The sequence below is a fragment of the Cyclopterus lumpus genome, chromosome 4 (assembly GCF_009769545.1).
Source record: "Cyclopterus lumpus isolate fCycLum1 chromosome 4, fCycLum1.pri, whole genome shotgun sequence".
Classification (NCBI taxonomy): domain Eukaryota; kingdom Metazoa; phylum Chordata; class Actinopteri; order Perciformes; family Cyclopteridae; genus Cyclopterus; species Cyclopterus lumpus.
Genome location: NC_046969.1, coordinates 16,770,637 through 16,914,815, shown reverse-complemented (window position 1 = coordinate 16,914,815; position 144,179 = coordinate 16,770,637). Strand labels below are relative to the sequence as shown.

Sequence of the window (144,179 nt, the reverse complement as noted above, 5' to 3'; positions counted from 1 at the left end):
CTACGAACCCGTAACGACCTGGCTAACCCTCACACAGAACCGGCTTTGTGCTAATGTTACTCAAGCCTCCATCTCGGTGGCAGCTCAGAGACACAGTTTTAGTATTACAGCAAACTAATAGCTGAGTGTCTAGGAGTTTGTGTGTGTGTGTGTGTGTGTGTGTGTGTGCGTGTGTGTGTGTGTGTGAGTGAGCTTGTCGTGCAAAATCAATTTGGGATGTCATGAGAACCGATACTTCTGTACCAAGATGATTCTGCCCCAAAACTAGTATTTCTCCGGTTACAATTATACATATGTATATACACATTATTATATTATTATTTGACATTGTATACAAGCCAATTTTAAAACTAATCTAATTCATCATAGCCGGTTCCTCCTATTGTTTTCCATACAGACTGTTTTTCCTGCATTCAACTATGTTCAATACTGCTACCAGTTGTGTGCGTATGCATATTGTTTTTCCTTTCTTTTTGCTCCATCTGAGCACAGATACAGACAGTATGTTCATGTCCAGGGCTGAAGTGGACAGCATGGTAGCCAAATGATTAGGGAATCTTTTACCAGAAAGTCTTTAAACAAGCCATTTGTAACTCATTGAATGTGTTTCCCCTTATAAACCTGACGAATGCTTTTCATCAGTGTTGTTGTTATTGAGTAAATGCAGCCAAGAGATTATTTTTAGATGGAGATGAGGGTTATGCACTACAATCTAATCTGGAGATAAACAAAGTACAGTGTCCTCTCATGTGTCAAAGGGATTATTAGAAGGGACTGTGCTGTCCTTTTATTCGGAAAAAAACTCCTATAAATCAGCAAAAGTACGGCTGAGAAATAAAATGAAAAGCATAACAAGATACATATAGAATTTCACAATTTCTAGGTAGGTGGCAACATACTAGTAACATGAGTAAACTATTGTGTGACAGCGTGAACGTCTGCACCATCAGCATCATTATTAAAGTGTTTACATCACTTACATTCTGCACACTTTTCACAGAGGTACCAAGGACAACAAACTCTGCAAACAAGGTGGTATGGTGTATCGAATTAAAAAGCATCAGTAATAATTGTGAGTTATATAAAACCTAAAAATAGCAAGAAATCTTTGGTTCCCCTTGAAATGTTTTTTGCCAGCACCATAAGAAAATCCAAGAATTGGTAATGACAAAAAGCAGCTAAAATCCTGTCAGTTAATAGTTAATACATTTTGAATAGCAATTTATCAAACAAATGTTGAACGAGCAGAACATAAACTTAAATACAATATTTCCGACTTTACACATGCAGCTGGCACCGGATAAGACAGCTAAGCCGCATTGCTTTGACGGGACCCAATGGGATCTCAGTTTTACCATCCAGAGCTGTACCGGACTCGCCAGATGATTTTCAGTGTGTCAGTATGTGGTCCATTCATGGAAAATATCATAAAGCTTTTTGAAACATGTAAAAATGCCTGAGAAACATTAGTGTGATAAACTGGTTAACTTTACGAGTTATGGGGAGGCCCATTTTTCATTCTAATGAGGCGAAACATGAGTTTTATCTTTTTTTGGGGGGGGGGGGAGAGAGAGTGCTGTATGCTACAGCATCAATAATAGAGTAATTCATAAGATGATAACAGACTAGATTTGAGGTGTTGCCAACCAACATTTGCGGTCTGATTAAAAAAAAAAAAAAAAAACTAGCCTGCTGTAAGCCATTAATGTAAAGTAAAACACTTTCAGAATATGTTATAATTCACATTTATGATTTGTTGGACATTATAAATATATATATATGTATTGTGCTTTAAAAGGTACTCTAAGGCAGTTATATGGTAAAAACAGAAGCAATAAAAGCAATAACAACAAGGCAGATAGAAGACATAACAGTAAAAAACAAAACATATACATTACTAGCAGCACGGGTTAAAAGCAGATGGAAATAGGTGAGTTTTGAGTGCAGTTGTTAAAGTGGCGAGTGACGGAGAATGTCTGAGGTGCTGGGAGACACAGTTCCAGAGGGAGGCTGCCCCCTCCCTCTGGAACTGTCCCCCAGGTCCGATGCTCCGGCAGAGTAGGGGGTTGTGAGGGGCTCTGTATGTGATGAGGAACATTTTGAACTGTATTTTTTGCCATATGGGAAGTCAGTGGAGGTTTTGAAGGACTGAGGTGATGAGAGTTTCAGTTACCTCCTTCTGAAACTGAAAACCCAGAGTTTCCTCATGTCAGGTTAACTAAACCTGCTTTCTGAAACAGGGCCGTGAACTCATAATTATGCTGCAAAGTTTTATATTTGCTTGTTATGTGAATGATGAAGTTAATTTCTTTTTTGAATTATTCATTCTGCGACTGTGTGTGACACAAATGGCCACTCACTGTGGCCATGACATATTGGTATTATAAAAAAAAGATAAAGTGTAAAAGAAAAGGTTATGTGCTTAATGCTTACAAAATACCATCTGACACAATTCAACTGTATCTGACTGCATGTGTTGGATGTGACGAGTATACCTAATTGTATGCGATATTAAATCCCCTCGTGTGCGTGTGTTTGGTCTTATGGGGATGAGTTGTGAATGAAATGAGAGACACATTTGGTGAGACAGTCATAGCTTGCCTGCAGGGTTTACCAATAAGCTCCAGCTGCTGATAGCCATGTTAACAGAGACACACACACACACACACACACACACACACACACACACACACACACACACACACACACACACACACACACACACACACTCCATAATGTCTTCTTGTAAAGACCTAGGACATACAACTCAACCTTAGTGCAGTAGTAAAGGTAACTTGTGGACATTTATTGCCACAATGCCGGTGTTCCTGACTGAAGTAAACAATGGTCCTATAACGGTGATGCCTGGTTTTCAGAGAAATGAGATAAGGAGGTGCAAAGCTAAATTCAGCCCCTATACGCAAAGATTGACTCAGACCTGTGTTCTAATAACTCAAGAGGGTTGAAGTCCAAAAGTCAAATGTTGTTAAAAAAAGATAGATGTAATTTCCAAAAATTCACAAAATATTTTGTTCTAACAAAATATTTTGGTTTTATCCATGTTGGTGTTTAACCTTTAACAAACAAAATGTTCACCATGGTAAAAAAAACCGGTGTGCTCTCCTTCTTGCTGTAGATAAAGGGAGGCAGCACCGATGGGTAATATTCATTAGAAAAAGTCGATTTAATGAAAAACACTCACTCATTTTATCCAATGAGTCACTCTATTTAATTGAGGACAGGATATACTTGCTGAAGTTGACTAAAAGGTTAGTCCCATTGTTTTAGAATCACAGACTTCACCTTCAACGTAGATGCATGGTGAATCGTTTCTGTTTTTGTCGAGGGCTATTTGTGATTTTTGGGGTAACACATAAAAAACAAAGACAGCAACAAGTGCTGATGGGTATTGTAAGATATGTGTTCAGAACTTCGGGTCCCGTGGCCGCAGGAAATTCAAGATTCAATGAATTAAAGTTTAACAATATTTAATGGCATAACATTCATATAGCGTTCACGATCGTGGAGCTGGTAAGGGAGAGCTCTCCACAGACGGACACCTCGCTGCTCCCAAGGCCTCTCTTTCAGCCAGGTGCAGCGTAGAGCCCAGGGCTGTCTCAAGATCCCGAACCAAAGAACTCTGACTCCAGAACAAATGCTCGGCTATTAGTCTGGTAATGCAAATGAATTCACACCTAAGGGTTAGTTCTATTGGCCAGTTCAAAGAATGCCGCCATTCTGTTCGCTAAACCAATTGATAAGCTGGCGAGGTCAAAGCTCACACTTCTGGTCAAGGACAGGAAGTTCCCCTTCAGAATAAAACCTATTATCCTGCCTTCAGAATAAAAGCAACATCTAAGGTTTCAATCGGCATCCATTTTAACTATAAACAATAAAACATCATTCATTCTCATGCATCATACAGTTAACCATTACATTTGTCATCAACAAACAATAATAAAACAGTGATCCTCTCTTATGCTTTATAATACATTCCTCAGAATATTCCTCAAATTAATTATCATAACTTTCTTTATGTATTAATTTAAAACATAACCTCTCTTATTTACATGTGCAAGTGTATATAAAATCCACTACAACTCAACAGTATTGAACCTGATTGTGTTGAACAGAAGCTCTAAAGGGAGACATTTTAGGTTTTCAACAGCAAATAAAACATGCACACAACATCATGGATTGATGCGGTTTTTCATTTACCTCTCTTTAAGTAACTTTAAGAGTTCAACATCAAGCCTCCCCTCTCCACAAACACAAAACATTAACCAATCCAGTTTTCACCTCTAACCTCTAACCTTTCATTTTACCCTTAAACCCTGACCCTATGCTTCTCTCAACCTTCTTTTCCCTAAATAAACCTGTGATTCTAATCAATGCATATCCTGAATTGTAAATTACATGAGAACACTGTGTGTGGATGAGCCAAAATGAGCTTTCTTGTCTAAAATGTCCCCACTCCAAAGGTCTAAATCTCAAGCAGCAAAGCAAGCACACAACTAGAATAGCCATCCAGCACACATCATGCTACAGGCCCCATTCCTAATAGGGTCATTCATAATGAAAGGGGCATTAGAAGTGCCAGGCTTTCACTCAGCAGAAAAGGTGGGCAAGAACCACAAGCTAAATTCAATTGGGATTACATAACACCCAAAATCAACATGGGGGCCTTTATGATGTTTTGTTTTTTTGGATCGTTATTTAACAAGCGAGTGGCCTAAAACCCTAATAGACCATTTTTTTCTGGTGGACTCTTGTGACCGGTGCTACAGCCCAGCTGCTCTTGTCTGGTAACTCTATCAGAGTTGATATGCAGCAGGCCCCCTTCTCTGAAGGCCACAGGTTCTGAGCAGCCGTAATCCTTGGACAGCTCATATCACACAGGAGCAGATGCAGCAGGTCCAGGGTCAGCGCCTGGCCCCGGACCTGCTGTCTCATTCATCGTCTCAGTCGACTCTCAGAGCCAAAAATATCAAGTGTCTCTTTACCAAGAAGAAACTGAGCCATTCTTCAGAGCCTTGGTTAACTCCTATGAGCTTAAAAAAAACTTATTTTGTGTGCACATTACATAAATCATGCAGGTCAGTTGCATGAAAAGTGCAAAAAGATAAGCAAGTCTTGTCCCGTTTGTCCTTTTTTACACTACTGTAGATTAAATTTAGCCAAATCAAAGTTCTAATGACATTTGTTTCTGCCCTCTCCAGTGGCCATAGTCACTTATATGTAGAGATGACACGATATTGGATTTTACTGTGGATCGGGATAAATAAAAAAAATCCTACATTTTATGCTTATGATTATTCACTAAAAAGGACGTTTGCTAAAGAAAGATGTCCTTTCCGTAGTGCAATAAAAACATCTGTTTCTTGAATGTAAGGGAAAATGATGCCAGTATGTTTAACTGCCATTTTAAGAGTTTTAGGCATATTTTGAAAATATTGGGAATCGCAATTATTTTTATTTATTTATTTCATTATTATTATTCATAACTACTTGGGACAGTAACAGTATAGAGCCACAAAGTCCTCAGAGGATGCAGGTCGGGTTGAATGGGTCAACAAAAAACATCTGACTTTAAGTTGAGAGATGGTTTGTTCCTCATTAACATTCAGCTGTGTTTTCTTTGTTTTGTTGCCAGACCGTGGTCATCCCCTGACCGTAACCAAGTGGTTATTATTGTAAACATGATGATGCAGGTCCCTTAACCTTCACCAAGTAGGTACTTAACTCAAACCAAGTTGTGTTTGTGTAAAAACCTAACCAAACCATAACCATAGCTGTGTATACTTCTGTGTTGTTCTGAAGTGCATGGCACAATAGCTCACTTTGTCATTTAATTTAGAGGACTAAGTTGTTGGTACATTTTATATAAGTTCCCAAAATGAGTACAAATCTTCCAAAGGCAACACGTTTTCACTTCCAATGCATGAACTGCAGCTTGGCCAGTGCTCCTCGGCGCCTGACACCGACACATAGAGGCAGCCTTTAGTGTCTGTGTCACATCAAGCGTGCTAATAACTTCAATGTAAATACTTCTGCATCCGTAAAATGTGCTCAGAGCAACTGAGGTAGTTTTAAGTGCCAGATTGTCCACACAGGGCCGGTGGTAGGGGTGATGAATGGGTCAAATAAACACTTTCAGTGTCTTTGACTTTCATCTCCGAGAGTTTGTATACAGTGCAAAACTAAAAGTTAACGTTGACATTTTGTCATGTTAGTTGAAAGTCAAGTCAGTCACTAGTCATGGGAGTCGTTCGTCAAGTGACTCGTTTGTCACTTGCAAGTCACGTGAGTCGTTAGTTAAGGCTTTCCTAAACCTAACAAAGTAGTTTTTTTGCCTAAATCTAATTTCCTATGAAGACGGAATTTTGAACAGACACTACATTATGCATGTTATATTGACAAGCTGTCCCTAAAATGACTAAAACTGACTGTATGAATGCATACAGTGTCATAGGTTGAAGCTCAGGAGCACTGAGCAAGCTGCAGTATTTGACCCGTTTCAGGTGTGAATGTGTTGCCAAAAGAGTCAATTAAGCACTTACCTATTTTTTCTTACTTTTCATTTTATATTTGTAAATGTCCACAGGGACACTTAGTATGCGCAATTAAGGAAACTGAGCACATTTATGTGAGTATTTAGCAATCAAAATTAGGAAATATAGAAAGGAACTTGAACGTGCATAAAGGATTAGATTAAATTGTCCTTTTGTGAACACACTTTTACAGCAGTTAATGCACACAATACTGTTCACTTTTCCCTCGACAAATACATTGTCCTCTCTCGTCAGTCCCGGGCTCTGTGGAAGTGATTAATGACTTTAATAAAGAGTTACCGGACCTTAAAGAGAAAGCTTTGATTGGTCACAAAGTTTTCTAAAAAACTCACCCACATCGAATGACCACATTCAAGGACATTATCCTCTATCTTTTTTTCTTTACTCCATGGTGATTTATTCTTCTTGCATTGACTGAAGCTTGTTGGTTAATTAGGTTATGGAGAGGTGGAGGATGTGGCTCGTTGGTACATCTTCTTTCCTATCTCCCCATCTTTTATTGGCCAATTCTGATTTCCAAATGTAACCATTTACTTTGTTATTGTCATCTATAGTGGTTATTTGGATAAAAGCACAACATTCTAACAATTAGAAAACATACGACTGACTTTATTGAAATACTTGCTATGATTAAAAAACATCTTGGCATTAGCATTTTGTTATTATATATTAAAAGCTACTTAGAGCTAGTCTTAAGAAGTTAAACAGGTCATAATTACCTCTAATATATATGTTATATTACTGTGAAAACATTTTCTTTAAACAACTGTATTTATTTAAGTTTCTCACCAAAATTTACATTTGAACACAACATAATAGCGTTATAATGTACCTAATTAACTGGTCACTGGGACTAGTCTGACCAGCATGCATGGGAATAAAGTGGCTGAATAAGTTAGCTGCTCCAAACTATCATGTGACAGCGGCGGCACACGTGTGTTAATGTGACCGGCAATACATTGGATATATACAACTCACCCGTTTCGATCGGCAGCTGATTGATCGGTGCATCTCTATTGTTAACTTACACATTATGATAACTCTTTTTTTCTACAGCAAGGACAGCTCAAGGTCATTAATGAACCTGTAAATGTGTTGAGAGATGATAAAGTATATATTGTGGGTTTATTTGAGGGTTAAACTATGTGAAAATGACTTTATAGTAAAGCAAATATATTTTGTCTGACAGTGGTCTGTGCGTTTGTTTGCTTGTGAGTTGACTGGAACAGTTATTACCCCCTTCAAATATTTATGGGAGGCTGTTCTCTCATATTTATAGACTAGAGGCTGAAAGCAGAGCAGCCATTTCTCATCAACCCAGTTAACTCTGCCAAGGTGAGAGGGTGAGGTAAAGAGAAAGGAGAAGGGGGAGAGAAAAGAAAACCACTTAACAGGTTAAGGGGAATCAAGGCAGACAGGCATAAAGACAGACAGACCGATTGCAAAGAAATACTTTACATGTTCGACTGCCAAAACATTTAAAAGAGCTCAATATGTGAACATAAATATGTAAAACAGAAGAACTTCTTATAGAACGTAAACAATTTTTGATCATTTATCTCTTTGTTGTACTGGTCTGGTGTCAATCAACGATTCATTCAACAAAATCCAGGGTTTGCTGAATCGTGGTCGGTTGAATAGACATATGAGATAGGATACTTTAATACAAGGTAGACTGGCACATATTTGCACCATTTGAATCATCTATATTTTGTTGGGGAAAAAAGAAACATTGTGGCCAGGACTATAATCTGCGTTTAGCAATCAGCAGTGTGGTTCTCAGGAATGCTTGACTGTGGTGTGAGTTACATGTCAAAACAAGGAACCCACTGTGGAGGATTTAACACTCTGATGGCCCAGTGCTCACCCTGAGGAATATGCAGAAAGAGGTACAGATGAATCAATCAACACAACATCTGCACTCTAATCTGCACTGGGAACAGCCACCATTAACACACTTCCTACTGGCCACTAAGAGACATGTGTAAACACATACACACACTAATGCACATCACATAGGCTGCATTCACATGCGCTTAAGTAATATGATCGTTTGATGCATTTGGCTGTAACTTAAATCTGTGAAACACCATCTGAATGAGCAACCCGACCCGGGTCACTTCATCAGGTGGAAGGATTAGGAAAACCCAGATAAGCAGATTTCTTAAGGATAAACCTGATTATTCGGAAATGTACAAGCTTTATCGTGATTCTTTGTACTGAAGCCACAATAATTCAACCCAAACTCAAAGTGAAGAATACGGCGTTGATTATCCTGTTAGAAAATTAAGCTTTAAACTATTAAACAGCTGCGAAATCAAGATAAAAATATACAACTCATTAAACTAAAATATGTTAATACTGGTTTGAAAAAGGTCTCGATGAGGGAGTGTTATTGAAGTTGGTGTAATCTGCGGTTTTAAAGTAATCAGACTGTTACACTGGATGCAAAAAGAATTATCAGATTTCTTGCCTAATTCTGATTGCTCACATCTATGGACATTTAAAAGTAATATGATGTTGCCTTGAATGCAAATTAATTTGATACTGGGGCTAAAAATGCAACATTATTTTTGCAATTAACTATTTTGCATTTGTTCATGATGACTAGTGAACAGGTATAGAATAGTATGCAAACTGAAAACCGGTTTCCTGCTTGATGTTCGCCCCTTGTTCTGAATCCTCCAAGAACCACCAACCTGGTGAAACCACTCAAGCAATTAGAGCTTAATTTCTGGAAACAAATACTCCCTGATACTTCTTTTAGAGTCAGCAGTGATTACCTTGTGGCTTGTAATTACTTAACCGAATCTGGATGCTTCCCCACGTGTTGGGCACATGACAGCTGGTTGTCATTATTGATTAATTCATTGTCCAGGGGAACAGACACAAGCTCAAACTAAGGAGGGACTGCATCTATCTTCACTAGTGCCTGCTGAGACCTGAGGGAGGTGGAGCTGTACTTCTTTGTGATGAACTATGAAGACAAATGGAGGGATGGGCCGGGGGCCTTCAAAGGCTCCAGACAGCCCCTCTGGACAATGTTTATATGGGTCAGAAATACATCTGCCGAGCCGTGCACTAGATTTACTGGATTCCCTGACTGTTTGCATCGACACAGAGGATGAGAAGCCATCACATGAGGGTGGTTGGAAAGCCAGGCCATCTGTGAGACTTCTGCAAAGTCCTTTTCAAGTCAGAGGAAATGATGTTGCACTCTATTGTTCAAAGACATGGGGGTTTACTGCTTCACAGTAATTGGTTGGACATATATCTATAAACTTTCTGCAGGGACCACATTAACACAGGTTGACTACCGGGTCTAATTATTGTCAGTAGCCCATCGTTGGCAAGCTCGTGAACACAAAGCTCAATTATACCGTACACACACTAACAAATTGTGGGAGTTTGGGTCAGGGTAACAGTTGGCAAGGAAAGACAACCTCCAGCTTGTTATAATAAGTTTAATCAAATCAGCATAAATGAGGCCATAAAGTATCAATAGAAATGAGGCCCTAAAAGCAGCATTTTCTCATAGATTATTGGATAGGTCACATCAACCATCCTGGAAAAAACATTACAGAGAATATACCCAATAATAATTGAAGTAATTATGTGTTCATTCTGTACACATGATATATATTGTACTTATGTCCATCCGGGGAGAGGGATCCTCCTCTTTTACTGGGGGAGTTTTTAATGTGCCAATGTGAGGTTACAGAGGATGTTGTATGTGTGCAGATTGTCAAGCACTCTGAGGCAATTTTGGATTTTGGATTTTGGGCTATACAAAGTCAATTTAATATAATTTATAAGGAGGTACTTCTGGAGCAACACAAACTGCTAAAACACACACACATAGACCAATGCAAAATTCAGTCCCGGCAGTGAACATACCGGTAGTCTTCATAACATGTGTTATGTTAAATAATAATTGTAACAGTTCATGCCAAAAAGTGGTAATCAGAAAAAACTGAAACAACATTAGCACTGCCTGTAATCCTTCATTCCTTACTGCCATACGTAACAATCTGTTTTCAGAACATCATCAGGATTATTGGCTGCAGTTATTCCAAGGAAGACCTTGATAATGTATTCTTATTGCAGGATGAGGTTGCATGGATTAGTCACCAATATATATTCGTAGAATGATATATTTCTCAACCTGAAGCCTCTTACTTATTATATAAAACCTCATTCAATTTGATCTTTTTCCTCACACAATAGTGTTGTCGGTACACCCTTGTCTTTAAACAAAAAAGCACTCCCAGTGGAGACATTTCAAGGATTTTCCCTTCTGGCAGTACAGTCCTCCATTGTCTGTCAACTCAAAACATCTGGGTTATAAAAAATACTCTTTTTATGGAAAGATATTCTTGTTTTGAATACAAGCTCTGTTCAAGCATGAATATTTGGAGTCCCTCATAAAGCCAAATACTAAGCCACAGATACTGTTTAACTAACAGGGATTCTTCTGGCTCAGAATGGGTCTGTGGACGGTGGCGATGCACGGCGGTAAGCATGATGCATTCGTGTACAGTAAAGAGAGTCTGTGTTATCTTATTTTACATAAATATATGCCTTTTACTGTTATGTCTTGTGATAACAAAAATGTCTATGAAAAGATGAAACCCAAATAACAAAACTGGTAAAAATAAAATTATCCAGCAGCAGCCGCATTAGTAAAATATAATGAAAGACGTTGTATTTAAGTTTATGTTTGACTTTGCTATTAAACACAAAATATCAATAATTTTCCAGAAGGAAACTCTTCCAAGTACTTTTCCAAGGTACTTTAACATGAGTTTATAATTGATAGAAGGTCAGTGTTTCAGCAGCTTTGCTTTTTTTAGAATTATGGTTGAGGGCATCATGACCTGTAATCGCCAAAAACCTGCCCACCCTGACACTTTCTTCCGGAATCAAACAGGTAATTTGTGTTTTTTTCCAGGCATTTGCCAGGTCAAATCAATGTAAGGGCAACTTGTTCTTAGTATTTTTTTAAGGTGGCATCAAATGGATAATCTTGTTTTGTTTATTTAGAGTCTGTCCTCAGCCAGCCACCACTCTCTCTTCGCTCCTAGGCAAACTCGTCCTACAAAACAAGCTTAGCGTCCAACAGGAGGTAGAGGTGAGCTAACTATGTCACGAGTATTGAGGGCTAAATTTAAATCTATCTGGCTGGATGGGTGGTGCTTCCTGGCTGCATACTGCACGCAATGTCCCCGTGACTCAGATCTCATATATACTGCATGATATGGCAATGAAAGGAAAACCCAGTTACTCCTCAAGCCGACTCAATTGCCAAAACAAAGAAGTTTAGATGGAAGAAGTCTTGTTGATGTTGCACAAAAGCCACAGCCTTCACCATCCTTTCTTGTGAGTGAGGTGACACTTGCAAACAATTGTTAAGAACGCTACGTGAAAGTGCTCTTACCCCTCAGACAAACAGTATCATAAATATGAAAGGGATTTAATTTTTAAGATTGCCTTCATCTTAAAAGGCCACTTGTGGTCAATCCAGGGCAAGGTGTGTTATGTAGTAATTAATTGTGTATTTATCATAACAGTTTCAATGTATTGCATCTATGCTAATGCTAATATCCACCTGTAGATCCAGAAAACGTGAAGATGTGTGTTTGAGTCAACATGCAGACCCTACTGAAGTTAGGTAATCCTATTTAAAGTTGTGTAACAGAGGCTGAGGCTTAATACCTGCTGTGAGATTAATTTGACACTCATTCGCACTGAAATGTTTGGAACAAAAATCACTTTGTTGCACAAATTCTTGATTAGGCACAAACAGTAATGGGGAAATGAAGCCTGCAGATGTGATGTCATCTCAATTCTCATCAGATACAACTTCCAAAATAGTCTTGTGATTAGATTAGGTGAAGATTGAATTTGGTAGCAATAAGTCGTTAGCTGTAAATGATGTTGGATGAATGTATTTCATTATATTTTATTTTCATAAATTTTCTGGGCAAAAAGCAGATTACATCATTTAATCGTGTTACCACTGAGTAGCAATTAGTGTACTTGGAAAAAAGAAAACTCCCCTTTGCTTCCAGAACAAGACTTTTTTTTCAAAGCCAATATTCTGATTTGTCATGTTAGGAAAAGCACAGGGCTTACTAATAACACTATAATGGCTTTCTTCTATTTAAGTGTCTCTCTAAGCCCTAAACGTATGACAGTGAACCAGCACAGAACCAGGACCCTACAATTTAAAAAGCTAAATGGAGCTCAGCCAACCTTGATTTTATTATTTGCACCTGGGCTTTTCTTACTGGGTGGGATATGTCTACATGAGCAGAAAATGAAGTTTCCATGTATTCAATCCTACACCAGAATCCTATTCTAAAGGGGCAAGATCTGAGCATTTCGATTGCTTCTCAACGGCTCTCATCATGTCAACGGCAAGCCGGTGGCTCAAAGCTAACGGGGCTAACAGCACAAACAGTGTACACTACAACAAAGCTCACAGTGTTTACCTGTCAGCTGCCATGACGACACTGTTGTCTTGGGATGACATTATCAGCTGTAACCGCTCTATGACAACGGAGCAGAGGCCGTGAGCTAACCAGTGGGGCATGCTGAGAGAGAGAGAGAGAGAGAGAGAGAGAGAGAGAGAGAGAGAGAGAGAGAGAGAGAGAGAGAGAGAGAGAGAGAGAGAGAGAGAGAGAGAGAGAGAGAGAGAGAGAGAGAGAGAGAGAGAGAGAGAGAGAGAGAGAGAGAGAGAGAGAGAGAGAGAGAGAGAGAGATTCTGCTCATGTAGATGTTACTCCACTATATCTTTGCATAGATAATAGTTGCTTGTTGCTATATTAATGTTAGGAATGTTAATACAGCTCCTTTAACATAAAAAATATAAGGTATGATGGAAGATAATAATAATAATGTACACTTTTATTAATCCCACATTAGGGAAATTCTTCTCTGCATTTGACCCATCCTTAGTTATTAAGGAGCAGTGGGGCTGCAGTGAAGCAACTGGGGGTTCAGTGTCTTGCTCAAGGACACTTCGACATGCAACTATGGGGATATAATTCCTCAGAAAGTACAAATTAATTAGAAAAGGGAGAAGTGAGGCAGCTTAACACGCTAATTATCACTTTTGGGTTATGCATCATGTAATATAATAGCACTGAATGTTCTAGCATTTATCTTTCAATTCAATGTGGTCACAGAAAAACAATTGCGCAATCATGTCCACACTTCTACACAATCAGCTACTATTGTCTTCATCATCCACAACCTCCAAAACTCTGACATTACTTTTATTAATGTGAGACACGTGGCTCATTAATACAAATTTAAGGTTGGAGGGATGGAGACGAGGCAGACGACACAATGGTGTCTGCAGTCAAAGGCCAAGTGAGGAACTCAATGTATCATTAGTTTGAAAGACCTTGTGGAGCCATTCAGGGGCTCATTATCTCCGCTAGTGTTGCTGGATGTGCTGCCGTCAAACTGGGGGAAGGATTGGGTAACGCTGAAAAAGAGCAGACACTGAATCATCTGAATTTGCAGCCGCAAGCAAGAAGTCAAACTATTAATTGTGTGTTTTCTGAACTGCTGCTGCACGTTGGATCCATGCTTTTACCATTGAATGTTCAGTGGTAGAAATGTAGCTATACTGTTTACTGGGGCAATATACATGAGTAGTTAGTCCTTACAAACCAGAGAGCTTCAATGTGGATCTGTTTCAATTCAGTGTTAAAAGAAAGAGTGTGTATTTAGTGTTATTTTTTTGCAATATACACATTTATTTGTATTCAAATTAAGTTTTCTATTTGCTGCTGATATATGCAGGAGATTCAGATGTGTTCCCAGTCCAGCTTTTACATCACCAGAGTGTATATAGTATATGATGGTTTAGTCAGTTCCTAGAAGATGAATGCTGTGAAACTGAGTGTACCATGTTGTGATGGTATGTCTACTGTGGGGAAGAGTGTGACCCAGACCAATAGATCAGCTCCCAGATGATGTCACCTTTACTCTGGGAAGGCTTTATCAGTGAGGTCAGCCCAGAATATTATTATTTTCCATGACAGCTGTGTTTTTCTCACATAGACTTTGCTAACACTTGTCAGTGGCCTATAGCGGCTAAAGTATTCTCTACTCTAACACACACTGAAACCATACCCTCCTTCTTCCATACATTATAAAGCTGAAACAAGTATTTGATCCCAAAGGTGGCAAATTGTTAATTTAAAAGAAATGTCTCGGATCAGTTGCGGTTTTTCATACCACATCCTTTATAATTAAAGTTATCAGTTTTAGGTTTGTCAAACAGAGTGATATAGATTTTTCATACTGGTTCAATAAAAGGTCCTCCTCAATGTGGAGTGCATGACCTTAAAGTGCTAAAAACAGAGGCCAGAGCTGAAAGATTTGTGTTTTTGGAGGGTAGCCATATCCTGGAAAGCTTTAACTCAAACTCTCTTTATTCTTACACTTATTTCAATTCTGTCAACTTGGCACCTCTAAGAGAAGAGTACTTAACTCTACTTCTCTTCCACTTCAGGGGTTATCTGCATCTTATGGCAGGATGCCAAATAGCACTTTTATCATTTAGGAGTTATATTTCCTTGCAGCTGAAATGCACGTGAACTGGTGTGTGAAATCATCTTCACTCGAAATGACCTTGCAGGCTTCTTGGTGGGCCAAATTGAAACGGCTATATCCCCTGTATCAGGTCTCGTCTTGCAATCCACATGACTTATTTCCACCTTAATAAGGTTTGTCCTGCGGTTGCAGCTCCAGGAGGACAAGCAGTCTGGCTCTGACTGATATAACCTCTCACTCCCTGCAGGGTGATTTCACTTTCCCATTATTATCTCTCTCAAGTGGCCAGGAGATTTTATAAGTCATAAGATGTCAAGAAGTCAAGTGCTCTTAATAAGCAGGTGCTAGATCAAACAGCTGTGTGTGCACTTGTCTGCACAAGAGCACACAGCTGAAGAAATTCAACCTGCCAAAGACAGTGATGGTGCACTTCTACACTGCCATCATTGAGTCCATCCTCTGCTCCTCCATCACCGCCTGGTACGCTGCAGCCGCTGTCAAGGACAAGGGCAGACTGCAGCGCATCATTCGCTCTGCTGAGAGGTGATTGGCTGCAATCTGCAGTCCCTTGAGGACTTGTTCGCTTCAAGGACCCTGAAGCCAGCAAGAAAGATTGTAGCCGACCGCTCTCATCCTGGACACAAACTGTTTGAGTCCCTTCCCTCTCGCAGGAGGATGCAGTCCATCAGGACCAAGACCTCACGCCACAAGAATAGTTTCTTCCCGTCGGCAGTCAGGCTCATTAACAGAGCCCGGGTCCCCCACTGACTGATTCGATCATCCACAGGAACATTTCCTTCCGGTCACTCCCCAGCACATCACTTAATTCTTCACATCACTTAATTCTTCACTTAAATACACTTAAATACACGTAACTCTTCACTTTAAATACACTTTAAACTTACTTACACTGGTTAAAGTACTGAAACCTTCCTGTCTGTGCACTTTATTTTATATTTCTATTCTTAATTCTCGCACTGTGTTGATTGTTGTTGATTGTTGTTATTGTCTATTGTTGCACCACCCGCCATGACAAATTCATTGTATGTGAAAACATACTTGGCAATAAAAGGTTCTGATTCTAAAGCTATAAACTATTGCCATGTGTTTTGTTACATATTACAAGAATCATTTATCAAAACAATTTCTTTGTTTCTGTCTTTGTTCAACAATTATTTTCATTGTGATTTCATTATTATTTTCTCAATTATTCAATTCAGTGTCAAATGGTCATGTCAAAAAAATTGTAAAACATACTCATTAAAATTTTCCATTTCACAGTCTTTAATCCAATATTGTAAAATTACTAAGAATAACATATTTACATTTAAGATTCTGTCACTTCACTAATCTATTAATCAATTAATATATTATTTCTCTTTACTTCTTAATCAGCTTAATAAACTTGCAGAAGGGGGATGCTTACTATTACTACCTGGGGTTTTACAGGAGAATTCTAAACTTTGTTTGCAATGATGAACTGCTCATCTGTTTTTATGAGCAGATAAATTAGCAGGCTGAAACGCACCAGGTGGATTATTTATTTTCCGTAAATGCTTTTTTATGCTTTAGACATTATAGATTGTCCACAGCAAAAACATCATAGCTGAAGATTACTTTTGACTATTTTTCCGACCCTGGTCTGCTAGTTACGCAGCAGATGATGCTGTCGGTCTATTCTACATCCACCATATTTTCTTTGCAGCTGTCTCATTTACTCCCACCATATGATGGATACCATTAGTAGACTACATGCCATCAGCTACATTGAACGCAACCACACTGTGGCAATATGCAGCCTCTAAAGGTCAATACAATGTAATTCCTTGCAGTGAGGGAGTGCCATGATGCCCCTATATAGTATAAGGAGGTGGCAGGGTGAAGATTTTATGTCCTACGTTTGGCACTTTATTACAGAAATTGTTCGAGAAAGTGTGTCAAAGTCATCGATGAAAAACACCAGAGGACATAAATGAAACCGAAGGAGGCTTCTTTGCAGGGACAACTATTCATAGCTTGTAACACCGAGTAATTACAGGATGAAGAACAGTGTTTGCATGGCCCCATTATGCCTTGTCTTCATTAGTGTGTAGTCAACATGGCAACAGAGGTTAACATTATGAATATAGTGCACAATGTGTACAATGTCTATTTATATTTGTGCATACCGTATGTGTGTGTGAATATGCACACGTAGCTGTGACAGCTTATCCTATTTCATAACGAAAGTCAGTCCTGAAGTCCATGAACAGGAGTTAGGTCTAAAGGCCAAACATTGAGAGGATGGATTTGCAGAGTTAGGAAACTGTCTCTGGCCTCTATAGTTAAGGCTGTTTTTCTTTTTTATGTGCAAGGTGACCTTGTCTTTACTGAAATCCTACAGGAGCTGATCACTGCCACCGGCATCCAGATCGCACCGTCCGGTCAATGTGAGCCTATTGAGAGGCGCTGTATTGATCCATGATGGAAGCCTCATTTTAAGCAGTTTTTTAGAAAAGGCTGATGGAGCCCTTTGTTGAATGTCAGAAAATGGACCATCTTAATAAATGAAGCGTCTTGTCTGAAAGGCACAAGGCACACTGCAAAAGTAAAGGTACCGTTTTTTAATTAATCACTCCTGCTTTACGTTTCAAATCATGACTTTAAGTAGTTTATTGCTTTTATTAACACACCAAAGCAGTAGAGGATATCCGTTGATCAAAGCATGAATCAATTACTATTTATTTAGTTAATTACCATATTTAAGGTCTATGCTCGTTTGTCTTTATTTTCCTTTGCCGTTTAGTGTTTATAGATATAATGACAATTTCAATCAATACAAAAATAATTAAAGTGGCTTTGAAAAGCCTGCTCTGCAAGACTTCACAACTATACGTGAAGATTTGCATATTTTAATATTGCAGATTATTTTCTAATTTTTTTTTGTCAATAAAAAGAAATAGAGAAAAATGCCCATTATAGTTTCCCTTAGCCCACGGTGAGTTATTCAAATTGTTTTTTAAGTCCAGCAGTGTAAACCCCAAAGACGTGCCGTTTACGTGTATCATGTATTAAAATCCTCACATTTGAGACCATGGAAGCATTTAATAGTGGCCATTATGCATGAAAAATCACACAAACAATTAAACAATAACAAACATGTATTAATTATTGATTCTCTGCTGATATTGATTAATTGAAAAAGTATTTCAGCTCAAGTGGCATGGAGACATTACTACAGGACAGAGCAATGGCGCTTGCTACCGTATCAGAAGGCCAGTTAGATTTCAAGTATATGGTTCTGCCACACCAACCTTTATAACCTACAGAGGCAATTATCATCACTTGAGGAGTCCTATTCAGAAATATATGTTGAGAGAGCTTTAAACCATAAACCCTATTTCAATAAGAACACAATAAGATATAATAATTGTTAGCGAACTGGGGACCACAGGGAGCAGGACTCAAAAGCAGACTCAAAGGCTCAGTAGTCAGGTATCAACATTGACGGGCTAAACTCGCTGGTAAACACAAACTGGTCGAAGCACGGGGAAAGATACACTGGCAAAATCCACTGGTAAGCTCATTGGTAAGAACCGGGGCTTGCGTCCACAGGAGGAAGACACAGGAGGAGGGAAACGAAAGACAAGGTGAGTAACAGAAAACACAAACCTGACAGCGACAACAAAACTACATAGAAGGTCTAGACGTTACAATAATACAGTCTGTAAAAGGTTGATAATTGACGTGAAGATATCTGACTCACAGGTATGCTCAGCATCGTAGAGATTGGGAACTGACGATAATAAAATCCTCCATACAAAACTACACGAGATAAAGAGCGAACAGAACTCCCACTTTGGATCGACGCAATTATGATATAACAAATTGTAAAACAGGGTGCCACTTACAGTTGTTGCTTTTGAGTTCAAATGTTTATCAAATGTAGAATGTATGGAGAAAATGTGAAAAAGATTACCGAACTTGGTCAACAAGTGCATGTTGAGTTTCTTGCGAAACGATTAATACTAATCAATCCATGAAGCCATTATACAATAGTATCTACTACTAGAAACCAGACTTAGCAGTGAATCAATAAAAAACAACATGAAAGGTACAACCTTGTTGGAAAAGACAGACAAAGTCCATCCTCTTACAGTCTCTCCCATGGAATCTTATTTTAGAAAAAAAAAGCCAGCAGGAAGAGCACTGGGCTTTGAAGCCATGTTTCATAACGTCCAAACCGTGTAATTACAACTTTATGGTCTATCATGTGATGCCATTATCATGTGATGCCATCTGTTTCCCATACACTTGTATTGGGAAACAGACATTTGTGTCAGCAAATAATATATATATTTTTCTTTTCTTTTTTTCTTTTAGGTTACTTGTCTTCCCAGCAAGACACTGAACCCCCAGTTGCTCCCGGGGCACTTCACTGCAGCCCACTGCTCCTTAATAACTATGGATGGGTCAAATGCAGAGAAAAATTTCCCCACGGGGATCAATAAAGGATATATTATTATTATTATTATTATCAATAAACACTTGAATAGCCCTTATTTAAACTTGTAAAATGTTCAGATTGACGAATCCAGAATTCATTTCTGATAAGCCGAGACCGAGAGGCTTGGATCCATTGTTAAAAGAAACTGCACTTGCTCTGAAGATCCAGAGACGTTTATACTCGGCAGTCGAGACATTTAGACATGTCATTGCAGGATAAAGGTAGGTGGGCCAGGGCCCTGGTATTGTGTCTGCTCGCTCACTGGAATGGCTGTGACACACTGAATAGAACTAGGTTAGCGCGCCTTAGATAACAGCAAATAGCAGAGGACAAGGTAGGTGCCTGCAGATATGAAGCAAAAAAAAAAGAATATCAACATGTGTGTTAGCACAAGCAGAAAATAATGTAGTCACTTGGGTGAAGTGAAGTAAAGTTAATCCCTGGGATCTCAACGAAGAAGAAACCCTCGACGGACATCTTCGGACTAAAGAGACGTTTGAGGACGACCGTTGATCTAAGATAGCTAATGACGTCATGTAGGGGATCACTGGCAGCTAGCTTCGAAGCAAAGGCTGCAAGGAGCACGAGGTAAAAACGAATATTCGTCCAAAAAGCTGTTACCTCGCAACATTATCTGACCTTTGGTCGGTCAAGTTGATGATGAGAAGGTCACGTTCGTGAACAGTCGTCAGTGTAATGAAGGCCGTAAAGAAGTGAAGCGAAAAGATGTCAGTTTCAATAAACCACATAAATGCTAAGGGCGCGTTTGATATGCGCGTGTGTACCTGCCAAAACAAGGTCACAGACTTAATTTATAAGGCAAAGACTACAACTGTCATCAGGGATGATAACCCTATTCTCCAATATTTCATAATAATATTGATCTTTTCTAACTACATTATCATTGTTTTTAAAAAATATATATTTTAATTTAAACACAGATTATTTACTTTTAACTAAGTTATACAACCACATGTGGACATGTGTGGGCAAATAAACCAAGTAAAATTACTGTATATGAGAAAGATTTTTTGTTTATTTATATTATTTCAGTGGCTGTTGGTCACAGGGGGCAACTCGTGTGCGAGTAGGTCCATAGTTAATAACGATAAACAAAATGTTGTCCAGAAGTCATTGTTTCTATTTTTTAGGCGTTAGGCAATATTTGTTTTCATTCTTTGTTATCGATCCTCAACTCTGATATTGCCATCCATCCATCCGTACCTTCACTGTCGTCCTCTCTCATTCTACTAGAATGAGACGTGTACATGTATGTTGACGTGTACATGTATAGCATATAATGTAAAACACAAACAAACAAGTGAAGGTCAAGGAGTCCTCACACAGTGGCTTGTTTTCCTCACAGTGACTGCAGACAGAGAAGGATGTAGGTGTGACACTGAACCCATGTAAGACGTCCATTCTCTGAATGGGAAAGGTATCTAGGCCACGAGAGGGAGGGATGAGGGAGCAGTGGGCTAATAGATGGGACGAGGACACGGAAATGGTACTCCATATACACACAAATACTGTAGTTCTTTGTTCTGTGTGTATATAAATTGAACATGACCACAACATATTAGCTTTTGTTAAAAGAAGTAATCTTTTCTTTGCAGAAAGACATTTCAAATAATCCTGTTTTATTCTTATTGTGTGTCAGTAAACAAGAGGACGCTTTTTATCTGGGTCTTCAAGTGGGCGTCTGCCATCACAGATGTGCAGGTGAATGAGGAAGATATATTATAACAGAGCAAATGTAGGTCAGTGTGGAATGGATGTATTGTTAATACTTTTTATATTCTACCCCCTACAAATCTGATTACATTTGGAAATAAAATGTCCTGCGCAAACATTTTAAACTATGAGATGACGTGTTCAATTCTGACAAAAAATGCAGGGTAATGCATCCTTTCACTTTAATACCGGACTGAATAAGGAAAGCAATGATTTAGTTTAAAACAATGGTGACCATTTGTATATTTTGTATTATGAAATATACATTTACAGATGAACTCCTAATGGACATTATAATGTCTTATTCAGATAAAATGTGGATGTGATGTACTGAGTTGCCCATTGATGCACCTTTGCCTGCAACATTTATGGTCAGTGGGACTTGTTTACCATTACCAGGGTTGTCATCTACTCATTAATGATATTTGATTATGACTTGTGTGCACCGATAAACAAATAAAACATCAAGCTGAATAGAAAAGAAGAAGAGAGAAGTCATTACTTTCTCTGATTATGTTTGTGGTCCACAACAGTAACAATAGAAGCTGATAGAATTGTATGTGGTGGTTCTCTGGAAGAAGAAAACTAGAAAAAAAGTTTACACAATCTAAATTTGGTAGTGTATCAAGATGAAAAAAAAAAAAAAGTCATCCTTCATGTGCGGACATTTCCCAATGTGCTGCTGACCCTCTCTGGATTCTGAATTTAAACCTTCAACTACACCTGTTTCTGTGGAGGTAAATCGACACCAGCTTCAGATATTTATAGGACTCTTGAATGATTTTCTTTTGCAGCACTCGGAGCATGGGAGCATGTACTCTATGTCTAAAGCAAGGGTTCCCTGACTGTGTTTGACTAACAATAAGCTGTTGAATGTCTGCAATTTGTAAGTGGAGACTTAGAAATCAAATTTTTTATTGCATTTGATGTTGCGATTCAGTTTCACATCAATTGCAGTCTAATGAAAACATCTCAAATAAAAGGATACTTTTTATGTGCAAATATTAAATATCAAGCACAGAAACCAGCTTTCTTCAGAGGTTCTTCTTCATCTTTATAAAAGGATGCTTTTTTTCAGCATATTCCAAGTGCATTGTGAGAACATAAGTCCAATATGTACAACAAACTAATTGTTGCCCTATTCACCCAATGAGAAGTCTATCAGAAGATGGAAATATAATAAGAGATAGTCTGAATAGCATAAGTAATGAAAAAACAATAGAGTTAGAGCACACCTTACTTTTTCTTAACTTGTTGTGTGCTTTACTTCATCGCAAAATAACTCCCGAAGTAGTTTTTAAAACCGTTATTGTGACATGAAATAAACATTATATGGTTTGATATTCATGGCCTTTGTGTGTGCTTCTTCTTCTAGGAAGTGCTTTCCGTGTGCACAGCAAGGTTTCTTTGGTTTCATGTACGAACACATCTTACAAACTGAAAGATTACTGGAAACGCTCTTAAAGACAATACAAACTGAATCAGACCTTGTTGATGCTGAAGAATTAAATATAATTCTGCAGGGCATTGTTTTCAACAGATCAGAAAATAATTGATGAATAATAAATTAGAAAAAATCTGTGCGTGCTGTTACTATGAGATTAAATTTGACACAAGAGAGTCTAGTATTTTTGCCAGCAATAGTTTTCTATTGAAAAACTGTCAGCCTGTGTGTATGGATGTGTATGATGCTTGATTGTGTCTAGAATAACAGCTTGAGTCAGTGGGAGCTCAAAGTGGTGAGAACTTTCTGGATTTCTAATGGTTTGTGTTGTGTGCAATAGTGAATACCAACGAGATGCTCAAACAGGCCTCAGTACTCACATGCTATTTATGTTTTTACAGATTCTTTGTTTAATGTCACTGATAGAGAGTGATAGACAAACTATATCCTAAAAGGAGGCTCATGATTTATTTTGAATTGTGTGAAATGCACTTGATGCAAAACTGAAGATAAGGTGATACGCCAGTCAATAAAACAACATCATTCCCAAACATACCTTTCTTTAAGATGTAATATTTTTGATAGGCAAAAAGTCGAATCAGAACCTAAAGGAAAGATTTTGCCACTTTGATGTGGATGACGAATCGGTGTTGAAAGTATCTGCTGAGTAAAAGCTGAGTTTTACTGCTTGTGGAGCCGTGCTGCATATCCAAGTCGGCCAAAACACTGTCAAATGTATCCCCAATCATAACATCCTCTGCACTCATATATTTGGAATGTAATTTTTGATGGAAACGTATCTAGTTTGCAATACAAGCACAGAGAACAAGGAAGTTGTTTTTGTGAGCCGCATCTAAAGCGCGAACACCCTCAGAGCGGTGGCTAGAACTACAAGCTGAAATAGCTTGTAGTTCTTTCTTGCTTCCAACTGTCACGTCAAAACTGCTGGATACAGAAAGAACAACAGCTTTTGCTTTCAACATAGCACGCCCTGGGTCATTTATTACTTTAATTGACTACATTTACCAACAACAGTGATTGGAAGGTGGTACATTTTCTTTTGTGAGAAAAGAAATGATGAGATATATTTGTTATTTCAATTAAAGAATCAAATGAATAAACAAACAAATAAACTAAATCAACTCCATCAACTCATTTGAAACGTATTCGTGACACATCAAAAGAAAACAACAAGACAATTCATGCAATTTCGTTGTACAATATGGGAACTTAATCTTTAGGAGACAAAATAACAGAATAATAATGTGAACGATAAACAATTAATAAATGGTCTTTGTTGTTTTGCTTTTATCTCTCTGTACATATATATGTGGATGGAAACAAACTTGAAGGTTCATGCACAGCATTGTCTATGTGACTGGTATTTAGCTTAACGTGGCCTCAGGCCACATTGTTGCAACTCCAGATGAAGGCTGAGACTAACCAGCACATTGTGCTCCTCTCCACGCTCTCCCAGTGGACAGTTTGCTTTAGACAGAAACATGTTCATGCAGCAGCCCTTACGCTCAACCTCACCTGCATCCCGCAGGTGGAGGTAGCTGGAGGTTTAGAGAAGTGGCTCGTTTACGATTTAAGTTCCTCAACCAACTGTGAAACCTTGAAAGTGAAGGATTTATACCCTTTTTGTAAGGACATCTGTCTACAAGGGAAGATACAAAGAAAGCATGAAAACCAAGCATAAAATAATGTGCACAAAGTATACAGAAATAGTATGGTATTGGTCTATGAGTGTGTATGCTGGCTGACTGTCATGACTTCCTGGGACACTTGTAGAGAGCAGATCCATTGTTATATTTATTAGTAACACCTGTCCTGTATACTTGAGTGGCCGTAACCTTATTTCATGGCTTGGTTAATTAATGCATTCCTCTTCATCAAATCTTCGCTCCTGCCTATGAGCAAGGCATTCCTCCACAGCTAGTGGAGCTGCTTTGCTGGATAGCTTAATGAAAATGACGCTAGGCAGTGAAGATAAAGAAACATCTAAATATAAATTATAAATCTTGGAGAGACTTGGAGTTATATACAGGTAGTCTGGTTTAACGTGTATTGACACTGAGTTATTGATATTTACATTTGGCAAAGAGCGTTCACTGTGGTTATAACGAGATTAGACTGATGAGGTCATCCATAATCTATAAATGTAGAAGGGGAAGGAAAAGTCATCTTATTGGCCCAACAGTCCGAATCATCTGCTTTGACGTCGCTGCCTTGGATCTCAGATCCAGGTTGGCTCCTTCCAACACACTGGTTTATACAACATGACACAGAAACAATTCCTAATCTGTGTGTTTCGCCGAATTGTGCTCAGTTAGAGATTTGGCAAGGCATTAGACTTCCTGCAGAGTGTCTGAGTGTCTATTTTTTCTCTCCGTATGTTTATCTCTGGGTTTGATTTCCTACAGCTGTGTGTTTAGATTTAAGGCCACCAAACTGCTGAACTCAGAGCAGTTTCGGGAGTAGTTTCATAGTTATTTTTCTTATCTTTCACTTTTTATCTACATGTCTTAAAAGACACATACAGTTAGATCCAAATGCAGTTTTTTTAAAATCATTTTCAGATTATTATTTTTCTTTTACATCTCAGCTGTCCAACAAATCCATACACCTGACTTTCTTGTCTTAATTTCACAAATCCTATCCTTGTTTTTATGAACTTGTCTCTCATGATGGTTTTGCTCAGACAGTATTGTTGTGAAAGTCCATGCATTAAATCACAACTCATTTGATTGTCTTCCTTAACCTGTTTTCATGTAGCATTTATATTGTATTATTACATTATAGACTATTATTATTACTATTATAGTTTATATCTATGCTATTCTCTACAAGCACTGCAAAAACAATCCCCTGAATAGGATAATGGTTTATGTGGATTTTGAAACTTTTATGTCTCACAGCAAAGTAGAACCATTCAATTATGTATCTTTTCCTAAAAATGAATATTTTATTTATACTGTACCTAGTTCCTTCAAATCGCAGCTGTACCAACTTTGTCAAACATCCGGACCTGTTGGAGTTCTTCAGGTGAAATGTGACGCAAATTGATTTCAGCAGATTGCGTCAGACGCAGATCTGTGTGTGAGACGTGTATGCACAGTGTTGCATGGATGGCAGGTACATCATCGGTGGGTCTTCCAGGTCCACTGTTGAAGACTACAGCATGAGACAGTCTGCTTAACAGACGGGGGATGTTTGAAATTAATTCAAAAGATAACATTTTCGTTTAAGAAATCACTTTATTTGTCCTAGCCCATTTCTTTCATTGTATCCAGATGATGAAGAAATAATCTCATTCTCTCCTTAGTCCTTAGTTAATCTTCTGTGTGAAAAATCATATTTTTCTGCAACCAGAACAATCATTCCACATTTTACTGTAATCAGAGAGAGACTGTTTATGTTTGTGTGTGTTTGTTTGCGTGTATATATTCCGTTAAATTTGTTACATGCAATGTTTACGTTCACATTACAGGGCTTGCAGCTAAATTAAGTTAAACGTTTTTTTTTACCAGATCTGATCTTTCTGCTTAGAGTACAGCAGCTGTAATCAGCTTGGTTTCAGTTACAATAGAACAGTGAGCCAATTTCACAAAGACACGTTAGACACATTAACACATCCAAAGAAACATTGGAAGAAACTCCTCCTGCACTCTAGTCCACTTCTCCACTGTCTTTCCACATGCTCAGTGTGTTCCAAGTATTAATAAATATACTGTTTATGTTTCGGCTCTTCACACTCTTGAGGTTGAAAGAAAATGTGCGTGTTGGCTGAATTAATACAATACAATTCCTTTATTTAGCTTTGTTTCTTCGCTGTATACTAGCTTCAATACTAAACTACAGAAGAATATTTTGGCTCCAAAAGTTAAAAATACAACAACAAAAAACCTTGATGTTACACTTGAGTTAGATTGATCCAATACAAATATATTAAAATGAGGAGTAAAATATATAGTTACAGCCGCTTTGTGTTTTACATCTACAGGAATTATCCCTAACAAGTTTTAAGTAGACTTAATAAAAGTTAAAAAGGAATTATCTTGTTGATTTTCTATGTCTGTGACTCTGCCCGTGTATGACACAAGTGTGCTCATTAAAAACACACACATGCAAGCACACACATTACAAATAAATTATTAAAAGGTCTTCCACGGAGAGATGACACCACCCCCTGTTCTGTAATTTTCATTATATGGCTCATCTTCACCTGTAAAGTGACACCAGTTCTTTGTAAGGCCCGAGGATGAACTCCAGGTGCTTCAGCAGTGAAGCACCATTAAATCCCTTCTCAAACAATTACTGCTCCAGACCTTCTTTAAAAGCCCGGTGAAAGAGATGATCTGTGTTGTTTTCATCCAGTGTTACATAATCATACTTAACAAATGTAGCACTGAATGGACACTGTCAGTGAGGCCAGTTAATGCCTTGTTTTCCTGATTTCTGCATTAGATTTGGACAAAATAAGGATATTATTTCTATGAAAATAAGAAACATTTTGACAACTGGAAAGTAAGGATGATGTCTAATTTCCATTCACCATATTAATTGACATCAAAGAAATGTGTTTGCAAATTATCCTCTTTGATGAGCACGCATATTAGTGGAGAGGGATTATTATTGTGATCAGATAAACCATTGTGGAAATATTGGTCACTTCCTGTTTGTGTCTTTGCTGCCAACTTTGTCAAGTTTTTACATTAGAATTGTTTATTATATACTCACTGCTCCAGGAAACTGACTTGATAAGTGAACTGTTTGTAAGACAAGATCATAATTCATCACTCAGTGTGATGTACTAAATTATTGTAAATGTTTTGTACGCTGATTTAGAGAGCACAGTATGAACCTTTCAGTGTTTTGTAAAATAATGATAAATTGGCCTTTAAAAATATATCTAATAAATGGTACAGTATTGTCTCAATTTCATTCTTTTTAACCGATACATCATGAATGTGTCACTGAGAACATTGAAGTTTTAACTTCGAAGTTCTCAGTTTAGAGTTTTACTTCACTAATGCCGCCCCAAATTAAGTCAACTTCTCTTCTCTTTGTTAGTTTACCCTGTTTAAATGGGAATACAGTATTGTCCTACTGTCTACAAAGACAGAAGACAATATAGGGAGGGACTGATGAGCCCACAGAGTTCAGTTCAGGTCCTATCCCTGTGTATAGTCTGGTATATTTTGATAAACTCATTTCCCTCTCTGTTGATAATACACGTAAAGACAGATACCAGGCACCTTAGCTGGCCTCTACATGAAAGTTAAAAAAAATCTTTACCCCATCAGTTGTTAATAGTAAAATACCCGCTATGACGTCTCAAAGTGTGATGTGGCCAAAAATGCAACATGCTGCAAAGTACCAACGTTCTCACTGGTTTGGTCTAAATAAAGAACTGCCGGCATTTCCCAAAAATAGTTCCTGAATCACATAATTTTTTAAAAGACTGAGAAAGCCTCAGGACCAAAAACATGATATCTTGCACAAGATGATAAATGACTGCTTAAAACTATCTCATTTTAAGTGTGTGGAGAAAACAATTGTATTATATTGCACAGCATTTAATAGCTTTTTAGCTGCCATGTGCAAATACTTTAACTTATTTATTCATGTGTATTATCTCAAATATAAATATTCATGTGAGGGTTGAATGACAAAGTGTCTGGATTGTGCCACCAGTTATGATCAGATGGGATTTACCATGAATACCACATGGGGATAAACAAATCACTTGTTTGTTTCATGATTCATGAATCAGGGACAGGGATTCATGAACTCGTCACTGGGCTGTTTCTTCAAGACTTACAACAGGATGAGGGACTTGGCATAAAGCCTGAAGAAACAAAAAGAACATCAACATCTAAAAGCAACAACACAGTCAAGGCAAAAGTTGGGGTACTGAAGCAAGGGGAAAATGGCTTTACAAGAACAACAATTGTGTTTATCAGAGTTCGCAAAGTCCTGAAGCTCTACAGACAAACTGGTGGATTCATGGATCCATACTCTTTCTGTGGTTTGTAGCCTTTAAAATAAAAGTGTTGGAAATACATGTGGTATTCAGTTTAAACACAGACGTGGTATGTTGAAAAAATGTTCCCTGTATTTGTCAAACTGGTTTTAATGTCCATAAATAGACACAGCCCGAGAAATCCTACACACCAATCATAAAGCGTCATCCGGTAATAGGCAAGCTGGAATTTGCAGAAGGGACCTGCTCATCATCACATGACAATTGAATCAAAGATTTGCACAGAACTGAGAGGAAGACGTCATTGTCTATCGTAGAAATTACTGGAACAAACACCAGGCTTCTGCAAATCACGTCAGTCTATGTGTTTCATTGTAACCGAACAGCTTCCACTGTCATTGTGCTGACGCAAGTGTGTTGCTATGTGCAGCAAACACGCGGCACCCTGCGAGCCCGCTGGCACCGAATCGATCCAGTCACACTGATTATCCAGTTTTCTTACAGTCAGCAGAATGTCCTGGTACCCAGCAGGAGGTGAACGCATTTTATTTAGGACTGCCAGAAATTCAAATGTATGTTATAACACTCACAACAGCAGCCAGAGCATAGTGATAGTAGTATTCACATTGCAGACTGCCACCAGAGCCAGTCATGGTTGTCTGCTACTACTCTGTAAGAACAATACATGAGCAGGGAAATGACCAACAGTATGAACAAGTAATGTGATGCCTAAGCGGAATGAACTTATTCCTCTGTGCCGTAGACCTCCATTGTTGTACAAAAAGTTAAAATGTGTCAATGAGCCTATTGCACTCGTTGACATGTTGCCTCATCACGATGGACATCCTAATGAACCCCGCACTGTGATGCTGCTGTAAATAACAGTGCTCCTCCTTGAGTAATGCTTACAATCACATTACCCAGGGGGATTAATAGAGGCCTGGTGGAACCCAAGCAGGTTAATTCAGCCATGTTAGAACAATAAGCTGTGTAGGTGACTTATTTTCTAGAAGGACTAAAACTATTGCAATGTTAAGTTATTATATGCAGCACTTCCTCTATCAATTAAGTTATTTGTTGCTGTTTTCTGTCAATGCAATGGTAATTTAGCCTATACTCGGTTGAGGAAAGCTTGTTACATGACTAATCTGAGACAATGATGCTGCATCGGATGTTGTATGTTTTTCCAGTAACAATTCCAAGTGCAAAGACTGTTTGTGCTTTTGATTTGTGTTGAATTGAATCAAAAAAAGCAATCCATTACTATCTCCTTTTAAACAACGCTCGGGAGTTCATGGCCAGGTTATTGTCTTTAAAGGGCGCTCTGATTCAAACACCTTTTTTCCCGGCGCCCCAGAGGACACGAGCCAGAGTCCAGGAGTAGAGGGGAGTCCGGATCCTCTGCTGCTTTCTTTCGTCTTGCTCTGGACTGCATCCTGAGGCCACGCAGGCGGCGGCTGGAAATAGCCCAGACATGCAGAGCACTGTTGGTGTCGTCTCCTCCTCCTCCTTCCTCAGCCGGGCTGCTAATCAGCAGAGACAAAGGAGGATGCAGGACAGGAGCCAGACACAGATCAAGCTCCGCTGGGTTGGGCAGGCGTCAGGAGTGTGCATGTGTGGAAGTATGTGGGTGTATACCTGGGTGTGCATGCATGCTGTGTATGCAAATGAGTAACTTTGTAAATGTGCATACATGTTGACAGGAGGCATGGGAGTGGCACTATTCAGCTGCAATATTTTCATCTTTAACACACCTTCATCAATAAAGCAGTGTAATTATGCACAATTTGTACTTGCTTGTTCTTTTATTGAGTACTCTCATGTTCTGTGTCCTATATATTTCAGAGGGAACACTTTTTACACTAATACATTTATTTAATGAACTATTACACCAATGGTTTCAATTTTGGTAAAAAATGTTTGATTGGGACAAAAAAGTCTAATTGTGGCCTCTTGCCACATGTTTACAAGTTGTTAACTCAATTAATGAGTGATATCCGCTCTTAACTTCTCAGATGTTTTCATTTTGTTCGAGTCTCAAAGAAAAACAGCACTGATTAAAGAAAAGCACAAAAAAAGAAGAAAAAGCATTTATTTTTTGCTCGCAGATTTTCCTGCCCTAAACTCTTTACATAAGGCAATTTACACCTCAGCCAGACAGGTAAGATGCTGCATACACATGGATAATTCAGTGTTATTAATAATACATTATTAATTAATCCTTATTAAAAAATCAATAACAATGTAATATATAATAATAATAAAACAGACAGTTTTGTATGCACAGTGAGTATTTTTACTTTTGATACTTTAAGTACAATTAGCTGATCATAGTTCTGTACTTTTACTTCGGTAGGTATTTGAATGCAGGACTGGAGTGTTTTTACACTGTTGTGTTGGTACTTTTACTTCCATAAAGGATCTGAATACTTTTTTTACCTCTGCAGTAATCAGTGAAGGACGTAATCATCACTGCACGAGGCAGCCAGCGTAAACGGACTCTTATGTAAAGATTGAATCACTCGTTCAATCATTGTCATGGCAACCTACAAACATTACTAACACTTACCGTATACTATGTACTTGTTCAATTAGACTTGACTGTGTGTTTCCCCACCCTATATGTATACAACAAAAAAGCATAATTAGCAAAGTTCAGCTTACTTCTTCTTTTAACACCTGCAGTCAATTGTCAATAATCCCAAATGTTTTAAAGAGCTTTTAAACCCTTAACTTTAAAAAAGGTCTGATCTTATTTCTCCAGGCATCTCCTTCTAACATTGAAATCTGAAGGTATTTGCTATTCTTCAGCTTTACTTTTCAATTAATGTTCATGAAAATTGCAATTCATAATACTTTGTTATTCTTTTCACTTGCTAATTTAACTGATGTGAATCTTAAAGGTACCCTGTGGAGTTTTTGACCTCTAGCAGTGCTATTGAATACTTTTTTTGTTTGTCTCATTAACATGCAAGCAATACAGATTTACGCCAACGATCTTTCCCAATCCCCCTGAACAACTGGTGGCGTAAATGCACCACGAAACGCAGCAATATGCCAGAAAAGTACGTGAAGAAGAAGCACGCTAGTACACATCAAGGTAAACCATGCAGGATTTAAAATACCTAAAAAAGATACCTTTGCAAATGTTGTATTATTATTATTTCTAACACGTTTCTCAATGATAAACACAATAGTGTAGTTTGTTGATTAACATTGAATCTAAAGATAACTTTTGTTCGTTGCACTGGTGTTCAGATATTGTTCGTCAACTGACTAACGAACTGCTGTTGCTCACTTCATATTCACCATACAGTCATGAAAGTGATCTTCACATCTTTCCCAAATGTTGCTATTCCTTAAAATGCATCTGTTAGTTTGTGCATAACTTTTTTGCCAAACGTAACATTTGTTTGCTAATAAGAAAACTCCATTGGAGACCTTTAAGATAATTAAAAAAACGTACGTACACTGTATAGAAGGGCTGAGGTCTATCTCGGTCTTCATCACTTTGTTCATTTAATTTCTCAGACATCGCTCTAGATGTGATGGATTGTGGCATTTCAGCACAGCGTTATTACTAATTAGCCCAAGCCTTCCGCGTGTAGGTACACTGCATCATCTGTTCATTTGTTTGTCAGATATAAAAACAGCACTGGAGTGTATTCCAAAGCAGCACTCAATGTAAATCACTGATAAGACGAAGCGAAGTGAATAAAAGAAAACAAGGTGAGGCCGATGCTTTGAACTCCTTCACTACTTCCTCATTGGCTGCTCTCCAGGATTCCCAACTCTGTTTTTGCTTTGGTGCAAATATTTTTCAGAGGTGTTCCTTGTAATAAACCTGAAAATCCGTTCCCCCGAGCCATTGTCTTATCTTGTTGATTGTTCCAAGACGGTGCAGCACAATGTGCGAGTGGAAGTCCACGTTTTAAATTTCCAAATCGTATGTCGCCACATCAAGCTGACGCTGCAGCAGTGTGTGTGAGGTCAGCGAAACCTTTTTGGAGGAAGGGAGCTCAAGACACACAGAAACGCACACACACACACACACACACACACACACACTCCGATTGGGCTTCTTTATCTACACTCAGTGACAGCAGAAAATGTGTGAGAGATGACAAATGAATTGAGACATAACGTGAAGAAGAAAAAGAGGTGGCCGATGACAGGGCAGAGGAAGTTGAAACACACACACACAAAGTTAAAACCTCTGTCCCGCTTCCTGTTTACAGTGATGTGATGGCTATTAGATTTATGAAGACAAGCCTTCAACTTTAACAATAAAACCCTTACCTGAACTGACATTTTGGGAAATACACTTATTTGCTTTCTTGTCAAGAGTTACATGAGTAGATTAATGCCACTTTAGCTTAGCATGAAGACTGGAAGCAGGGAGAAACAGCTAGCCTGGCCCTCCAATAGAGTCTAACCACAGATGACAACCTGTCACAATGTCTCCCTCACTTGTGCATATTGCTCCTGATCATCTCTGTCCCTCTCCTCTGCTACTTTATTAATATTCCACAGGTCCCTTCATTTGTCTTTTTCCATCCATCCACCAGATGCCCTCAGACCTTCCCTCCCTTCATCATCACCTGACTGGCCCACCCATCTACACACCTGTTCTCACTTCCCTCATCTGTTCTGTTGCTCTAGCTGGCTTTTCCCACCCACCCCATCACCTGCATCTCATTTCCTCACCAGCCACTATATCAGCCCATCCTTTGTTCCCCTATCAGTTCATCAAGTTGCATTGTGGTTATCTGTTGCCGGTTGCCCGTCCACCTGTTTCCTGGCTGGCAGGGCAACTGCCTACTTTAGATTCTTGCCACTTGTTAGATATATTTTCAACAATAAATCAGTGAGTGAATCCTGCTGCCGCCTCAATTGTCTGTAAACAATGAAGCCTCGATGACCACCAACGTTAATCACGGAGTTCCACAAGGTTCTGTGCTTGGACCAATTTTATTTACCTTATATATGCTTCCTTTGGGCAATATTATCAGGAAACACTCCATAAACTTTCATTGTTATACAGATAATACTCAATTATATCTATCGATCAAACCAGAAGAGACCAACCAGCTCGCTAAACTTCAAGCATGTCTTAAAGACATACAAACATGGATGACCTGCAACTTCCTGATGTTAAAGTTATTTGACTCGGCCCTGAACACCTCAGAGATCAATTATCTGGTGATCTGGTTTCTGTAGATGATATTTCCCTGGCATCCAACACCACTGTAAAGAATCTCGGCGTTATCTTTGATCGGGACTTGTCCTTTAACTCCCACGTTAAGCAAATCTCAAGGACTGCATTTTTTCATCTACGTAACATTTCAAAAATCAGGCACATCTTGTCTCAAAAAGATGCAGATAACTGGTTACTTCTAGATTAGATTACTGCAACTCCTTATTATCAGGCTGCTCTAATAAGTCTCTTAAGTCCCTCCAGTTAATCCAGAATGCTGCAGCTCGTGTACTCACAAAAACTAAGAAAATAGATCACATTCCTGTATTAGCTGCTCTGCACTGGCTCCCTGTGAAATCAAAAATCACATTTAAAATTCGTCTCCTCACCTACAAAGCCTTGATTGGTGATGCACCATCATATCTTAAGGAGCTTGTAGTACCTTATTGCCCGACTAGAGAGCTGCGCTCACTAAATGCGGGGCTACTCGTGGTTCTTTTATGCAACCAGCTTCCACTTTCAGTCCAAGGGGCAGACACAGTCACCACATTTAAGAGTAGACTTAAGACTTTTCTCTTTAATAGTGCTTATAGTTAGGGCTAAATCCGCCCCTAGATATGCTGCTATAGGCTTATAGGCTGCCGGGGGACGTTTTAGGATACACTAAGCTCCTCTTTCCTCTACTCTCTCTCTTTATGGATGAATTTACATCTCTCCATTGCTTCTTCTCTGCTTCCTCCCCGGAGTCTTTGTGACTTCACGTCTCATGGCTGTGTCTGGTGTCTGATGCCTTCTGCCTGGTGGCCCTGTCTCCTGCCATGGCCCTGCTGATGCTAAAGTACCTAGCATCTGGAAGTAGCTTCATATACAGTATATCATGAAAGCGAATAATATGTCACAAAAATATCTTTTAATTTGTCTATGTCTTTCTTCTAAAACCTAAAATACCTGTGCAGGTACTTTCTGTCCTAAAGCACAGCGGTATTTCCCATAAAATTGGGACCAAAGCACAATTCTGCCCAGAATTTTCTGAGAATTAATTTAGAAAATTTCCGCAGCCGTAACATTAAGCATTTCTCAAATGTGAAAAACACGGCCCAATTGAGGGTACTTTGGATTACTATGGGGAGTAAGTGAGAAAACAGTCATGCATTATTCCTAAAATAATTATATTATCATATATAACATTTTAAATGTAAGTTTGATCAAATTTATTTGATATTTAATGTTTCTATTTTCAAAGCAATCATTTTCTGTAAACTGTCAACTTTTTCCAAGACCAAAAATGTTTCATCTGATTCTAATTCTCTACTGCAACATCTGAGGAACGTTTTAAAGAATGAAGAAGAGCTCCTGAGCCCTCATGGAGGGATTGACTGAGGTTCTTATTTTCTTCTTCTTTGCAACAGAACAAAAAACAGAAGAAAGGAAAACATCCTCACTTTATATTTGGAGGGGGGTCAAAGGTGAAGGAGGTTGAAGAGCGCAGGTCACTGAATCAAGGAAAACATGTCAGTACAGAGGTATGTTCTGGCCCCACTGTCATCCGCCATGACGCCTGTTTATCCATCACACTTCCTGTGTGTGTGTGTGTGTGTGTGTGTGTGTGTGTGTGTGTGTGTGAGTGTGTGTGTATGTGTGCATGCTGAACATGTTGCCTTGTTCCCCCTTTCTGCATCTGTTCTATCCGTCTCAATCACACACTCAAACCCACCCACTCACACATACAGCATGTACACACACACACACACACACACACACACACACACACACACATTCCAACTTATAAATCACAGCTTTGTGAATGTGTTAGTTTAGACCTTGGAGGCTGCAGTGTTCTAACAATTCTGGCGTGTTCAGAGAATATCTGAGAGGTCAAACAATTGGGAATGACACACACACACACACACACAAACTGAGACACAGATGTATGTTTAAAGACACCTGAGAAAGACAAGAAAAACATCCAACCTGCTGCATCTACTGAAACAACAAAACAACAAAACACACACACACACTCACACAAATACACAGTACACACATACAGACAATTAAAGTGTTATATATCCAGTTATATATCCAGTATCCACAATATAATCCAGGATTCTACACACATCTATCTATCTGAGGTACTTTATTTAAATCCGGATATTAAGCAATGTGAGACGTAAATGTGATTGCTGACATTGAGGGTGAAAGTGTAAAACCTTTTTTTACGTGGGATACTGCCTTCATTGCCTTTCTCTCTACGTTGCTCAATGAAGCTCAGTCGAAAGACCATACTCTTGCATGCCTAAGCCCATAATTTATTTCTCATACTCCTGCCAATCACTTCCCATGACTGTCTCTCTACCTTCTGTATGTTCATGCTGCTGTTACGCACCCTCCACCTCCCCATCCATCAGCTTCATCAACTTATCATTCTCTCTATCTCATCAGCACCACCACCAGGTCTGGACTCCAGGGGGGGGGGGGGGGGGGGGGGGTGGGGGGGGGGGGGGGGGGATTTATCTTGTTGCTGCTCTGGCCAGACGCCCCTCAATTACAAATCTCCAGGGGGGGATCACCCCCACACTCACACAACCTTTATTAAACCCCTCCAACCACAACCCTCACCCCTCGTTCCCACACAGCAGCCAGAAAAGGCCGTAGCTCAGTGACAGGCTGCTTCAGATACCTTGTGTTGGGTATCTATTTTTAACTACACACTTGTGTATTGGGCAGAGCGCTGAGCTCTGGCTTTTGAAACACAAATACTCTAAACCATGTTTCCCATCCAGCCACAGAGATAAGAGAGTTTCTGTCATTTGGGCAGACAGGCAGCCTGTGAACAACAATGAGCCGTGCTGGAGACTCTCAGCATGACACGCACACGCAAAACAAACATGCACATTCTCACACACATTCTTTCTCTCAATTTGTAAACGTGTGAAAGCACCTGTGCATATTTTTGTCCTCTCCACACACAAGCATAAACAAATGAATAAACTAAGCAGTGTCCATAAAAGGCTTCACATATTTTGTTTTTTGGACCGAAGCTGCTGATTTAAAGTATTCTTTAATTTGACCATTTAGAAAATAATTTATATTGAACTGTTACATAACCTTCTTTGATTATACTGATTAGTAGATTTATTCAACAACACAAGCCAACAGTTTAGAAATTCATTATATGAGTATAAACAGTACAGACGGGAGCACAGGCATGAATAATACATGCATACAGGCATACACAGGCACGAGCACAAGCACACCTTGACACTTCATTCTTCAGACCCAAAAGTATTTACTAAAGGTGTGATGAGTGACACCAAACCAGCAACAGCAGCCAAAACCTCCGTTCTCAGGGGACCACGCCCTCGTCGCTGAGCTGAATCTCCCCCCACCAGGTTGCTGTTGTTGGTGCTGCAGCTGTTTTTAATTGTCTTAATGCATAGCACATGACTGACCTACTTTTACCTCCAGTATTTTCTCATTTCATACATCTCTGACTCTCATTCATCTTCCTCTCTCTCGTTCAGGTTAGATGAAGGAGTAAAGGTGGAGACAACAGAATGTGAAGAATTTGGCAAGTGACTAAAGCCGCGCATTATGATTAAGGACATTCCTTGAAAACCTAATCAAGGCCATACCGTTTCTGTGTTTCAGCGGGTTAAATCTCAAGGGAGATGCCCTGATAGCTTGTGATCTAATGTGTCAACCCGCTGCAGATGTTCTCATTTGGTAAACATTGCAGCTCCACTGTGTTGCTGTTTGTATGGATAGTAAAGTTCATTCTGTTTCACTTTTCAGCGAAATGCCAGTGTTTTGCTAATAGAGCTTGAAATGCAAAATGTCTGTTTGTCACTTTTAAACTCACGTGCTGCTGCACATTTTTTTTCTCCAATTGACTTCTTAATTATAATATAAGGCTGGAGAAGAATCAACAGTAATCTCTTACAATCTTATCTCTACAATTGATCAATTATATAGGCTTATACAACCACATTTCAGTCATTGGTTTGATTTAAAGAATATTGTCTCTTTCCTGTTTAACTGCAGCTTGCAAACACAGCATGTTGAGAGTCTCACTTTACCTGAAGGGGCATTTGACTTTTCAGCTCCAGAGAAAAGTCAGAGGTCCATCTGTGTGTAAATGAGGTCCTCATTATATGGCAGCCTCTGATATCAGTGTATCAATCGTTGTGTGAGTGGTTGAATATTGGCTTGTAGTGTGCCCCTTACGTGAGTGGTCAGAAGACTAAAAAGGCGCTACACAAATGCTACATAAGTCAATTTACCATTTACCATTCCATACTTAGAACAAGGAGTTTGGAAAACTACTGTAAATCAAATTTGGAATGCTCTCAGACAGCTGAAAGTATGTATGCAGTATACTCACGGACAAAAACAGTGATGTCAAACAACTTTGACAGAAGTGTCACAAGAAGCCAACTGCAATAAAAGCTAAATTAAAACATATCTTAATCATAATAATAATAATAATTTCCCACATTTTCCAGTGAAAGGTAAGATCACAGTGTGGTTTGTGGATCACCAACAGAAACCAAAGCCAACCGTCACATAGAAAGTGATTTTCCATCACGTTTTAATTTTTCACTTGTTGAAATCAAGCTTGAAGCACACTTGCATCACACTTGGCAGCTGCTGCACTTTCAAATTTGGCAACGATGAATTCACATAAACAGACTACACAAGTCTGCTGCTGTCTTTCTGCCGACCTCTCCTTGCTTCAGGGTGACAACTTGCAGGAAGTTGCATCTTAAAGAAACCTCGCAGCTTCAGTATTGTATTGCTCTTGTTTTTTACCTTAATGAACCACAACAATCTGTATAAATATTTTGTGTCTCTAGTTTTACATTGTCATTTTGATTGATTTACTTATATAACCTGTCAGCATTATTCTTATGGACCCTGGGAATAAATGATTGTCCCCATCTGCCACTCAACAACATAATGACATTGTTTCACTGCTTCCTTACAGTAAACTGTATACTCTTCATATCTGTATGGATTTCTGTAATATAACTAAACAGAGACTCTCAGGAGAAGAGGTTGCCTGATCTCTGAACTTGAATTTCTCTGTGGATCAGGCGCTGACTGTCTTTTGCTCCTCACCCCCTCCGGTCCCAACCTCTCTCTCCTCCCTCTCTTTGAACTACTCCCTCATTCTTTTTTCTTTCATCTCCCTTTCTCTCATGTAATTGGAGGAATGCCTTCAGAGAGGCGATATGAGCGGTGTTGCATTCCTGTCTGCTCTGCTATGTCGAGGTGTACAGGTTTGACAGGCGGGTCGAGGCACGTGACTCTTCTGGTGACAGATTGGAACAAGATCTAGAAGAATCCACCTCTGCCCCCACAACCTCCAGGCCAAGCCTCATCTCACTGGAGGATTTCAGTTTCTCAGGCTCTCCCTTTCTTATGCACCCGGAGCATACGTGGTCATAGCACAAGTAAGCCGTCTTATGGTTTTATTTTAAGGAGAGAAAGATGCAATAAAGGTCCCTGGCTGAACTCAAACTTGTTGTTGTTCATGGTAACCATCTCATCCAAAGCTCTTAACTGTGCTTTTTTTGCTATCAGATCAGTTTTGAATATTACAAAGAAAGTTATGTGAGACATGTCCTTTTTTTGTGCCTATAAAAAAACATTTGACCATGACATTAATCAAGTGCATTGAGTGGCCTAAACATCACCATACAACATGAATCATTCCTTAGTTTTAACATTTCCAATATATTGACATGATATGCAGAAAGAACCCTTCTACATGAACATTTTTCATTGGCAGTAAACTCTTTGCACATATGTTCAATATACATTTTACCTTATGACACAAACACATAATCTGAGTGGGGTTGTATTTCCTAATTTTTTCATTTAGTTGCAGAATTCTTGGGCGACAGGGTCAACACAAACTGTAGTATTATAAAGTGATATCTTGTTTCTTGTTTTTGTTTGTTTGTTTGTTATTTTTTTGGAAGAAGTAAAATCACAGTACAGGTTTTGTTGTGTTTTACAGGGTTAATGCAGTTTTTTTAAAATTACGTTTGTGTGAGCTTCTTTTGAAAAAGCAAGACTCTAAACACACACAACACACGCACAAAGCTATGTCCCTTTCAACCTTGGGTTGTGAAGTATGCACCCACCCACACACACACACACACACACACACACACACACACACACACACACACACACACAGGGTCGTTTAGTGTACAATCCCATTTAATCACAAGAATCCTGACTGGGTGCATTCCTGTCGCAGAGAGTTAGTACGATTTGCTTATTAGAGCAAACAATGGTATCTGTCAATTTCATTTTCATAAGCTGAAAGATTATAGAGCGATGTGCTTATCCTCTGTATCCAGTCCAGTGCACTGCAATTCCTCTGTTTTCCCACGTCTGATAGGCACCGTGTTGTATGTGAGTTTAGCAAACGGATTATCAGGTGGATTCAAACTCTGCTGATCTTTCCCATCAAGCAGAGCTGGACACGTTCTATAGAGTAAACGCTTTCCCGACATATGCGACGGAAGCGGTTCTATGCAGTTTGTAATGTATTCTTCCATGGTCACCATGGTGCCACATTTCATATTAAAGAACGTCTTCTCAGGTGTTATTGCTATTGCGTTCAAAGAGAATGTTCACATCTGCTGACTCCCATTTTAATAAGCTGCTGCACCTGAAGGTCTGCATTGCTGTGTCATTGACTACATGCTGATTCAGAGCATAGCAAACCATTGGGTTACAATACTCCTGAGAAATGATTACAGTCATGACACATGTGCACAAATTGTAATTATAAAAGCAGTTGTATATGCACTGAAGTGCTGACATATTTACAAACTTGGACACTCATATTCTTAAAATATCAAGTCCACGCAAATACGTTGTCAATTTTTACTGCAAACCCTTAAAAACAATAACACATCCACATGTACATGACCATTATTTAAATGTAGGAGAATATTCATGAATATGAATGAATGGAAACCATATTCATGAGTGGATGTTTGCTGCAAGGCCCGGATTTAGTTTTTCTAAAGATCCTGCACATGCACCTGCATTGCATAGTTTTTGCATGTTGATAAAAATAATTTGGTGAGCTTGTTTGTGCGGTATGTCAGATTCTTTATGTGTGTGTGTGTTTGCAGGTGGAGGAAAGAGGGGGCAGCTTGCAGCAGGGGACCGGAGAATTAAATGAAGGAAACGGGAAGGAAATGACGAAGGCTTGCTCTCTGAAACCGCAAAACTGCCACTCTCCCTTTGTCGTCCTTTATGGAAACTTGGACTCACACACAAACACTTGCACACACACAGAGCGTGTTGTTGTTGTGACTGTGATGAAAACTCTGGTACACAGGATCTGAGACACAGGATGGTAAACAATGAACTTGAATTGAGAGAGAGGACGAGGGGGAAGAAAACACTTGGGTTAGGTAAAAAAAGTGGAAGAGAATTAAGGAAAGTTGTGGGCACACAAGGTGGGGGAATATATATATTTTTTAAATACTGACCTGACTGGTTGAATGCACAGCAAAAGTTTAATGGCAACTGTCTGAGACTTATATAATTCAATCTTACTTTGCATTCAGAAGAGATGCACTTCTTTCTAAGCAGAAACTTCATAACAGCAATCTCATTTTCATATTTCGGTCTTCTATTTTTGACATTAAGCTCTTGAAAGAGACATTTTTGATTGGGAACTGGTAAATCATGCACAGATAAAATCATTATTGCAAATGTGTTGCCTGAGCAGTGGCCGAATAAAGCTTTAATGCGCATTAACTTGAGAGCGAGGTAGCATAGGAGGCCAATACTTCCACACCGATTGCTGACAACCGACCGGCTGCCGTGGCGACACAAACATTGCTGTTGCCGCCACAACACAACAGGCCTGGATCGAACTGGACCGGTTTCTTTTGTTTGTTTTAACGGATGCCACATCAGCAGCATTAGCTGCTGAAATGAAAATCACAGAAATTATACATGGATTTCAGAATATTTCTCTTTAACATTCAGGAGGTCAGGGACAAACATGGTACATCTGCAGGGGCCCGACACAAAAACAAACAAAGGATCGTCAAAATAGGGTCAAAGGTCACTGCAAGAATGTCATTGTCATGTTCGTTATCACATATTTTCACACAAATGCGCATACGTCAGTGTATGTGTGAGGACTCATGTGCACTCACGCACACACTTTTGAAGAAATATGTGTCTTATCTTTCAGCTCAACAATGTTGTTTTGTTTCAGTTCGTCTGTTCTGGGAAACAATGGCATCCAGAATGAGTTTTCATCATTCCTGTAACAGAAAAACAATGTTCCCCCAAGAGCTTATAAGCATTTCAGAGGTGACATCTTGTTTTAGTTTGTATATGTGTTTTGGTGAGTGTATGTGTGTGTGTGTGTGTGTGTGTGTGTGTGTGTGTGTGTGTGTGTGTGTGTGTGTGTGTGTGTGTGTGTGTGTGTTTTAGGACATAATGCTTTTAATCGTGTGGGTGTGGCACTAATACAGAACATTACATACTGTGATACAATAATTACACTTTGTGCCACGTGGATATTTGGCGCTAGATAAAAAACAGATCAAATAAAGACAACTGAAGGAGTTAGGAATGAGCCCACAGATAAAACCTGAAAAAACTATGACCAAGGATAAAAGCTGACTTTGCACTAACATAAATAAATCTCTTAATCAGTCATGTTTTAAAAAAGAGGAATCTGTTTTCTGCTACGAGTTTATACAACACAAAGTCCACTCGTTTCGGGACAACTTGCAGGTCTCAACACACAAGTTGCTCTTTCACAGGAAAAATCCCCTGGTGAACAGGAAGAGATGTGTTTTATGTTCTTGGCAACACAGGGGTATGAAATAAAAAAAAAAGTAAAACACTTTGTAGCGGCTGACATGCAATAACAACCTTAACTGAACTCAAACATATGTACAGTAACTGGGGATAATCTATAACATTTCTAACTAACAGCAAGAAACGCCAATAAAAGACGACAGTCATATACTGTCACTTTAAGCTTCAGCTTCAGGTTCAGGTAGACGGGGGACAAAGTGGGCATAGCAACAGCCAAGGGCACTGTGCATTACCTAGACGGTGTGTTGCTCATGAGGCCCGATGACATGCTATTTCTATGGAGACTGCGTTGAAGGGAGGCTGAGATTACAGCTTGGCAGTGGCAGTCCAGCAAGGTTGCTATGTTGTTTCCTGGAGCTCATGGCCTGTGTCTTAAGAGGCTTTAAAAAGCTTGGAAGAGATGAGCTGCCATCTGGCTTAGTCCCGAACAGGCAGTCCCACGTGGTTGTGAGAAGGTTGATGCCGTTGATGTGGGGTAATGCAGCAGAACGCTGCAGGTGACTGAAGATATGACTTCTGTTACCTGAGACAAGATTGTGATAGGGTGATTAGAGATGGTTATATATGATGGTTTTAAATCTGAAATATGTCTAATATGCAAATGTAGTACTTTTGTTTTTGTAATAGCTATTTACATGTGCACATCACAAATTGTCAGTCTCTTCACCTTCAGAATATTATTCTTTTATTAATTTTACATTTTAATGTTGCATGATCTGAAATACTGCACAGAACCGGGAGCTCTCAGAGAGTAACAAAATGTAACAATAAAATACAATTGTCATCATGATATAATTGGGGAAAAACTAAATAAACACTGTATAAAAGCAATTTCTGCAGACAGGCTTGGCCGTCTTCAACAAGATATTTCCGTGCTGTGCTGTAAAAAATGTAATTAGTAATAGTATTAGTATAACTGAATATTTAGCAGGAGCAGTAAACGTGCCATGTTGTAACATCTGTTTTACGTACCTCAGCAGTGATTTTTTTTTACAGCATGGTTGAAGGTGTCAACATGTTCACACGCTACATCAGTGTCAGTCACAACCTGCTGGCACTCAGCCTTCACCATACCAGTCTGCTCAGGTCTGTCACAGCCCGACATACCTCACAAACAGCCTACTTTGTCTTCTGTTCAGGCAGTGAAAATAAATGCTCTGTTTAAAATATTCATCTATTTAAGCTATACCACAACACTGTCAGTCAGTCATGCAGACTCTGAGCTGATCAAGCGGACTCCTTCAGTAACTCACAGAGATGCAGTCTGATTGTTTGACATTTTATTGAGTCCAAACTGTCTTTAAAACCAACATCAGACACAACACTCAAGTTGTTACACTTTTTTGTTTAAATGTTTATATGGTTCTAAGAAGTGGTTCTTAGACAGAGCAACACATGATAAACATTGCTGGCAATTTTGCATGGACACACACACACACACATACACACACTTTCTGCCTGTTACACAGCTGCTTTGCTCCTCACAGGCAGTTTATTTTAAGATGTTCAGTTCTGAAACCTCCTGATCCTGAAGGTGAAGAGGTCAAGCCTGGGTATCATTAGCCTTTAACAATATGAGGTTGTGATGTCAAACGAAGCAAGCAAGCATTTGGAAAGTAGCCATGAGAAAGACATCCAGTCCGCAGAACGGTTGCTCTGTGGACAACAACAGAAGACGGTTGGTAAGCTGCTGAAATGACTCGACACAGTGCTGCTGAAAAAAGTCATGTAGTTTAAAGAATCTTTGGTTTTAAGTCAAGAATATGTATAGTATGAAATGTCCGATATGTCAGGAATGATGCACTTACACCAGTATCAGACCTAAAATGTATTATATATATTATTTTATCAGACATAATTCAACAACCTACAGCTTTCAAATTGGTCGTAAAGTTGAATAAAAAACAGTTAAATAAGTTTAACATTATAATGGTCATGAAGGAGGGATTTATTGCATGACTGCTGTGTGGGACTGTATTGTGTAATTGTGTGAGATTGGACATAAGTAGTATTCATCAAATGTGTTACTTCTGACACATTGTGGGTCATTTCTGAGCTGTATGGAGTCAGCCTTTTCCTGCTGATTTTTTTGTGTGTAGTTATTTCGTCACATGAAAACCAAATAACTTTCTTTTTTTTTTCAGCAAGCAAAAAAGTAAACGATCTACTGCAGGCTAGGAAACCAATCTCTTTAGCACAGTGTAAAAACTAGTTTTCACCTACTAAGAGACTACTGTATAGGTAAACTGTATAATATATACATACATTTGCAGTAAAATAAGATGTAATTTCTCTTTTGACACTATTATTTTGTCACCCAGTCCACTCTAAACATTTCACTAAACCAACGTACTAACATGTGTTGAGCTGGGATGTCAGTAAGACACCTAAGGATGGATGTCGACTGGTGACATGCTGGTAAAATGTAATGGATCGGACTCTGGCGGCCAGACACAGTGAGCACGATGCCCTGGTCAGCATTGATCTAAATGCAGTAGTCAGGACATATCTATCAGTGACCAGGTCTGTCTGTTACACGTCATGCGGCTCAATGGAAAATTGAGATGTGATTGGTCAAATCAATGCCTCTGAGTGCTAGGAATCATTTACTGTGTTCCTAGATGAATAGATTGATAGATAGATGATAGATAATAATCTAAATCTCAAAACACAAATACCCTCAGCACATAGTGCATCACTTAGAGGTTGGATGGTAAAAGTTTACGTGCATGTGTTGACATAACAACCATTCATAAAATCACAGCTGCGATACATATACATATAAATAAGACAGTGTAAAAACCTTTACCTTTCCTCAGTCTGGTGCCTCAAGTCCTCCCGTCAGCAGATAAAAGCACCTGCAAACACTCATGCACTCACATACACACACACACACACACACACACACATACACAGGTGCATACACACATGCACCGATACACACAGATGCATGTACATCCTATGGGACATGCCTGAGAACTGAGGTGTTGAAAATTGCATCTGTTTCCTGTCTGTATTTGAAACAGCGAAATTACACACGTGGATTTCACCATAGTTTCCTCATACGTGGAGCGATCTGAAAAGTAGGCCACAGTATCTATTGAATAAAGTTGCTGAAAACCTGCTTTCACTTTGCTCTTGCCACTGAACAATAAAAGCAAAAGAAAGCAAGTGTTTGGGGGGCATGAATGTATCTCAAGTTTCCCACTTTCTCAAAACATGCTGATGGGTATCTTGTTGAAAACACACAAAAGCCTCACAAATCCCATTTTGGATTATGATATTTGTTCAGACAACAAGTTTGTCTGAGGGTCACCCATGATTTTTTTCTCTCCCCTGTTATTATTCCATTTCCTCCCTGTGAACGGAAAGACCGAAATAACCCGGCTGAAATCTATGGCTCTCCAGGGGCAAAGCTTTTGTGTCGGAGCAAGTGGAAAACAAGAGCAGCGGTGGCTGAATGGGACAGTGCCATATCTAGAGTTTCAAGGCCTCATGGGGCTCGGCCCTTAGACACAGACACGGCTCATTACATGAGCAGACTGTATGGAGAACAACCAAGAGGTGTCTTGTGAGATACTCAGCGTGTATGATTCACGGGGGAAATTGTAGGCTGGACTCTGAATGTTGGCTGAGTGTGCAGTGATGAAATATTCTGTAAGTACATGCAACTGTGAACTGAGGAAGGAGAGGTTAGGATCCAAGCTGAGGAAAACTAAGGATGAGTCCCATAAAACCTTTCCTTCCATGCATCCAGGACATGGTCAAACCGTACACCCCAGCTCGTTCACTTCGCTCGGCTTCTGCCAATCGGCTTGTAGCTCCTTCACTTCGAGCTAACCACTCAACAAAGTCACGCCTGTTTGCTGTGCTGGCTCCTCATTGGTGGAACGAGCTCCCCATTGACATCAGGACAGCAGAAGGTCTCTACATCTTCATTCGCAAACTAAAAACACATCTTTTTCGACTATACCTTGAATAGGGAAGGTAGCGCCGTAGTAGCACTTAAATAGCTCTTACTGATAGCACTTTGTAGTTTAACGTTATTGAAGAAATTGTACTTGCTTGATTCTTGTTGTTCTGAGTTTGGACTCATGGCTTAATGCACTTATTGTAAGTCACTTTGGATAAAAGCGTCAGCTAAATGACATGTAACTATGTAACTATGTTATGATTCTTGCTTCCTCCCTGATCTTCAGCAACGCTACCTATGATGCTCATAAGGATGTCGCTTGCTCCACCACTTGGGTCTAGACTAAAATATCACAACAACTTTAGGATCATCATCTTATCGATTCACTTAGCATCACAGGCAGGTCAACGTTTTCATTTATCTTTTTTTTTAATTTTTTTACATTTTCTACAAAGATTCAAGTTCCCCAGAGGATGAATCCCATCTCCTTACATTTTGGGTTTTATCAGAAATTATGTATCATGGAATTTGGTTCAGGTATTCATGTCAGTTGAAAAAAAAACAAATAACATTTAAAACACAAAAATATTTATTTTGTAAATAATACAGTGGCATTGTGTAATTAAATGGTTAACATTATTATTGTAAGGACTGAAATTCATTTAAAAAACTGTTTTTAAAAAAAAGAAGAAAATAATACAAAATAATACAAAATAAATCAAAATAAACGTATTTTATTGCAGTCTTAGGAAACTAACATGTTATATACATAATAGCATTGTCATTCGAAGCGTTTTAGCCTGCTCAAGTTAGCATTTAGCTCTAAGCATGGCTGAAGACTCCTCTTCTTCATATTTATTTTTTCATCCAAGTCATCATTTTAAAACTTACATAACACAAATTGCCAGCCACCGTGGCATAAAATCACTGACATGTAACTGAATGTTTTACAGACTGTGACTTTTAATGGATGCACTTTCTCAATAATTCATTAAAGCATGCCTGTGTTTTCCCATTGATGCATCTGCTCTCCACTTCAGCCAGAACAGCGCCTTAGAGGACACAGCACATGAAATGAAGACAGTTGAGCATGAAAATGGCTTGTACCTACACACATAGTGGACTTGCATGCACGGACCACATACACACGCACGCACACACACACACGCACGTACACACACACACACACGCACACACAGAGAACTCCTGGAGGACAGCTGTCAGATTTAAACTAATGAATGCTGAAGCTGGCACCACAATGGATTTATTTCTCTCTTTCTGTCTCTGTCTGTCTGTCTGTCTGTCTGTCTGTGCGTGTGTGTGTGTATGTGTGTCTTTCTGTCTGTCTGTCTGTCTGTCTGTCTGTCTGTCTGTCTGTCCATCTCTCCTCCTCACATTTACAGCATCCTGGTAGACTCTGACACTGACATTGTCTGACACTGTCTGCCACTGAAACACAGGGTCAAAGTTCATCATCCCCCCCCCCCCCCCCCCCCCAAAAGGGCCAACAAAGTTCATCTAAACTTTTCCTATATGGTCTGCTGCATGTCTAATTCGGTGTTGCGTATAAAATTACCCCCTATAATTGTTTCTGTGGTTGAGGATCGTGTTAATTACAAACCTTCATGCTACAAATAGTAGTGTTGCATTCAGCTCCTCCTCACCTGCCCCAAGTCCAGACTGTCTACCTAAAGCATCTAATTATGATCTGAGGGCATGTTGGGACATGTAGCTCTCTGCTACTATTCCGAGAGATTTGTTTTTTATGTTTCCACAGTCAGGAGAAGGTCGCCATCCCTCTACGCTCTGATCTGATCCCTACTGACTGGTCCGAGTGCAGCTTGTGTAATCATATCCGGGCACACTAACTAACGGCTCTGGAGCCCTCCTCATGCATTATAGACAAACAGAGTTTCTGGCGATGTTAAAAAATGAAGCTGTGTGGCACTGCGATGGTCTGGTACAGCCATGGCCCGCAGCTGCGTTCCACTAGCAGATAATTAGGGAACTCTGCTCGTCTGCTTTTGGGTCAAGCCGGGCAGTGGCCACCATTCATTCTTTGTTTGGGGATAGTTATTGTAGTCAGAGAAATTCTCTCATTGAATTATAATGTGATTCTGTATGATGAAGGGTTTTCATGTGTTTTCAGGGCATCACGTAGCCAGAGAATACTTTATGGTCATTGAACTGTGTATTCTTATAGTGGTAGAAAGAACATACACAATATAGTTTTATGGTACTCGTGCTTCATTTGAATGTTAGATTTCATTCTACTTTCTTTTTACGTTATTATATTTATTTGACAGTAAGAGTTACATGTTATTGAGCAGATTACAATTTCTTTATTTAAAACAGATGATCATTTAAAAATATGATCATTTAAAAACAGTTCATTAAATTGTTAAATAACCTCAAAGTTGATACATTAATGTTAAGAAACTAAAGTCACATAATAATATATAGAATCATATAACACTGTGTGTGGTGCCATCTTGTAGATGGATATTTTTAATTTTTCTGTTCATAGTTTCATACATTTATTGAAGTATCTTGAATGCAGTACTTCCACTTCAAAAGCAACATTGTTTTAGTTAAGTAAAGATACTGAATCCTCCACCACTAGTTATGGGGTATAAAGCAAATTGTTATTGTCACAGAATAGTATTAGTGCTGAAACCATTTGTCCATGAATCAGTTAGTTATTTGACAGAAAATCAGTTGCATCTTTCTTAATGGTAGATTGATGTCTTGGTCTTTTTCAAAGAAACAATGCTAAAATGTCCAACTTCTGTATTCAATATTGAAGATTTGCCATTTTTCTTTTGTTATAGTTAACTGATGATCTTTGGGTTTCATCCATCACAAAAAAAACATCCAAATTCTTCTGTCCATTCACGGATGGCATGTTTAATAACAGCATATAAAATGGCCAAGGATTAAAAACCACAACAATGCACTTGGCTTCTCTGACTGTCAGGCAATGTTCTTGTTGCACATGTACTGAAGCCTCTGTTACTCATACATGCCTGACAGTGGGTTAAGTAAACACAGTATTTGCTTGAGGGAAAAGCAAATGTGACATGTGAATATGAAAAAAAAAATAGTATTCTCTCTTATCAGCCAGAAACTGGGCTTCACAGCTTGAAGCGTGTTCTACAACCACTTGTCCGCAAGACACTTTCAGTCGTTTAGTTGTGTGCCTGTTCTGCCTGCACCTGCGGCTCAGATGCAGGTAACCCTGGAAGATTGCAAGACCACGATTCCCTTTGGAGAGGTGGGACACCAGACAGAAAATGTAAGTCAGGGAGAAATATTGAACGATAAATGCGTCTATCAGCTATAAAAAGTAGGAATGGCAGACAAATGGACTTTTGCTTTGCATGTCAATATGTTTATTTGGTAAAAGCACTGGCAGTCCACTAATTACATTGAGCTGGGCACATGCTGATGATGTCATGCTATCTTCACAGTATAAGGACAATTTCTGTGAGGCTGCAGCCAGAGCAGACAGGGTATCACACCACATGAGGAAGAGAAACTGTGTGGGTTCCTGTTGCTATTTCAACTCACATGCACAAGAAACATTTGACAAGATACAAATACAGCAACGATTTAGTGTGTGTGTGTGTGTGTGTGTGTGTGTGTGTGTGTGTGTGTGTGTGTGTGTGTGTGTGTGAGTGTGTGTGTCTGTGTCCTCTGAAAGCACATCAATTCATAATGAGCTGCTGTGAAGCTTTTTATAGGATTCACCAACCGCTGGCTGAAATACCTTCTGTCTCTGGATCTCAGTCTAAATCCATGGTGGGAGTGTTTTTGCTTTCAGTGAATACCTCCGCACGGCCAATGGGATTGTGTCGGCTGGTGAAACACTGTCCGTGCAGATAACAATCCCCATATACCTCCTCTGGTTTTCTCCCTGCCCATGTCTTATTCAGCCCTGCTAGTGTACAGTGTCAGTGCCGGTGGTATTAGTGGGAATATGCATGGCTGTGGGGGAGCAGCCCTGCATGCTGTGGGCTTTGGGGCTTTGCAGCTATGGCAGTCAGATAAATAACACTAATGGCTGACGTGCATCATCAATACATCAATATCTAACGGGTTCCATACTGCTCTGTCTGAATTACTGGCAAGAATTGTGTGGCAGGTACAGAGGCCTGTTGCTGAGTGATAAAAGGAAGTGACAGTGACAGGACTACATTTAGAGGAGCATGAGAAGTGTGGTGGCTGCTGAATTACATCCCTCGCTGACCACAGGTCACATGGGCTGGCATGAGAGGTGATTCCTTGAGCAAGACACTTAACCCTGAATTGCTGCCCATAGCATGTGTATGATTGTAAGTCACTTTGGATAAAATGAAATGTAATGTAATGATTCTGTCTCTTTGCCACTGTGGGTATTAGATAGACTGGCATATGATAGAAGGAAGTCCCCTAATCCTTTATCAGTGTCATTCCCCTTCCAATGCAGTTATTGTGATTTCAGTAAGTGGGGCAAAAGTGAATGAGATGTAGCCTCTGGTTCTGAATGTACGATTATACAGACAACATTACAGAGAATACATTCACAGCCTTAAGAGATTATCTGTAGTGTCTAATTAAAGGAGGACAGTAATAGCAAATACAAAACAGTAGGAATGCTGTTATAAGACCTCTGGTGCTTCAGCCGCCTTGTCATCAAAGGACCCATGTGATGTTCTAACAGCTTGTGCTTGTGGTTGCGTCCTCCTGAGGCCAGTCAGAATGAATGGGCCTTCAGTACCTTAATTAAATAACTTCTACAGCCTGTTCCCTGAAAGTAATTTGGCAAAGGACACAGATCCAGCCAAGACTTTAACATATAGCTAAACAATGTGGAGTCTCTCTCTGTTTCCCAACTCCATGTGATTTTTATTCAGCACTGTAAATCTGAGTCCATCAATCAAGGTAAATCCCCACTTACAATAAAGAGCACCATGAAAACATGTCATACTTGTTTTCCCGCACAAATCTAGACACAAACTTCAACGGCTTCATATTATTTTCTTTTTTATTGATAATTCTATGAGGTTCACATAACAAACCACATTTTCTTTAAAAAATAACATATTTATATTTTAAACATCTTATTTTACATCTTAATACATGGTGGTTTTCATTTGCACAGCAAAGATAGGACATGTATGTTTCAGACAACATACCAACAAACATTATGTACATATAGTCGACATAATAGTCGAATGAATTCAACAAGAGTGCAAAATAACGTCAACGAACAGGCTATTTGCAAAAGCGCCCTGACAGGGAAATTAAGGATGCCTGTTAAAACCCCACTTAGGAAAAGAACAACACGTGTTTTAAAACGGAATGTTTTTTTGGATCATGAATAGCATCTTTCAACAGGAAAAAAATAATTTTCAAGAGAGAGAAAAAGTTAGGTAAACAAGCTCGAGGATATAGCACATCCTCTTAGACGAAAGAGATGGAATTAGTGCAGTGTGTCCTGCGGCGCACTGGGATACGGTCGGTTCAAATCGACATGCACTTGTTTTTGCGTTTACACAATCTTCAAAATATAATTCAGTAGCCTAATTGCGTGTCCATGTGCGGTAATTGTCTCTTTTTTTCCCCTGGATCCTCTCAATTAGTCGTGGAGGCACCAGCTTAAACAAACACTCTCCAACACAAGGTTGAAGACACCGGAAATGTTCCTTGTAGAGATACCGTGGCTCAACAAAACAGAGGCACCAAAGAAATGCTTCAAACTATTCAGGCGATTTCCTGCACCTTTACCTCCTCAAACCCGTTAGTGAGCGGAGGGGGCTCCTGGCTGCTCTCTATGGAGGACTCACTCCCCGTGCTCTCTCCAGACAGAAGTCTGGTGACTCGGAGGTCAGCTTTCAGTGTCTGCACGTCGTTTCCTATGCTCATCTCTCCCAAGTCATTAATAATCTGAGACAACTCCGGCTTGCCGTTGGCAACGCGATCTCCGTCCGTGTCCAGAATGTCCTCACACTCAAAGTGCATCGCTTTCTCCTCCTCCTCTTCCCCGACCACGTCCTCCGTGATAGAGCCCAGTTTGGGGGCGCTGCGGCTGCGCTCCACTGGAGGTTTGTAGTAACACTGTCCGTTCAGCAGCTTCCTGATGGGGACCAACGGTATGGTTTGTTCCCCTATGAGCTGCTGCTGCTGGTGCCTGGCGTCGTCCCTCCGTTTTAGTCTTTTGAACTCAGCCAGGGCCGTGGCCGAGGTCTGGTACAGCAGCAGCGCCATGGCCTTTGCCTTCTCCGGCTTGGACACCAGCACTGCGTGGCAGCGCAGCATCACGGCCTTGTGCTTCATTTCGTGCCTGTAAACCCAGGCGAAGATCTTGGATAGCCTCGGGTCCGCCACGCAGTAGGTTATCCGGTGCAGCAAGTACAAGTGTCCCGGCCTCCTGGCCTTGTCGTCCACATGCACCATCCGGATGCCCTGCGAGCTGATGGTCAGTCTCATCTTGGTGCCGTTCTTGCCCATTTCGCTTTTGCCCCAGATCTTGCTCACCGCCACGTCCGTGCAGCCGTCACCTTTGGACTGGATGGTGGTGGCATTCCCCAGGTAGAGCACCGTGTACGTGGGGTCCTCGCTGGTGATCTTCACCTTTTTCCTCTTTGACTTGAACATGCTGCCCACCCTGTTGAGTGCGCTCTCGGGGCAGGACTTGGCGAAAGAGGTGAGCGCAGAGTAGTTGAGGCTCACAGCATAGCCCTTCTGCTTGGACTGCCTGTCTTCCTCAATCAGGTCGAACTTATTCTTCTTCCAAGGCAGCATTTTATTGCTGATTACAATCAACAGCAGCAAAGTCTACGAAGAGAGAAAGGGAAAGAAACTTGGTATTATTACTAAATCGTAGAGGTGTTTATTTAGCCTGTCAGGTCATTTATGAGCTACACTACGGAAACTGAACGCAAAACACCGTACTTCATACGTTCGTCCTCTAAAGCGCTCTTTTCCATTGTGCTGCCTTCTGCTCTGTCCCTTCGCAGTTCTGAACACAGACTGCTGTTGTTGGCAGAGTTTCGCGGAATATATGCAGGGAGAAACCATTTTAGTGAGAATGCATGGGGGGAGGCGAAACCAAATGGCAATAGTCATGTATTGGTTTGTGTTCATTGTGTTCATTGATACAAAGTTGATTCAAAAAATTGTATACCACATTAAAAAAATAAAATACATATTTGTATAATCAAAATGTCCCACCTAAACACATCTTGATTTTGGTGGGGTGGGAATATGGTAGCCTAATTATGCATCCATGAATTATCCAGAATATATATATATATATATATATATATATATATATATATATATATATATATATATATATATATATATATATATAATAGATCAATTAATTCATGGATGCACAATTAGGCTACCATATTCCCACACCACCTAATCAAAATGTGTTGAGGTGGGACCACATTCTGATTCTACTAATATATATTTTATTTTTGTATTTTTGTATTTATATATATAACATTGATTCCACTGATCTATTAAATATATATATATATATGTATATATATATATATATATATGTATATATATATACACCCAGATACACACTCACACTCTCACTCAAACACACTCACGCACGTATATATATATATATATATATATATATATATATATATATATATATATATATATATATATATATATTTAGATCAATTAATCAACGTATGCACAATTAGGCTACCATATTCTCACCTCAACAAGATTAAGATTTGTATGAATATGTGTTGACAGTCTCTCACAAGTTAGATTTAAGATATGTAGCTCATATCCCTTCAATATATCTATTAACTTGAATTTAAAGTCTCTCCTCCTGAGATGAAACCGACACAGTCTGCATCAACAATCTCTTCCCTTCTCACTTAAACGTAATATTAACAGTGAAAACACAAGATGGGTATAATAGTCATTCTGACACTGCGGTTTTATGCTGCCATCTTTTGGTCAACATCAGAAGTGCCTTCGTTAATCTCGTGTAACGAGGGAAGAGGAATTAATTGTAGTAATTTGCCATTACTAACTTTTAATTTGTGAATGTAATATACTTTAGTGCTATATCTATGAAGCCTGTATTTATATATTTTTTATTGTAAAACTTAGGAATGAGGAACTAATGTTAGTAGTGCCCCATTTTCTTCAGGGCACATTTGATCGCTGGACAAAGAAATAGACTGTACCATATAGTTACGACACTGTAAATACTCACAATAAAGCAGCTATTATCCTGGCTGTTTAGTGGATTTTTATGCAGAAGTGCTATGACAATTCGTAACTATTAAATTAAGATTAATCAATCAATTTCTCCAAGTAGTTGAGGTCGATTCGTCCGGATCGGAGGCTCGATTGGTTTGTCCCACTTCCGGTTCCTACGACAACAACGTAGTGCACATGGGGTACGTTAGCGCGTGACATATAGCGTGTTTCCAACCTTTAAATATACTATATTACAGAGTTTTGTGTGGAGTATACTATATATATTATAACATAAGTGTCAACTTCATACGCAAGTATGAGTAAAAAGAAAGCAGGCGGACTGGGTCGATCTTTGATCAAGGAGAGACTCCATGCAGGCCGAGGAAACAAGAGGGGCGACACCTGGGTATGTCATGGCAAACACTAGCTTATATTACACATGTTTATTCTAATCATAGAGGAGAGTTATTTCACTTTTCATGCTTCTGTAGTAAATTCGGCAATTATACAGGAGCACTGTTTTTACCATACAATCACACAATTATCAGAACTGGTTCTGTGTGGCCTTATTTGATCCCTTTTCCCATTTTCAGCGCCACACATGTGAGCTGAATGATGGCTACGACTGGGGACGGCTGAACCTGCAGTCAGTGACGGAACAGAGTTCCATGGATGACTTTTTGGCCACTGCCGAAATGGCAGGAACAGAGTTTGTTGCAGGTAAGTTATTCCTCACTTAACACACGTGTGTAGTTCCTCGGTTGTATGTTGTCATTTTTACTTAAGACGGTGCACTCATTGCCCCAAAACATGTAATTCTATTACACAGCTGTTGTTTGTAAAAATAAATAAAAAACATATCGAACTGAATGCAAACCAAAATAACACTGGTTGTAGCGCAACACATTTTTGAGTTGTACCTGTTGATACTGTGCAAGGTAATAGGCGTATCATTGAGCAGGTAAACTTCTAAGTCGCCGTGTGCCCCACTCTCACTGCTGAGAGGATCTTAGATCAAATTATGCTCAAGGGTAAAGGGGGCAGATATATTTAGCCTTTTTAATGTTCCTGTGTTATCGTCTACTCATCTGTCCTTTTATTCTACTGCTGTCTCTGACTGTTTCATACTTTTCTTTTAATAGAGAAACTCAACATCAAGTTTGTGGCAGCGGAAGCCAGAGCAGGCATATTAACAGCTGAAGAGCGAAACAGGCTGAAGAAGCTGCATGAAGACAACAAGCATTTCCTCAGAATTCCAAGACGGTAAGTACAACTGATCTAGTTTATTATATAAATTGCATGTACTCCCTGTACTGCATTTTCTACATTTAACATGTTTGTGATATGTCTCTTTTTAGCCCCCACTGGGACGAAGCCACAAGTTCAGATGTGCTGAAGCAAACAGAGAAAGACAGCTTCTTGGAGTGGAGACGAGCGCTTGCACAGTGTGTAATATTCTGTATTCTCAGTCACCTTTTTCTTTCAAAGATGGTTTTATTAGAAGCATTAGTGTTGTATGTTGTAATACAGTTACATCAGTGTAGGATTATTGGTGTCAGCAATTTAACTTAATGTGTTACCCTTATAGACTAGAAGAGGAACAGAAGTTAATTCTCACCCCATTTGAGAGAAACCTGGAGTTCTGGAGACAACTGTGGAGAGTGATCGAGAGGAGGTAAAATAAATAATAAAAAAGTTGTATACAGCTGCCAGCTTATACTTTAATGAGGAATGTGTTCTCTTTATGTAATACTTAAGGCAAAACTGTGTGCGTGTTTTCCTGTAGTGATGTCGTCGTTCAAATTGTTGATGGCAGAAATCCTTTGCTGTTCAGATGTGCTGACCTGGTAAGTACATTTGGCAGAGTTGTTTAAGTGGAACAAAGAAGATGTATACACTGTTTAAGGAGGATGTAACTAAACTGTGTCTTAGGTTCCAGTGTTTTTCCGCCTTGCATTAGGTTACATACAGTACATATTATAAATGCTGCTTTTGTCTCCTTTAACTGTTTGTTCTCTCTTTTGAATTGTTGAAATTAACCAATAAAACCGCAGAAATACTGTACACGGGTGAACCAAACAGTTTACACTTTTCTGTTGTGTGCTGCCAGGAATTGTACGTAAATGAAGTGTCGGAGCATAAGGTTAACATGGTGCTGGTGAATAAGGCCGACCTGCTGACCAAGGAGCAGAGGCGAGCGTGGGCCAGACACTTCCAGAAACAGGGGCTGAGGGCAGTTTTCTGGTCTGCACTGGCAGAGAGCGAAAGGCTGGATGCAGAGGAGAAGGTGAATTTGAGAAGCTGTCCATCACTAGGGAATTTGAATGTATGCGTTAATACATTTCTTAGGAGCAAATAAAAGTGTAGATTTAAATTCCCTCAGCATGGATGTTATCAGTTTGTGATTTCAGATTGTTTTGTAAGATGCTTGTGAATGTGTGTAGATCTTTTTTAAGCATGTTCAGACTTGCTGCTCCCTTTTTTAAAGCCAGTATCTCTTCTCACAGGGCATGGAAGTAGAGGAGCCAGAGTGTGTAAAGAGTGACCCAGAAGAAGAAGAAGAAGAAGGACAGCCAGACAATGACATCTTGATCCAAAATGGGGCAGCTGGAGATGAGGAGATGAAGGCAGCGGAGCAGGATGATGATGATGATAAAGAGAGTGGTACAGACGAAGAGCAACAGAAAAAGATAACTGTAAATGAAGAGGACTGGCATGCCTCCTCAGAAGATGAAGAAGAAGAAGAAGGGGGAGCTGGTTCATCCAATAAATCCTCCTTCCACAACTCAAGCCGGCTGCTGCATAAGGATGAGCTGCTTGAGGTGTTTAAGGCGTTTCATAACGGGCCCAGGTGTAAAGAAGGACAACTAACAGTGGGAATGGTGGGTGAAAAGCTAACACGATACAATCGACTGCAAAATGCATGCCGTGATCAAGTCACCTTAAGAGTGTTCTGATTGGCTTTGTGAATGAATTCAACAGGTCGGGTATCCTAACGTGGGGAAGAGTTCCACAATCAACACTATCCTAAGGAACAAGAAGGTGTCTGTTTCAGCCACTCCTGGACACACAAAGCACTTTCAGGTACAGTACAACTTTTTACGCCTCTCGATAAGAATTCAAGTCTCTCCTTAACAGAAAGCCTCATGTCATGTGTGATTAATTTTGTTGCCTTTTCTTGACATATCTAACAGACTCTGTATGTGGAGCCAGGCCTGTGCCTCTGTGACTGCCCAGGTCTGGTCATGCCTTCCTTTGTTTCTACCAAAGCTGAGATGATCTGCTCCGGGATCCTGCCCATTGACCAGATGAGAGATCACGTACCTGCAGTCTCCCATATATCCTTTGTTTGCTGTTGGCACTGCACCTGGTGAATCCTGCAGCAGTTTTTTCCATCCAATTATGGCAATGTGATCAACTGTACCCCTCTGTCATTATGCAACAGTTGTTGATGTATCTACCGTGATTAATTAAAAATACTTTTTTTTTTTTTAATGGTATACCTAGTATCTTGAATTTGGACTTTGTGAAGCTGATAGTCCCTCTAACATTAATACTTTCTTGGATCTTGGTTAAGTCTTTAACAGATTGGTTACATATGTCAGGTGATCCCTCGACATGTCTTAGAAGGCACCTATGGCTTCAACATCATCAGACCACGAGAAGATGAAGACCCCGACAGGCCTCCCTCCTCTGAGGAGATGCTGATGGCTTATGGATGTGAGATCAACAGTTATTTATTGTGTCAAAAGAGAATGCATTAACAATAGGCAAAACATGTTTTGTTGCAGTATGCAGTTTTAAATGGATATGAGCTGAACTTTTTTTCAAATAATAAAGTCTCTCACATTAGCCCACTTCATAGCCTTTTGTTTCGTAGAACAAAGTTTCTTTTGAATGTGTACTTTTTATATGCTCAGTTTTTGTTTAAGCATTCAGTGAACTCTGCTTTTAGATAAGAGCAGCATAAAGTTTATTATTGTGTTTCCCTCTATTTTCAGACATGAGAGGCTTTATGACATCGCATGGCCAGCCTGATCAATCCAGATCAGCCCGATACATCCTGAAGGATTTTGTCTGCGTAAGTGCCACAACTGAGCCAGAACTGAAAAATTACAGTTGCTAGTGCATTTTGTTGATGATTTTGCATACTTATTTGCAGTAGCTAGCATTAAATAAGACGTCAGGGAACGGTCCATTGTGTGCCAAAATGGGAAGACGGTCTCTTTAAAGTCATCATATATTGTTGCTATTTGAACTCAACACAAAAAAATAGTAATAGATTTACCGCCGCTGCCTTTTTCTTTATACATTCATGGCCTTTACCTGTATGGTGCACGAGTGCAAATGCCCCTTGTGCTGATTGTGGCTGGAATTGTGTCGTGTGGCTCAGTTTCTCATTTACAGAGCCAGGCCTGTTTTATGAATGCTGCACCTTTTTGTAAGAAAGTAATTCATTTTGATCTACTTGTTGCCACAAGTATGTTAATTAACTTGTAGCATCACCTATGTCAATTTTGAATTCACTGTGCTTCCGCTTTTTGTTTGAAAGAACAGGGATCTTTGGTCATCTAGCTGCACATTAGAGTATCATGAAATAGTTTTCTATCATTTATTAAAGATTTATTATAATATGTGCATCCAGAAGGTCCTCTCCCTGACACATGCAAACTAACGATGGTGACTCCTTACAGGGAAAGCTTCTGTACTGCCATCCTCCTCCACATATCAACGCTCAGGACTTCCAGCCGCAGCACAACAATTTCCTGAAAATAGACTCGGACTTCTGTGACCTATCCTCCACAACGCCAAGCAAACAACGGAAAATCAGGAGAATTGAAAATGTGGTTGACAAAAACTTCTTCCATCAGGTACTATAGATATGCTGTTTTCTTATTAGTAAGACAAATAAGTGCCTTAATAGTAGTTATTGATTGTCGTAGAATATAACAATATGTGAAATGAAATGCTTGAATATTTATGGGATCTCAATCTTCAGGAGAATGTGCGGGCACTCTCCAAGGGCGTTCAGACTGTTATGGGCTACAAGCCGGGCAGCGGACCTGTCGGCCCAGCCCAACCTGGAACAGAGGTGGGGGGGAAACCCTGGAAAAAACACGGCAACTCGAACAAGAAGGAGAAAGTACGCCGTCTGAACAAGCACCTGGACGTCTGGTGAAGACTTGAAATCAAAGCAATTTCAATTCCATATAATATCGGCAGGAATGGAAAAAGTATATATTCACATATTATTTCAGAGGATTTAATGCTGATTAGTATCCATAGATATAGTCCCTTTTAATCTTGTGAGTATGGCAATGTCTGGCTTTCTCGATTATAATAAATGAGGTGCTTAATCCGTCATATACTTCTCTGGTTAGAAGATCATATTGGTGCAATGCATTCCATCAACTGGCTCACCAGTTGTACACCAGATCTCACCACAGTGTTCGGAAATGGACTCGGCATCCAGAGGGCGTGAATTTTATAAGACATTGAGCACGAATTTTTCAATTAGTATTTTGAAAGAGTTTCAAACGACACATTACAGTCTAAATTACCTACAGAAATTGCTGTTTGATACTGCTTTTATTCATAAAAGATATGATTAATCCATCAAAGCTGTATTATACAATAAATTGGTTATCATGTTAGTGAATTCTTTACTCCATTTCCACCAGGTATCATTGGTTAAGGGAACACAATACAACGTTGGAAAGAAAGATCATCTGTATTGACAAATCACATATTCAAACAATTATTTATATCTAGAGGTATATTTATTCATGTAGAGGTTCATCTAAAAAAAAAGTGCTGCAGTTAGCTGACTAACCATTTAAATGAATCAATATGTAATAGCATTTAATTAAATTAAAGTAAAACGTGTTTAGAATGAAGGTTAATTAACTAAACCCCATGACATCTGAAGATTGCTGAAAAATAAGAAATCAACATGTAGATTTTATCTGAACGTTTCCCTGTTGGTTTTTGTTTAGACCTTTCTGTTTAGGGGGGTTCGGCTACCAGGCTAGCATATTCAAATGTACTTATTTATTTATCAGCGCTATATTGATTGCATAACATTGCGTGCAAATGTCAATGAAAGTTCTGCTTTGATACAGGTTGCTCTCCAACTAAATGATCAAACAAAGCACGAATGCATTAGTTTCCATTTAGCCTTCAAAAGTGGGACTTCTCGAGTTTATGTCCCACACCGTCGAGTCTTCAGGTCCATCCCATGAGCTCCTCCCTAAAACATGCAGATGGCGTCTCCATCGGGCTTTTGAGCGGCCGCACAGGTGCTGCATAGATGAGTTGGTCCGAGGACATCGACATGTGAGCCTATTTGCAGGTGCTATGGGGGCGCGTGCATCGACCCTGGAGGGTCAGACGAGAGCAAATCCCAACACGTTCCCCTTCGGTCTGGAGAAGTTTTGCGTCGACGCGGTCACGACCTGCTTCTCTCGGAACGCAGACGCGCGTTGCGTCCCCATCGGCCTCAGCTCTGTAGCTGCGCTGCTTTTACTGCTGCCATGCTGTCTGTAAGTGTGTCTTCTTGATTCAGCGTCAGTTCCAGTCCATTAAAAAAAATATTTAAAAAAGTTCTAACATCAAACCCGTTTCTACTCGTGAAGCTTCGTGTATCAGAGGTGCAGGTTTCGAGGAGAAACTCCAGGAGGAAGCGTCTCTTTCCTCTACAGCTTCCTCGGTAACCTGTGCGCCACAATCGGAGCCGTTCTGTCCAGACAGCTGCATATTCTGGTAACATCGTTTTAATCATGGCGATTAAAAAAGACCAAATCAAATTGTATAGCCTACAGTAATAACTCTGCTTCCTGCTCTGTAGGTTTTGATAGGTGCTTTTGCTGCTGCTATGGATGCTGTTAGTTGTATTTCTTGCTGCTGCCATGTGCTCCTGTACTGGAACTCAAAAGCAGGTACGTGTAGAGAAACGCCATATCTCAACAATAATGCAAACCATATCATTCTCAATCTACCAACTGTACCTTGATCAAACAAAGTGGAGAAGGTGTTTTTAGTATTGGTGTCCAACTGGCCAAATCCTTTAGGCAAAACGCATCAGAGACGCTGTGCAGATAACCAACCGCATGAATAGAGGTTGTGTTCAGTGTACAACTGCAAACATCTGTGTGTGTGTGTGTGTGCTTTTTCAGGCAGGAGGCTGAGGACGATGAGAGGGCGGCGGAGGCAGCACCTCCCTGCAGTGTGTGTACTGATGGTAGTTACAGGAGGCTTTCTGAAATCCAGGGTGACCCCCCTCCCAGCAGTCGGGCCTCTCGTTGGCAGGAGGAGACTGCTGCTGCATGCCACCCTCCGAGTAAGCACACACCACCGCTGTAGCTAGTTGTCATCCTTTAATTGTATGACTTGGTGTAGTTCCATGGACAAATACATTTACATTGTAGTGTAGTGACGTGTGGAATGTGTTTGTACATCTCCACCTTTTCTCACATTTGTGTGGTGCCCTGTAGTTTCAAATACTGTATTTCACAGCGTCTTCAATTCCTGCAGTGTGGGTTCATGTTCTTCAACACAATCTATTTCGACTTTCCTCCTCTCCTCGTATTGTATCGGGCATTATAATAACTTAAAGCTGTTCTTCTAACAGGACAACACTGAAGTCCTGGGTTACATACTCGGCCTGCTGTCCTGTGTCATCGCCTGTACCTCCAGGTTCCCAGCTCTCTGCAGAGCAGTAAGTGACAAACTACATGAGTCTTTTTGTCTCACAGCAATTCTTATTGCTTTCCCAAAATAGTTCCCAGTGTTCATTTTCTTTTAAACTGATTACATTTGTGTTCTCTTTTTTGTATTTTTTTTTTAGTACAGAGGACAGATGCTGGCCCGGGCCTACATGTTCTCTGGACTGCTGTGCTCACTGGCTGGTGCCCTCTATGCCGCTGCCATACTCCTCTACGACACTGAGTTTGGCTTTCTTTTAAGACTCATGCCATGGCTGCTGTCAGCAATATGCTCTGCCACCATGGACCTTCTTGTATCCTTATATGGCAAAAAGTGACTGCATCTTACTCACTCGGTCAGGCTCAGGGCTTCACACCAACTGTAGGTGGTTCACATAGTGGTAGCATTCCCGACACAATGATGATTCAGCTTTACCGAGTTCCTAAGAGTAAATGATGTCTTGAATTGTTTGAATGTATGGCAATTGTACTGCCTTTCAGCCAAGTGTCGACCTTTAATTCAACGTCTTCAGATACTTGTCATCCACTGGTGGAGGAGAGGAACCGCACAGAAGCTGACCAGTTTTTCTCCAGACACAGAGAGCCTTTTATGTAGCTCCCGCATCCTCACTGAGGACAACGCTGTCATGAAGAGAAAAAGAAAGCAGCAAGTTCTTTCGTCAGCAGGAACAAAAGTACGGTTTGATACTTCATGGTTCTATTTGTTTTTCTTAACCCGGGAAATTGTACAGGAATTATTATCTCAACAAACCTGAGTAAATAAAGTACTAACTAACCAACTCTTTTATATTTAACATTGACAGTATTGGAATATTACCTACTGTGCCATTTCACTCATTGAATTATCTGGATGTGTCTGTTTAAATGTGCATAAAGTAACAGAATGCAGGCATTCCTCTGCACGGTTTGAGTCATTTTCATAAATGAATGCTAATGATGCGTTTACAGTTTTTGTTTTGATCATAATTCTATTCAACCTTGTCTTCAAAGACAAAAGATGGCCAGAAGATGACTGAGATGGGTGGTTATATGGATGTCACTGTTCAACCTGCAGGAAAAGTAAGTGAAGAATCTGTGGTGAAACGGACTGCATACTCACTTCATATTTTCTTCAGCTCAATCATTGGTCATTCTTGCAGTTGAATATGTTTTTTGTTTTGTTTTGCAGATATGCTTTGAGAAGGTGGAGGACCGGTCTCTCAACCAAACGGTGCGAATGATCAGAGTCGACAGTTTCTGCTCAGAAACATCCTGTGACTCTTCACTAGTCAGCTCTGACCTGGAGGTGGGTTGGAGGCCTGTTTAGCCCCGTTGGTGAGCAATGTGACCTTTTCTTACCAACTTGAGTACGCTCAACAATCAGAGCACAGATCCAGAGTTACTGCTTCATTAATACATTCAACATTTGTCTTTTTCAATCAACAACCTTATTAACCCTTATGATCTAATTTTTAGCAAGTATAACCTGTAGTAAAATAATATTTCACTTTTATTTTTATTTCAATCAGCAGTGCAACAATATTGATTCTACACATATCTACCTCCAGTGTTGTTTTTCCTGTTGTCTAAAAATGGTGTAAAAACATCTCAAATGTACACTGTTGCATATACAAATCTCAGTGAAGCCTGTCAATAAATAAAGCTACGTGTACTTCTCACAGTGGACCTACCACTAGGTGGCGGCAGCATGTTGACATAATGCAGTGGTTCCCAAACTTTTTCTGTCAAGACCCCCTTTGATGATATAGGAACATTGGACGCCCCCCCCCCCCCGCAACCCGACCCCACATTTTTCTTGGTTTTTAATGAATTGCATTATAATGCATGAACCATGCGCTTTAGACCAGTCACACATCTGTCCATCTTAGTACATACTTCCTTCTCTTATCTTTATCTTTCTCTGTCGCTCTGTGTCGCTCTGTGTCGCTCTGTGTCGCTCTGTGTCGCTCTGTGTCGCTCTCGCTCTCGCTCTCGCTCTCGCTGGTTTTGCCACAGTCGGTCTGTGACATGAGCCGCTCTGGTGGTGTGGTTGGAACACAGTGCATGTCACGTCGGTTATTTTATATTGTTTTACCGGTGTATGTGTGCGTCTGTGTGTGTGGGTTGGTGATGAAGCCGCGACCCCCCTGTAGTACCACCGCGCCCCCCCCTAGGGGTCGCGACCCCCACTTTGGGAACCACTGACATAATGTGTGTTTCATGGCGACTGTGAAACTATGAATGAATATGACGGGGTGTTTGACGCTGTTAACTTATGCTATATGGCCTTGTGTGAACTGGTTGAATCTGTTTTAATGTCTTTTTTATATGGGTTTATGTAACTGGTTTACCCTGCACTGTACGGAAGTTTATGAAGAGGTTAAAGTCGAGACACTGCAACTGACCTACTTAAAGGGTTGAAACATCACTATCTGTTCTTCTTTCCATCTACCTCACTATATATATATATATATATATATATATATATATATATATATATATATATATATATATATATATATATATATATATATATATATATATATATATATATATATATATATATATATATATATATATATATATATATATATGTATATGTGTGTCACCTGTTATGTCTGGGCTATCTCTGTTAGATTAGGCCAAATGCTTCACATTTTAGAAGGCAAATTAACTCAGCAGTTTGATCTGTTGCACTCTTGAGATTTGTGTTTTTCACATGTGACCCTGAGGGAAGTAAGTCAGACAGTCGTCAGAGGTTCTTGTAAGAAGCCAACAGTCATCATACTCTCTTAGATTTCATGAGTCATACTCTATAGAGGGACCTGTGTGTGTGCTTGTGGGTAAAAGGGTATGGAGAGATTATTGGTGAGAAGAATGATTTGTTTCTCGACTGGTGATTTGAAGTAAAGTGACACATGGCTTCATTCTCCAGTGTACAATTGTGTGCAGAACTAGATCACATTTATATAAACTTCCCTCTCTGAAAAGGCAAAGTTGAGTGTGCAGGGAGAGTGAAATTACAAGCTGGTCCTTTTTCAGGCGCTCACAGCCACAAGAGAAACTCCCTTAATGTTCTGCTGTAGAAAGTCAAGCTCTGGAGGATGTCATTTAATCCAAGTAACAAAGGCAAATGGTGTGAGCACAAACAATTGCAGCTTGATACTGTTGAACAAACAGGAAAAAGCAAATTACTTGAACGCTGCTAATATTATAGTCGGTGTGATGGAGAGGTAAGAGGACTCAGTGTTCAACGTGGACTGTGCGTACACGTATGTGGTAAAGCATGCAATTGTATCTGGCAGTGTGAATACTCTTCAATTTAATATAATATCAACTCTCACTGGTTAGTGGAGGCTTGTTTTGCCCACGAGCACTGGAACTTCCACATATTCAGTGTTTTAGGGGCAGCATTGATTAGTCTGAGTCTGTAAAACAAAATCTGTAAACTCATTTTTTCTGATCAGTAATGAACAATTTGTTAGTCTGAACTCTTTGTCTAAACAAAGGCAACAGCAGGTACATTCCTAGAGTAGTCCCTCCCTGCACGGCCCTTTTCCCCATCCTAGTTAGACTTAACACAAGCTGTTTACTTGGTGATTTAATATAAAGATGGTTTCACACGGTCTATAATGTTTAATCTCAAATTCAGACCGCTTACTGAAAACAAACTTTCATTTGGTTGCAAAACATTTCCACTACATAGAACGCAGAGGTTACCCAACTGTAAAATGTTCCAAAGCAAGCTGAGCACAGCGAGGAAGAGATCAGTGATATAGTGAACAATTTTTAGATTTACATAAAACATGAATTTGCTTTTCATATCACCATAATTGCTGATCATGATAAAACCACACAGCATTTTGGAGTGTGCTGCCTGCACTGGGCAGTCGATGCAGCTTGAATTGTCTATTGTGCGGTGTGTTTCTTGCACATTTCTGCTGAGTGCCAGCTCTTTACTCAGTTGGGGGCGGGGGGGTGTACGTACGGAGGGGTACAGTCGGGGTTGGAATTGTTTGAGATTTGCCTTGTGGCCCAATTGTTCTCCTGTAAAGGATCTTTGATTAAAGACCAGCACTGGGCTGGGCCTGTCTGCCTAGGAAGTAGTGCAAAATACTTGCCTTGTCTATAAGGGGCCAGTGTTAACCTCTGCTATTTTGGGAGATGTTTACTGTGTGTGTGTTTGTTTTTGCATTCTCAACATTTAGTCGAGTCTGTTACACAACATAAGTCATAAAAACGGGTTTGATTTCAGGATCTCATATTGAAAATAACCTGTGTTAAATGGTATAAGGATCAGGGTTTAATAATAAGTATCCCTGTGCTCTGAGGAAAAAGTGCTAGATTAAGGGTATTTGAAAGTTGGATACGTGTGTGTGTGTGTGTGTGTGTGATTGAATTAGGTAACACAATGCTGATTGCGCCTGTGCCCTACTGACTGTTTAAGCAAACTACAACCACTATGACACATTGGTCATATACCCCAAAACACAACACTCTTGATGCCTTAATGTCTACAGGGTTAGTAAGTTATCTCTTATATAAATTGTAAAATATGACATCATTCTTCAGCTGTTATTCTAGATTTAGAATAATATTAACCTGTTCATATTTTCCAGTGGGATTTTGAAGCGGCAAATTCCCAGTGGCTTGAACCAACGGCAAAACAACAGGAGGGGGATAACTTTCCCCTGCAAGAGTTACCCACAAACCCCAAACTCAATAACATCTGCACTTGTGCCATGTTTGTTTAAATCTTCCACGTGGTGCATTCATTTCAGGGAAAATAAAAAGTGTAAAAACTGAACTGTTATCTGCCTTGTTTTACTTTACAGTTTAGCTAATTTGTGTGTTATATGCTGCATCTTTCTCATCAGCTCAACAGCCCTCTGTTGGTAAAATGATGCTGAAAACAGCACATCTTTTGGTCGGGATGTTTTGCTTTGCCCTTAAATTAATGTCAACGGTTTTCTGAATTAGGTAACACAATGCTGATTGTGCCTATGCCCTACGGACACACCTGCAATTACTGCTTATAGGTATGGGGGCTGTCAAAGAGGACAAAACGGAGATCTTTAATTTACGTCTGTTTCCCAGTGAACGGAGGCAGTTGTCAAACCTCTGACCACATTCATCAAAACCACTGAGATCTGTTGGGACTGTTTGCAGAAAGGACCTCCCCTAATAAAACAATATTGTGACCCTGCTTGCTTGCAGGGTTATTGGGTCATATCCTGTATTTTGCTAGTCGACCTGGGTTATCAGGGCTGGACTGGAAAAAGCCCAGCGGCGGAGATAAGAACCAGACCAGACGGCCAGGGCTCCTCCGTCCTCTCCATCATCCCTCAGACCTCGTGTCCATCTGGCTGTTCGGGGGCTTTAAACGATAATGCTGGAGCAACAGCGCAGGGCATTTTTAACTGAAGGGACTTCCTCGAACCTGATAACGGAACAATACACAGATTAGAGCAAAGTTATGGAGCACATTTTACGCCTCCCTGTTACATTTCCTCAAGCCAATATCCGTCTGAGACATGTGACCGGGAGACAACTAATGAAGTGTAGCAAAGCAATTGCTGATATCGGCAGTATAAATGAATGTTACTTAACACCTTGTTTGGGGGTGTAAACACGAGGGCCGGGAGATAATTCAGCATTTATTTAAGATCGTAATAACATCAGATGGAGATTGTCCTACCAGTTTCTGTTAATGATTACATTAATGATTTTGAGCAGACATTTTTGAAGAATTTGCTCTCGTGTATTGGGGAAAAAAAGAATGAACTGCTTTCAACATCCGTTTCATTATTGTGTGTGTGGTTTTATATACATTCGTCTTGTTATGAAATCCATATTCATATTGTGTAATGTTTTCAACCATATTGTCCAGCCCCACTGATGGTGGAAATACTTTTGACATCCTTGACTCAGTCAGTTATTCATATATATTTCCAATTCTGTAACAGTTTTGTCATTTTGGGATGTGGTTAACCAACTGACAATGAAAAGCCATGCAGTGCTTCCTGCTGCTCTAATGTTGCTGTTAGATAGGAATGTCATGTGAATAGCTTAGTAAATCTGAGATGCTGAGTTGGATCAATCATTACACACATAGTGGCTTAACTAGAGTTTAAATTGCACAACATGTCTCCTCAACTTTACGAGGCCGTTATTTTTGTCATAGATTCATACTTTTGGTTTAGTACACCTGAGAACTTATTCTGTTGAAAATAGACCTAAACACAAGCTGTTTTTCCAAACACTTCCAATAAACTAAAGAAGACAATGATGTGTTTGTACTCCGTGAAAGCTGTCTGATGTGATAAGGCCTGAACTAGCATTGCTCCATGGGCCTCATCTCTGTCCCTTCTGAGACTGGGCCAAAGGAAAACAAACTGTGTGCCATATGAAAAGGTGGAATTTTGTTTGCAGAAGTGATGAAGAGCACGGATTAGCACATCTGAAGCAGCAGTGGGGAACGGGCCTTTTTGTTTTTCTTGGCCCGTGCGTCACAGATCGGTCCAATGCAGAGGACTTGGAAGACACTGGATGATTTGAGCCTGCAGGACATTCAGTTCACCTTGCAGTGGGCGGGGGGGGATTGTTTAGCAGTAACAAAAAATCCTGAATAGTTGCAGTGAAGTCAGAAACTAACTAACTAATGAATACCTAGACATTACTGAATAACTCAGAATAAAGGTGTATATGTGTTGCTTGTAAAAGTTATCCACTGATTTGTCACAAAGATCAGTTTTCTTGTAACAGTCTGTGAAAATGTATAATGTCTGGCTCTGAAAGACATTTCTTAAGAGTAAAGAAATTAACCCAACAATGTCTCAACTTGGCATGAGACATTGAATTACTTTGAGAAAATTAGATTACTTTTCAGAAAACGGGACATGGAGTTGAAAACCTGAAAGCACCAGGCATTTTTGGTTGCATCATGGGGAATATAGTATTGTCTCGGATCTAGAATGTATTGGCTTCCTCCATTTCGATTTTGAGCACCATTTGATTACTTGCAAGTCCCTCAAAGTCCATTTGATACACTTGTGCATATTTTTCCAATTTAAAAAGAAATTGTCCGAATAACAATTACTGGACTGCCTTTCTTTTATACTATTAACAAAAATGCTATGCTTCTTAAATTTGAACACAGGTTATTTCCACATGGCAGGGCCACATGATCTGCTAACAATGCATGCTCAGTATAAGCTGATATTGTACATTAGTGGCGTAATATTAGTGTCATATTTTATTTATGTGCAATTAACCACAACCAAAACAACATTTGACATGTAGTGAACTTGGGGGCTTTTGTGGCCACTGAAAGTCTCAGGAACAACAACTGTTGCCCACTGTGACCATGTGGCAAGTACAGCCTTGATAATGACCACTTTTTCAGAAATCGTTTATGAAATCGCAGCAAACCAATACGAATCACTACATCCTTCATATAGTGTTGTCCCTGCATCACTAAGCCGATCATCCCTGAGAATGGATCATTGCTTCACTATTACCTTCCCAGCAGTTGGCTTTTTCTGTGGTAAGCCGTGACACATGGGAGTATAACGAACTCGCGTTCATCGCCGTGATAGTATTTAGGTTACTTCAGGATGATGGGCGCGCGACTCACCTTCGCGTGGTCTCCTCCCGTGATGTCACTTCCTGCCGTCAGACAGCCAGTTCAGGCCAGTTCACTACCGCTGTAGTACTCGGTCTGTCCCTCTGAGCTGTCAACACACAGCAACGAGCCACTCTGCCAGCGACAACATTTTTCTCTTCAACGACGTTTACCTTCAGATAACAGCTACTCCCGTCTCACCATGACTCGGAGGTGATCTTCAGCGTGTCCAGGTGGTTCTGGGTGAGAGTGTATTTCATACGTTTTACCTCGCTGTCATCACCCATGTGTCAGTGGCTACCTAGCTGAGAAGAAAGCTAACGACTAGCTAGCTGATGCGCGTCCGACACATACTGGCCAGGGTTTTCGTAGAAACCCGGTTTGGCTCCGACAGTTTCTGACACCGAAAGCAAGGTTGGCATTGAGCGACACGCGCACGTTATTGTTAAAGTAGTCACCAAGTAGCGGACTAACAATGGAGCTTGGCTAACGTTAGCCAGCTAGCCAACATCCAGAAGCACTTCCTGAGGCTCGAAGGCATGCATCGTTGTCAGAAATTAGGCATTTGTCAACAGGGGAATATCATGAGAGATGTTGGCAACATTAGCTGGTGAGAGATGAACTCGCACGCTCATTGTGTTACATTGTAGACCTTTAACAGTTGAGTAGACGTGTCTTTGGTCCTTAATTGGCTTTGGTCTGAATTGTGAGTAAGTATTCCAATTATAGTGGTAGTTCATACGATGTAGTCAGTAGTCATGAAGTCATTTACTCACTATATTGTGTGTGTGTGTGTGTGTGTGTGTGTGTGTGTGTGTGTGTGTGTGTGTGTGTGTGTGTGTGTGTGTGTGTGTGTGTGTGTGTGTGTGTGTGTGTGTGTGTGTGTGTGTGTGTGTGTGTGTGTGTGTGTGTGTGTGTGTGTGTGTGTGTGTGTGTGTGTGTGTGTGTGTGTGTGTGTGTGTGTGTGTGTGTGTGTGTGTGTGTGTGTGTGTGTGTGTGAGGCATACCTGGATAAAAGTATACAACAGATCATAAATGGATTGGGCTTCATATAGTCGACACCTATCAATTAAAAAAATGTCCTGATCGAGTTCAAGTTTATTTGTCGCGCAATTACCAATCAAACAGTTAAGCTCAGGACAAATGTATTCATTGTTATTCACTTTTATGTGACATTAACAGAAACCGTTCTTTGCTGCCTCAAAGAGGCCGAGCAGATAATTAGATTGTGTGCTTTTATTGAGGATATGACCTTTGAGATGAGAGGAGAGGAGTTATATCCACACATAGCAAGCAGTCAGACAGGTGAGTCATTAAATCCTTACATTTCACAATGTGTGTGTAAAAGCACTGAGCACACCATTGAACTTCACTTTTGTTTTTCAATTAATTGACTAATTATTTCACCGCTACAATTTATTTTGAGTGGCTCTATTTAAATTAAGTTAGAGAAAATAAGTCAATTTAAGTTTACTAAGAGATCAGCCAAACTGGACTAGGTAATTTAAACAAATTATTTATGCTTAGTTTTAGTACTTGGTTAGAAATGTGGACTAGAATAAGATAACGGATCAGCGTATGGAGTAAAACACAATAATCTGCACAAACGCAGTGGTGTATCCTTTAAAGAGGCCTTCTGGCTAAATGATCACACCTCTATGGTTGTTGTAGTGATGTACCTATGTATTTTAGATTATGCTGCCAAATGTATGTAAGTATCATTGATGGGCAAGCTTTACTAGCTCAGTCCATGTTACACATCTGGATTCCAGCAATGAAGAAAGTAAATTTCCCCTTTGAACTTTCGTCTCTGTGAGAGCTTGAGGTCTTGTCCAAACTGCAAATGTTGAAACGCTTTAGACTTAAATACATTTTCCACTGGTCTTTGAGCCAATGCCTCAACACTTTTCACAGGTGAGCTTTAAGACAGCACTATGTGACGGAAGGCCTGCCAGTGTGGATTGAGAGTGGAGATGAGAAATATCCTGACATGGTAAAAGTCCTGTCGGCAGCCCAGCGCTGTTTGGTGTGTCAGGGAAACAGATCTTTCTTGTGCCGGTTTAGCGGTTTGCTTCCAACAAGTAGAGGACAAACCAGCGTCCTGCATCAGTGGAAGTTAGATTAAACACTTGAAAATAGAAACAGATGTGAAATTTAACACACTAACACAAACCTGGGAATTGACTTGTGCAATTAGATGAATATATCAGGCGTTGCTGATTGAAAGAGCCTTGCTGATTTTAATCATGGTGTAAATCAGTTGGTGTAAACATCATTTGTAGTTGTTGTGATGTGTCCCGCACTGTTTGCTCGAGCTCGCAATCATCATCAGCTGACAATCTCTCTGACAATTTGTGACAGTAAGCTCAGGACAGAGCAGTTGCTAGATCCCTCTTTAAAATGCTACTCGTTGTGATGATGACGATGGTCATGAAGCAGCGCAAGAGATGGGATGATATTAGAGTATCCTTTCTCAGACCTGGTTAAACTGTTAAACAGAAAAAAAATAGATGACAAACCCACAGTTTTTCGTTGACATCACTAATCCATCTTGCATTACAACGGTGACACAGCAAGACACTTGTTGCATTCTGAGACTCAGTGGATCAAAAGTAACTCCTGAAAAAGATGTAAATAATGAAAAGCACACATTGTCTTGAAAATTGACAATTGCTATGCGTTGAGCTTGCAGTTTGATATCACTGTAGCCCACCAGTCTAACTGCGTCAAGTTTCTGTGGAGTTCAACGGGAATATTAAATATGATTGTAAAATGGGTGTGATTGAGGCATTTAAGTTATTATTTCTCATGTATGAATGAAAAATAAATCTTGGTTTACCCTAATAAAGAGTGGACATTGTCTGTGCAGATAGTCATGGATTTTTTGTGTGAGGCCAGTGGTCACAGTGATAAACAGCTTGATTGGCCAATGATGGGGAACAAAGATTGGGTGTAAAGCCCCATCCAAAGGAGGGGAAGTGATAAAGAAAGCACATTGAGTGCAGAGCATGAGGGCAACAACACTTTTCCCTCCAAATGCTTCCATGAATTATATTCTTCTGTCATTAGGTCATTGTCATTGTTCACTTTTTCCTTTCTGTCTGTGTTGAAGGACAGAAAGGGAAAGGAGAATATGTCTAGTCTTGGCTATCCTGGATGGATTTATTTGTATACTTTTGTTATGCTCATGTTCAGGTTCTTGGAAAAAATGTCCCTGAGCTGCTCGGCTCAGCCTCGCCCAAAAGGGAACTTTGTCTTGATAATAGTTGGCAAATGATGATATTGAGACACATGGGCTTTGAAGCATGACTGTAAGCTTTATGTTTCAGTTGACATGCAGTTCAAAGAGCTTTTTATAACTGAATCAGACTAAATTATAATTTTTCAAGACACATTTTTAAATATAGTCTGTATTCAGCTTCTCTAATTCAACTAAATATATGTTTTGCCTTTGGACTGGTTGGGCAATTAAAAAACAAAACCTTGGGTTTCTGAGATATTGTGATGTGCATTTTTTTTTAATGTTTACCAATTTTATAGACCAAAAGATATGATTCAGTAAATATTCAGCCGATTAACCGCCAAAGAAACTGTTGCAGCCCTGGTCCCACCATTGTTCAAACTTCTGCAAAGGTCCATTTGTTAATGATAATGAATGTATTACTGATGGTACAGTCAAATAGATTAATAATTAATCTTGTCTCAATGTATTTCATAATACACAATGGCCTTGAATAAACCTTTGCTTAATCATAGAACAAGATATACTTTTGTACTCAAATAGATGTTGAGGTTTGATAAACATAATCAGGAGATTTTGTTTTCTGACATCTTCCAGTTTCTTTCCACAAACACTTGAGATGCAAATCTTAAACAAAAATAATTAGTGCCTTACATGCAGTGGTTGAAGTTGCCCAACTGCATCAATATCCAATGAACAGGTTACATCCATTATTTATTGTCGGTTGCAGTGTATGCGCAAAACGGGAAAAGTTAGCAGCCACGATGTTGTCGTTGGGACCTGCAGCCACTTGCCCAGTAGGTTTCTCAGTTCAGCTTTGAGGTTGTCAGCCTGGTGTACTCTGTCAGGGTTTCTGCCAGTGTATCCCAAGCATGGAGTAACATTACAAGTGTTCAGTCGAGAGACTGTGTGTGTGCAAACTGATGGGTATGAATCTAGCACGAGTACTTTGTTAGGGGGGACTATTACAATTCTGCAAATATTTAAAATATTTAAGCAAATGCTTTCTATATGAAAACGTTTTACTGCATATCGGTCACCATCCATTCAAGCTACTGTCCCTTTCTTATCTAGTGCCGTTTGTTGTAACCCATCTTAACGGAGCCCAACGAGCAGCTTTAAGCAGCAAGTTGCTCCTCAGAGCCAAACATTTTAAATTCTTATTTGCAGTTAAATGATTAATTATTAACTTCACTAACATTGATTGTCATGTTTAATCTTATAGTTTGAAATAAGATCAACAGCTGCCTTGTGTTTTATTTTCCCAAGCCTGCATTGCTTATTAATACAATAGCAGACTAATCAAATGAGAGACAACAATGTGGCTTTAGGCAGGGCTGGAGAAATCTATAAATATCTCTAAAGTCATGCTGACACTTAGAGGCCCTATAAGGGTCCTGTGTAGTCCAGTTTAAAAAAAAGAAAAGTGTTTCCTCCTGTAGCCCTTATATTTATTATATTATTGCATTGACATTGTGACAGAAAGACCAAGCCTCGTGAGTGGCTGGGAGTCGAGTGGAATTACCTGACAGTTCTTCCATATTCTGCAGCCATTTTAGCATGAGTTCATGATACATTTCTCAAGGCATTTTTGATTAGATTAGATATTACTTTATTCATCCCCAGGGGAAAATTTCGTGACGCAGCAGCAAACATGTTTACAAATATACAGTACAATAAAATAGCAGGGCATATTACATTTAAGAATTTAAATAATAAAATAAAGATAAAAGTGTATACAGCGTATCTAAAGTATAAAGTGAAAGCGGTGCAATGTTTATTGATCAATTTGAGGAGGATCTGGCCAGATGTGATTTATTGTACAGTCTTATTGCAGTGGGCAGGAATGTTCTCCTCTATCTGCCCTTGTGACAGTGGAGCCTACAGTATCTAGGTTGTTTAGTCACTTTGGGAAATAGTTACTTAACTAACATTAATTATTAACAGCAAGTGGGATAGGAATGGCAATGACGAAAGTCTGCAGGAGCTGATGGTAACAGAAAGAAGTGAATTTGAGATGATGGGAAAACCTTTCACTTACTCTCCAAATTGGCTCTCGTAGTCCATGAAATTCTGGACTAAAACCTGCATTACTGTGGACATCGTCTCTGTTCAGAAATTTCCCTCATTTCCATTTAGTTTCTCAACATTTTAACTACAGAAAGTTGTTGTTAGGAAGAACAACCAAATTAAATTAATGTTGGTTAATCCTTACTTAAAAGGGTGTCCAACAATGTACACCAGTGAACACTTTGGCATGTGCTGTCACATTACCTGGTAACTCTTCTGCTGCAGCGCAATACACATTAACCATTATTGTTTTTCCCTTTGGCTGATATGTTACTGTTTTGTCAAAGTCTCTTTTCCCAGTTTATCATCAGTCAATTTAGTGGAAAAGCAACATGAAGTTTTGGAAAGCGGTGTTCATAATGGTCATTGTAATATTATAATTTTTTTAGATCTCCGCCAGGATAATCATGTGATCATTTGTTCACGTGTGAGTGTGCGCTTGTGTCTGACCACCGCTAATCTCGCATTCCGCTGCTGCAAACTGCATAATATTTTAAGTTCCTAGTTATGGCTGCATGCTCAAGGACCTCATGGTGGCGTTGACTCCCACTTTCTCAAAACATATTTGATTGCCTTTTTATACTGTCAGCTGACTCCTCACTCATTCTTAGTGCTACCCTATCTGCTACTCTGGCCAGTTACAAAGTGCACAAAAACCATAGACCTTTTGCCCACTTTTACTGTTTTGAACATAGTGTTTGGCTATCAGCTAACTGCTAACTACACACAGAGCTGACTGCATCACTTTTGTTATTGTAAAATAAATTGAGTGAGAAGCCTAAATACACATTTGAAGTTGCGCTTATCCCTGTGAGACGGAGCTGAGACACATACTTGCACAGTGCAGACGTGTGTATATAGAATAAAATGAGAATGTGTCTGTTGTGTGAGGCATGCAAGTGAAAAAAAACATTTGATACACTTGCGATCTAGGTTAGCCAATAGTCGGTTGTGTTCATTCAATCGGATAATACATCAGTGGTCGTTGTAGACACACCAGGCGGAGTTCTATCCTCTACTAAGCCCCTTTCTAATTTTTTTTATTTTTTTTCCCAGGGTTCCAGGTTGGTGTGGTGAGAGAGCAAACTAACTGTGGGGAGGAGGACTGCCTGGGGCATCGTGTCCCTGGCTCTCAAGGTAGGAGCTAGTACTGTAATGGATCGTTGTTGATCTCCACCCCAGGGTTTGGCACATATGTGAACCGTGGATTAATTACACAGTTTATCTTAACCATCACATTGTGAAATAAAGTTTTACTGACGTCATTATCTGACGATATTCAGTAAAATATGTGATCAGGTCATCAGAATTCATGCTTTCTGTTCGCCGACCCATGATAATATTACATAAACAACCAGTCCGTCTTGAAATTGACCGGAGGAGATCTGGGAAAGTGGCTAATGGACAACGAACGAAGGTTCCGCCAGTTACCTGATGATGCGTTCAGGCTCTGTTTGGTGAAAATGGGTAATGGGCGAAGGTAAATTATAATGTTATCATGATATCTCGGAATATGTAGTGTTGGTGAAAGACTTGAACAAATCCAGTTGTTTCAAGGAGATGTTGTCACAACAACATAAATTGATATTTGAGAGGGAATTCTGACCTGTTTACACTAGCTCTAAGCAGCTTATAATAAATATACTATATTTTATTTCTTAATCATTTGAGTTGTGCCTTTTTTATGGGGGAAAAAAAACCCCACTATAGATGACTATAACCAAGTAAAAGGATAACATTTAGAATTTAAGGTTTACGCTGACTTCAAAGTAGTTGAAATGATGTTTGTGGCGGAAGTAAAAAAGCTACCAGCGGCTATAATCAAACAACAAAGGGATCTGTATCTGCCAATATGGATCATCAATCATCTTCAATTAATATCTGCCGCCCAAAGAAACGTGGTCAGAGATCTCTAAAAGTTATATTTGATCCGAACCGTGCGTTTTGCTGTTTGCTGAAGAAAGTGAATGATCCTTACTGACTGAATTACCCACATGGTTGAAATTTAAATGTGCAACAGATTCAGTGGGTCATTTTCGAATCTACCCCGAGCTTACTGTGAATTTTTTTTTTTGGGGGGGGGGAGATTTCTTAATAATAATAATAATAATACAGACTATGTAACAATCTGACTATTTCATTCTTACTGACTGCCAGAGGCAGTGCTTAACACCGGGCACAGCCTCTGACGGTCAGTAATGATTCATAGAATTGTATTTGCATCATAGTTGGTTACAGTAACCATATAAGCTCGATACTTTAAATCCTTTGTGGGTGCCATTTTCATTGGTGTGTTATCTAGGAGTCGCCATGCCAGGACAGGAATTTTGTAAAAGACTGTTTGCATGATGAACTGGTGTTGGTATTTCCAGTCATAGCAGAGTTAGAGGAGGGATTGTTCTTGTTGCACTGCACCCACTGCCCAGCGCCGGCCAGGGGGCTGCCATTGTAAAATGCAAGGAAGGGCTTGGTCCTAACTAAAATATCCCGCTGTATGTCAGAGAAAAAGTCCACCCAGGTGCAGCTGCCAGATAAAATCAGTGTGGGGGGCACTGATACAGGATCAGAGGGTGTTCCTGGGTGGTGGGGGCAGAGCTGGTGTTTTAACTCCCTGTTTGTTTCACTTCATGTTTGTATGCTGGCACTGCCTTCCCACCAAAGACTGTCACTGCACAGAAGAAGGCCATTGTTTTTCAAAGGAGACTGCGGTTATGCTCTCCGTTTGGAATAACTAGTGCTCACTGTTTTGGCTTTCTGTCCAGTTTACCCAAAGTCAACTTTGACCCCACATACGCTTACCTGTAAAGGCATGGCATTATAGCAGACAGGGTAGAATTTCATCAGTTAGAAGTTTGGATATAACCACCAAAATAAGAGAATAGGCAAAAAGGATGTGACGTTTTTGTTTACATATTCCATGTTTTGATTTGGATGAATCTTAGCAGCTGGTAGTTAAATTAATAGCTGTATAATTGCATGATTACATGATGTTTAACATCTGAATGCTTTAAACATTATTTGTATTACCAGTACATTTATTTAGACTATTTTTAATGAATATTTATACTGAATTTTACAACAGTGTATAAACTCAAAGCCACTATTTCAACTAAATAATATCTCCCTGGAAATAGGAATAATTGTATTCCTAACAACACACACTGAGTGAGGTTTGAAAATAATCTAAAAACTATCACTCATTCATCCTCTGTCATCCCCACCCTGCTAACATGGAGTGTCTGTCACTGCCTGACAGGCACTCCAGGTTGGGAGAGGGACTTTTCCAGTGAAAATAACAGTTATACATATTACTTTTCTGGAAGTGTATGCTTGTTCGACAGTTGTTTTTGATAAATGATTTTGGATTTTACTCACAGGGGTTGTATTGCATTTACAATAACAAGCACAGTTGTTAACTTGAGTAATATCTTCCACTTGACTGGGTTCATTCTCTGCGCTGTTGGTATGTGTTTGGAGGAGTTGAGCCTTGCCTTCAGTCAAACACGGCAGAGGAGAGACAGACAAAGAGGAGAGACTGCATGTGCCACCATAAATTACACCAAAATCACATTTTACACTCTTCTTCAAGTACCACCCTTAAAGTGAATTACCATGAAAACTTATTTAAAACGGGCTCTAATTCAGAACCAGGGTCCCGGGGGCATCCTTCGTCAGAACTCGGAGTCATTCCCAGTGGTGCACCCAAATAATGTTTCACATTTGCACATATCTAATTTTCACTGCAGGATGCAAGCAAAATGCTTGCACTGTAGAGCCCTGGATGGGATGTCACCAGTTCCCCCAGAAGTGAAATCCAGTGTACCTGATAACTACTGATCTTGATGCCCTAATTTACCTCTCGTACTACTTCATCAGTTTGACTCCACAGGAACTCGGCTTTACTGTTTCTCTCTGTAACTCAAAACAAGAAATGAGCAACACAATGGCGAACTAGCCTGCTGGAGCTACTTTAAGCCACATAGACAGATTGTCTGCAGCACAACTAGTATTTTCAAAAGCCTTTTCATCTTTTGACCGAGATGCCCCTTTCTGTCAATAGCAATGCAGAATTTACATACACATTTGCACAAAGTGACAGTGTGTGTTCCTTGGCAGCTGGCTGGTCCTCTGAGACAACTGAGAGGAGGGAATAGGGTCGAGCTTGATATTGGGTAACACGCATAGATTACTCGGTTGGTCTGTATGTGGGTGGGATGACGCTTTTAAGAGATAGGTGATCTGAGATAAAGCAGCTGTCTTGGAAGTGCTGTGCATTCTTGGAGTTTGTGTATGTCCCATGTGCTCAAATGATTGACTGACCTCGAATAGCTTTCCTGCACTTTGTACCTCTGATTGTAAAAGCTTCTCCATTATATTTAAGGTGACTCCACTGTAACATATCAAATTATAGGATTATTATGATTTATTCTAATTTTTATTAAAGAAAGTGATTTTTTGAAAACTGTACCACACAAAGACGTTTTATCAAATCTGTAGAATATTATGTGTCTGCAGCATGATACTTTTTAATTTAAATTGCACCTCCTGTGGTTTGAAAATTGCAGTTGTATCTTGCTCATGTTTGCCTTCTCTAAATTCAAGTTTGTAATTAAAGTATTACGTTATTTTCAAAATAAGTATATTAAATAAGTCCTATTAATGTCTGTAAATGAACCTTTTTAAGAGTTTTTAATTCATTTGTATCTTGAAATAAGAACGCTGCAGTATGCTCAGATGGATATTATATAGAAAATGAGAACAAATCACCTGTCGCGCTTGCATTTAGATAATTTAAGTCTGTTAGTCTGAGACAAAAAGCCAGTTATTTAGTTTATTTTGTATAGCCCAATATTACGAATTTGCCTCGGAGGGCTTTACAATCTGTACACATACGACATCCCTGTCCCAGGACCTCACATCGGATCAGGAAAAACTTCCAAGAAATAGAAAAAAAAAACCTTCACGGGGAAAAAGGGGAAGAAACCTTCCTGAGAGCAACAGAGGAGGATCCCTCTCCCCGAATGGACAGATGCAATAGATGTCATGTGTACAGAATGAACAGCATTACAGAGTTACAGTGCATCCGGAAAGTATTCACAGCGCTTCACTTTTTCCACATTTTGTTATGTTACAGCCTTATTCCAAAATTGATTAAATTCATTATTTTCTCAACATTCTACACACAACAACCCATAATGACAAAGTGAAAACAGTTTTTTGCAAATTTTTGCAAATCTATTAAAAATAAAGAACGAAAACATATCATGTACATAAGTATTCACAGCCTTCGCCATGACACTCAACATTTAGCGCATGTGCATCCTGTTTCCACTGATCATCCTTGAGATGTTTTTACAACTTCATTGGAGTCCACTTGTGCTAAATTCAGTTGATTGGACATGATTTAGAAAGGCACACACCTGTCTATATAAGGTACCACAGTTGACAGTGCATATCAGAGCATAAACCAAGCCATGAAGTCCAAGGAATTATCTGTAGACCTCCGAGACAGAATTGTATTGAGGCACAGATCTGGCGAAGGGTACAGAAACATTTCTGCAGCATTGAAAGTCCCAATGAGCACAGTGGCCTCCATCATCTGGAAATGGAAGAAGTTTGGAACCACCAGGACTCTTCCTAGAGTTGGACACACAGCCAGACTGAGCGATCGGGGAGAAGGGCCTTAGTCAGGGAGGTGACCAGGAACCCGATGGTCACTCTGACAGAGCTCCAGTGTTGTTCAATGAAGAGAGGAGAACCTTCCAGAAGGACAACCATCTCTGCAGCACTCCACAAATCAGGCCTGTTTGGTAGAGTGGCCAGACGGAAGCCACTCCTCAGTAAAAAGCACATGACAGCTCGCCTGGAGTTTGCAAAAAGGCACCTGAAGGACTCTCAGACCATGAGAAACAATATTCTTTGGTCTGATAAAACAAAGATTGAACTATTTGGCCTGAATACCAAGCGTCATGTCTGGAGGAAACCAGGCACTGCTCATCACCTGGCCAATACCATCCCTACAGTGAAGCATGGTGGTGGCAGCATCATGCTGTGGGGATGTTTTTCAGCAGGAGGAACTGGGAGACTAGTCAGGATTGAGGGAAAGATAAATGCAGCAATGTACAGAGACATCCTTGATGAAAACATGCTCCAGAGTGCTCTGGACCTCAGACTGGGGCGACGGGTCATCTTCCAACAGGACAACGACCTGAAGCACACAGCCAAGATAACAAAGGAGTGGCTTCGGGGCAACTCTGTGAATGTCCTGGAGTGGCCCAGCCAGAGCCCTGACTTGAACCCGATTGAACATCTCTGGAGAGATCTGAAAATGGCTGTGCACCGACGCTGCCCATCCAACCTGATGGAACTTGAGAGGTTCTGCAAAGAAGAATGGGAGAAACTGCCCAGAAATAGGTGTGCCAAGCTTGTGGAATCATACCCAAGAAGACTTGCTTCAACAAAGTATTGAGCAAAGGCTGTGAATACTTATGTACATGTTATGTTTTCGTTCTTTATTTTTAATAAATTTGCAAAAAACAGTTTTCACTTTGTCATTATGGGTTGTTGTGTGTAGACTGTTGAGGAAAATAATGAATTTAATCCATTTTGGAATAAGGCTGTAACATAACAAAATGTGGAAAAAGTGAAGCGCTGTGAATACTTTCTGGATGCACTGTACATAAACTCATTCAATGAATATGACTGAATGTATGAATGGACCTCCACAATCCATGAAACAGAAGGAGGTGGAGAGGAGGAGGAAGGGGGCCGGCTCACCGGGCAGCAGGCATCAGTGATGTGTTGGGGTTGTAGCAAGGCTGGCTAATCGGATTTCAAGGGTCATCACTGCCAGCAAAGTTGCCCCACCAATGTACCATTTTAGATTTTGATACCAGATTAAATGTTAATTGGCTGCACAGTTGTGGTCACTAATCCTTCTCATAAACCTTGACTATGAAGTTATTTGAATGCTTGGTTTTGCAACCACAGGAATGCAGAGTTAACAGCATAATACAAAACTATTGGTGATCTAGATTTTTCCCCCAGGATCATTGTATAAATTAGGAAGCTAACAAAGATGTGATAAATGTGTGGTGACAAACGCAGCATTTTCCACTCAATACTCTTTTCGCATCGCATCACTAGTACGCATCTTGTGACCCTCTGGTGTCTAGTCCCGGTTTTAGATTTGCTGTTGTGCCGCTGAAGTGTGTTTCCTCACGCTGACATTTTGCCTGTTGTGTTTGCAGTGACTAAGGGAGGAGCTTGGTAAACTGTTCTGCAGCATGGAGAAGGAAGACCCAAAGGTCCTCAACAAAGGGGAAGAGGAGGAGATGGTGTGTTTTTTTTTTTTCATTTTACATCGGGGCCAATGTGGGAATTCATGCTTTCTGCCTTAATAGACTGCATCCCCTTTTCTGCTCCCACCCTTTAGGAGCTGCAGGGCTACCGTCTGTGTCGTTGGCGGCTGGCCCTCGTGGGCCTCGGGGTGCTGTGTACGGGGGGCTTCCTCCTCCTGCTGCTCTACTGGATGCCACAGTGGTGCGTCAAAGCCACCTGCACCCGTACCACAGCTCGTGATGCCGAAGTGGTATTGCTGCGCTCCACGGTAGGTAGCAACTAAAGCTGCAATAATTAATCGGTTAGTCAACAGACAGCAACTACTTGGATACTTCATGAAATGTTTTGGTCATTTTTAAAGCAAATATTTAATGGTCTTTGTCATGACAGTATATTGAGTATCTTAAGGTTTCAAGTATTGGTTGCACAAAACAAGCTAATATGACACCACTGAGGTTTTAAATGTACATTCAAAATGTAGACTTAACAAATAGGAAAGTTATTTGGATTCAATTAATAAACACAGGTGATGAACTAAGGATATTTATTTCCCACTGTGGCTAATGTAAAAGAAGTTCATCTGTTTCCCAATGTAGGAGCATACTGGATGGTGTGTGAACGTGTATTTGTCATGTGTGTTTGCATTCCTTTCTCTCTGTGTTGGTCTCATGCTAGTGTACATGTGCTTGCATTCTTCACGACCATTTGTGTATGAATCCATGTGTTTGATTGTGGGTTATTTTAAATACCCTCATTAGCAACCTTCGAGTGTAAACCTTTTGCTGCAGCTCACTTTTTAAAGAGGCTTGTTCAGACCTAGGAATTTGATTGAGGGTTAAGAGTTGGGATTAGAACGGCTAAATCAGGATCTGAAAATAACACCTGTCAAGCACCATATGCAGTTCAACATTTTATGGTGGATACTTGAGAGACGCATGTCCTCGATATCTAGCCACCTAATATGTTTTGACACTTGTACTAAAGGCAGAAGTATAAGTGCTAAGGTTACCTATTGTAGTAGGCGGTTTAGGGAGTTAATGAGTGCTGGTCCTGAAAGAATACCTCACCTACAAAATCACCATTTGTTTATCAATTACCCTCCCTTGAAATGCTTGAAGCAAGTATTGCATGCTTCTATGATGAATGGACAATGTAAAACGGAGAAAAGTCTTGATGGATTTTATACTCATTACTCATCCAGTATAATCAAAGTCTCATTTATGTAGACGTATGCTCAGTACTTACCAAACATATGCATCTTATTTCGCTTTCACGGGTGGGGGCATGCAAGAAAAGTTTTTAACTACAACTTTGTGTTTTTCTTTGTCTAGGATGAGTTCCGACGCTGGTTCTTGGCCAGGGTACGAGTGATGCTGGCCCCGGGGAGCAACCCCTTCCACAGCTTGGAGACCCAGACCACCTCCCCCTCCCCCTCCCCTACCTCTCCCTCCTGTCCCTTCTCCTCCCCACATCTGGCCAACGGACACAACCCCCACCCCTCCGATGGCAGCCCAGCTCAGGAGCTCTTTGGAATATATGGTGACTACCAGCCCACAAAGGTAAGTACCCGTCTCCACAATATTCAGTGTTTACACTACACACACAAACACACCCACACACACTGAATGCACCAGTAATGGAAACCATGTTTTGTTTCCCAAGTTGATAGAAGGGTGAGTTGTACTTATATTTATCAGTACTGATACCGCAAATTGAAAAACGTATGTTACATAAAACAGAGTGCCTTCCCTTTCTCTATTTGAAGCACAGACACGTACAGTATGTACTCATTTACCTAGCTGTCCTTGTGGGTATTCTCCATTGACCACGTTCATTCATAACACCTTATACCAACAAACTCAATAATACAAATATAGTGTAATTTTCTCTACTCATTCAATTATTAAAAGTGACATTATTGGAATTGTATATTTACACTTTGTGAAACTGCTTCTCTCATAAGTTCAGTTTTCTTTTAAATGTACTGTTTCTTGACTTTAAATATGTACGTACAGTAATGCTGACATACGTTTCTACCCTCTGCCCCTCCCCTATTTTATTTTCCCCAGATTCGTTATTTTACCTTCCATAGCACAAAGTATTATTGGAACGACGGTGTGCAGAACTTTGACGTTTTAACGTAAGAATTCTTTGACTTTCTACAGAAACAGCTTCTTTTTTTTTTTTTATACCAGTTTGCAGGAACCTCTGCTGCAGAAAATTCTTCACTCAAAGTCAGCTAAATTGGTTTAGGGTTTTACTGCTGTGTGCACAGTACACGGCAGTAAATATAACTAAATATCCACATCCCATTTCTTAACCAAAAATGAGCTGTAAAGAAAAATGAGAAAAACTAGCTGTAAAGTCTGAATTAAACAAAACCGTGCCAGCAGCACAGGTCTAAGTATTGACTTTGTCCCCTGCCTTGGCCGATATTTCCCCTACAGTGGCCTGGATGATCTGCAGGTCAGCTGCTCTACCCTCCACTCGGAGCACAGTGCAGGTCTGACCAGGAACCAGCAGAAGTACAGGTAACATCTTCCCGGTCTGAAGGAAAGCTCGCACTACTCCTCGACAGCCAGAGGAGGGTACTCACGCCTGTTGGCCAGATTATTCTGTTGTGTGAGTTACACTAGCTGCAGCTGTGTATCTCACACAGATTATTCTGTGTGAGATACTGGCTGCCATTTATACTCTCGGAAGTGGTCAGGGGAAGTCAGTGCAGAGATGTTGAAATTATATTTTATACTGTGCAGAGAATGGATAATTTAAAAGAGGGAAGGAAGCAATTAGATATTTTCTAAAGAATAAAAACATGCATACTCTTACCCTTGATGGTACATTGCTGTGTATGTGTGTTTAGATATGAAGGTCTGGTTCAAACTTGGCTCACAAATGTCTCTTCCACCTCTTGTCAGGAGACTGTTCTTCGGAGTGAATGAAATTGCAGTGAAAGTGCCTTCTGTTTTCAAGCTGCTTATCAAAGAGGTAGGGCCCAGTTTGCATTAAAACAGGCAGTCTTCTCTTTTCTCTTTTAAAAAAATTATAAATTCAATGAAAGACACCTTGTAAACGTGTGTGCTCATCTATTACAAGTAACAGACTTGTTAGTTTATGGTTCCAGTTCCTGCAAAAGCCAACATTGTCAAACCCACGCTAATTAACCAATCAAACTTATTCTTATTCCCAGCGAGTAGATGGAGCACAGTTAAGTGCACACTTGTTTAGGAACGTTTTCGGGATCGGAGTGTATGTATAATACTACACTATTGCCCCAGTGATCTGGGTCCCAACTCGCGTTCAAACAACTTGGGTACAATTTCCTAATGCATCTCATACCCTTACACCTCAAACACTGCTAAAGCATGTGAACTTGATAATTTGTATTAAGTAGATTCTTACTCTGGTAGCATCTTTGTTATGCCCTCAAGTAGAAATCTCTGTTTTTATATTTATTGTAGTGGTTCCTTCATGCTCTCACCTCTGCAATTGCCTCCTTAATATGACTTTGTCTCCTCCTGCAGGTCCTAAACCCTTTCTACATCTTCCAGCTCTTCAGTGTGATTCTGTGGAGTGCCGATGAGTATTATTATTATGCCGTGGCCATTCTTTTCATGTCGGTCATATCCATAGCTACCTCTCTGTACACCATCAAAAAGGTGAGCTCCACAAAAGGTTGAGTCATTTATCTGACCTCATAGTTATGGCAAAACCTGGTTAAATTGAATTGGAAGAGAAAATAGATGTCCTTTGCACTCACAAGTGGTCATGGGGATCAAGAAGCTGTCTAAAGTTTATCATCTGTTTTCTTTTTTTCCCCAGCAATACATCATGCTTCATGATATGGTGGCAACTCACAGTATTGTTCGTGTGTCTGTATGCCGAGCCAACAATGGTTTGTTAATTATTGTTAGTCTTTTTCTGTGGCCTCTGTAGAGTCATTTTGAATTGTAGTGCATGGCATGTTTTATTCTATTCAGTCGCTTGCCTTTTCTGAATAGTGCTTTCCAAAGCAAACCTGACGATAGCCAAAGCAGTGCAACTGTCTGGCCAGAAAAATTGTCTGTCCTCCAGATGGCTTCTAAGGTGGGGAAATGCAGACTTGGAGAGAGACATGGCATATGTTTGATAGCGGGCATAGCACATGTGTACATTCTAAAAAGCACTCAAATAGTTATGCACATTCTTTTGTATGTCTTAACTCCTTTTTTTTTTTTTTTTTTTTTTTAAATGAGTGATGGTGTCATCAGGTGTCTTATAAGCTGTAACCAATTAAAATTAATTCCGCAAGTTGGCCAAAGGACACAATTGCATTCATGCTCAGAATCAGTTAGAAACATTGCTTTGGAAGCCTGTATGTACACTGCTGATACTTTAATGTATGCAGCCATTAACTGCACTGGCCCCAGCGTGTGCGTGTGTGTGAGAAGACTCTGGGGCTGTGACAAAAAATATTTCCTTTCTCACCCCCACATGCACTGTCTGCTACAAATACAGTCTGTATTTATGGCACACATTCACCACCTCCACTCCTCCTTTGCACCCCCCTTCCTGGCAGAAATCGATGAGATTTTGTCTACTGATCTGGTGCCCGGTGATGTGATGGTCATCCCCAGCAATGGGACCATCATGCCATGTGACGCCGTGCTGGTCAGCGGCACCTGCATCGTCAATGAAAGCATGCTCACAGGTTAGAGGCGACATCTGGAAATTTAAGTAACTCAAGAGTGAGAACGACTTGTGTAATATGTGTACATAAACTTAACAAATGACCACAAGAGACTCTAAAATGGCAAAATGCTTTATCTGTTAATCTCACAGCAGCCATTCCTAATGTCAATTTAAACCCCATCAGGTGAGAGCGTTCCTGTGACAAAGACTAATCTCCCCAACCCATCGCCTGGGGAGAGGGGGGAGGAGGCTGACGCTGCCTACAACACAGAGGAACATAAGAGACACACGCTCTTCTGTGGTACCCACGTCATCCAGACCCGTTACTACACTGGAGACCTGGTCAAGGCTGTGGTGGTCAGCACAGGTAAGTGTCTGGAGATACATATTCAGAACTGTTATTGTTGGATTTGTTACTTTGTGGCCGTTTCCTTGATGTCTGGTATAGAAATGTGAGTACTAAAATGTTGTGAAGTGACATATTCAAATGTGATTTATATTTAAGTTTTACTGAGAGACACGACTCCCTTTTATGAGAATTGCATCTCCAAATCTTTTCATAACAACCTCTTCACGCAGGTTTCAGCACAGCCAAAGGCCAGCTGGTGCGCTCTATCCTTTACCCAAAACCCACCGACTTCAAACTGTACCGTGATGCCTACCTCTTCCTGTTGTGTCTGGTGGCTGTGGCTGGAATTGGCTTTGTCTACTCCATTGTCCTCAGTGTCTTGCACAAGGTAATTTTGCAAGTGACGAGCAGATTGAACAAATGCCAATGTTCTGATTTTGCGTTGCATGTGTTCAGAGTTTCAGAAGTAAAAGGGGTGGAAATAAGAGTGCAACTGTAAGAAATTCAAATCTTGTACTGTCCCCACAGAACATTGACTGGCTGTTTTTCTGTTGATTTACTTACTTGTGAGCTGCCCAATACAACCACAGTTGTAGCTGTTGACCAGATCACTGTGGCTGAAGCTTGAAACTAAACTGAAGAGATTTCCTGTTGGCAAAATCACTCCAGAACAAACTCTTAGTAACTAGAGTCCTTTTTCTTGTCGTCTGATACTTACTGACTGGTGTTTTAGCCTTTCCCTCCCTTGGTGCAACTTTGTACAAAGGTTTTCCCAACTAAAAACTGCAAGGCAATACATTTCAAAATCAGTGTGTGCTGCAAAACATGGAACTGTTTGAGGCATTGTTTTTCTCTTCTCTATAACCCCTGTTGTATGTAGGGATGTTGTAGGAGTATAGGGTTGTTGTATGATAAGCATCAGGCTTTGAGGATCCGTTCTTTTGAGTCCTTGCTTTGGATTTGCTGTGGAAATAAGCAGTCAGAGGAGAGACTGCTCTATTCCACTGATCAATTAATAGCTGTCTCTCGTATTTAACTGAAGGCATGATTTTAGTAGTCTCTTCAACTTATGAGTGAGTGTGAACTGAGAATCCTTACCAGTTTTAGGAGTGCTGAGGAGAAGTGATTATGAAATATTTAAGCATTTCCTGACCTTTCTATCTGCTCCAGGTGCCAGCTAAGACCATCATCATTGAGTCCCTGGACATCATCACAATCACTGTGCCACCGGCGCTGCCAGCCGCCATGACTGCTGGCATTGTGTACGCCCAACGACGCCTCAAACGCCTTGGCATTTTCTGCATCAGTCCACAGAGGATCAATATCTGCGGTCAAATCAATCTGGTCTGCTTTGACAAGGCGAGTACTGGTGGTTTTATTACTGCTGTATTTGCTCTTAAAGTAGTCGGAACTAACTTTGTTGATATTGAGAAGTATCCAAAAAAGTACTCAGCTGAAATCATACAAAATGTACAGACATATACAACAGTGTTTTGAACAGTTGTAGAACTAGAACTAGAACACTTTGAGGAATTAGATTTTATTCTATTTATTTAAATCACAATGTACTTTTTTCTGCTTACAGACTGGAACTCTGACAGAAGATGGATTAGACCTATGGGGAGTCCATAGGGTTGAGAATGGAAGGTAAGCTGATCTGGCTGCATCCCCAAGAAATATCAAGTCATTGTCTTAGTTTAGCTATTACTGAGCTGCTATTGTTTTACTGGTTACCTGGTGGAAAGGATTTGAAATGTCTTTTTCGTAAAGTCTCATTTCAAATTCTTGTAAATGCTGAAATCTCACTGATGATAAACTGGGATGATTGTTTATGACTGTCAAATGGGCTCATGTGAAATTATTTAGGTATCAGAAGAGATCAACAATCTTCAACCAGCCGGTATCTACTTATGAAATGTGTTATTCAGCTGCACAGTAATGCCGTTGATCGTCAGATATTATAATATGCATGAATATTGAGGGATGATTATTGATTCATCTTAATTTAGATTAGTAGTTTTCTTGTTTAGAAAAATAATGGTGGCAAGAATCAGTGATATTAATAATCACGCACTGTTACTGTACTATTATTTATTTAAAAAAAAATGTTTTCACATCGTAAAAATAATAGCTAGATCTTTTTCCTTGAGCCTCTCCCAATCAGTAAAACTTCTTTCCTCATTCACCTGCTGTTTCTTCAGTTTCCATCCGTCAGAGGAAAACGCATATAAGGAAAGTCTTGTCAAGTCCCAGTTTGTGGCTTGTATGGCCACCTGCCACTCTCTTACCAAAATAGAAGGCCAGCTGTCTGGAGATCCGCTGGACCTCAAAATGTTTGAGGCTATTGGCTGGGTGAGTTGTTCTGTGTCTATCCAAAAGCTTAATGTTGGTCAAAGCTGCATAGGGGAATGTAATTAGTCAGACTGTGGGGACAAATAGCCTTTCAAAATAATGGTATGTGCAAGCAAGCCGTGAGACAGGAAGAGAGAGAGATGATATCTAAAATATATTTACTATGTCTAATATGTTCACACATTCTTTATCTCTTGCTGTTCTTGCATTAAAAAAAATAAACTTGTTTGCCCAGATCCTGGAGGAGGCTACTGAGGAGGAAACATCTCTCCACAACCGTATCATGCCCACTGTTGTTCGACCCCCAAAACAGCTGTTGCCCCCACAGCCTGCCGTATCACCAGAGCAGGACATGGTAGGAAGAGCAACTTAGTCGCTGTGTCCAAATGACTGCAGGGAAATGTCAAAAACCCTATCCTTTCTGTACAATTGGCTCTAAATATATTTCAATGTTATTTCTAAAATATTAGATTTGGAGTGTGGTTTTGGACATTGTACTATTCTTTCTGACTTTTTTTTTTTTATTGTGCAGTAGTTTATTGGCTATATTCAAAACCAACATACTCTTGTACCAGCAAATGTATTAATGGTGTGAATGATTAGTTTATTTGTTTTGACATTTTGTTTCCTCATAGACTCATCCCACTCTGCTCTTTTTCTCATTCTAGGAACTCTATGAGCTCTCGGTAAGTAGTCCTTTTGGGGGTAGTGTAAATGTAATTTACTACAAAAGAAAAGTTGATTTTAAATAGTGGGGAAATTGGGCATAATAGTAGCCTTCTATTTACTAATCTTGGCCAGTTAATATAAGGTGGTTTAAGATGAGCAATGTTTATATTATGTTTAAGGTGACAAAGTGTCTTCATTTTGTTTTATTATACAGTATCAAAAAATAATCTAGGTGTCATGATTTTGTTAACCGACAGTAAAGTAAGCCAATATCCCAGGATGTTGTAGTCATTAACTAGCATTGTCGGTGATGGAATTTAATTTAAATGTTTCATCTTCTCCTTGATAATGAATAAGACAGTAATTTTGTTTTTGTGTGCGTCTGCATGGGTGTGGATGTATAGTCAACGTATGAGGTAGGAATCGTGCGCCAGTTTCCCTTTTCTTCAGCACTCCAGAGGATGTGTGTGGTAGCTCGTCTGCTGGGGGAGAAACGTATGGATGCTTACATGAAGGGAGCCCCAGAAGTGGTGGCTAGTCTCTGCAAGAAAGAGACTGGTGAGTTGTTTGATTACTGTCACTGCTATGGTGCTGTTTAGCACTAAAATTATTATTATTAGCGATGCAGGATACATAGGTAGCCGGTATGTTATTGGCCAATAAGAAAATGTGATTATTGTTCAAAGAATGGAATTTCACCCAGTAATTGTGTCCAGCTCTATTCTAGAAAACGATTGAAAACCCAGAATATGGATTTCTGCCTCTGTTCCACTGTTTCCACAGAAATGTGATCCTCTTTAATTGCTCTGTCTCTGTGTCTCTTCTTTGCAGTGCCAGAAAACTTTCAAGAGGTTTTGGAGAGCTACACCAAACAGGGTTTCAGGGTCATCGCTCTAGCTCATCGTCGACTTGAATCCAAACTCACCTGGCACAAAGTACAAAATATCAGCAGGTAGTGTTCTGTATATTATTGATATTGTTGCAGTTGCCCATCACTTTAAACCTATTTCTCTAATCTATGACATTTGGTTACAAATGTGTATGCATTTTCTCTTAAATTAGGGATCCCATTGAGGCAAACATGGAGTTCCTTGGTCTGATCATCATGCAGAACAAGCTGAAGGCAGAAACCCCAGCTGTGCTGCAGGACCTCCGCCAAGCCAGCATCCGCACAGTCATGGTTACTGGTGAGAGCATGCACACATTCACACGCCCTTAAATAAACTACTATCATGAACACTAACAAGCAATATGACACACAAGCTTTTATGTATTTCGCTGTCTTTAGTCGCAGGAAGCATAATTAGTTTGGTTATATGTGTATTGGCACTGAGGACATTTAATCCCTCTGTAATTTACTCAACTGTACCTGTAATCTCAATAACCTTTCTAGGCTGCTCAGTGTAACTGGCACAAACTAACTCCAATATTCACCAGAGGATTTCATTTTACTTCCTTGAAAAATAGAAAAGCAAAATAATAAATGTGTGCTGTCTTCAAAATCCAGGTGACAACATGCTAACAGCCATCTCTGTGGCCCGGGACTGTGGAATGATCCCTCCCCAAGACACAGTCATCATTGCTGATGCCTTCTCCCCCCATGATGGACAAGCTGCGAAGATCACCTGGAGATACGCTGACAAGCCGAGCGAGACATCTCGCCTGGAGGTGAGGCGATGGGGCTAACGCTAACACGAATCCTAGCACAAATGCACACACGAAGAGAAAGAGACTTGCACGATCAGACACACAATAAAAGGCTTCATGTGGGCATATATTCTTATCTCAACTGTCTCTGAAACCAAAAAAGTAAAAATGTTTGTCAGTTGGTTGTTCTTAATGCCAAGGAGGTAGGGAATCCTATTTCGCTGCCATTTCCTTCATTTGTTTTCAAAGTGCAATCCAATAGAACGGTTGATACAGCATAAAAATATGACCTTTGCAAAACATAAAATCAATTAGTTGTTATTGACACAGTCTGCGTATGTTATAATGGATTGACGCTAATCCACACTATCATTAATTTAACAGGCCATAAACATCAGTCTGGAGGATGTTGGTCACGTAGATGAGCCCAAAGCACAAGAGCTGTACCACTTTGCTATGAATGGAAAATCGTTTGCGGTCATCTTGGAGCATTTCCCTGACATGCTTCAAAAGGTATGAGGTCATCTTATATGAGAGTGGACAGCTCTCCAACCGTTTCTGTAACTGACGTGGAAATATTAAAGTTGCTTCTACTTTTCTTTGGTTACAACTATCTACACGATACCTAAAGTTTCTGTTTGTTTATTGTTCGTATGTTCAGCTGGTGCTGCAAGGCACGGTGTTTGCCAGAATGGCACCGGACCAGAAAACTCAACTCATTGAGGCGTTGCAAGGCGTAGAGTGAGTGTCTAAACCATGATGTAGTCCAAAGTTTATTGAAGTGTTACAGTATTTTCTGCTTGCCACCGAGTCTGTTGAATAAGCAGCAGCAATAGAATCGGCATTCAGTCAGAACTGTGAGAGTCTATACGATATATATACTTGATGGTAACATTGAGCACAGAGTCACTGATCTTTTTATTTGCACAGTTACTTTGTGGGAATGTGCGGAGATGGAGCAAACGACTGTGGGGTATGTACAGGCACTTCAAAAGTAACTATCAATATGGGAATATCATGAGGACATTGACTGATTGTAGTTGAGACGTACTTTATATTTCTCACTTTCCTCACCCAGGCTCTGAAGAGGGCACATGGTGGCATCTCTCTGTCAGAGCTCGAGGCCTCTGTAGCCTCTCCCTTCACCTCCAAGACCCCCAACATCTCCTGTGTCCCCAGCCTCATCAGGTAAGTCTTGATTTATTTTTTATTTGTGTACCATACAGTTTATAAATAAATGGCAGAGAAAATATGAATGGTGAAAGTGATCAAATCTAAAAGAAGCTTCTCACCTCAAAAGCACCAGGATAGAAAACTGTCATTACTTGTTGTTTAATAATGTTGGTGAAGTTTTGGAGTTTTGAGCTTTAAAATAGGTAAATGTTCACACTTATTAAACCATTAAATTAAACCACCACATGCTTTTAAAAGTCACCGATAAACTCATCGTGCTTAAATGTCAAGTTGTGTTTGTATAGCTACATGACATAATGTTACTTTGTGTTGCTTTTACAGGGAGGGGCGTGCTGCTCTCATCACCTCCTTCTGTGTGTTCAAGTTCATGGCGCTCTACAGCATCATCCAGTACATCAGTGTCACTCTCCTCTATTCTGTATGTAAAGCTGCTTCCAAAAGCAATAGGAGCTGAAGAATTAATGAGAAATCCAGACTGTAATCTGTACTGTTTGTTGTTTTTCAGATCCTCAGTAACCTTGGAGACTTCCAGTTCCTCTTCATCGATATTGCCATCATCCTCCTTATTGTCTTTACCAGTAAGTAGAAGAAAAGAGTCATGGATAACGGGATGTGTTTTTTGTTTTAATCATCGGGATTTGTCTAGCTTTTATGTTTACTTCAGGTCTCTTCTCCTCACCCATAATGTCTGTTTTTTCCCTTTCCCATTGCTCCTCCTCAGTGAGTCTGAATCCAGCTTGGAAAGAACTGGTGTCACGTCGTCCCCCATCAGGTCTGATCTCTGGGCCTCTGTTATTCTCTGTGCTGACCCAGATCCTCATCTGCTTGGGCTTCCAGACCATTACATTCCTTTGGGTCCGACAGCAGTCTTGGTACACGGTCTGGACACCACTTACAGAGTGGGTACCTGTTATCATTGTCAATGTACTGCTGCTAAACTAAAATAACATCACAACATAATTGTGCAAAATACAGTTATTATGAAATGATTCTCAAATCCTATCTAGTTAAAAGATTTCGACCACATCTTATTCGGGCAATTGTAGTTTTTTTGTCAAGGAAGCACATCGCTTTACTTTGCAAAGTTAGTTCAACCTCATCGTACCACAGACACCATTATTAAACACTGCGGTAAGAATTATTTTATTAATATAATTTAAGTTTTTAAAAAAAGAACCCCCGTATCTTCAGAGGCTGTCTGTCAGAGAGGACATTGAAAACGGCTATCTTTAGGATTTATCTGATAATTCAATGGCATAATAAAAGGTATAACGAGGAAAATGTTCATGCATACCGAGCAATATGTTCAGGAAAAAGAACATGGAAGGACCTTTGCGTCACTCACAGGGCAACCTTACTATCGGCACACTTTAAACGCAATGACATTTAGTCTGTGGCTAAATGTCACTTTGTGAAATTCGGAGTTTCTTTTTTTATCTCTGAGAATATTTTAGTTTTATTTCTTTATATCTCAGACAAAATTATGTTTGCAAAGGCCCCAATACACTGTTGTAGATGTCTGTATTTTGTCCACAGACTGAAATCTGTTATTTGATTTTTCTTGACTCAAACTCTCCTCTCACCTAGTGTCTGCAACCTGCCATCACATATTAACGTGTCTGACCACAATGACACAGAAGTGGACGACCACAACATCCAAAACTTCGAGAACACCAGCCTCTTCTATGTCTCCTCCTTCCAGTATCTTGTTGTTGCTGTCGTTTTCTCAAAGGGAAAACCTTTCAGGCAGCCTAGCTACAAGAATTGTAAGGAACTTGCTTCCTAATGAATCTTTCCTAAAATAGTTAGAAAGTTAAATGTATGTAATCTGTTGTGTGTTTTTGTGCTTGCTTGTTTTCTCTCCAGGGCCTTTTGTGCTGTCGGCCTTGTGTTTGTATGTTTTCCTGCTGTTCATCATGTTCCACCCTGTCAAAGGCATTGATGATTTTCTAGAGGTAAGAAGACGTGAACACAAGTCTGTTGTAGACTATAATAATAATGCATTTTATTTTGACATGTAGGCACATGAAGCCTTAAAACAAGGCTATCTTTTAAATAATCTCTGAAGGTCAGCGTTGGAATATCTCTTTCTCTCTTACAGATTGTTTGTGTCCCGTTTGAATGGAGGATAAAACTCTTCATCATCATCTTGGTCAATGCTGCTGTGGCTGTTTTTGTAGAGGTAAAACACACACACACTTAAACACATGGTAACAGTATACGTTTTTCTCATGTTCATCTTTTTTTTTTTTCATGCAGTGTGCTGATTTTTGTCTCATTTAGCTGGACAGCAGGATCAATCTTGTGTTGTGAGAATGTATATTATGAAGTGAAAATTCAGTATTTGTAATAGTTAACACTAAGTTGTGTTTTTTTCTGAAATGTTAACATTTGTTGGGCTTTAGAAAATCATCAAAACAGCATATGTTTGACTTGTGTTTAGGAAAAAAAGAAAATAATTTTATTGCAGGACAATGGCTAGCCTTTGTTGGCTTGCCCCCAGTGGAGCAGTATGATAATGGCTTTGACTTCCTTTTTAGATGACTGCCTTTGCATTGATGCTCTTCGTAGCATCCTAGATGTGGTCCTTTATTAAACTTCCAGTGAAAACTCATTTCCAATGTTTTAATTGAATAAAAGACAAATAATGATAATATTTTGCTCATAATCAAAGATTTCACTATTTTGATACACCATGCACTTTCTTCATGCACTTTAACTTTAATCTCACATGTTATGATTAACACACAACTTGATGGAAGAAAGTCACCACGATTACAAAAAGCTTTGATGTATTGTCGCTCTGCAAAACCCTCTATGCAAAAAAAACAAAAACAATGCAGACGCAATGAGAAATCAAATTAGCAACTCTAATGCTTTCCCCTGCCCACTGCGCTATTCCATAGACCTTCATCCTTGACATCATCTTATGGAAGCTTGTGTTCAGCCGAGACAAACAGAGCAGCCTCGGCATCACTCCTGTTGCCTCGACACCACAGGTTGGAAAAATCTGCCACATTCTTCTTTCGCCCTTTCATTTTCCTCGTGTGCTGTTCCCTCTTTCTGTCCTCACTACTTTCTCTAATATTTCGCAGCTACCTTTTTATTGTAATTTCTAATCAAGAAATGGATGTCTCATTCTTACTTGTCCCCCTCCTTCTCGTGTCCCTCTGATGGGCCTTCTGTTCAGGGCTTGATAAAAGTCGCAGTTTAACTTCAAACCGTTCAATTTTGAGAACTGCTGAAGTATTTTACTTAATAACATTCTTGCTATAACTGAAATCTATTAAGCACAGTATAATTGGTATCAAAGCATGGTTAAGGAGAAAACTTTCTACTGCCAACTCTTTCAAACTATTATTATGCAGAATTTAGTTTTAAATGTCTTGCATGCATGGACCATTGTTATAACTCTACTGTTTAAAGAATACTTTATACAACAGTTGTATCAGCATACTACTGTTGGATATGAATTGGTCAGTAAAAGTGTTTCAGAAACCCCTCCATCAATATGACACCAGTTAATGGAAACTTTCCCTCATTTTCCTCTTGTCGCTGATATTTGTATTAATTCTATTTGTTTATTTTTGGGGTTGTGGTATTTTCAGAGGGCCATTGACATGCGAGCATACAAGTGTCTGTCCCGGCTGTGCTGCCCAAGCAAGATTACACCCAAGGCTCGCTACATGCATCTGGCCCAGGAGCTCAGTGTGGACCCCGACTGGCCTCCAAAGCCAACCACCACCACTGAAGCCAAGTCCCGCTCTGAAAATGGCTCCACCTATCGAATCAGGATAAACTCCTAGCACCCCCCCACAACACCTCACACTATCTAATCTAGCCCTCCGATATAGGAGACATGTATGCAAATACCGTGTGTTCAGTGAATGCACCTTCAACCTATTCAAATTAAATTGGATAATCATAGGATAATTGCCTGTCGTTACGAATCACACAGACTTGCGGTTAATACTGTAGTTCCAGAGAGGTTGAGGAAATAGAATAAGGATTATAGGATGAAACCGATGTTAGTTTAGAAGAAGGGTTGCGCTTTGACCCAGAGAGTTAGCTAATTGGTCAATAGAGAAAGATTTTGGACCGTTTGAGGAAGAGGAAGGAAAAAAAGCTATTATTGACCAACACTGATCTGATCATGTCATATACAGTTTTTAAAGGAGCACGTCCTGTTCGTATTTCTGAGCAGCCCACACCTCACTAGTTTGTTTGCACAGTAAACCGGATCCAACTGGTTGCAGGCGGTGTAGGCTCCGATTGCTACTATGTAGTGGTCTTGTAAATGTATAGAGTAATTTTAATGAGCTAGCATTACCACCTTGCAAGCACTCGTTAGCGAGAACCATAACCAAAAAGAAAAGCTTTAAAGCTTAACATGGATCCCCAGGAATGAATAATGTAGAAGATTAGTTGTTTAATTGCACACCTCCGGAAGAATTTCTATTTGCAATTAAACACATAAATATACTGATTGGCTGTCGAGAGCAAATGATGGTTATGGAAAAGTATAGACAATGAAATGGGGCATTTACAAATTTTAAGATTTAACAGGACACGTTAAAGTTGTTTTATAAATCTGCTGTCATCTGCCATAATATTACATGGCCTCTGAAAATCTTACTGTTGTCTATATGTATGTATGTATGTATATGTATGTATGTATGTATGTATGTATGTATGTATGTATATATGTATGTATGTATGTATGTATATATATATATGTATATATATATGTATATATATATGTATATATATATATATATGTATATATATATATATATATGTATATGTGTGTGTGTATATATATATATGTATATGTATATATATATATATATAAATAATCTCTTACGTAGGCTAGTTAGGTTAAGGGACAGTGTTTTGAAAATGAATCACAAAATACAGTACATTATACATCAGATTGATGATTGAAGCTACAAAGTGATGAACCACCTAAACTTTTGGCCAAATGATGAGGAAAATGCAACCTCAACTTCTTTATAGTCCAAACATTACTGTGTAGAAAGTAAAGGACAGTGAGGGTGACGGATATGTTCATCCTCTCAACCACAAGCTGGGACCTCTGGCAGGATCTCATTGTGATCGTCAGAGTTTAGGGTTTTTAATAAAGATATGTAGAAAAATAAAAAACAGGAAAAAAAAATATTATTCTAAATGTTTTCTGCATGCTAGTTGATTCATTGGTCTGACGGTCCACCGACAGCTCAATAATACTTCAGGATACCTCGGAAACTACTAACTGAATTCTTTTCAACTTCCGTTGTACTTTGATATTAATCCTTGCATATTATGCTAACATGTTAGGATGTTACCCTGACATAAGTATTAACATATCAAGTCTGACCGGGAAAAACATGGCCTTTCCTCTGTTGCTCACCTCAGGCCAAACATTTTCCCCATTTAGTGGTAAAGATCAAACAGCAAACATTTCATCCATCAACAGATGTTTTTTTTTCTATTGTGTAATGAGTTTCACACTGACTATTATAAATTATAACCTTATGTCTTTGCTTTCATGAGCCATCTGAAAACCTCCCAAGACTTGCATGAAGCCAGCTCCCTAATTGACTTGATGGCTGCAATACCAGACTTATTACTACAAATAATGCATTACTGTAGAATGAAGGAGCGTTTAGATTAAAATCTCTGTATTAAGAATAGACTGCACATTATTCTGTCTGTTTTGCGTGGACAGTTAATCATATATGAGACCATATAAGTCAAAGCATTCTACATTTACAAACTCATGTCAGATTGGCTCCCAAGAGCCCTCAGTACTACTTAAATTTATTTTCTCAAACCAAAATGTCTTCCTATGGAAGACTGATTAAAAGCGTGATAGTAAATTAAGGCGAGGCATTGTGCATCTCATCAGCTGGCTGCACATTTCAAAATATCCATGCTGCATATGATGGATGCTGATTACCTTTTACACTTCATGTATTAAACATAGGCTACCTGCATAGAGGGTTAAGGGCTATATTTTATGTTTGCTGCTTTTTCTTTTGAAGTTGAAAGTGATGCTCCACAAAAATCAATTATTTAAGTATCAAACACTCACTGAAAATGTTGAAGATGGCTATAAAGGTTTGGTGCGTTTGCCTCAACACAATCTTGAACTGGATTTCCATAGTCAAACTTGATTACAATAATACTCAGCTTGGTGGTCAGCAGGGAAGCAATTTACACTGCAGGAATGGATTGTGTTCTTTGTTTTTTCATGAAAATTGTTCCATTGGAAATCATTATAATTGATTGGATTCAAGTTGACCATCGACCATTGGTAAGAGAAAAAAAATAAGCTTTTTACAGCCACCAGTGATTGATCCTCAAAGGAAGAGTTAGGGTGGAGTTTAACCTTAAAGCAAAGACACCGACACAAATGCAGCCGGTTCTCAATGTCTGTATAACTGCTTAATCTGCCCAGGAGCCTGTCTTTCATGAATTATACATTTTAATATTAATGATTTTAAATGGGGGCTGCACGGTGGTGTAGTGGCTAGCACTGTCGCCTCACAGTAAGAGGGCCGCGGGTTCAATTCCCGGTCGGAGCGGTCCTTCTGTGTGGAGTTTGCATGTTCTCCCCGTGGCAGCGTGGGTTCTCTCTGGGCTCTCCGGCTTCCTCCCACAGTCCAAAGACATGCTGCTGGTTAATTGATCTCTAAATTGCCCATAGGTGTGAATGTGAGAGTGAATGGTTGTATGTCCCTACATGTGCCCTCGATGGACTGGCGGCCTGTCCAGGGTGTCCCCTGCCTTCGCCCTATGTCAGCTGGGATAGGCTCCAGCGCCCCCGTGACCCTAATGAGGATAAGCGGTATTGAAAATGGATGGATGGATGGATGGATTTTAAATGGTCTGTGTGGTTATGAGTTACCATGTCATAAATAAATGTAATGTTGCTCTTTCTCCCTGACAAAATTTAGCAAATTATTTCTCAAACATCTGACGTGTCCATTCTTTATTCATTATTTGATTTATATAGAAATGACATTGCAACAGATTTCTACTATATGTTATAACAAGTCTAAAGTTGCTTCCTAAAAGTCATTGTCCATTGAGATGCTTGTGATATTGTAAATTCATATGAAACTGATGATCCATGCTGTTTTTATAAGGAGCTCAAATGTGATATGTGACTATAGTTTTAAAGGATGTATTGTTTATTTGATGAGCAAAGTAAAGTATTTTGTTATTGTATTTTGTGGGTAAATTGTTAGCGTGCGAAGAAGAAATATATAGTACTATAGATATTTTAAAAAAAGATTCTGATATGTTGTCAAAAACATGGGTTTCTGTGCTTCTGAATACTTGGTGACATCTTTTCATTTTGTATTTGCTTTCAAGGTTTAATTTTGTATTTTTTTATGTCTAGATTTCTACTGAGACTTAAACTGAATGTTGTGTAAAGAACAGAGTTTAACGCAATGCAATACAATGGTTGGTGATTATGTTTTTCCCCAAAGACTTCTTATCACATTTTAATTGGTAATTTGATTTTGGTTTTAGGCTTTTGTTCGGTTCTCTCAACTGATTTGTCTCTGCAGAATTAAACTAAAAAGGTGATAATAATATTAGATGTTGGATTCTGCCTGTTTATGAGATGTACATTACTAGGGTGTGCGTGTGTGCATAAAAGTCAAAAGATTTAGTATAAAAATGTATGGGTTTTGGATTATTAAGGGCTGGTGTGTCTTTTTCTACTATTTTGGTACTGTGTTACAATCAGTTGTCTGTCTACCTTCTGCTTTGTACTGTCTATTGCATTTATTTGTACTTTCACTTCTCTTATGGAGTTGCATTAGCTTGGAGCTTCCTAATTTGGGCATGAATCCTGGGCATTTATTTAAGTTTGAATTAGTTATTGTGACGTGATTGGGGCACTTGTTTGAACGAACGCAATGCCGTCTACTTAAGAGTTTGAAGAAAGTTGAACCGAGTCTTGTGTGGAAACATTTGTCTCTGCAGGTTCATCAAATTGGTTGACGTCTCAGCTTTTTTTTTGCTTCTCTTTTGTCTCACTGCTTTGTATAATATCAAGGACCTGACGCAAGAAGGGAATACAACTGGTATAGTGTATACTGTATGTGTCCTCTTAGCAAACTCAGAATCTGAACAACATGACAATCTTGTTGCTTTTCTGTTCAATCATCTGAGGTGCATATTTTACTTTCTTTGTCTACAATTGTTTTAAAGATAGTTTGCATCCACATAAAATTGTAATTGGCAAAAAGAATGTGCATTGCTGCCCGATATCAACGATCTATTGTAGAAGTGACGAAACATGTAGCTGCTAAGGGCAAACTGATTCAGTCTCAGGTGTCACAACTGCGCTTTGATACTGAAAGGTTATTAATGTAATGACGTGCAAAGCGTAAATACAACTATTGCTTGTCTTCTACGCTACAGTTTTGCCTTGTCTTCAAACACAGCTATGTCACAACAATGGCTTTTCTGCTGACACCTCTATTCTCTTTTCCAGGTACAATATATATACCGACTGTTGACAGTTAGCATTGGCCTCTCATTCACATGTATTTTAAACAAACCATCGAATGGCATTTAGATTGAGTCAGCCACTGAGTGTATCAAGTCTCATGTGGATGTTTCCTCAGGGAAATGTGTCTATTTGTAATGAATAAAAAAAATAATAAAAGTTGACACCCAAACTGAATGAAAATACAATGTTGGTAAAACTTTTTATTACACTCAATCTGTGTGTAACTCTTTCAATAAAGATATCTGGTGTGCTTTTATTTGCAGCTCCAACACCTCAGCAAGAGGCACATTTGGGGTATATGTGTTTTTATTGGCAGAGATGTACATTTTGGAAATTCTTTTGTACTTTATAATTTATTTTGTATTTATTTTCATTTCTTTCTCGCTGAGGATTGTATTTCAGATTTATCTCTTTCTTTTCAATAAATGTTCTCAAAATGGTCGGCTGCAAGTCTGAGTATAATTTGTCCATTGAGCATGAATGGGATGCCGTATTGCTGCAGTTGCTAAAGCGTTTATAGAGTTTACCTGTTTACAATATTAGCACCTGTGCTAATAATGTGATGTAATCACAATATATTTACAGACTTTAGAAGGTGACCGGGGTCGCCTAAATGTAAACAATTGAGCAACACATAATGGATAGTTGGATACTGAGGGCAACAATGGTTAAACAGATTGTGTTCTCCAAATTCAGGTGATCTAACAGCTTTTGAAATATCACGTCTATCTTGATGCATTCATTCTAGAAATGTGCACTTCGGAGGATCTATGATTCTAGGCCCTGGATTGGGACATGAAGCTTGCATATTGTGCAGTTTCTCCTCATTAGTGTTGGCTCTCCCTCTTACATACACAGAAGTAGCTTACATAAATTCATGTGTACATCGGGAAGCAGATGAACAGTTGCAACAATTGGATTTCTTGTAAATCTTAAAAATGAGAATAGAGACAAAGTTTGACAATCAAATGTGAGATGCAAAATCTTTCCTAAACAAGTACTTACTGTACTTACTGTTAGCTAAAGTCACACAACTAGTTATCCCATAGTGGTGTTTCTTTTTGACTCCTATCTGTGCTTTGCTAGAGGGAATTACTCACAATTCATACCATCTGATGTTACAGAATGGCAGAGAAAGTCGTTTTTAATTTTGAAGCAAGTACTGTCTAGTGGTTAAATATGTCATTGGCAACCACAGTCATTTAACGATGTCGCATTGAGAGAGCCTCCTAGAAGTAGGAACTGTATAACCGATGTGTTTCTCAGTTTCTATTTGATAGTAGCACCGTTCACAGGAAGTGGACTGTCAGTCTGCGCTGTGTCCTTGTTAGCAAACGAGCTAGTTAGCTGCCATTACAGGCAAGCAAATGTGTACCATCTGGAAATATGAATTAACCTCTGCTTAAAGATTGATTTTGAGAGATTTGTGTGAACCCGCTGTTGATAACAGCACCATGTTGCGTGTCGGGAGTAAATCTGCCTGGTAAGTGGCCATTTGATAAAGGTAACGACACCAGAAGCTCGTTGTGTTATGTTTTGTAAAAGGAAAGCACACAGCTAACTAACTAGCTCTCTGGTCAATTTGACAGCTGAGGACAGTGAAGCTAGCTAAAGATACCTATTCCGTGTATATAGCAGTCGTCCTATAACTATTTTCGCAAATTAGACTCCGTAAGATCCCTCCACAAACTGCACTGACAGCTAAGCTAGTACAATCTTCAAATCGAGCTGTGACGTTGTGGTGGATTTTGGCGTTATTTTGACGTTAGCCAGGTAACGTCGCTTAGGTGAATGTGGTTTATCTCATATGGTTTGAGTTGACATGCCTTTTCTTCTTCAATATGGTTTGCTGAGCTAAGCATGTGATAGTTATATATCTTAACATTGATGGATTTACTTACATAATTTACATTTTGAACGTATATCGCTGTCAGGTAACGCCAACGTCGTTAGCATTAGATGACGTTACCTTTCAGATCTCCTCTTCGCCCGCATTTTGCAGCGTTGTGTGTTTGGGACTAAAAGGACCACTAACACAATCGATCGAATATCCCGCAGGCTCAATTCACTATTCACAGGCCATAACATGATGATGGAGCCACAGGCTGGAAATAAAGACATTTTAGTTCGACTTACTTTTTCTTAATTCTTCTACGGCTACCACTATTTATTTTACAGCAACCAGCAGTACTACTGATACAAGCTATAGATTCCAAAGTGTCCAATTTTTTATCTTCTAAAATATAATCTCTTAATACAAAAAAAATGGTGTTCCTCTTTGTACAGATCCTGTACCAGCATCATCAGATAGAACTAGGGGTGGAGGGGAGTGACCAGAAGCTTCTACTGAGATTATATATTCTGGGGTTATGGCATTTAATGGCAAAAGAGGAAGGTGAGCTTGTGTATTTAATTGTCCAATGTCTCTGTCCTCTCAGCATGGCCTGCAGGAATCTGGTCTCCACCAACATGGGTGTGAGATTTCGGGTACCGCTGCAGAAGCTGCACCCTTTGTCACGAGCCATCCACCACCGCTACTCTGGAAACGCCAACCCCCAGCGACCCCCTCACCGCACGGCAGCCCGCTACTTTACCTCCATGTCTAGGTTGCCCATGCGGCCTCCCAAGCCTCCCCCAGGGACAGGGGGCCGTGGCCACCAGCAGCAGCGCAATTTTTGGGTGGCCCAACTCGCTGCCCGACTGCTAAAGCTTCGATACATTCTCCTGGGGTCGGCAGTGGGAGGAGGGTACACCGCTAAAAAGGTCTGTATTAAGTGTCTCTTATTCAGGGTTTCTGAACTACTCCAGCCCATTAACTAGTTTTTAGTTGTCAGTTAGGTATGAGATGATATAGGATTTTATTCTGGATTGTAATAAAAATCACTCTCAATAAGTTGAAATGTAAGGTAAAGTGAATACCGTATGTTTTAGTGTCATTTTAAGAGTTTCAAGCCTATTTTGGTGATCAATGGACAATAATTTGTCCAGGATGCCTAAAGGCATCATCGAGTAAGAGAGCTGTAAACTTGTCATATGAGCTGAGAGGTAAATAGAAAATGTATAGATGCCTACATAAGTGGTCACCAACCATTTTAGTTTATAAACCTTTCTTGGGCTACCCCCTATTTTTTATTTTTTTTTAAGATGTGATGGCATGCTGGTACTTATTGAAAACAGTAGAGGATACGCTTTCATTCATGTGAAGATAAAATAAACTTGTGATTTTGTCTCCAGACCTATGATGAGTGGAAGGAAATGCTGCCTGATTTTAGTGAATACAACTGGGTCATACCAGATTTTGTCTGGGAACTGAGTGAACAAATTGATCTTGGTGAGTGTTTTCATTTTAATGTCATGATTAAAATGTGCTAATACTTGGTGTTGTCTTCCTTGTAAAGGAATTGATTTAAGTAAGCAGGGGCAATTATTCTTAGGTTATACTTGAAAATCTGGCTTTTTCTTTTGTATCCACAGAGAAACTGGCCAAAGCTCTACCAGAGATTGAGGAAATAGCCAAACTACTACCCGACTTCAACAAGATAGGCGAGAACTTCACTTTCCTCAAAAGCCTCCTGTCCTCTGGTGAGTGACCCAAACCTCAACTATGTTTTCATAAAGTTAATGCATCATAACAAAAAAATGTATTTGTCTAGGTTTTAAATGAAGATAAAAAGGTATTGTCTTCCACATCTGCATTGGTCTCTGTTTTTATATAATATATCCAACAGTTCAGTTGAGTGTCCTATCATACTTAAAGGGGTGTATCTGTGGAAAAGATGAGATAACATAGCTTTAGAGTCATGAAACAATCTGAAGAAATGGCTTGCTTTATGCTCTAAGTTGCTGCTTTTTCTGCAACTATTTTGTTCATGGCTGTGGATGCTAAATTATTCTACAGAGAACCCTTCTTTACACCATTTGTTTTGGATCACTGGTTTTGTATGCAATGCTAAAACACCTCTAGAAACACACAACATTTCATTTACATTCTGGTGTGTGTACGTATATACATATTTATATATAATTTAACTGTATTTATTTTTTTTAAAAACACAATCTAAAAACACAAATTGCTTTGTCTGGCATCATGGTTGTGGTTTCATTAGATGCACATATCCCAACTGTATGGAAGAAGGTTTCACAACACGGACAGCTAACCCTAGAACAAAGTCTTTAGTGCATGTGTTTTGAATCCAGCACATGGAATAATCAATTTTGGATTCAATAAAGTCACAAGTTAAAAGAAGTGATGATTTATATGTCATAATTTAATATTTTCAAAGAAATCTTATTCTGCCTAAAAGTCAGTAACCAATAAGAAAATGCCTTTTTAAATAGAGTAACCTCTCGATTGGGGTCAGGCCCAGTTTGATGTGTTCTCATTAAGTGGCTACTTCACTTGAAGCTCCAGCACAGCAGCGACTTTGTTTTAATACTCATCATTAAGCCGTGTCCCTGCTTTGAACACCATCCCTCTGCTTCTCTTTGTTATGATTTTTTATCTTGTGTTGTTCTTCCTTTCTCCTCCTCCCCATCCCTCCTGTCCTCCTCCTCCACGTTCTTCACAGGTGTGAGTTTGGGTAGTGAAGTCAAAGGAGCTTCTGGTCTGCATCTGTTGTTAGGTGTGTAAACCCCACACTCAGTAGCGCTGCCTACTCCCCTCTATTCCACTACCGCTGTTTGATTATGGCCACAATGTCGGTATGGTTGTGGTTTCCTGCTTGCCATGCTTTGGCCCTAAAGGCAGTAGCAGGGCAGGACTTTGGCTCCCGAGTTGCTGACCAGTGATGCTGTCAACAATGGCAGTGTTCATGGTCAATGCTATGGGGTCAGATCAGTCTCAATAATTGCAAATGCACACAGAGAGATTTACAAATGCGCACAGAACAATTTACAAATATGTTTGATTTACAAATACACACAGAAGGATTTACAAATAAATTAGACTCTCAAATGCACGCAGAACGACGTGTCTGTGTTTATTTATTTGTCAATCGCACTGAATTTGTTTGTGGATTCTTCACATGTGTGTACGGATTTATGAGACTCCCCTGCGGTGGCTAGATCCGCAAATGCGTTTTTTCAACATAGACCTAGCTGTAGCCAATCAGATGTCGCCCTCATTATCAACCAATCACATGAGCGTCATTCGCTTTATTTGCACCTTAGAGGGGGCGTGGCTTATCTCCGTGGCTTTACTCCGTAGAAACAGTTATAACTTCCGTCATCCACTATTTCTGCTTTATACTTGTTGTGGACATCCCATAAACGTCGGAACATCTAACTCCCTCGTGTTTGGACAGATTTTCTACAATATTTACAAGATTATACCGAACTTTCAATGACTTACAACAATGGGGGTTGGGGGGTACATTAATTGTGTATCCCTCTGCAAATTGTGCAACTGTAACGCTGGCAGCCCCGTGGGGAGGGGAGGGGGAGATGCGCTCATGTGATTGGCTACAGCTAGGTCTATGTTGAAAAAACGCATTTGCGGATCTAGCCACGGCACGGGAGTCTCATAAATCCACACACACACATGTGAAGAATCCACAAACAAATGCAGTGCGGTTGACAAATAAATAAACAGACACGTCGTTCTGCGTGCATTTGTGAGTCTAATTTATTTGTTAATCCTTCTGTGTGCATTTGTAAATCAAACGTATTTGTAAATTGTTCTGTGCACATTTGTAAATCTTGTATTTGCATTTGTACGTCTCTCTGTGTGCATTTGCAATTATTGAGACTGATCTGACCCCATACAATGCAGGTTCTGTATTCAGTGAAATGTGTGACCTGGGACGAGGCTGGCGAAAAAGTTTAATCTTGGACTGGATATTCCGAAGACTATCCTTATTTATGCAGACTTCCAATGTTACCCTGTGTGTGTGTGTGATAATGTATGTGTGTGTGTATGTATGTGTGTATATATATATATATATATATATATATATATATATATATATATATATATATATATGTGTGTGTGTGTGTATATGTATATATATATATATATATATATATATATATATATATATATATATATATATATATACACACACACACACACACACACACGCTCAAGTCCATTAAAAGAAAAGTGTTAAATATTGGCAAAACCGGACATGATTTAAAATGATCTGAAAAACAGATCCAGTGTGTTCACCTTTTAGTTTGTCCTCTTCCCCTTTGAGTCTCTTTAACCTGACTGTGCGTGGCTGTACTTTGTCTGTGTGGTTTTTGCCTCCTTTGACTTCCACCTTTTCTCTCCCCTGGCCTGTGGGCTGCTTTCTTTCTTTAGTTATACTCTCATTCACTAATGTGTGGGATGATCTCAGTCTGCTTTTACTTATTTTCAATCAAATGTTTGGAAAACGCACAGAAAATAAGTTTTAGTTACAAAAGTACACTAAATAGTTGTATATTGGAATTCTGCCAAATAGTGGTAAAATAAGTGCTGAATAATAATATAAACCTCATCTGCATTAGGGTCAATAACACCAGTCTATGGAAAGACCATAGCTTTCTAAATAATTTGTACAGACACTTTGCCAAGCCAGACGGGACCACACCTCTCCTGTGAGTCATGAAACTAGCAAAGGAGGGTTTCTGGCTCTTCTCAACTTCACACCCTTTTATGGCCTAGGAAAATATGTTTCCCATATGTTTTTATTTAGTGTCCTTAGATACTACATTTGACCATTCACATCACATTGGAGTGGGGTGCCTTTGTAAATCTGACTGAAATGGCAACGCAGACGTTGCTTTGTGCATGGCAATAAGTTTACGTCATAGAAATGTAAGTTAGGCACTTTAGACAAATTTGATTACTGAATATTAGGCAGTCTTTTGAATTGTTTTAAAGATCATGATTCTTTATTGAATTACTTTTAACAACTGTATCACCAAGTTCACCAAAAATGCCAGTGTCCAACTGTTTATCTCAATGGAATCATCTATAACTAGTTTTCTGAACCTTGATAGCATTTTTTTTATTAGCTCGAAAAACTAGGCCTACTAAATGTTATGAAGATAGTTTTTACTCTTACTGGAATTAATTAAACAATAGATAGCAATGCTTTCTTAAAACTCGCTGTAAATGTATTCAGTTATTCAAGTCAATATAATGAGCGCAAAAAATCCATTGGACTGTGACTTTTGGTCAATTGAGGTTGGTGGTCAATGTGTTTATATACAGCTTATATATGTACCTGTTTGTACTGTATATGTTCAAGACGGTGAAGGATTTTCCAAACATTTGAAAGTTAATCATTCTCCTAATTTCTCTAATCATATGCATGCTTTAAATCTTGGTTATCTGGCATTATTTTCGCTATCCCCATCACTGTTTTCCCTAAGGTTGTTAATATTCAGTACTCAATAGTCCAAGATGCAGTATTACAAGGAATATTATTCTCTGTCCTTGTGTCTCCACTGCTAGAAACATCAGGCGATCCTCCACTAAAAGCCACAGATTCTTCGACTGCAGCGACACAAGATGGCAACGACAAGCAATACAAAAAGGTTAGTAAGTTTAAAGTTAGTAAAACCTGCTGACACTTCTCAGTGTTGTCCTCTCTGCAGCTTGGCTACCATTTACTTCAGCAGCAAGAATTGTGTTGAATCAAAAAACTACTCAAAGAAACATAGACATGACGTTGTGTATTGCTCAAGACATTGAACCATAGCATGTAAGGGCCCTGAGGCACCACCGAGACATCATAGTCCTAAAAATGAATAATACGTCTCCTTTTGTGGTCCCACATAAGTTGTTAAAAGTTTATCCTAATCAAGGTCTTAATTATAATAAAATATGCACTCACAAAGCACCTTGAATAAAAGTGGCCTCTAAATGCCACATATTTTGTAATACGGGGAAATGTAATATTATTGAATGCATTTTGATTCAATCAGTTCATCTGAATGTGAATGTTGAGTTTCACATGCTGGTGCCTACAGTATGTTCAAGATCAGCTTATGAGGCAATGTTACGGTAAGAAATATCTTCTCCTGTTTTATGACAGTAACGGTATGATACAAATGTGTACGGTTGTACCATTACCATGTATGAACCTCATTCTGTGGAGTGTACGCTGAGTCAATGCACACTGCCTTAAATACCATTAATTTTCCTAGATTTACATTACACAGCCGTCTGTGCCAGAACATTTCATATCCACATTTCTTTTCATTACTATTGTCGTCTCTGTTACGTGTTCATTTTGAGTTTTGTTCTTTTTTGCAAAGTGACCCATTTGAGTGTCCCCCTCTTCTATTGTTGTGTGGCTTTATTACTTTACAGAGTTCAAGTTTGAAACAATTTTCACATGATGTGAAGCTTTGACAACACATATTAAGAAGAGCAGCATTTAAACAACAATGATGTTGGCTTTCCTCTCTTATTTCCTGCTTTTATTCTGCAATCATGGTTTCCAACATGAGCACATGAAACACAAGACAACTCTTATATGTTGATGTTTCACTATATTCAACAAATATAGTGTGTGTATTTTACAGAGCAGAAATAAGCAAAAAAAAACTCACAACGTTAAATGATGTCATGTTGGGGACCCCTGAACTAAAGCAGAATTCACCTGCAATAATGTATGCTTTGTGCTTTGCCTCTTTTAGAGCAATATCCCAGTGCTGGCTTTGCTTATTTTAATCATAATCATCATCATTCAAACCGATGATGTTCAAAACCGCTGAACATTATTGTGTTTCCACACATTGTCGTCTGTATTTTATACTGCTAGGTTTAAGTATGAAAATCATTTATGGCGCTGTCTGGTAAACACAAGAGTCATTAATCCACAGTGGTGGATGATGGCGAGGAAAGAGAACACAGTCCCTGTTGAGGCCACTTGCTGAGAGGTGCTGGTTGTGGTATTCGTCACCTCCTCTGCCTTCAGGCTGGCAAAGTTTGGCATCTCCCTTTTTATGTTTATGGAGACTGACTTTGTTGGTTAGCTCTGATAATGGTGGCAAGATTAACAAAGCCAAAGACCTTGATTCTGTTAAACTTGAGCCTTGGCTGAATCGTCCCTGAACAGCACCAATGCCAGTGAATGAGACACAGGTCATGTTTCCTCTGTTGTAGCCCTGTGTTTGGATGCAGCGTTTGCCTGTACGGCTGAGCCCAGTGGCTGGTCGATGTCTTTGTTGCTGCTCCTACCTGTCTCTCATTATGACGTACCCCAGCAGGGTCTGCTTGGCGAGCTCATTCTTATTCAGCAGCAGATCCAGCAGCACGAGGAGGAGGTCCGGCGGGCCGCAGCGGCCAATAGTGCGCGTCCCCCAGCGCGTCCCCCACCGCCAGAGCCTGCTCCCAGTCCGCCTCCGAACCCCAGTCCCCCTCAACAGAAACGCAAGGTGAAGGTCCCACCCCGCTTAGAACCGCCCTATCCCTCCAAAATCTCCTCAAAGGTCACAGCTGCAGAGAAGAAACAGTTATGGAGTATATTATATTCTAGGGCGAAGACATTTCTACCAGCCGTCTTGTCAAATAATAGAGACATTTACCACCAGGCTGAAAAGCAGTGTTTTACTGCCCTCCGTGGTGAATTCTGTTTTCTGTTGCACCTCTGACCCCGACCTGCATCACTGATGGGTGTGGTTGGATGTGCTCAGTGCTCAATTGTGGTCCTTTGCAACTGTAACACACCCGACAGTGGAGTAACATACTCAACATCATGTCACTTAGAAGTTTTGAAGCCACCACTAGAGGTCAGCAAAAACATGGGTTTCACCTGGTGTTAAGTTATTCTTTAACTAACCTAATTTGTAAGAAACAATTTTAATTTATCACTTGAAGATCAAAAGCAATTTTAGAAGCAGTGCTTTCTGTTCTCCCTAATACACAGAACACGATGGACAAAACAACAGCTGCAAAATAATTAAATTCCACAATAATACATTTGAGTGCTTTGGCCGTGCGCTATATGCAATGTTGCTAAACATGCAAAACAACATCTTCAGATGGAATGCAACACAGTAGAACACCACCATACATTCAACAACTCCCCTCTGACTGAATTTATTTATTGCATTGCTCATGCTTTGGATGGCAATATATTTTACAGGCGTTTGTGTCTAGCCCTCTACATTAAGGCAACCTTTTTAAGCTGCTTTTATAATATGTGAAGAGCATACAAATTAGTCAATACTTTAGTATGTCCCCGAGGATATCCAACAGTAGCCTCCATGTATCACCCCATAGTCTGTCAGGCTCAGCTTCGGTTGTGGAGAAGGCATGCATGGACCTTCATAGCCTGGTTCCAGAAGCACAGGGACGTAGCTTAGTCTCACACTCATGCAACTGGATGGATAATCAGCAGCAGCAGCTCGTCAGTAATGTACGGAAACACTGCATGGAGTGGAGTGGCAACCAGCTGCATGGCCTGAGCTGCACTTTTTGAAGTTACTTTGATTGGACCTAGCTATATAATAATTGGAGAGTTCACTGTGTTGTCAACAACAAAGTAGAAGCCTTGAAGTGTTGTAATTATGGTAATACAAAACATTTGAATACACTGTTGGAGCATATCGCTAGAACATTACTTCCAGCACACTGCTTGTTTTAAAGTATACTTTTTGGTATAAACTAGTTTGGAGTGTCTTGTTAACTTACCTTTCCTCTGCTGCCAATCTCATTTGTTCATGTTCGCTCTGTCTCCTGCTTTCTCTCCTGTCTCTCATCTTGACAAACCTAGTGTACAAAATCTTTAATCAAATGAGGTTTGCCCAATCATGAAACATAATTTGCACTTCAATTAAGTGTGTTTGTCAGGGCTCACTCTGTGATTTGTGCCTGTTAATGAATTATAGCTTGTTGATCGAAGCGGAGTGATACCAGAATGCCTGGTGTCTGCCTGACATTTGATTTTTGTTCCTGTCTTTATGCATTAACTTATCTGTCAACTCTAGTTCTCTCTGTAATACAGTGTGCACGTAATGAACCTTTGTGGTGCTGGTGGGATTTCGTGCTTGTGAAGTAACAAGAAGCCCTTGTTTTCACAACAGAAAGGAAGCGTTGACTAAATGTGTTGCTGCTGTTCTTTTTCTATTTTTCTACTTCAACCTGTAGTCATCCGACAAAGAAAGAGTTGACCAGCTTCAAGAAGAACTGCTTCGTACACAGGTACAGTAGATTGTGTGTTTCTTTTGATTAAAGCTATTTTTAAGGGGAACAGAGGATTCTTAGTATCATGCAACTCATCTAAATCTTAGAGGTTTTATTTTCTAATATTTGTATATACTCTATACTGGTTTCTACTGTTTATCCCACAGCTAAAATATCAGCGCATGCTGGAAAGAGTGGAGAAGGAGAATAAAGAGTTAAGGAAAGTGGTGCTTCAAAAAGATGATAAAGGGATTCACCGAAGAAAAGTCAAGGTGAGTTAAACACTTCAGCCTTGTGTGATATTAGTTTAGTTATTCCTCTTTTCTTTTAGTTATTCCTTGCTTTCATTGCCACTCTGGACTAATTACAATGTTAATATACATTATTATTCAAATGAATTGCTGTTGTGTCATCCAATGTAGAAATCCCTTATTGACTTGTATTCTGAAGTCCTGGACATCTTGTCAGACTATGATGCCAACTACAACACCCAGGACCACCTACCCAGGGTAAGCATCACTCAAATATAGCCCTCCTCCTCTGGAGAAATGGAATAAAGATATTATAGATATAAACTATTTTTATAGTTAGTAGTTTATAGTTTTACTTGTTTTTTGTTTTAGATACAAATGATGCAAGAAACATGCTAACATATGATTTCTTGATTTAAATAAATCCTCTTGACTCCAAATTTGTAAATGTGTATGTAATATTGCTTGCATTCAGATTGCTTAGTGCCCTCTGTTTCATATTCTACTTTATGCCGTTGTCCCTTTTGGGTCTTTTGTGTGTGTGTTTTTCCAACCTCTCACCCTCCTCCTCTTCTGTTTCAGGTGGTTGTGGTTGGTGATCAGAGTGCTGGGAAGACTAGTGTGCTGGAGATGATAGCTCAGGCCAGGATCTTCCCCAGGGGCTCAGGAGAGATGATGACCCGCTCTCCTGTCAAGGTATGTGAGACCACACTGGCTGAGATGTGGCAATCTTTTCCTTTTTACAAGGACCACTAATATTCTCTGAATTCTTCATGAAATGATCGCATTGGCAGCCATTGTTATCCAGAATCAACAAGGAATGATATATTTTGTGAGAGGTAAATGTGTAGGAACCCAGTGCTGATGTATTTCTGTTTCGGCCCTCGACAATACTCGTCTGCTCTCTGCAGGTAACACTAAGCGAAGGCCCCCACCATGTGGCCATGTTTAAGGACAGTGGCCGTGAGTTTGACCTTACCAAGGAGGATGACGTAAGTCACGCACTCATCCACCTAAGATTCATTTTAGCACTCGCTGTTTTTCTTTTGTTTTTTTACCTGCTAACATATGTCATCTCAACACTTTGTCCTGCAGCTCGCTGCTCTGAGGCATGAGATAGAGCTGAGGATGAGGAAGAGTGTGAAGGAGGGACAGACCGTCAGCTGTGAGGTTGGACATACTGGACATTGCTTCCATTCAGATTGTTGACAAAGCAGCTACTTGCTGATTTACATCTGTAATGTTTTATAGAATAATAATATTACATTTTTGCTTGTCAGACAATATCCTTGAGTGTCAAAGGCCCCGGCATCCAGAGGATGGTGCTTGTTGATTTACCAGGAGTCATCAGTGTAAGTATACATTCTTAAATTAAAAAGGGTGGAAATGTTTACAAATGTATTTGACTACTCAATAGTGGGATACTATCTGTAATTTATACACATGTACATTATTGCTAAAAGTGTTGTATTATTTGCAGGATATTTCTTTCAGATTATAAATGTTTGTTGTACTGTTTGAGCATTGTACTTTAGCAGATAGACCAAACTTGTCTTCACAAATTTTTGTTTTTTCAATGTGTGTCTCTCAGACTGTGACTGCAGGCATGGCATCAGATACGAAGGAAACCATCTTCAGCATCAGCAGGGCTTACATGCAGAACCCCAATGCAATCATCCTCTGTATTCAGGGTGAGGCGTGAGTTTACTTTCGGCAGTTGCAACAGTCAGCTGCATTTGTCTTTTGAGCAGGATGGTCTGTCAGAAGGGAGATGGTCTGTCAGAGAACTTAAAGTCCATTTGAGAAAAACGCCAATCTCAATCTTTCATGATTTTCATACTCCTTACATCCTCCTTGTTATATCTATAACATTGTCATATCTCCTGTGCCCTCCTTATCTCCCTTCAGATGGCAGTGTGGATGCAGAGAGGAGCATTGTAACAGACTTGGTTAGTCAGATGGACCCCCAGGGGAAGAGGACCATCTTTGTCCTGACCAAGGTGGACTTGGCTGAGAAAAACCTGGCCAGCCCAAACAGAGTAAGATGGCTTAAATGTCCCACATATCCAATACAACAAAATGTTACTTTATATAAAGGATTAAACTGATTACAATACGGCCTTGACACTTATTCACATATTTCATCAAAATGATCTCATGTCTCTCTGTCTGTGTGTACGTCCTTCGCATATCTCAACAACTGTTCATCCAATCTACTTCATACTTGGCGGGTGTATTGCTTGGGACACAAGAGAGTGCCCTGTCAAATGCTTTGCAATTTGCATAACCAACATCTATAATATGAATAAACTGAATGAACAAGAGAGCTGCTACTTGGTGTGTTTTATTGTGTGGGTAAAACTACACAATAAAACTCCTGCTAATTTGTACTTTAAGTGAAGAGTGAACAAGAGGCATTATCAGCACATTGTACTTAAATGTACTTCACGTCTGTTCAATGTGAAGCTTTCTATTCTAATATGATGCTGGAAGTTACTGTGAGAAACTTTTAACTTGTTATAAAACAGTCTCAATTCAATAATGATGCCTCCGTATGACCTTTTATTAGTAAACAAGACTATCAGTGTTAAGATTGGTGATAGTCATTTTTAGTGCTCGTCATTGGTGCGACTGGGTTGTATTCCGCTTAAAAGCCAATGAAATGTGGACTCACATACTGCACTAGTTGTAATTAAAGCATGGATCGCTCTACAGGCTCTTTATTGTTGATCATCAATAGCGACAGCAATTACCACAGTTGAAATTTGGATTGATAGTCAAAATATTCTTGACTATCAATTCAGGCAATGAAGTGACAAAGTCAATCATAATCATCACTAGTTGAATGGCATTAATATTGCAGAAATGGTGAGCATAGATGGCCTAAAGCTTAATTTGATTAACAAAACAGCTGCAACCTATCAGCCCCTGTGAGTGAAGCTATAGGCAGCTGCTCCACAAGAGGGCGCTCAGCTCCTTTTATCTAACTCAGTGGTCTCTCAATGAGCTGATGTTGGGGAAGCTTACAGAGTGGACTGCCATCAGAGAATTTCAGAAAGTCCTTTTTTTGTTGTCTTTTAGATCCAGCAAATAGTGGAAGGAAAGCTGTTTCCCATGAAGGCCCTGGGCTACTTTGCAGTGGTGACAGGAAAAGGTAACATCTACTTGTAATCCATCATTTTTTAAAGGAAAGTATTTACTCTGTGTAACCTTAATTATGTGGTATTATTCTGTGATTAAAGACGTATAGTTCTTCTTCTTCTTCTTCTTCTTCTTCTTCTTCTTCTTCTTCTTCTTCTTCTTCTTCTTCTTCTTCTTCTTCTTCTTCTTCTTCTTCTTCTTCTTCTTCTTCTTCTTATTATTATTATTATTATTATTATTATTATGTATTCCATCTAACATTTACTGAACTGACTCGCATGTTCTGCTGTCGTCTTGTGTGCAGGGAGCAGTGGTGAAAGCATAGACTCCATAAAAGACTATGAGGAAGACTTTTTCCAGAACTCTAGATTACTAAGGTAAGTTCAACGTGATTCACCAAACATGAAAGCTTCGTCAAATTAATAAATTTTATAGCCGACAATGAATGTATGTATGTAACTAGGGACGGCATGCTGAAGGCCCACCAAGTGACAACAAAGAACTTGAGTCTGGCTGTCTCCGACTGCTTCTGGAAGATGGTTAGGGAGTCTGTTGAGCAGCAAGCGGATGTCTTCAAAGGTATGGCTGCATATGTGGGACTAACTCTTATCCCTGGCATCATCCCCCTGATTTATATGCCTTGTTATTTGTGTCATTGAGTGAATGTTTATATCAATGCCTTTTACAGTCCAAGGCATGTTTTAATAGTGTGAATGAACATGATAGGATTTGATTTATTAACAGTACATGGAACAGGTTCTACTACTGCTTTTCTACTCTCCCACTTCCCTGTATTGGCGTTACTCAGCTCACCCTGCCACACTTTTCCACTCTCAGTCCTGCTTTCCAACTGCAACTAGTCTAGACAATCTCAAGCCCATTGCTAACGGCACAGGAGATTTATAGCCATGAGACTGTAGTTCCCATAGGCCTATTGTGTGGCATATCGATCCATTTCCCATCAAATCACACAGGCGGCCTCCATCCTCCATGCTTGTGCCGCTGTGGCCCCACAAACCAGCAATTAGCCTAATCTCCACTGTGGATAGGGAGCTGTGGAAAGGGACAGCAGGCTTGTTGCGTGCGTGCGTGCGTGCCTAAAACTATGACTATTGATAAAGAGTGTGTGATTGGCTCCATCCCGTCTCCTTCGAGGGGACCAGTTAAGAGAGCGAGTTTGCAAAGTCCTCACCAATATTTATTCAAGGAGTGGAACCATTTGTAGTCTGGAAGCTGCATTTTAATCATATCAAGTTAAAATAAAGCAGGCCATGTCCCTGTATGGTCATTGACTGTTCACTCCAGATCATTATTGTTTGATGGAGCGTAACATCAAAGGTAAAAAACACGATATAGGAGAAGTTTCGTCCAGTCATGAGAATGAGCACATGACGCATTTTAAGGTTGATTTATTTAAACCTTTTATGGGCCCAGGTTTAGTTTGAGGCTACGATGTAATCATTAATATTCACTTATGTCAAATGTAAAGTTAGATATTTTTCATTCAGATGTTCAAATACTCATTTTCATTATCCCTACTCACCACAGCATCTCGCTTCAACCTGGAGACGGAGTGGAAGAACAACTACCCTCGCCTGAGAGAGCTGGACAGGGTAAGAAACATATGAAACAGCATGTGCACATACATTACACATGTATGCTCTTTAACAAATGCTCGCCAAAAAAACGCAAAATGTATGTAGGAAAATGATTGGAAGCTCATTAGTGGCCCTGTTTGGAAAGTACACACCATTTAAGGTTTCCTAAGACATTTAGTTACAATACAGATGTTGTGGTTTTTTGCAGAATGAACTCTTCGAAAAGGCCAAAAATGAAATCTTGGATGAAGTCATTAGTTTGAGTCAAGTGACCCCACAACACTGGTAAGTTAACAACAAGCTAATTTTCATTCTGTTAATGTTTTGCTAGTTTATACTTTTGGAGTGAAGATGTGTCCAGTTCTCCAGTTGCACAATACTCCCACCTGTAGTTCTGTCAAATGTGTAATTTTGCATCCACTCTGTCGGGTATTGGTCCTATTGAGATGCCACCTTATGAGGACGGAACTATGTTGTCTTTGCCTGAAAGCAATTCAATGATGTGTTTGCACCGTTCCAGCACTCAACCAGACATGAGTTGAAAGCTATTTTTAGAGCCGATTGCTGTATTTGTCTGTGAATTAATAATTAGTAAGAATTAGAATTAGTAAAGTTAGACCTCGCCCCCAATGAGGAAAACTTTGCTAAATGAGATGTATGCACGGTGTTGTGGCCATCCCCAGTGTGCGTGCCGTCAGTTCTCCTAGATCAATATTTTGATGAATGGCCCATGGATGGTAACGGGGGTAGCCCTGTTAGCCAGCGAGCAGCCAGCCAGCAATATTGGAGATAGCGCTTATTGACAGTGAGGAGTACTTCCCTGAACAAAAGGGGAGCCTAATGAAATATGAGTGTGTTTATGATAAATGAGGAAGGCACAACACCGGTCTGGTCTTAGGGGGACTTGGGTAGGGTTTTGTTCCATTGTCACACTGCCCTGGAGAGAGAGAGAGCAAGTGTGGAGGCTTTTAGCTGCTAACAGGGTCAGACTGAAGCTGTATTGGAATCTCCAGCCAAGTGCAATTGCTACAAAAGTGAAAGAAGCTCAGCCAAGAACGATCCCTCTTCACTCATTGTTTTCTTACCCCACCGGGTGACTTAATTGGACACCTGAAAAAAATAACTTTGTTACAAACATTCTTGCTTGTTCAATCCATCTTAAATATGAATAATTTCATCAGAATCGGAAAAAAATATAAAGGTACGTGCATCTAAGATATGGTCGAAGGACCTTCAGCATGTTACTAGAGGTCAGAACATGGAAAACCAAAATCACAACGGCCAGAGATATCTGCTTCCTCCTCGCTAATGAGGAAGTTGTCATGACTTATCTTGTACTCTTCCAGGGAGGCCATCTTGCAGAAAAAGCTGTGGGAACGCGTTTCCACCCATGTGATTGAAAACATCTACCTGCCTGCTGCCCAAACAACGGACTCTGGTACCTTTAACACCACCGTCGACATCAAGCTCAAGCAGTGGACCGACAAGCAGCTTCCACACAAAGCACTGGAGGTAACGTTCAACGTTAACGTCTTTATACACCTGGTCATTACGTAATACAGATTGTCTAAAGGGAGATGTTGGCTAGCACTTGATATCCAATCAAACTTTGGTTAAATCAGATCTTATAAATTGATTGTGTCGATTTGAGGACATTTTATGAATATAAATTGGTTTGAGTTTGTCCCTGTTTAATTTCTTTCCTCTTTCCACACTATACTTGGCCACCCGTTAGGTTGCCTGGGAGACACTGCAGGAAGAGTTTGCCCGCTTCATGGCTGAATACAAAGGCAAAGACCAGGATGACATTTTTGACAAGTTGAAGGAGGCTGTGAAGGATGAAAGCATCAAGAGGCACAAGTGGAATGAGAGGGCCAAGGACAGCCTGGTAAGCACACAGTACATCCACTCACCCTGTGTGCAAGGGTCCAGAGAGCCCACAAACTAGTTGATTTAACACTTCCAGAAGCAGACACACCTTTTCATGATCATGTGCACTGAATCTAAAGAAACTGGTCTCGCTAACTTTGATGCAAACCTACTTCTTGATGCTAACTTGATGTGGCACATCTGGTTGAAGACGCAATATGTATTGCAATTACTTTGCAGAACAACTAAGTGTTTTCATATTTCACTGTGTGTGTGTGTGTGTGTGTGTTTGTGTATGTCAGAGGGTGATCCAGCACAATGCCCTAGAAGACCGCTCCATCACAGACAAGCCCCAGTGGGATGCAGCCATCCAGTTCATGGAGGAAACCCTGCAGTCACGCCTCAAAGACAGTGCGTTAGCCAAAATGCCCTCATGCAGTGTCACTTAGCCTGTGCTAGACTCACATCTTAACGATGTGATGATCTTACCCGTCGAAATGTGTCAAAGTCCGATGTAGATGTGTAGATCAGGCTAAGTACGACAAACACAGCTGCACAGTTACAGTTGTAACAAAGATTTCACATCACCTTGCCTTATAGTTCCTCCACAGTTGGATAGTGTTCAAACAGTCATGTCAGATATATTTCACAGAATTCTACAAAATTAATTCTTACATTTTTTTTTTATTGGCAAATTTGCCACATTTGGATTTTAATTGATAAACAAGTCACATTCACATATTAGGAAGAGGAGAAGTGTTCATGCTTCCTTGCTATCTTGTCTCGGCTGCGCTAGTCGTTACCAGCTCTGTTTCTGTGGTGCCATGAATGCTCTTGACTTTTGCTCTTCCCTCCTTGTAGCTGAGTCAGTCATCAGAGATATGGTGGGTCCAGGCTGGAGGCAGAGGTGGCTGAGCTGGATGAATCGCACACCAGATCAGGTCAGAGTTCAAGGGGTCTCTCCAAAATCCTTCAGATAACTGTTCTGGTTTTAAGAGGCTCCTCAAAATGTTTTTAAGTGGAAGTATTATTTGTAAGACTGTTGTAATACCAGTTGGTCCATTAGTGCCGATCCCCATGCGTACTGTGCAATACATGACATAGCCATCTACTGTACACCCACCATGAGGACAGTGCTCACTTCCTTTTCTTTGACCTTGTAGCACATTCGTAATGAAACAAAAAATGAGCTGGAGCGCTTGCTGAAGCTACACGATGAGCACACAGCCTACTTGGCGAATGATGAGGTCACCACAGTCAGGAAGAATCTGGAGGGACGAGGGGTTGAAGTTGACCCTGTGCTGGTGAGGTTAAAATACAGGCGTGCCTGATTCATTACTTTTTTGAGAGGGCCAGATCGAATCGTCTGGGTCTTGGCTCATATAAAACACAGGCTTGCTATATTTTCAGCTGGTTACAGTACTTCATTATGCTGCCATCCAATAACTACTGATCTCCTTACATGGTCAGATCAAGGACACGTGGCATCAGCTGTATCGCCGACACTTCTTGCAGAAGGCGCTGTCTCACTGTAACCTCTGCAAGAGAGGCTTCTACTACTACCAGAGGCACTTTGTTGACTCTGAGGTAAGGACAAAGAATGAGAAATCCTGAGTTGTCTTTCATTTACAATTTATTTTCATCTATATTTAAAGTCAGTGTGTGAAAAGCTAAGCTGTGTGCCTTCATGTATTTCTAGTTGGAGTGCAATGATGTGGTACTGTTCTGGAGGATCCAGAGGATGCTGGTCATCACAGCCAACACTCTCCGACAACAGCTCACCAACACTGAGGGTAAGGAGAGGGGATACGAAATACGGTATCCATCATTTAAATGGAACGAAAATCACATTTTGATAATATATCAAGCTCTTTGCCTTGCATTGCTTCTCAAGTTTGGATGTATTGTGTAATTATCATGTAGTTGCGTTTGGTTGTTTTGTGACGGTACTTGTCTTGTGAACTGTTCTGTAATGTTATCACAGCAATGTTTACAGTATGTCATACTGTAAACATGTAGCCCTTTTGTTCATGTAGGAGGAAGATGCAACACTGAGTTCAAAGGACACAGCATTTATTTTCTAGAAACCATAAAGTTCAAAGTGTTACAAATATGGTCAACTGGGGCAGCTGGGCAACCACTATTGTTGGCCGGAGCTTTGTGATATATTTGACCCAAAATCCATAACCAGTCACCGATAACCATAAAATAGGGAAATTGGTCTTACTATCAGTGCATTTATATATCAGTCACCTAAAGTGAAAATAGACAATTCCACTCGCAACCAATTCAACAATAAAGAGAACAATCTGAAGTGTGTGTGTGTGTGTGTGTGTGTGTCTTCTCAGTGCGCCGACTGGAGAAAAATGTAAAGGAGGTGCTGGATGACTTTGGGGAAGACATGGAGAAGAAGACCCACCTCATCACTGGTCGCCGAGTTCAGCTGGCCGAGGATCTCAGTAAGACGCACAAAGACTTACAGCAGAATAATATAACTGTTAACTACAATACCCCAATGCAACTCATACACTTGCTTCCATAACTAAACTTGCGCTATGTTAGGTAAATGGTTACTTTATTGTAAATGTCAGTAGGTGGCAGTAGTGCTAAAGGAAATGGTGTTGACCCGTTTGATACATCACTATTCCGTTGAAGCATCAACCTGATACAGTGCAGGAAGGTGAGAATGTCAACTAGCAATTTAAGCTTCTTTTTTTTTTTATTGGTCTCCACCTACTTTTAGGTCCAAACCCACAATGTTCCCCCCATTTGTGTGTACCGCGCATGTATCACTGATCCCATACACTACACATATATTTGACATACCAGTTCATGATGAAATCCCCCATACATAGTTTTTTTTCTTTATATTTCGAGTCTTTGCTGTGTGTGTCTGTCTAATCGGTAGCGGCAGTGTGCTGGCTGTCGACCTGTCAGTTCTCGCCGCCAGCCCAGCGCTCTGTTAACACAACGCTGTTGATTAAACGCAGCAGACTTTGCAGAGTGCCCACATGCCTAAAAGACGAGCCCAGACTTGATCTCTGTGTGTGTCCATCAGACTCTGACACACATACACATCAGAATACGGGGACTCGTAGTTACTCAGCGACAAATGCGTATAATATAATCACACCCACTGGGATTTTGCCAAAGGGCATTTCTCTGAACTTTGTGTTAAATTGGGAAAACAGCATCTAAAATGCTCTAGAAGCCGTAGGTGTTCCTGCATACTTTTCAATGTTTGACATCCACTTTCAAATGTTATGTTGGATATATTTGTTTGTGTTAAGAATTTAGGAACTAAACACTTTGGGATGTATTTTTCTCAGGAACATATTGTAGCACAGTTGTTTAGAGAAACTGAATTATCATTTGGAAAATCCAAAGGTCATTAAACAGACCCATGTCTGGCATGCTCATTTGTTGTGTGTTCGGCTGGGATGAGGCTTTTATGAGTCACTACCAGTATGGCTCTTGTCTCAGTTTGAACCCAGCCTTAATGGTAACCAGAGACGGATGGAGAAAATGTCTTTGTTTTTGACACCAACAGCGACCCCTCTAGTTGTTGACAGTTAGTCATGTCTTGGACTGTTCCACCAGAGACATGACCGGACCTGTAGATATTGTCTGGTGTTTCCATGGATCCATGGAGCAGAAGACCAATCTTGGAGGGGAACTTGTAGTTATTGTCCAAGTGCAGACAAACGTTTGCATAATAGATAAATAATCAGTAAATGTACAGGCATTGCTCTCATTTACATTGGTTAAAAAGCCTCTAGGTGTGGAATGTGGTGTTTGCACAACGACACTTTGCACATGTAATATTTCTGCACTGTTGGTAAGTTTTGAAAGAAGTTTCATGGGGGAGGGTCCTACATATCCGCTAATTTTTACCTGTCTTCTTGCTGAAGGCTCCTATTTACAGTGAGTACAATAAGGGTTGTGCCGTCTCCTGCGTTGGTCTTATTCAGCAAAACTATGCATGCTAAGCAAAGTCTGTATTCATAAAGCAGAATGCAAGGCTTGCTGCCATATCTGAACTTTCTGTATGACACACACACATACGCACACACACACTCCTAATCATAGTTCCTGTCACCACAAAGGCACACACACAGGCAAGCATAATTTACACACGCCTACCTCCAAAGTATATGTTGCACACACACACACTCACCACCATTCTCCCATTTACACCAATAAATGCTAAAACCCTAAATTGTAGGGATTGAGAAAACCTTTTTTTCGGAAACGGGACAGATTTTTGCTTAGAGGGTTTGATCATGCAATTTCTATTGTTTTAAAATAATTTGACATAAATAAGTGTGAGTATCTTGAAACAAGACAGAACAATGCAGATCTGTGTTGTCATATTGAACAAGAATGACCTTTTAATTCTAGAACAATACAGTCAAGTCGATCTGTATTGGAATTGGCTTCAGTAATCTTGTCTTGTGTTTTTCATGAATTCCATTTCATAAACTTGACTTAACTTGACTTCAGTCAAGACAGAAGGGCTTTTCATTGGTTGTTCTCAAACTCTAATAGTTAGAAGGTTTTTATCCAAAATCAATTTTTACATCAAATGTTAAGGGCCAGATATTCTTTGAATGTTTGAGGCCACAGTAATCTCAATCAAACATTAACCCTGTCAGAGTTTTCTACATTTATTTATGCACTTACAGGCGCACACAATCTCTATTGTTTCCCATCTTCATATGGACTTCCTGACTACTGATAGGGGACTCGTGTTGTAAAGGCCCACAAATGAATGACTCAAGACTTTTAGTGGTTGGTCTGTGTATGTTTGGTTTGGTTGACTCAATTATCGCCTTGAGAAAACACACACACACACACACACACACACCCCTTCACTGACTTTTCCCCTCTGTTACTACCCTTGGAAACCCTCACGTATACAAATCATATAGGAACAGGATGCATACTGTGTTGTGCATTCAAGTAGACAAACATGCACACACACACAATCGCTTGTCAGGAGGCCACCCACGCCTGAATACCTATACAGTACATATAGGCACAGTCAAACATAGAGCGACAAATAGAAAATAGATACCAATACACACACAGAGAGAGAGAGGGAGTCCTCTCTCCATTAGACACTGTCTGGAATGCCCAGACCTGCCTGGCGGCCTTGCAAATCCTACAAGGCAAGTAAATCCCAAAACTTTCCCAAACGGGCATGTCATTTCCACTTCCCACCACCAAAGACTCACTGATAGATGTGGGAAAGTGGTTGGAATTTTTCTTGGGATCTAGAGGGTAGAAACAAACCTGTGCACGCACACCATACCCTCTCACAGGCGCATGGGGAACCTGTAAAGTTTGTTCCCCAGTAAATCAAATAAAAAAAAAATAGTCCTAATCCTTTTCAATTTTTTGTAATGTAAACCTTTTCAGAAAAAGAGCTTCAGAAAAGATGTTGATAAATCTCTGTTGCCAGGGTGATTTGGGGGTTTAAGATGACCATTGAGCCACAAAGTTCCTGATTTGTATTTGGCTGGAGTCATTTGTTGTATGTTGTTCTCTTTGTTTCTCTCTCTCTTAGTTTTCTGTCCCTAACTCACTAATAGACACAAAAATGCCCCAAAAAGTACTGAAATGAATTTAACACCACTCATTTGGTTGTAACTCATACCTACAATATTTTTTGCAAATAGGCGTCTCTGCATGGTTATATCACTAAGCCCTAATTTTACGGTTTATGGCAGATTTTTCAAGAAAATGTATGTTTTAGAGTTTAAACTTTGTCAATCTGTCTGGTTGAGTTAGTGGGTGAGTGGAGGATATGGGTCATTAGATGTCTGACACTTTGCACAGACCTTTCTATGTAATGCAGCCTAGACCCGTGTGCGTGGGCGCAAGTATGTGGGTCCATCAGTCTAAAGTCAGTCTAAACTGAACTGCATTGGCTGATGGGCTGACTCTGTGACACGCCTCAAAGCACAAAGTAAACAAGCTTTTGAGGGCAAAAAGTCTTTTAAACAAAAGTTCATACTGAAAAGTTGTATCTGCAATCACTTTTTCACTTATGGTGCCCCTAAAATATCTTTAAAAGTCTTGCTTTAATCCTAAATGAATCATGCATTGGCCAACTGAGTTACTGTAAGGTCTATCTTTATTGACTCGAGGGGGGGTCTTACCACCAAATGTATTGGTCAAATGCATCACTCAGTCATTGTGTTTTACTTACACATTACACAGCGCAGGCACTTTAAAAAAAATACTTTGCGTGTTACTGGATGAACCATCTGTCTATCAAACTCTTACTAAAGCCAGACTGGAGAAAAGCCTTCAGCTCTATTCTTTGCTCTTCTTTCATTGAAGAAATACCGTATCCTATGCTCTTGAAGCACTTACGTTAACCTCTTCAGGGACGGCCATCTTTGTTTTGAACAAACCTAAACCACACCCGAAGCTGCGTGATCTCGTGGCATCGCAGCAAGGTCATCCATCCATCCATCCATCCATCCATCCATTTTCAATACCGCTTATCCTCATTAGGGTCGCGGGGGCGCTGGAGCCTATCCCAGCTGACATAGGGCGAAGGCAGGGGACACCCTGGACAGGCCGCCAGTCCATCGAGGGCAACATCGCAGCAAGGTCATATCTTTACAACTTCAACTGTAAATGTAGTGACTCAAATCAGGGGTTTAGGGCACTTGATAGAAGCCACACACACACACCTGTTTCAAACCATGCAATGTTCTACAAGAAAAGGGACGGTCTATGAAGCAACCTTTCTCAATACATGATGACATCTTCATTCCTCATTTCATCACCCCCTTCCCCCTCATTCTTCAGCCCTTTAAAAGACAGAAGGTCAGATTGCCTCAAACCAAAAACTATGACCTGACCCCACAGGTCAGCCAGCTAATACCACAGGGTATTTGATCCAGCTAGCTTTCTTTCCCATCTCTCTGCATCTCATGTCAAATTTGGTGCAGCTGACCCTGTCTCTCTCTCCCTTGACAGGGGGGGAGAGAAAACGATTGAGAAACAGAGTTGAGACCTCACAACCTCTATTATAGGAAATGGAGGGAAGATAGGAGGGAAAAGAGGGACCGATCAGAGGCGAGAGAAAGGATAAACACACTTAAAGGCAGAAATATGCTCCCAGGGGCAGTTTGTTGTTAGGTTGTATTTGCCCCTACTTGCAGGCAGGCTCAGCATTGCTCAGGTTACAAATACGGGTCAGGTGTGTGCCTCAGTGAGCAAGACTGTGAAAGCACTGTTAATGAGCGGTACAATGTACACTACAAAGAGGTGTGTGTGTGTGTGTGTGTGTGTGCGTGCGTGTGTTTGTCAGCGTGTGCCAGACCAGCTGTATGGCACAGTGCCGTCTCTGGAGCACAGCCGAGGCCTAATGTTCAAGCAAAGGCCTCTTAGGAGTCCACTGGGATGTTGCTTGGCTGCTTCGTTGCCCCTCGTAGAACTTGTGCTTTGTGTGTGTGTGTGTGTGTGTCGTACTGTAGAAGGTACCACGGTGCCTGTTTTGAGAGTGCACTTTACCAGAGTGTTTCCAGAACTACTCCTTTATTATGTCATATTTAATATTGTGAGCTTCCAGACACTTAACACTCGCGAACATTAATTATAATTGCACCATTTTACTCATGTCATGTGGTACATTTGTCATTCATAACATACAGGCCTTTTCAAAGGAGCTCTTGGTCGAATCTAAGGCACATGCAATTTTTTTTAAAACCATTTTTCATTTCCCCAAACAATAATTTAATTTTCCTTTTTATTACCTTGATTGTCCTTATTTCTCTGTCTTCCAGTGACCTATAGCCTTTCTCTCCGCTTGCAGTTTTGGCAAATTGCGGTGTAAAATGCAGTTATAGTTCCTTTTGATTCCCCTGCTCCACCTCCTCTTTCACATTAATTGCCCGCCCGTGAAGGGGAAGAATCAGTTCCCGACTGTCCCTCCCCTAGTGGCGGCTTTTCATCCTCTGCTTGATAAAGAGAATGTGTAGATTGCACTGGCACGAGCACCTGCACGCACATCCTGTCATTCTCTCTCTCTCTCACACACACACATACACACACAGATATATATATATATATATATATATATATATATATATATATATATATAATATAGGTGGAGTGTGTGTGTCATTTACATGTTTTTTTACACTATGCAAATGTAGCAATATTGTTAGGTGTTGCCACTTTGGCAGTTTCTCAGTTTTTTTAGAGACCTACTTTAGTGTCGCCTGGCTCACAATGTGAGCGCCTATCCCTGCGAGTGGCTGGCCCACAGGGCGGCTGCTTCATGTCGATTTTTTTTTTTTTTTTTTTTTAGGCTGTGCCAGGCTGAGCCCCATGTGTTATGGCCCAGACGCTGGCCTGGCGAGCTCCCTCCTAGGTCTGGCTACAGGACAGGGCCCTGGTTTTGCTTTCCCGGGCAGGGTGCTACAACTGTTTCCTGGCAGATTCATATAGGGGCAATTAATTGATCTTGCTCTGGCCCCTCCCCTGGGACCACTTTGTCTTGGGATGACCCTACCAGGAGCTATTGCGCCGACAACATGGCTCCAAGCGTCACTGGGCCACGCCAACCACGTTAAAGTGGGGTCTCATTTGGGATCAAATAAATCTTTTATTTTATTATTTGGTATAATGCACTTTAATTGTGCCAGAAGCCATGGTATTTATATTCTGCAATCCTCACAAAAATACATCTGGTCACCGTGGCGGTTACTGTCATCATGGGATTGATGTCTTTAATGGGAAATTCTATTAATATATATAACTATTTTGATTGCCTCTTAACGGCTCTCAACTTCTCGACAGTGAGCCGGCAGCTCATAGCTAACGGTGGCTAACAGGTGAGCACTGTTAGCGCTGTCACTGAGGGGAGGAACCGGCCTTATCACTTGTGACCGCCCTTATGCGAGCTAGCCAGTGGGGCATGCTCACATGCACTAACATGCACTAAAGGACTGTGCGACCGGCCCGGCTATGTCAACAAAGTGAGTAATAAACTCATAGAGAGAGTGACTGGATCCTGTTCTCAGGTAGACATTACTCCACTATATTTGCTGCTATATTAATGTTCAGAAGGTTAAATAGAGCTCTTCTCAAGATATATATCTCTATTTTTATATCTTAAAAGTTAACATGTCTTGCAGTGCATCAAAGAAGAATTATAATTGCTCATTAGCTAATTGAAAATCAGAAACATGAATCGTAGCATCCATTCAAAGACAGTCAGTCAGTCGAGGTTGAGGATAGTGAGTGAGTGAGTTTCTTGTTTTATAATTATTATTTTGCAAACAGCCTGGACAGTACATCCCTTAAGCTGGAAGTAAAGCATTTAACTGTGTGTACATTTTCTGAATGTAAGATCAGTGTCACACTTTGCTGTTTGCTGGCACATTTTGGAAGAGCCGATTCGAATGAACAGCATGCCACCACACAGCCTTTTACATTACGATTGCCATCTTCACTGTATGTTTATTGCAACTGATGAATAGGACGAATGTGGCGAAGATTATGGATTTATTAGGAATTAAAGGTGTCAACAGAAGGTGCTCTTAAAAAAAGAGATAATGTGTGAAGTGTTTTCATGTTTGCACATGCAGTCACTTTCTCCTTTTCCTTTCTCTTGTGTGGAAGCGGAATAGAATAAAGTGCTGGTTGTCTGAGCTTGCTCCCTGGAATGCCTGCTCAGCCTCACGCTCACTTTGTTGCCTTTCATCTCCTCCCCCTCCTTCTCCTTTGAGCAGCTTCCTCCCAGAGTGATTAGCGAGTGCTCCTCTGTAAGGGATGACATCGTTCTAAGGTGTTGTGTGCACATGTGCCTGCATGATCACGGTGTGCAAATGTTTTTACCAAAGTCAGTACCACTTGTTTTAGCCTGCTGCATTGACGCCACCGACAGCTATTTGGCTCTATTGACATATAAACTGAGATATTTTCGCTTTTTCCATTTGCTGCAAGATATTAGTACCTGATCATGTTTGTGTTACTGAAGGTTTACACTCACACACACACACACACCGGTACTTTACTTTCCACGTATACGCACTACAACACGTTCCTACATAATCCCTCTCCACTGTCGACTGTTTTCCAAAAAGCCACTTTTGTTATGGATGGAAAGCCAAAACAAACACAAAAAGATTCCGTTTCATAAGTATCCACATCATTGTAGACATGACCCGAGTCAACCGGTCTGCTTTTTGGAACGTGGGGGTGGTTTTTTGCATTGAGACTGTGGGCAGACTGAATGCTCTTCAGCACGTTCGGGGCTGTTGCCCTTACATACACTTGAACTTCAGTATGACCTTTTCTGAGTTTGAATTACTTCCTCTTTTTACAGTTCTGTTGATTCACTCCTAACACACTGCCTTGCGTCAATGTCTCTCACTCCTGTCTTTTGCTCTCTTTTTTTCCACCGTTTTTGCTCTTTCTGTAGCTCTCAATCCCACTCTTCCTGCCACGATTTTGTTTTGTCTCTGAATAGACTCTCTGTTAGACAACAGTGTTGCTTCGTAAAGTAAGGAGGCTTAGTGGTGATACAATGTAAGTTAGGTTTTTCCCATGGGGGAGGAAACCTCAGGCTGCAGAGTTGCTGCCAAATGATCAATTTTCTCCCCGGGAGAGTACACAAACAGTTGTCATAACATTGGTACAGTTAATGCTGCCCCTCCTGCATTTGATATAATATCTTGTTAATAATGTGTGAACTGACTTTTCTATCACAAGACACCTGTAAGAGCCATGGAAACAGTGCAAAGCATCTTCTGATACTTCATATAGTTTTAATTCAGTTACAATTTGATCAAGTCACGTTTTCTCTCACCTTTCCGTCTGTTTATACTCTAAGCAACAAGTCAACAAGTTTGATTATACAGTTTGTATATGCTTCTTAAATGTAAACATTTCCTGGTTTCTTGACTCTATGACATTAAACTAAATATCTTAAACTAAAGACATTTGATGATGTAATCTTTGGCTTTGAGAAACAATGATCAATATGTTCTGATATTCTACAGACCAAGCAACTAAGTTATTCATCAAGAAGATTAGCAACAGATTAATTGGCAAAGAAAATAATTAGTTGCAGCCCTAATAAAGCGTCAATACTGTAAAATACAGGAGTCTCTCACCTCGCCTTCCTTATTCCTCTCCCTCCAACAAGACTTCAACCAGCCACCTGCTCCCATTTACAAAGTCGTGACCTGCGTCTCTTTCCACTTTCCCATCATTCATCACTTCCCCCTTATTCCCTCCCCGTCACTGTCTCACTTCCTCTCTTCACTCCTATACATCCTTCTTCTCATGTCAACAACCAGGGATGCCTTTCTAAGACATTTTGCACAGGTGCATTTTACGCAGCTATCCAGACTCTTGATAAGACAGCTGTTGATTGGTCCCAAGGGTGATCAGTTGTGAAACTCAAAGTACAGTGCTATAACGGTGTAAGTGTTTGTACCTGATGGTTCAGTGTGCTGATAAACCATCTGCAGGTGGGCTGCTTCTGAATATCCTCCCTAGATGCAAATAAATCCACTGGACTAAGGAAACGAGAGAAAAGAGCTCTGTTTTTTAGATGACAACCAATCAAGAGGCGATAATGTAAGTGGTGATAAAGAAGTAAAACTATGAAGGAGAATGTGAAGCCATCGTTCATTCTCCTCAAGGGGGGAGAGCAAGTTTGGGAAAATAGGAAGAGAAGGAGATATGTGCTTCTGTTCCCATGTTTCAGCACACTAGTCACCGGGGACCCATTCTCACTGAGCCTCCTGTCACTCGCACACAAGCAAAGGTCTGACATCAGATGCAGGTTAAGATGAGGTAATAGGAACACCATATACTTCCTCTTTCTGATGGGTGGAAAATATGCTACCTTTAAGGTTGGAATTTTCTCATGGCATGACCATACTGCCCGAGGAGGTTAGCCTTTCCCTGTTTTTGATTTACTGCGGTCTAGTTGACAACAGAAATTTGGGATCTTGTTTGTTGGACAGTTGTGTGGTTGAGAATATGTAGAAGAATATCTAGGACGAACCCCGTTTCCAATAGACTCATTTTATAAGTGGATAACACTGTAAAGGGTGTTTTGTGTATGATGTTATGAAGGTAATGCAGAGTCTCACGCTGGCTTGCTTTGTCCAGTCATACTAAGCAAGCACATGTGAAATCATCCGTTGGCCAGACGATCTTTCAAAATATGATGCCTGTAAATGTAGTGTGTGGGTGGGGAGGCTATGTTTGGAGTATGACTTTTGTTTAAACTTGCATTCAAGAAAGAGACAAACTGATGGCCCTTTCTGAGGCTTCAGTACTACTTTGTTGGCCTTTGCAAGGAAAACATCTGCAGTCCAGCTTCCCCAGCATATGAGCCTGAACAGGCCTAAAGGCCCAAAGGAATTCCAGGTGTGTTTGCCGTCTCTGTGATACATGGATGTGACGGTGTGTGGGGTCCAGAGCAGCTGGAAACGTGTATTTACCTGAGGGCAGCGGAGAGAAGAGGAGACCCGTTCCGTCTTATCTTTCTCTGTTGTCTTGTTTGATGGGCTGGTTTAGGGTCAGTGCCATGTCAAGAAGGGACTGAGAGAAAGTGTTTAACAACGAATCCTTTACATTTAAGCCCACGTACCGACTGGCCTGGAAGTATGCATGCTTTTTCTCAAACTTGAGTTCAGTATTAGTTAACTTGGTCAACGCACCTGTGGCCGATGCAGCAGAGGGGAGTTTCTCTGCGGGATTATAACAGGATCTCAGTTTAAACCAGACTTGTCAGCCTCACATCCCCAGGTCCATGTGGCTGCTCGAAATTGATTGCCACTTAGCCTCAGCACAGGGCTCCATTTGACTGTAGAAACGTGAGTCTTGGAAGGCTTCAAACTCCTGACTTTCTGTGATTTACACAAGTCATAAGTAGACTTCCTGTCTCAGACCTGTTCATTGAAAGAGTATGGAAAGTGATGGACTATTTACTGCGATATTTGGATGATGCGTTTTAGTTGTTTTGTTTAGTTGCGTTCATAATCATTTACATTTACTGTTGTAGCTCTTCTCTCAGTTAAACCCATCAGGCCTGGAGCTAAACCCACCATCTTCCAAACGTTGTCACCACTATCTTCATCTTTATAACCCCCTGTTCTAAAATCAACTCAAATCTCCGGCCCCTCAAAGGCCCAAGCAATGCTCGACAATAAAACCTGTTCCACACAGCTCAACGACAGTCGTCACCTGGCTCTTTCCAAGGATTTCTCTGCATTCTGCCGTTTTGGTTTAGTCTGCCCCCTCGCTGACCCCACTCTTTGACCTGTTTAGACCTATGCATGTCTTTCCCCAGGTTGGGCTGCTCTTCTCCAGGCATCTGTTTTCTAGATAAGAGCTGTGACTCCAAGGGGTGATTCATTGCTCTGTCACTGACATGGCGTTTGGGCCGTCGACATCCCAGCTCTCCCTGTGTCCATGTCTCCTATGGCCCGGGGTTTTATTGCATGACGATCCAGATTTAGTGACAAATCAAGCAGCATGCTGAGGAAGAAAAAAAAAAAAGAGGCTTTTCTGTTTGTTACATTAAGAGATCGGCTTTCAAAGAAAGAAACGGCACAGCGTTAAAATATTTTGTGTCCCCACCAACACCGTGACCCTGGCAGTCATATGATATAAACATTAAAAAAGTTTATTCATGTATGACGACAGGTTGGGACAGGAACCAAACCCTTCGCCCCACTCTCTAGTGACCGTACTGTGGATTGCTGCTTGCTTTTCAGTGGAAAACTTTAAGAGTGGCGTACTAAAGTAGCCTCAACCTTGGCACCAAACTGCATCCGCTGAAATCGCTCTGTTGACACCCTTTCTATACAGGAGAGTAACCATCTCCCACAGTAGGAGGATTATTTTATTTTTTATCTCACAGTACGTTGCAGAGCTCCCTGTCCTCTCTCTCTCTCTCTCTCTCTCTCTCTCTCCTCATCTTTCTCTCTCCTCTGTTCTCCCTCTCTTCTGTGTTGGCTACTTGTCCAGCAGGGCCACGCAGTTTCACACTCTAATTACAGGTCAATTAAAGCCTTTGTGGCTCAGCTCTCCTTCTGCCAGCGCTTCGGCTGTGGCAGGCTTATGGGACTCGACAGAGTGAGAGTGAATGAGATATCATTTCATGTGGAGATCAGCCGAGAGAAGGTCTTGAAAGAGGGAATTTGGGGGGGAAAAGGCTCCCCTCTCTTTCTTTCAATGGGCGAGAGTCCCTCCATCCTCACCAACCCACACACACACACACACCCAGCATCTTAAAGACGGGGCCTCTGGGATAGAGGCCAGAGGATTATGGGAATATTCATGACCAGATAAAGGGGTGAGCGGTTGAATGACTGTGTTTTGGGGCTCATCTCTTAGGTAAACAGGAGCCTAAATGGAGTTTTAGATCGCTACTCCCACTGCTCAGCAAGGGACCAGCAATGGTGACTCTGTCCACTGTTTTGTTTTGTGTTGCATTTCCACGGGACGGAGAAAAGAAAGCCTTGTTGTGGCCTTTTCTTCCTGTCTTTTGGTGGCAAACAGATGGTGTGGGGGAAATAAATATCTGTTTCTCACAGTTTTATCCACAGAATATTGGCTTTTTGAAAGACGCCATTCACATTCACCAGTGGCCTCCTGGGCTCCTGAAAGCTGCCGAGGGCTCATTTTAAAGTCATTAATCATCCCGCCGTAAGGGAATCGTTGATGTGTTTTGTGCTGGATTGGACCTGGATGTTGCTGCACATCTTGTGACTCTGAACTGATTAATATTAGTCAAATTTACTTTACACTTTTCTTTCAAACTTGAAAAAAAGGCAATGCGTTAGCTGAGCCATAAAACAGCCCTGCGTTCAATGTATTCTGATGAATGAGGGAGCTGCATTTTTTTCATGCGGTACTAATGTCAACCATAATGCGGCCCGACGATAAAGGGTGTCACATCTTGTAGAAGTGTAAAGCTTTCTGAAGCCAATAAGTGCCTTGTAATTGTGAGTGTATAAAATTGTGTTTTTATAATAAGAGCGGCCCAGTACAACCACTGTGTTGTGCTCCACTGAAGCACTGGATCAATCGTTGAGTGTGTAGAACAGTGTGTAAAGATTGTAAAGCCCTCTGAGGCAAATTTGTGATTTTGGGCTGTACAAAAAATATATTTTATTTAATTGAATAATGGGTTTCAGTTGCGTCAGCAGCACAGAGTGATTTTTAACTTTCCATGGGAAACTTTTCCAGACAATCTGGGAAAACAAATCTGTGTCTTTTCTTATCACAAGCCCTCTGATCTAACCACTGCCGACCCCAGTGATTTTAGAGGAGCATGGTATCTTTGCCCAACAGTTGGCAGGATCCTTAATGTTTGACCCGTGTGAAACTGTCTGCATGTGAAGCACCGAGGCTCCGTAGAGCACCTTATCATCAGCCACATCTAAACCCACTTAGAAGCTTTGAAGCTTGAGCCGGGGGATTTCCCATGTTTTGATGATCTGACAGTCAGTAACCTCCTTTCCTCACACCAACTAAAACTCCACACCCCCGTACCTCACATCTCCTCTTCTTCAGGTCGAACAGATGTTGGTAATCCTACTCTGATTGGCTTGGATTGAGCTGTGTTGTTCTGTGGTCAGGGCACGCAGCCCACACGGCTGAACTCTGTCAGTTGCCTTTGAGCCGTGCCCTGCGGTGGGCTGCGTGCTGGAATGGCGTACCGCAGGGTTATGTTTCATTCAACCCCACACCTGCTGCAGTGACTTGTCAGCGTGCCCCTCGACAGGCCCCCTTAATGCCTCTATTAGGTGTTGTAATCTCCACCTAACGCCCTGCCATTTTGCCTGAGTGTGTTAACACAGTATCAAAGGCCAGGGATTTTTTTTTTTTTTGCCACCTGCCAGCGTTGAGTGTGTAGGAAGGTGAAAAAAGGTGGAGGTAGCATGACTGTACAGCTCGAGCTGGTTTTCAAGACGTTCAGGTGCTTTTTGTCTGTGTTGACTTTCAGGGCAAAGGTTCATTCGCTCAGTTCTGCCTACCTTTTTGTGTGTGTGTGTGTGTGTGTGTGTGTGTGTGTGTGTGTGTGTGTGTGTGTGTGTGTGTGTGTGTGTGTGTGTGTGTGTGTGTGTGTTGTGTGTGTGTGTGTGTGTGTGTGTGTGTGTGTGTGTGTGTGGTGTGTGTGTTGTGTGTGTGTGTGTGTTTGTGTGTGGTGTGTGTGTTGTGTGTGTGTGTGTGTGTGGTGTGTGTGTGTGTGTGTGTGTGTGTGTGTGTGTGTGTTATCCAGAACTCCTCAGCTCTGCTAGTATTTCAGGATGTGTGTGTGTGTGTGAGGGAGGGGGGGGGATGCCTGCATCTCTCTTAACAACCGTGTGCTTTTCATCCATCCGGAAAAGGATACCTCAGCAGCCGTGCTCCCATCAAAAGGGGGCTGCACACAAGCCCCCGAGTACAATATTTAGTTTCACTCCAAAGCACGCACACACTTATAATCACCTTTGTGCCGACCTGAAATGGACACTTACGACACTGTTGCTCTGAGGTCCAAACCACAATGATTTATCTCCCTGAAAACGGGGGAAAGCCTCTTTAAAAGTTGTTTTCATTGGGCCTTCTTTTTGAAAAATAATCGACAATAGGTTGCCTATGGATCTTGTGCGGCTGATTGATCAAGACGGAGCAGTGCGAGTTTGTTTTTCAGAGCCGGTGTTTGAGTTTGTGCTTGGGGGAGATCCAGACAGATTAGCGAGGGTGACAGGGAAGCTGGAGAGCCAGCCAGGCCTGGAGGTGCAGCTGGCATTGCGAGCACAGCTTCCTTTTCTCTGTGTTGGCCCACAGACTTCCTTCAGCCACTGTTTAATCAGTGATTAAGACTGCTTTAGATGGCTCGCTCATCTCGTGTGACAGTACATGTTGGGGGGAAGGATTGCTCGTCTAATGCGGTCTCCGGACAAAAGGAGTGTAATCATGAGAAGAAGTGACTGATTGTTTTCCAGTAGATTCCCCCCTTTCATGTGAAATGTTGTTGTTATGGTATCTCCCTCTGTCCATTAGCAATGTGCCCGTGAGGTACGTACCACGAAAAGTAGAGGGGGAGAGCTTTGATGTGGTCTTTGCTAACCGGGAAAGGGTACACAAGTCTTCATCAGCTGCGTGAAGGAGGTCTGCCTAGAGGTTTGGCCGTCACTGTCAGGCAGCCATCTGGCGTTTTGAAATTCTGCTGCAACTGACAATCATATCCATTATCAATTTCTTTTCCAGAAAATAGTACATTGAAGGGCAAACAGTCCAATAGACGATAACATACAGCACACTGGTGCTGGTACCAGTTTTCCAGAGGCCAAGCTGAGGTCCTTAAACAATGTAGTCTCGTTCAACCAACAGTCCAAAATATATTTATCTTTACATACGAGTTAAACTAATAACTGTGTTTGTAGTTGTTTAGTGTTGTTACAGGGTTTTGACTAACCAACCTACTGTTTGTGCTTTTCTGTAGAGAAAGTTCGTGAGATTCAGGAGAAACTTGAAGCCTTCATAGAAGCTCTTCACAAGGAAAAATAAGACAACCAGGTATGTGCGTCTGTGCTGTATTGTACAACTTACCAGTTGCCTGAATTGAATAATAGTAAATGTTTAAATTGTAAGATCCTAAATAGTAATTGTGCACTGTATAATATGATCTATTGTTCCTTCTCCCCTCTTCTGTACAGAACTATTGAAAGTATATTAATGGATCTCAACGGGGGAAATGCACTGAAAAAAGACAAATCTTTAAATGACCGCCATCACATCCTGACCTTGGCCTCACCACTCACTCACTCATCTGATTTTAATATCTGCGGCTTGGCTACCTGTCCCCCTTTTGAAGCTGATGAAAAGATGGACCTGAACTGAAGGACCCAGTTTTCAAGCTTTATCTTTGTTTTTCCTTTTTTGCAAACTGTCCTGGCTAAAGAGGGGGGGGCTTCTGCACAGGAGCCCAAACACAGAGAGATCACAAGGAAAATGAGAAGCATGCACAGTGTTGTCGGACATCTAACTTCTCATTTTCAATAAATGAGGATTGTGTACATGTTAATCTCCCCAGCTGATGGTGTTTGTGTACATGTGATTAGAAGAGTGTGTCTTGCTTTTGCGCTGTTCCTGATGGGTGAAACGGCTTTGAATTTCATACCTTTATCTCGCATGGTGTTTCTAAAATATGCCATGACACACAAGAATTTGCCTAAATTTAACATTTACCAGTTCCTTTTAGTTGCACTTAGGATCCAACGCACTTAAGTTATCCCTCCAAGCAGCAGCTAAACTCTACTTATATGCTCCATGTACCCCTAAATAGGAGCAGCAGACTTCAATATTCATATTCTTCTCATCAACGCTCCCCATTGTAACTCCACAACAACTCAGTCATTGACAGGATAAGACCAGCTCTGAAGGTGTCGGAAAAGATAGCATGTATAGCTTGATTTCTTTTCTTTTTTGATCTAATGGGGTTTTAGTTGACTGCTTTGTTAATAGTTCTGCCAAATGCACACGCTGTCCTGGTCATGCCACCTTTTTGTTTCTGTATCTGTGTAGTGTTTGTGATGTTTGCACTTCCATCATTGTACTATAACATTTCATCTCTCCCCATGTTGTAATAATAAGAGATAATATTACTGCTTCCAAACAAAAGAAAAATCGGACACCCTCTTGATAAATTAATAAATGTAATTAAACAGAAATTCAGGATTCTTCTAGATTGTTTAGACACTTTATTAAACTAAGAACTGCAGTTTTTGAACTGATTATGTAATATATATTTTAACATGTAATATTGTTATATATTTTCTAAGGTTAAAGACTTTATTTCTCAAAAGCCACCTTGCATTAAAAGTTAAAGATGTCATAATTATTTATTAAGTCAATTATCAACCAGTTTGCATGTACATTTAATTTGATTTTCAAAAGCTATGACGCTGTGAGTTGTTCTACTTAATGTCACCACTTTGGACCTGGGTTTTAGTCTTTGGCGCACTAATATCAGTCCATCTTGATCAGCTGGTCTAGTCACACAGGGGAAGGTGGGTTATCCCGATGTTTCCAATATGTACCCGATGTGATGCTTTGGCAGAACCGTTATGTCTATGCACATGTACACAGTGCATGTGCACTTTTCCGCGATGATAGTCATTAAGATCGTCGGCCTTCTTGCTGCTTGGCTGGAGGGATGAGATCAAACACCTGAAAACCGAGGGAATGGAAATCTCCCTGTAAATGAACAGAAGTTATCCTCAAAGTTAAGAAAAAAAGAAAATATCTAACGTGCTGGTGGGTAATTTTTAACCTGAAAGCGTCTGCTTTTGTCAGCTCACTTATTCTTCACACTGTCCAGGGCTGCATGTTTCCGCACTGCTCCCAATATTGTGCTTTTTACTCATTCTTATCTTGAACTCCTTATTTCACATCCACCTCCATCGTTTGGACTATTCTGACTCTTTCAATCTCCCACGAGAAATCTGTTGACCGAAAGTGGGGTTATAGACTGCGTAAAACCTATCCACTCATTTATGTGTATATGGGTGTGTGTATACATGCATACTGTACATACATACAAGCAATTCTGTACAGCTTAAATTAACGCAAAGTCATGGAGCTACTATAATGTACAGCACATGTATGCAGAGTGAACAACTTGTGTAACAATATGTGAGTTTGTTCAAAAAAATGTTTAATGTTGTAGAAAGTAATGTTTGCATGGTGTACCCCATCAGATGTGCTTTATTTATTAAATTTGTGTTTAAAAGAGAAAAATAAAAAAATTAAATTGACAAATAAAGATGAACTTTTTCATGTTGCGTCATCTTGTCCAGTCAGCGTTAAACCTATTTGAAGTCAGCAGCAGTTCAGTGCATGCAGCAGTTTCATTGAACAATTTCATTTACCTTAACCTTTATCCAATGAGAACAAATATTAATAAGAAAGTTTACACTCATCTCAAACTCTATTTAGTAGCTTTAGACCATCTGATCTGAGTTTGCCCTCATGGACATGTTTTCAAAGTTCCTTTTGACCTCATGATGCCGCTAGAAGAAAATTGAAGTCATCACCAAACCTGTCATCATCCGGGGACGGTGAATGTCTACAACATTTCACGGCAATCCATCCAATAAATGCGTCGTTAAAAAAAAAAAAAATGGCAAGTTAAAGGGGAATCACCTTTGATGCATTGTTTCACTTTCATCCGTGGAGAGTTGTGTTGCTTGAATGTGTGTTTCCATAATATAGTCTGCTGTTGTCCTACAGCTGGTTGCATCTGGATCCAGTGACCTGTGTGCTGATGTGATGAGGCCTCTGGTTCAGGTCTGGGCAAACCTTCAGAGTATTTAACTCTGCAGGCTGTTATCTCAACCCTGAGCAGGCTGAAGACACGTTGCAGCCTGAGGCAGCAGCTAGAGAGAGGCAGCTGAGGGCCTGACTGATTAATAAGTCAGAGTCCAGAGGTCCTCCACTCCTGGGCATCCTCTCTTCTTTCACAAGGGCCCGGTTGTTACTTCAGCTCCACATTGCTCAAAGGGAAGCGCAGTGGGGAGGGGTGGATGTAGAGGGGGAAGGCCTCATCCTCACTACCATCACCTGAGGCTTTACACATGGAGATAACTGCCTCACGTCAACTTTCTATTTTCTTTGTGGCTATTATATTCCCCTGTTTTCTCAAAAACAAGGGAAAAGGAGTAAAAAAAAAAAAAAAGGAAAAAAAGCCTAATGACTTTGTAGTATCCATGAAAAGAAAGGGGGAAAAGTCAACCTCCAGCAAAAGGCCTTTGTGCTATCAGATAGCCACGTTCTGGGAGGAGGGAGGCCGGCCGGGACACACTATACACCATTAGCATCTGCAAAGGCCATCACGTTGACTAATAGCCAGTGCCACAACGGCACAGTGGTTCAGTTTGTGTTTTCCCTCAATCCCCATTATGTTGGTGACACAAAAGCAGCCGGGCCAGACTTTTCAAATGTGCCACAGCAGCGGACGTGCACAAAGCTTCACTTCTAGTCTTTCTTCAGAAAAAGAAAGGGCCGATCTTGTTGCTTCGTTTTTTTTAATCCTTCACCTCATCACACAGACACATTCTGGGTCTTTTGGCAGGGGGTGTGGCGGGTCGGTATATGATGAAAACGTTGAATCAGTCTTAGAAAGGGGCAATAAATTGTGGGGATGGGCGTTATTTGGCAATAGCAGCAGTGTTAGCATTTGTTTGCCTTCTTGTTGGCGACACTGGCTTTGTTCTCGTCTTTCTGTCCCCTCGGTTATCGAGCTGTTTGTTGAGGTTGTGCGAGAAGCAGAGATTCTGGCAACCAGGCTAACATACGTGGCTGTCAACTGACAGACAAATAGGCTGGTTGGCCCTGCACAGCTGCTTTAAAGCATCCTCAGGTGGATATTTACCAGTGATGTTCCAACTTTACAAAAATCTGAATATATTGAACTCTAAAAGCAGATCAGCCAATTGTTTGTGAATTCAGATTTTGATGCATATATTTTAATTAGACACATTTGCGTCCTACATTTCTGAATTTTTGGGAGATTTTTTCTCTATTTTGCGTTTTGTCTGAGGTCTTCTCAGAGATTTGAAGTGGGCGAGACTCAGGTGGATGAAGGTGATGTCACGAATTTCTGTGCACCAGTCATTCATCAGTTTAGCACGGTAGCTGATTCAGCTAGGTTTTCATAAATAATGAGAATGTTATTTTCCTAAATTTAATTAATTAGCGCTGCATATTTTGTATATATTTCGAGGACCAGTATGCCAGATTTTGTGGCATCTAGATTGCAACCAACTAAATATGTCTCCGCTCACTCCTCTCTTTTTAAGTGAGTCGGAGAGCTGCGGTGGCCTCTAACGTAGAATCACAAAAGTCTCTTTTAGAAGAGAGACAAATAAATTGATAATCAGAAAAAATAGATGATGCTTCCAACAAAGCTTTTGAAGCAATATTATAATGGCATTCAGATCACATAATATCTCCATGTTTCAGGAGCTTTTACGACTTTTGTCCTGCTTTCCGTTCTAAGTATTGTTTTGATGCTACATATGGTGCTGTTTTTAATTTGTGTTTGTAAAGCTTCATGATGCACTTTGTTTTTATTTTTGACAAAAAAATGAAATAGCCCAGTTCTGTCCACTCCACTGACAATAACACACACTGAGAGTACATGAAAGACTTGAGGAGACACTGCATGTAAAAGACAGTGATTTGGCCGAAGGGAGTCACTCATCAGCACTTCAGTCAACAAGTGCAGATAAATACAGTGGATGTAAATCTAACACTCTGTGCCCCGGGAGACAAACTGCCACTGTTGAGTCACCACTGATGAATCTTATCAGAGGCGTGTTGGAGCAACAGGCTTCCTTCTCCGTTTCAGCCAACAAAACATTCTACTGTCCCCGGGGCCCGCTGCTTTCTGCCCCGCAGAGAATAGTGTCACAATTGGCCTTTGTGTTCATTATGTTAGAGGCATCTTCCCATTGCGCTGTGGGGTCCATTCCAATGCAGAATTAGGCCCATGGGGATTTTAGCCAAGTCACGGAGGTCAGTGAACCTTCTTGTCACACCCCCAACACACACACACACACACACACACACACACACACACAGAGAAGAGAGCCCTGTTCTTATTCTGTGTGAGCTATAAATTATGGCAGCACTCAGTGCTTCAATTTTAGGAATTGAAGGAGGCTCGACCGTGTGAATCTGGTGGTGGTCTTGTATCTGTGTGTGTGCGTGTGTGTGTGTTTCCACAGGGGTGGCCGGGCAGAGGACTACTGCATGTTCTCACCATTCAAGTCTGACGTCCACCCTGAAAGAATCCATAAAAATGACCTCATCGTCGTCTCGTGGCACGGGACGTCATAAATGAATCAGCCCATTGTGGAAGGGAAGCAGCCTCCAATAAACATCCCTGATGGTGGATCTAGATCTTCCTATTAATCCCACAATATCCAGGGTGTCCACTCACACACGGGGTCAACCGCCACGCAACAGAAAACAAGCAAACACAAGAGCTGGCCTGTCATCAAACCGCTGCTTAAAATATTACACAAAAGATTTACCCTCAAATCTGAATCCCTCTTTGGCTATTTATGTGCCAAAATGTGGAAGCTATTCTTCCCCAAATACGGACCAGGTCCACTAAATTGGATCCCAATCCTAGAAAACATGACTTTTATTATTTTAATACATAAATAAAGAATTGTGCACAATGACTATAAATTACGACTATAACATTTTATTGACAAAATAGACAAGGTGTCATTCTGATGCAGATCTTCTTCAAGCAGAAATATTGTCTGGTGTCAGTGTGCATCATCCTTCTTATACCGTTTGTCCCATTAGTTCCAACCTCTCCCTCAATAGGTTCATACTAAAGAGAAGGAAATCTTTATTGTTATGGCTCAATCAGAATGTATCAGTGATGACACAACCATAACTAAATGTGACAACATTCAGCTGCAAGAGCCATTATTTCTGCAGCACACGCCCGACTAGTTAAACTGGTTTTAGCATACAAAACTGAGCTCAAATTGCAAAAAAACAAACAAATTGCTGATTTTGTTATAATTTGGTCGAACACTTCAATAACATCAAAGATATTATCTATCGCTGAAATGTGCTGGAGACAAGCAAGAAAAATGTAGGTCTACTAAAAGAATTGAGCCCGCTGACATAAAAACTGTGAAACTTAGAGGAATTAAGTTTAAGCCACGACGGACAAGTAGAGAAAGTGTGACATGAGTGAAGGAATGAAATGATGTGCGTGTAACAAC

The 144,179-nt window shown here is 40.2% G+C and overlaps 5 protein-coding genes across 14 annotated transcripts; 4 read left to right on the top strand and 1 right to left on the bottom strand.

Moving 5' to 3' along the window:
* Nucleotides 1–51,709: 51,709 nt before the first annotated feature.
* fam43a (family with sequence similarity 43 member A) lies at nucleotides 51,710–53,790 on the bottom strand. The gene is made up of 2 exons (XM_034531714.1): nucleotides 53,717–53,790; nucleotides 51,710–53,599 (listed from the first exon to the last, which is right to left on the bottom strand). Exon 2 carries the CDS (start codon nucleotides 53,564–53,566, stop codon nucleotides 52,526–52,528), a length of 1,041 nt encoding a protein of 346 aa, XP_034387605.1. The 5' UTR covers nucleotides 53,567–53,599; nucleotides 53,717–53,790; the 3' UTR covers nucleotides 51,710–52,525.
* Nucleotides 53,791–55,184: 1,394 nt separating this feature from the next.
* On the top strand, nucleotides 55,185–60,660 carry lsg1 (large 60S subunit nuclear export GTPase 1). Its single transcript, XM_034531122.1, has 14 exons — nucleotides 55,185–55,412; nucleotides 55,600–55,726; nucleotides 56,149–56,269; nucleotides 56,365–56,451; nucleotides 56,595–56,681; nucleotides 56,793–56,853; nucleotides 57,117–57,293; nucleotides 57,514–57,888; nucleotides 57,989–58,090; nucleotides 58,201–58,344; nucleotides 58,603–58,726; nucleotides 59,008–59,087; nucleotides 59,701–59,877; nucleotides 60,006–60,660. Exons 1-14 carry the CDS (start codon nucleotides 55,323–55,325, stop codon nucleotides 60,183–60,185), a joined length of 1,932 nt encoding a protein of 643 aa, XP_034387013.1. The 5' UTR covers nucleotides 55,185–55,322; the 3' UTR covers nucleotides 60,186–60,660.
* Nucleotides 60,661–60,768: 108 nt separating this feature from the next.
* Nucleotides 60,769–68,630, top strand: tmem44 (transmembrane protein 44). 7 transcript variants are annotated; one of them, XR_004609386.1, is made up of 11 exons: nucleotides 60,769–61,548; nucleotides 61,642–61,768; nucleotides 61,854–61,944; nucleotides 62,182–62,345; nucleotides 62,637–62,723; nucleotides 62,853–63,023; nucleotides 63,243–63,404; nucleotides 63,721–63,789; nucleotides 63,899–64,044; nucleotides 67,113–67,234; nucleotides 67,329–67,424. XR_004609386.1 is itself a non-coding variant. In XM_034531123.1 (10 exons), the coding sequence occupies exons 1-10, from the start codon at nucleotides 61,211–61,213 to the stop codon at nucleotides 68,131–68,133; spliced, it is 1,533 nt and encodes a 510-aa protein (XP_034387014.1). In that variant the 5' UTR covers nucleotides 60,769–61,210; the 3' UTR covers nucleotides 68,134–68,630. The 7 variants fall into 7 exon arrangements, 5 of the variants coding, with proteins under 5 accessions (XP_034387014.1, XP_034387015.1, XP_034387018.1 ...); XR_004609385.1 differs by having other exon boundaries at nucleotides 67,113–67,230; nucleotides 67,329–67,415; XM_034531123.1 differs by lacking the exons at nucleotides 67,113–67,234; nucleotides 67,329–67,424 and adding an exon at nucleotides 67,927–68,630 and having other exon boundaries at nucleotides 63,899–64,015.
* Nucleotides 68,631–70,378: 1,748 nt separating this feature from the next.
* Nucleotides 70,379–97,794, top strand: atp13a3 (ATPase 13A3). Its single transcript, XM_034530544.1, has 34 exons — nucleotides 70,379–70,576; nucleotides 76,701–76,781; nucleotides 82,895–82,981; nucleotides 83,080–83,253; nucleotides 84,317–84,544; nucleotides 85,055–85,125; nucleotides 85,433–85,516; nucleotides 85,904–85,973; nucleotides 86,510–86,644; nucleotides 86,808–86,880; nucleotides 87,544–87,675; nucleotides 87,841–88,023; nucleotides 88,236–88,393; nucleotides 89,176–89,364; nucleotides 89,591–89,652; nucleotides 90,207–90,357; nucleotides 90,593–90,712; nucleotides 91,026–91,043; nucleotides 91,431–91,584; nucleotides 91,858–91,978; nucleotides 92,089–92,213; nucleotides 92,534–92,694; nucleotides 93,058–93,186; nucleotides 93,335–93,414; nucleotides 93,604–93,646; nucleotides 93,752–93,861; nucleotides 94,189–94,285; nucleotides 94,373–94,445; nucleotides 94,589–94,766; nucleotides 95,455–95,633; nucleotides 95,734–95,822; nucleotides 95,969–96,049; nucleotides 96,774–96,866; nucleotides 97,476–97,794. The coding sequence occupies exons 3-34, from the start codon at nucleotides 82,931–82,933 to the stop codon at nucleotides 97,671–97,673; spliced, it is 3,810 nt and encodes a 1,269-aa protein (XP_034386435.1). The 5' UTR covers nucleotides 70,379–70,576; nucleotides 76,701–76,781; nucleotides 82,895–82,930; the 3' UTR covers nucleotides 97,674–97,794.
* A 5,881-nt stretch (nucleotides 97,795–103,675) lies between these two features.
* Nucleotides 103,676–140,205, top strand: opa1 (OPA1 mitochondrial dynamin like GTPase). Of its 4 annotated transcripts, XM_034530247.1 has the most exons (31): nucleotides 103,694–103,883; nucleotides 104,839–105,163; nucleotides 105,635–105,731; nucleotides 105,875–105,982; nucleotides 106,969–107,022; nucleotides 109,842–109,924; nucleotides 111,605–111,772; nucleotides 113,487–113,540; nucleotides 113,690–113,794; nucleotides 113,945–114,031; nucleotides 114,356–114,469; nucleotides 114,685–114,765; nucleotides 114,869–114,943; nucleotides 115,054–115,125; nucleotides 115,365–115,464; nucleotides 115,682–115,812; nucleotides 116,855–116,927; nucleotides 117,219–117,291; nucleotides 117,378–117,493; nucleotides 118,463–118,527; nucleotides 118,721–118,797; nucleotides 119,859–120,024; nucleotides 120,248–120,400; nucleotides 120,684–120,792; nucleotides 121,243–121,322; nucleotides 121,545–121,685; nucleotides 121,852–121,968; nucleotides 122,081–122,174; nucleotides 122,730–122,840; nucleotides 137,870–137,943; nucleotides 138,084–140,205. In XM_034530247.1, the coding sequence occupies exons 1-30, from the start codon at nucleotides 103,855–103,857 to the stop codon at nucleotides 137,932–137,934; spliced, it is 3,123 nt and encodes a 1,040-aa protein (XP_034386138.1). In that variant the 5' UTR covers nucleotides 103,694–103,854; the 3' UTR covers nucleotides 137,935–137,943; nucleotides 138,084–140,205. The 4 variants fall into 4 exon arrangements, with proteins under 4 accessions (XP_034386140.1, XP_034386141.1, XP_034386138.1 ...); XM_034530249.1 differs by lacking the exon at nucleotides 111,605–111,772 and having other exon boundaries at nucleotides 103,676–103,883; nucleotides 138,084–139,090; XM_034530248.1 differs by lacking the exon at nucleotides 106,969–107,022 and having other exon boundaries at nucleotides 103,709–103,883; nucleotides 138,084–140,154.
* The last annotated feature ends 3,974 nt before the right edge of the window (nucleotides 140,206–144,179 follow it).

Excerpts from the sequence above, each read along its gene's own strand:
- fam43a (XM_034531714.1), bottom strand. The coding sequence starts at position 53,566 with ATGCTGCCTTGGAAGAAGAATAAGTTCGACCTGATTGAGGAAGACAGG.
- lsg1 (XM_034531122.1), top strand. The coding sequence starts at position 55,323 with ATGAGTAAAAAGAAAGCAGGCGGACTGGGTCGATCTTTGATCAAGGAG. Across the intron at positions 56,270-56,364 it reads TTCCTCAGAATTCCAAGACG|CCCCCACTGGGACGAAGCCA; the intron begins GTAAGTACAACT and ends GTCTCTTTTTAG. Across the intron at positions 58,091-58,200 it reads GACACACAAAGCACTTTCAG|ACTCTGTATGTGGAGCCAGG; the intron begins GTACAGTACAAC and ends CATATCTAACAG.
- tmem44 (XM_034531123.1), top strand. The coding sequence starts at position 61,211 with ATGTCCCACACCGTCGAGTCTTCAGGTCCATCCCATGAGCTCCTCCCT. Across the intron at positions 61,769-61,853 it reads CCAGACAGCTGCATATTCTG|GTTTTGATAGGTGCTTTTGC; the intron begins GTAACATCGTTT and ends CCTGCTCTGTAG. Across the intron at positions 61,945-62,181 it reads GTACTGGAACTCAAAAGCAG|GCAGGAGGCTGAGGACGATG; the intron begins GTACGTGTAGAG and ends GTGCTTTTTCAG.
- atp13a3 (XM_034530544.1), top strand. The coding sequence starts at position 82,931 with ATGGAGAAGGAAGACCCAAAGGTCCTCAACAAAGGGGAAGAGGAGGAG. Across the intron at positions 85,974-86,509 it reads TCAAGCTGCTTATCAAAGAG|GTCCTAAACCCTTTCTACAT; the intron begins GTAGGGCCCAGT and ends CTCCTCCTGCAG. Across the intron at positions 88,394-89,175 it reads TCCTCAGTGTCTTGCACAAG|GTGCCAGCTAAGACCATCAT; the intron begins GTAATTTTGCAA and ends TATCTGCTCCAG.
- opa1 (XM_034530247.1), top strand. The coding sequence starts at position 103,855 with ATGTTGCGTGTCGGGAGTAAATCTGCCTG. Across the intron at positions 111,773-113,486 it reads CCCCTCAACAGAAACGCAAG|TCATCCGACAAAGAAAGAGT; the intron begins GTGAAGGTCCCA and ends TTCAACCTGTAG. Across the intron at positions 115,813-116,854 it reads ACCTGGCCAGCCCAAACAGA|ATCCAGCAAATAGTGGAAGG; the intron begins GTAAGATGGCTT and ends GTTGTCTTTTAG.